The sequence below is a fragment of the Ctenopharyngodon idella genome, chromosome 9 (genome assembly GCF_019924925.1).
Source record: "Ctenopharyngodon idella isolate HZGC_01 chromosome 9, HZGC01, whole genome shotgun sequence".
Taxonomy (NCBI): domain Eukaryota; kingdom Metazoa; phylum Chordata; class Actinopteri; order Cypriniformes; family Xenocyprididae; genus Ctenopharyngodon; species Ctenopharyngodon idella.
In genome coordinates, this window is record NC_067228.1 from 20,672,095 (window position 1) to 20,795,541 (window position 123,447).

Here is a 123,447-nt window from a genome sequence, read left to right on the forward strand (position 1 = left end):
AATCCGGTAGCAGAGACGTCTTCCACTGATGATGCAGGCTGCGTGCAGTGGGAGGGCGCGGAGTTGCGATCCAGTAGTCGTGCCACGCTGGGCTGGAGGATGCTGAACTTCGGTTGCGCCAAGAGGGTCCTTTAGGATGGACTGGGCAGCTGGGTCAGATGACTCTTCACAGGTTCCTTTGCAGGCTGGCTGCGTCGCTGAGGAGTCGTGTGGTACTGGCAATGTCTGCCGATGCAGAGGTCCTTTACGGACTGGGCTGCGCTGCTGTAGGAGCCGTAAGGGTCAGATGAAGTCCCTCAATGCTGGGGCCCTTTTGCAGCTAGAGTGCAGCTGAAAGCAACGTAAAAGGTTTTGCTCGCGAAAGCTTCACCTTAACCGTCTTGTAGTCTCTTTCCTCGTCAGGTCAGAAACTCAGGACGTGGGGTGTCTGTTAATGTCTCCTTCCCCGTCGAGCTGGAAACGCAGAACAAGGGTGTGTCTACCCGGGGGACATATTTATCCCTTTCTAATGAGGAGGAGATTGAAATGTGGCGCCTTGCCGATCCTGGAGTGTGATTGGCCACTGTTATCTGAAGCAACCCCGGTGTTGCCCACCCTAGTGTGGAACTCATTTGCATAGCATAAAGTACAGTGTTAAAATAGTGTCTTTAACATTTTACCCATGCATTATTTCTTTACCAAACCTCTTTCAAATTATTAAAGGCATCATAGGGAACAGGTAGACACCAAACACAATATGAAATGGTTAAATCATCGACCATGCATTTGTTTATCTGTTAACAGGACTATCCCATGACCTGTTGTTTTAACAGTCAGTAACCATTAATATAAACTGTGCTTTGCGTGAAGACGGAGTGGATGTGATGCAGTTTCAATCAAATTAAGGCCTCCAAACATAGGTATGAATGGATTTAGATAGATCTCTGTGGCCTCTCTTTATTTCAGTCACTGCTGCTCCATCCAGGGGGTCCTGAAGGAATTTATATGGCAGTCCTTGCCTAAATCTTAGGAATGAGTTTGGTGGTTAGAGTCAATGTGTCGTCCAATGAGAAGTCCTCTCCTTGGTTTTGGTGGGTGCAGAAGGTTCCCCTTCCTGCTCTGGAAGAGGTGTCTGGTAGTTGTCCTAACATCTTATCTGATGTTGCTGAACATTTGTTTATGTTCATTCACCAAAGATCCAATCACAGTGTGGCACATCTTCTTACACACCAGCAGTTAGAGAGGGGCCCTGTCGTAAACTGGTCCCTGGAATGCCATCTTAACTGTTGTTCACAACAATGGCGAAAAACAGCAGTTGAATGGGAGTTGAGCATGCCCAGGCAGCTCTTGAGGGAGCTGTCTGTGCGCACTGTAAAAAACTCACTCTCAGAACACTGTGTTCCTGTGTTCCCCGTGGATCGGGTCCCGCTTCTGCTGAGGCAGAGCGGAGGCTCCATTCGTAGGGTTCACAATTGGATCTGACAGAGGGATTAGAGACGGGCGCCGCCCTTTCTCTGCCCTTACCTGCCAGGTTCAGTGCCGTCTCCCAGGTGGAAGCACGCTCTGCGGTTTCTTCCCCCGGATTGAGGCACCGGTATTTCACATGTCCAGCTCTGAGGAGGTGGATATTGTGATATCGATCTGAGGACTCGCCACCTCACACACATATCGTGTTTCAAAATCACACGTTTATAACAAATCAATAGTGAACAGCAGTTTGAATCGCGTTTCTCCCTGTGCTACACTATAAAGCGAGTGGGGATACACGCGGTTTATGTGTTGTTTGCTGGGAGTAGAGCATGCACGTCAGCTCACAACTGACAGTGAGCAGTGTTCATTCATAAAAATGTCCCGAAGAGAAGCATGCACTAGCGGGAGTTTTTTAGCTCCACTCCTGTTGGCTTTATTCTCGAGGGAATAAAAGTCTAACGCAAGGCTCGGATCTCGCGCTTGCCGAGGCAGCGCGTGGATTGAGTTTTCATTAAAGAATATATAGCTCGGATCTCGCGTTGCCGGAGGCAGCGCGTAGATTAAGTCTGCAAGAGAGAATATACGGCTCGGGTCTCGCGTTTGCCGAGGCTGCGCGTAGATCACGTGTCCGTAATTTTATATATATATATATATATATGTATGTATTTATATTTGGAGGGAACTGAGTAGACGGGAGTTTCCCTTTCTCTCTTTCCCTAAAATACCTTGCGAATTATTACGAGCTATAATTCTTTTTTGTATTCTAAATATATTCAGCCTGTTCAAAAAAAAAAAATCTGGCTGCATTTAATTTGAGGATTAAATGAAATATTGAATACATTAAAATACATTAAATTCTGAGGAATTTAAAAGAAAATAAAGGAGACCGTTCTGCCAACCCTGCCACCTCGTGTGCTTCAGGGCGCAGTGGTTTCCAGTGTTCCTCCAAGAAAGAGGAGGGTTGTCGAGCGGTCAGTTCAGATGTTCCCTGCCGGCTCGCCGTTTCAGGGCACAGGTCTGACCGTTCATCCAAAGAAAGTGTCGCCACCCGTGCTCCCCCGCAGAAAGCTTGGGGACAGGGACAGGCGACACAGCTGAAGTCTTTGTGGGGTAACACAGATCTGCGGACTGTAATTATCACCAAGAAGGCTTCGAAGAGGTCCTGATGCCAGTGGCAAGGGACATTGGAGGGCAGCCTCCTCCAGAGAGGGTCGGGTATTAAAATACTTGGTATTCATCCCTCTTTGGCGCCCTCAGGGGGCCGTTCTGCTAACCCTGCCACCCAGTGTGCTTCAGGGCGCAGCGGTCTCCACTGACCCTCCGAGGAGGGCCGGTCATCACTTGATTCGGCTGTTCCTTGCCGGTTCGCCATTTCAGGGCGCCGAGTTAAGTGCTCAAAAAACACCAGAGGCCAGTCTCGAGAGACTGGTTCCCTTAGTAAATTTTCTGGCAAAATGGAAACTTCTCCCAAATATTTCAAAATGGGTGCTGCTCACAATAGAAAAGGGTTACAAATTCGGGTCTCGCCCGCCCCAGTTTATTGGGGTCCTTCCCACAGTGGTGGCCCCCGAGCAGTCTCTGGTAATGGAACAGGAGGTTATGACGGAGCTATAGAAGGGGTTCTCCTCCCAGCAAGCTGTCAGGGTTTTACAACCAGTGCTTCATTGTTCCAAAGAAGGATGGAGGGTTATCCCACAGATCAGGTCCGAGGACTGGTTTGTTGCGATAGACCTGAAAGATGCTTACTTTCATGTATCCATCCATCCTCAACACAGGAAGTTCCTCAGGTTTGCTTTCGGGGGCAAAGCTTACCTGTACAGGGTTCTTCCCTTCGGCCTTATCACCCCGCACATTTACGAAGTGTGTGGATGCAGCTCTGGCTCCACTGAGACTCCAGGGCATCCGCGTACTGAACTATATCGACGACTGGTTGATTATAGCTCAAACAGAACATCTGGCAGTTCAACATCGAGATGTTGTTCTGTCACACATGAAGAGGCTTGTGCTGAGGCTCAATGCCAAGAAAAGTGTGCTGGTTCCGGCTCAAATTACCAACTACTTAGGGGTAGTTTGGGACTCCACCACGATGCAGGCACATCTGTCTCCTGCTCGTGTGAGTTCCATTCTTAATGCCGTGAATGGGGTGAAACTAGGCCAGTCACTCACTGTTAAACAGTTTCAAAGACTGTTGGGTCTCATGGCAGCTGCGTCCAACGGGATACCTTTTGGCCTGCTGCACATGAGACCCTTGCAGTGGTGGCTCAGGACCAAGGGGTTTTCTCCGAGGGGAAATCCTTTTTGCACGATCAAAGTCACGCGGCGATGCCTTCGTGCTCTGGTCGTGTGGAAAAAGCCTTGGTTCCTGTCCCAAGTACCTGTGTTGGTGGTTCCTTGTCGTCGCGTAATGCTTACGACGGATGCTTCCCTCACGGGCTGGGGGGCGATCATGAGTGGTCGCTCAGCTCAGGGTCTCTGGGAGGACCATCAGAGTTCCTGGCACATAAATCGGCTGGAAATGATGGCGGTATTTCTTGCAGTAAAATACTTCCTCCCAGACCTGAGGGCCCATCACATGTTGGTCCGCACGGACAACATGTCGGTGGTCTCATATCAACCATCAGGGAGGTCTGCGGTCTCGCCAACTATGCAATTGGCCCGTTGGATCCTCCTGTGGGCCCATGGGAAGCTCCTCTCACTGAGAGCAGCTTACATCCCAGGGCATCAAACGTGGGAGCAGATGCCCTGTCGAGGCAGGGGCCGAGGCCCGGGGAATGGAGACTCCACCCTGAGGTGGTGGAGCTCACTTTGGAAAACTTTGGTCGAGTGGAAGTCGACCTATTTGCTTCAGGGGAATCAACCCAGTGTCCACTGTGGTTCTCCCTATCTCATCCAGCACCATTGGGTCTGGATGCCATGGTATAGACGTGGCCGAGGCTGCGTCTGTATGCATTTCCCCGTTCGCTCTGCTCCCAGGAGTTCTGGAGAAAGTACGCCAGGAAGGGGTCAGTCTAATATTGATAGCCCCATACTGGCCAACCAAAATATGGCTCTCAGACCTAGTGTCACTTCTAGATGGCTCCCTGATGGAGTTTCCTCTCAGGCAGGACCTCCTGTCTCAAGCGGGCGGCATGATAATTCATCCACGCCCAGAACTACGGAGACTGTGGGCCTGGCCTCTGAGGGGGCCAGGCTCATAGATGCTGGTCTCCCAACTGAGGTTGTGGAGACCATACTCCACTCCAGAGCTCCCTCCACAAGGAAGTTGTATGCGAAAACTGTTCTCTACTTGGTGTAGACAAAGCAACGTGGACCCTGTCCACTCTTCTATTAGCCTTGTGCTTCAATTTCTCCAAGACAAGTTCTCGGATGTTTTTATCCCCTTCAACCTTGAAGGTTTATGTTGCGACCATTTCGGCCATGCTCCTCTGGGGGATTCCTTGGTAGGTCGAGACCCCCCTTTTTTATACGCTTCCTCCGTGGTACTCTGAGGCTGAGGCCTTCAGTACGTACAAGGACTCCGGCCTGGGACTTGGCCGTGGTATTAGAAGGGTTAGCTGAGGCTCCCTTCGAACCACTAGAGGAAGTTTCAGAGAAACTCCTCACCCTAAAGACCATATTTCTACTGGCTATTTCATCTCTTAAAAGAATAGGAGATTTGTGTTTGGAATTCGCACCTGGAATGGTCAAAGTGTTCCTGCACACTAGACCAGGCTATGTGCCTAGGTCCCCACCAACGTCCCGTGTCCCATCGTACTTCAGGCCTTCTATCCTCCTACATTTACAACTTCGGATCAGGAGAAACTCAATCTGCTCTGCCCAGTGAGGGCCTTAGATGCATATGTCCACAGAGCTGCCCTGTGGCGTAAAAAAGATCAATTGTTTGTGTGTTACGGGTCTCCTAAGAAAGGAGGCCCAGCATCTATGCTGGAAGTGGCATCTATGAGCAAGTGGGTCGTCGAGGCTATCTCACTTGCTTATGAGGCGGCCGGACAGCCATCTCCATTAGCTGTCCGTGTCTACTCTACTAGGGGTATGGCGGCCTCAAAGGCCTTAATGTCAGGAGTATCCATTAATGACACATGTGATTCAGCTGGATGGTCATCCCAGCACACATTTATTAGGTTTTATAACCTGGATATAGGCTCCACTCCGGGGTCGTCAGTTCTGTCTACAAGATAACAGACAGGTACTTGGTTCTACGGCGTAGTTGGGACAGTGTTCCCATAACGTCATATGACATAGCGTCGACAGTTCCCATGAAAGGGAACGTCTCGGGTTACTTGTGTAACCCTGGTTCCCTGAATAGGGAACGAGACGCTACGTCGCGTTGCCGTATCCCTGGCATACCTGTGAGCGTCTTGCTTCAGCCATAATCCAGAAGCTAGCATTCTTTGTTCTGGGTATGCTTAATAGTTTCCTGGTCCGTGACGTCACCCGCCTCTGACGTCTCGTCTCATCATTGGTTAGATACAAGAGTGCTTCATGACGCAATCACGCAGAAGGTTCCCATAACATCATATGACGTCATATGACGTCATATTTCAATGACTGACGGTTTTGTTCCTTTATGACATTTTGTTTCCTAATGAGATTTTAATGACCGTTGGCTTTGTTTCTTAACGATATTTTAATAACAGTGGGTTTTGTTCCAGTACGAGATTTCAATGATGTCAGTTTTGCTCTGTTACAAGATCTCAATGACGGTCAGTTTTGTTTTTCTACAAGATTTCAATAACTGCTGGGTTTTTTTTTTTTTTTTTTTTTTTTTCCCATTATGAGATTTCAAAGCCACTCGGTTTTGCTCTCTAACAAGGTTTTAATGATGGTCGGTTTTGTTTCTTAACATCTCAATGATAGTCAGTTTTGTTCCTTAACATCTCAGTGACGGTCGGTTTTGTTTCTTTGTTCTTTTAATAGATTTCAAAGACAGTCGGTTTCTTTACGAGATTTCAGTGACAGTCGGTTTTGTTCCTTTACAAGATTTTAATGATGGTCGGTTTTCTTCTGTTACAAGATTTCAAAGATAGTTTTGTTTTTCGAGATATCATTGATAGTCGGTTTTGTTCTTCTACGAGATTCCAATAACAGTCGGATTTCAGTGTTAGTTTTCTTCCATTAAGAGATTTCAATAACGGTCTGTTTTGTTTCTTTGTTCTTTTACGAGATTTCAAAGACACTCGGTTTTGTTCCCTAACAAGGTTTTAATGATGGTCGGTTTTGTTTCTTAACGTCTCAATGATGGTCGGTTTTGTTTCTTAACGTCTCAGTGATGGTCGGTTTTGTTCAGTTGTGAGATCTCAATGACAGTCGGTTTTGTTCCTTTACAAGATTTCAATGATAGTCGGTTTTGTTCCTTTACGAGTTCTCAATGACGGTCGGTTTTGTTCTTTTACGAGATTTCAGTGATGGTAGGTTTTGTTCGGTTACGAGACTTCAATGACAGTCGGTTTTCAGTGTCAGTTTTGTTCCATTACGAGATTTCAATGATAGTCAGTTTTGCTCCATTATGAGATTTCAACAATGGTCGTTTTCATTTTATTACGTGATTTCAGTGATGGTCGGTTTTGTTCCTTTGTGAGATTTCAAAGATGGTTGGTTTTGTTTCATTGCGAAATTTCAGCTTGGGTTCAAGTCCCACTCAGAGGGGGTGCGAGTAAAACCCAGAGGGTTGATATGTTAATCTCTGAACATATTTTTGTAAAGTGTGTTGTGAAAATGAAATGTGAATATATATCTCCATGAAATTTTGTTCAGGTACCAAATATTTTGATAATTAAATACACATATATACTTCTGGTGATGCATGGATTAGTGTTTTATTATTATTATTATTTATCTATTTCATAAGTCCCGCTTGGAGCAGTTCGGACTGCACAGGTTACAGACATTTAAAACATGGTGTGTCTTGAAATCTATAATCTTTCCAAAATAGAAACATTTTCTAACAATATACACTACTGTTCAAAAGTTTGGGGTCAGTCATTATTTTCTTTATTTTTTTGAAAGCAAAATGAATAATTTTATTCAGTAATGATATGTTAAACTGATTACAAGTGATAGTAAAGACTTATATTGTTAGAAAAAAATAAATTCTGTTCTTTTTAACCTTTTATTCATCAATGAATCCTGAAAAAAAGTATCACATGTTCCAAAAAATATTAAGCAGCACAACTGTTTCCAACACTGATAATAAATCAGCATATTAGAATGATTTCTGAAGGATCATGTGACACTGAAGACTGGAGTAATGGCTGATTAAAATTCAGCTTTGCATCACAGAAATAAATAATATTTTAATGTATATTAAAATAGAAAACCATTATTTTAAATTGTAATAATATTTCACAATATTACTGTATTCCTGTATTTTTGATCAAATAAATGCAAGCATATGAGCATATGAGACTTCTTTCAAAAACATTAAAAATAGTGCTTCCATTAAGTTTTAAGAACTACATCATTTGTGATGTGCAACTAACTAACTACTGCATGGTATGTGCTATAATGTAGGGATTATTTTTACCCCAGGGTTACACCCTTTTTTCAGTACAGTTCAAGTACTGTACTGGGGCACTAGGCAGTATGTAATGTGCTGTATGGGCTATTTTACACCAGAGCAACACCCTTTATACAGTACAGCTTATTGCTACTGTACTGAGACATTAGGACCCATGCAGGTCACAGATTGATCAGACCCACTGGCTTCTCCAACACCTCTTCCTGCAACTACCCAATCTCCCATCAAGAGACAGACTGGGCTCAACCCTGCTTAGCTTCTGTGAGTGTGCAGGTGAAAGCTTCAGGTTGACCACTGCAGAGCTGCTCAAGCATTTTTTCCAACTCATTTATAACCTCTTACGTAGAAATATAAATCTCAACAATGGTGACTTGCTTCATGCTGCAATGCATTCTATAACAGACTATTATTAAGTTGAAATTAACTGCATTACATCTACGTGATCAAAAAACACTCTGTGTAAGATTAGACCACTAGATGATGACAACCTCTTTATCATCAAGTTGTCAACATCATTTTATTGGTACACCCAGAATACACTGCAGCATGAAGCCTTTTGTTGATTCTCACCATTGTTAAGATTCATATGCTGATTCTTGATGTCAGTGTGTGTCTGAATAATGCTATATTTCAAAACTTACTTTCTGGCATGTTTTTTAAAAAAGGTCTGGTTGCCATGACACTGCTGGAGCAAATACTTCAGTCTCACAAGATCAGCAGAAAATTTAGAAACACTAATAACACTAACAGTCAGTGATGAGATTTCAGACATGATTATTAATAAAGCAAACCACTTTATGATGCTTCTATATTAATAAATAGTAAGCATCTGATTTCTGGCTTTCTTTAACATAAGAGTGTTTTCTAAACAAAATTAATCTAAAAATTCAAGGATCAAGAGCACAACTAAAGGAAATGCTATTCACTAAAATGGTGACTTAAAAAAAATTATTATTTTCAATTATAAATAAATAAGTGAAGCTGGCAAAGCTGTTTTTTTGGAGTTGTTTAATCATCCTCTCCTGAGATCTTGAGAGAATTAATTTAATTGTTTGCAGTTGATGTTTCAGTGGCTGACATCAGATCAACTATTATTTGCAATAGAAATGAATTTGAATGAAAAAGATCTCAACGAAACATGGCTGGAACATTTGAAATAAAAGAATTATTAACAATTGATATAAGAACAATTAAATTTTTTTAACTAAGAAATAAGTCAAATTAGGCTAAATGAACATGAGCTGTGGTACTGAAAACTTAAAGTAAGTTCACTTTACTTTCATAAAGTTATTCCAACTAAACTTTATAAGTTTAAATAACTAAATGTGTCAAGTTGAAAACACTTACAATTCTAAGTAAATACAACTTAACTGAGTCAATGTAAAAGATAGCTCAAAAAGTTAAGTTAAAGAAACTTCCTGTTTTTTTTTTTGTTTGTTTGTTTTTACAGTGTATGGCCTGCTTGTGGCTCAGATCTTATTTGGAACTCATTTATAGAGTAATTTTTATTAAAAATATATGTTGATAATGATTAAACACTTCAGTGCCACCATTTTAGGTAGCCTATATAAAGGGATGGATTGTGTGTGTGTGAGAGAGAGAGAGAGTCTGGTGGTCACTCCAGTACTACAATGATATAAATAATTAAATGAATAATGCCTATTTTACTGCTCTTTAAAGCTACAATATGTAGATTTCTCGCCACTAGAGGTCGCCTATTCAAAACAAAGGTGTAGCTTAATGAGCGCGTGTTTGAGTGCGGATTCTTGGGAGATGTCGTCTTCACCTCACAGCCAGTGGAAAAAAATCGGGACGGGACTTGGGCAGAAATCATATTCATGGATGTTATTATTAACGTTACTGCAGTATGCTTCTGGAGCGATTGCTAATGAGAGAAAAAAAGTATCACATGTTCCAAAAAATATTAAGCAGCACAACTGTTTCCAACACTGATAATAAATCAGCATATTAGTATGATTTCTGAAGGATCATGTGACACTGAAGACTGGAGTAATGGTTGATTAAAATTCAGCTTTGCATTACAGACATAAATATTTTTTTAATGTATATTAAAATAGAAAACCATTATTTTAAATTGTAATAATATTTCACAATATTACTGTTTTCCTGTATTTTTGATCAAATAAATGCAAGCTTGATGAGCATATGAGACTTCTTTCAAAAACATAAAAAATAGTAATGAAAAAAAAAAAGAGTACTTCCATGTAAATTGTAAGAACTAAATAAAATACTATATCATTTGTGACGCGAAACTAACTATCTGCGTGGCATGTGCTATAATGGAGAGATTATTTTTTGCCCCAGGGTTACACCCTTTATTCAGTACAGTTTATGGCAACTGTACTGGGGCACTGGGCAGTATGTGATGTGCTGTATGGACTATTTTATACCAGGATTACACCCTTTATACAGTACAGCTTATTGCTACTGTACTGGGGCATTAGGACCCACTCAGGCCACAGGTTGATCAGACCTGCTGGCTTCTTTAACACCTTTTTCTGCAGCTACCCAATCTCTCCAGAGATTTCCCATTGAGGGATAGACCAGGCTCAATCCTACTTAGCTTCTGTAAATGTGTGCAGGTGAAAGCTTCAAGTTAACCACTGCAGGGCTTCTCAAGCATTTTTCCAACCGTAGACCCTCTTACGTAGAAATATAAATCTTGACAATGGTGACTTGCTTCATGCTGCAATGCATTCTATAGGACTATTATTAAGTTGAAAATAACTACATTACATCTACATTATCAAAAAAAACAAAAAAACAACAACAACAAAAAAAGAACACTCTGCGTAAGATTGGACCACTAGATTATGACAACCTCTTCATCAAGTTGTCAACATCACCTGAGCACATTTTCCCTTGCTATTTTTCCTACAGCTAACACAATTTCAGCAGCAAGAGAAAAACTAACACTAAAGGTATGTTTACACGACAACGATGTACTAAAAACTGAAAAGTTTTTTCTTTGTACAGATGACAATGTTACTAAAATGCATGCCACAATGCATACTGGGAGCCACGAATGAGTTTTTATTGGTGCACCCAGAATGCACTGCAGCATGAAGCGTTTTGTTGATACTCACCATTGTTGAGATTCATATGCTGATTCTTGTTGTCAGTGTGTGTCTGAAAAAAAAAATCTGTTTTTCAAACCTTACTTTCTAGCATGTTCTTTTTTTAAAAAAAATTATCAGGTTGCTATGACATTGTTGGAGCAAATGCTGCAGTCTTACAAGACCAGCAGAAAGTTTAAAAGCACTAATAACACTAACAATCAGTGATGAGATTTCAGATATGGTTAGTGAATCAAACTACTTTATGATGCTTATATCATTAATAATAATAGAAGTATCTGACTTCTGGCTTTTGTTAACACAACAAGTGTGTGTTTTCTAAATACAATGTTAAAGCAGCCAAAAAAAAAGTTAATTTGAAAATTTAAGGATCAAGAACTAAAGGAAATGCTATTCACCAAAATGGTGACTTAAAAAAATATATTATTTTCAATTACAAATAAATAAATAAAGCGAAGCCGGCAAAGCTGTTTTTTTGGAGTTGTTTAATCATCCTCTCCTGAGATCTTGAGAGATTTAATTTAATTGTTTGCAGTTGATGTTTCAGTGGCTGACATCAGATCAACTATTATTTGCAATAGAAATGAATTTGAATGAAAAAGATCTCAACGAAACATGGCTGAAACATTTGAAATAAAAGAATTATTTACAATTGATGAGAATATTTAAATATATATATTTGGTTTAACTAAGAAATAAGTCAAATTAGGCTAAATGAACATGAGCTGTGGTACTGAAAACTTAAAAAAGTAAGTTCACTTTACTTTCGTAAAGTTATTCCAACTAAACTTTATAAGTTCAAATAACTAAATTTGTCAAGTTGAAAACACTTACAATTCTAAGTAAATACAACTTAATTGAGTCAATGTAAAAGATAGCTCAAAAAGTTAAGTTAAAGAAACTTCCTGTTTTTTTTTTTACAGTGTATGGCTTGCTTGTGGCTCAGATCTGATAAACAGGAGCGGTCAGCCCCAGTGCCATCATTCCACGTCACACGTGACCTGCCTCTCGTGTGTCATTTGCAACTCATTTATAGAGTTGTTTTTATTAAAAATATATGTTGATAATGATTAAACACTTCAGTGCCACCATTTTAGGCACCATTTTAGGTAGCCTATATAAAGGGATGGATTGTGTGTGTGTGAGAGAGAGAGTCTGGTGGTCACTCCAATACTACAATGATATAAATAATTTGATGAATAATGCCTATTTTACTACTCTTTAAAGCTACAATATGTAGATTTCTCGCCGCTAGAGGTCGCCTATTCAAAACAAAGGTGTAGCTTGATGAGCACGTGTTTGAGTGTGAATGCTGGGTGGCTTGTGTTGATAAATGGCATGCAGTTAATTTTAAAATGTATTGTATGATGAGAAAATGCTGTATTACTTAGCTACTTGACAAAATAGTGTTTTCCCACGTAGAAGGCGATGTTCTCAGGACCTTGCGCAACGTTCCCTAAAAGTTCTCTAAAGGTGACGAAGATTCTGAACCTTTACAGAACATTAGGGACATTCCTAAAACGTCCTCTTTTGGTAAAGAAAGTGCTGCAGTTTAAGGTTCCTTATATGACTTTAGGGGGATGTTCCATTTTGGTTATTTTATGGTAAAAAATGAATGTTACAAAGAGGACATTTGGGACATTAACCGAACGTTCCCACACGGTCCTCTGTTGATCATTTAATAACGTACCCGATATGAGTTTAGGGGGACGTTCTATTTTGGTTATTTTATGGTCCCCCGAGAACATTACAAAGAGGACATTTGGGAAGTTATCAGAACATCCTATAGTAATAGTCCCCTAAACATTCCCAGAACATCCTGAATGTTCCCTGAAGGTCTGCCAAATAACGTCCCCCAACCCTTAAAAGAACTCCACATCGTGACAGTCTCGGAACGTACTGGGAAAGTTACTAGGTGACAGGTTACCCCGCTAGAAATTTTACGTTCCCAGAACATTCTCAGAACATCCCAACTGGTGTTAAGGATGTTGTCTAGTAACGCTCCCAGTACGTTCCGAGACGGTCACGATGTGGAGTTCTTTTAAGGGTTGGGGGACGTTATTTGGTGGACCTTCAGGGAACATTCAGGACGTTCTGGGAATGTTTAGGGGACTATTACTATTACTGTTAACTTCCCAAATGTCCTCTTTGTAATGTTCTCACGCGACCATAAAATAACCAAAATAGAACGTCCCCCTAAACTCATATCTGGAACGTTATTAAATGACCAACAGAGGACCGTGTGTGAACGTTCAGTTAATGTCCCAAATATCCTCTTTGTAATGTTCTTATGTGACCATAAAATTAACCAAATTCGAATGTCTCCCTAAAGTCATATAAGGAACCTTGAACTGCAGCACTTTCATTACCAAAAGAGGACATTTTAGGAATGTCCCTAATGTTCTGTAAAGGTTCACAATTTTCGACGTTCTCGTGACCAAGGTCATGAGAACGTCGCCTTCTACATGGGTGTTTTATAGAAAATAATAAAGTTTGAAGTCACCGTTATGGAGGTGAGCGTTTGCTTTAGATGGGCTCTTGATTAGGTTTTTCTCTGTCTGCTTTAACTGTGTTTTCAAAACATGCTTGTCAGAAAAATTCTGATCAGATGAGTTTTGTTATTTAGTGATGGTAATTCAGTCATCATAGAGTGTCCTGATTCATCTCCGGAGACTGAACTCTGAGTGTTTCTTTATGTTTTTTTTTGTTTTTTTTTAATTCATTGTTCTGGCAGAGTTTTGAGCAGTGTCTTTTAGACTCACACAGACATCATGAATCAGTGTATGAACCTCAACAATGGTGACAATAAACAAAAATCTTTTTTGTGATGCTCAGAGTTAATCTGTTTAATACAGCCACTGTATGATGATGAATTCATCAACAATGAACAACCAAATCCATTTGATCAGATTTTTTTTCTCACAATTATTTTTTTTGCAATAAATGTGCTTTAGAAACACAGTTACAACAATTGGAGAAAAATTAAAGTAAGTAGCCCAACTAAAGCAAGCGCTTACCTCCATAACGGTGACTTCAAACTTTGTAATTTTTAATAAAACATCAACACCTCATTAAGAAGTTTTGAATGAAAGAAATAAAGTCAGAGTGGTTTGTAATAAGTGAAGATTCTGAGATCTAGAGAGATCCGTTAGTGTTTATTGTTCTGTTTCTGTTATCTGAGTTTTGTGAGGTTACCATTGTGCTGGAGAGTAGAGCCTGTGCTTCAGTCACTGATGAGGCAGAAACATTGATGTTCTGCTGCATGTTGCTTTATTTAAGGACTGTAACTGTGTAGTTGCTGATGCAGTGATACAGCAGTTATATTAGTTCATGCATGTGCTGTTGTCAGCTAATGACTTACTATAAGTGATTTGCATTTTAAAGAAAAGATTTCATAATAATAATCCAGGAAATACCTATAAAGAGCTTTTTTTTTTTTGTGTGAGACATTTAAGAAAAATTACTTTTTGCTTGAACAGCCACTTTTGTTAGTCAATTTAGCTCTAAATTTCAATTCATTTTTTTCAATTTAACGTGTTGAGCTATGTAACAATAATTCGTTTTCTGTCTGTAAATGTAACCAAACAGTTGTTCCCTTGTCTGACAAAACATAATATATTAAAGCATCTTTGGTGTTTCCATGGTTTCTATAAAATAAAACTGGAGGGTAATGCAGATATGACGCCATTGATAGGCGACTCCCGGACACGGACACATCCTTGGATAAAATCGCGATTTTCTCACTATTTACAAATAGATGGAAACATTTGGGATATTGTAAGTACTCAACTGAACAAAATATATAACACTGGCCTAGTGGTTTTTGGATATTTCACTGCAAAATCTTACATATTTTGCCTTTAAATCAATAAATAAAAATGTTTAAGGTACATTAGCCCCAACCCCAGCCGATGACCACACCATCCCCCTTGATTTTTTTTTTTTTTACAATTCGATCTCTGCCTATACTATAAGTCAAGAGAGACAGGCAGTCTATTCTAAGACATTTCCCAGTTATTCAGTAACATTTTGTGGGCAGAAATGGGTGCTTTGTGGAATGTTTGTGGGCTATGACTCAAAAACGTATCATCGAGCAGAAAGAAATGAGCATGGCTCACCACAATTGCACCTGGGCTTTTCTTGGCTGAGGAAAGGGCTGGGCTGGAGCCGTTTGAGGCTAATATACTGTGACACTGATGGCGCTCACTATGACCTTTTTGCAGTCGGCTTGTTCTGACACCACTTCCTGCATGTGCTTGTGTCCCTGGGACAGGCTAATGAGAGAGTGTCTGCACTCCACCCACTCTGAAAGACGAGCTGGATACAGCTGCTGCCGGCAGGGTTCTAATCACACCCTACAGCCTGACACCCCTCTATACTGCATGTGTGCGTTAAACCCTGACACGTCTCCCCTCCCACACAACATCATCATCGTGTAATGCTAGCTACTGATTTTCCACTGACACAGTTACAAATATGAGAGTCACTTTTCTATGTATACATCCTCACCAGATTCTTTGTAGTTTAATTTATTCTAACCTAGGAATTTAAAAGATTAGTTCACTTTCAAATGAAAATTATCCCAAGCTTTACTCACCCTCAAGCCATCCTAGGTGTATATGACTTTCTTCTTTCTGATGAACACAATCAGAGAAATATTAATAAATATCCTGACACATCCAAGCTTTATAATGGCAGTGAACAGGGTTCACGAGTTTGAGCTGAAGAAAGTGCCTCCATCCACATCCATCATAAACATACTCCACACGGCTCCAGGGGGTTAATAAAAGCCTTCTGAAGTGAAGTGATGTGTTCATGTAAAAACAATATCCATATTTAACAAGTTATGAATTAAAATATCTAGCTTCCGCTAGACCGCCTTCCGTAGAAAGTGCAAAACTCTTGCAGTTCAAAAAGCTTACGCTACGTTCTACGCCTTCCCTATTCAACTTATGGAAAAAGCTTAACTGACGCAACACCAGTTTACACTTTCTTCGTAAATTGAATACGGAAGGCGGTCTGGTGGGGGCTAGATATTTTACTTCATAACTTGTTTAATATGGATATTTTTTTTTTACACGCATCACTTCGCTTCAGAAGGCCTTTATCCTGGAGATCATTGTTTGACATGGACTAGTATTAAATATAGTCCCAGATTACTAGAAAACACAAACTATCTTTGTCAGAGGCACAGTTCAGTCAAAGCCCTTAAAATCTTCTGGAGTCAAAGAAACTGAGAGAAAGGCTGCAATCTCTATCCCAGGCGTCTGTCATCTCTGGGGGAACATCAGAGCTACTGCCTCATTCACTATTCTTCCCAGCACAGAGGCAGTCGCCACCTGCTTCAGTCCCATTCTCCATCAGACCATGACTGTGCCCGGTTCCTCTCTCTTCATTAACGCATCGGCCTGCTGCTAATAACACTTTGATGGCATCTGTTCCCTCATGTGTTTTTCAAACATAAGCGCAAAAGATAACAATTTACTGAATGTAGACCTGTGTCTGTTCTTTACAACATCAAATACAACAACAATTTAAACTTTTACATTTAGATAAAGTGAACAAATAAAAATTTACCCTATTTCATTTTTGATGCACTTTCCTGTTGAATTGTGAATGATTTGTTGTGCATGTTATTCCAAATGAAGAAATTTGTCTTCATAATCTTTAATCAAAATGATGCCAACACTGTAAAACATTTTCAGCTGGTTAAACTTAGAAATGAAAGTTCACCTGCTGTCTTAAAAATGTGAGTTAACTCAACTAAACATAAGTTAACTCAACTTGAAGATAATCTTTAAATTTTTAAAGTTTAAATTTTAACTTAAAGTAATACGTTGTCTTGACTATTTTTGAGTTAAAACAAAGCTTATCTTCAAGTTGAGTTAACTCACATTTTTAAGGCAGCAGGTGAACTTACATTTCTAAGTTTAACCAGCTGAAAATGCTTTACGGTGAAGAAATTAGACCATAAGTAAGGAAATCCAATAGCCAAATACTGTAGCTATTTAGGCATCATTTTAACAAACTTTAATTTGCTCTGACTCCCTTCTGGTATGTACTGTAACAGACTTTTCACCATTCAGTCAATTCCCACAATGCATATTGTTTTACTCAGAAATATGCTATTACAGTAAAATGTACAGAGCCCCGTTCATGACATGCAGTGAAAAATTTTTTTATTGTGGTCAAGAATTAAGAATAAGTTTGAACAACTTTTTAATTCATGGCCACATTTTATTAATTTGTTCCCTCATTTTATTTAAATTGTGGCCATGATTTAACTAAAATTAGTACAGCGTGGCCATGATTAGCCTAAAATGAGGGAAGAAATTAATAAGTCATAGGAACTTAATTTGTGGCCTATTGTGGTCTCCATAAAAATGGGTTGGGAATGGTAAATTCTGTTTTAGCTAATAATAATAATAATAATAAAAAAGATTTTCTTAACCAATTAGTGCTATGCTAAACTAGCTATTAAGTGGGTCCCAATTTGCATACTTGTTCAGTGTGTTCACACTGATAATATTTAAAAAAGAACAAGTGCACTTTAAATACCTGGATGATGCCCTTAATTAACCGAAAAAACAAAGCGTGGAATGTCGAAGACTTCCTGCACTCAGCTTTTGCAACTTTAATTACGTAACGGAGGGGAAGGGGCTATCAGACTTCGATGTTGAATGACAAAATAACCATATAAAATTCATACACTCTGCATAAGTACACAACCTAACTGAAAACACTAAACTTTAACCATTTTAGCTTCCATAAAATTTTGACTTAGATTACACACTGTTTTTAATTCTTGAATTTTAAGTAATTTATTCAGTATATCACTATTTAACCTACAAATGCCCTGCATGCTGCACTGCTGAGGACGAATGAATTGAGACATGTTTAATTTTTTTCACCCTTCTGTGGCTGTCCTCTGGCTTATAAGGATTGAGAAGATGGTCTTTCTTTGTAAGAGATGCAGTGATGTGTGTAAAAAGAATATGTTCCATTTTGCAGCCGCTCTGTGCTGAAAGTGCTATTGGATTACATTGTATGGCTGAAATGTTGAGGTTAGATGACAGGTTGATAAAGTTCATTATGGTTATCACAGATTTTCATAAAAAAGAATAATACATAAAGCACTGCAAAATAGAGCTGTTTGTTCATTATGCTAATTTGCTTTCTGGAAAGGACAATTATTCATGAGTACCCACTGGAATTTCCTATGGGCTTTAAAATAGTTTTTTACTCATTACTATTTTGGTTTTCACTTAAATGAGTAAAATAAAGTATGTGGCAGTACTTTTGTTCTACAACATAAAATACTAATTAAATTGCTAGCAAGTTGCTGAAAGAACGTGAACTACCTCGAGGATCCAAGCGTACATGCCTGACAAATTGTAGTTTAGCAATGTATTAATTAAATATGTTTTCACGTTACATTTAGTGATTTATAAGTCCCACTCTTAAAACTGTTTTCAGTTTACGAGTAAAATAAGACCTGTGGTTAATGTTACTCAAAGAGACGTTCATGTTTTGTTCTATAATATAAAATATAACGTGCATTTGGGAATGCAACATGCACCAACCTTCCTATACTTGTATTGAGAAGCGCTTATCAATAAAAGAGAAGCTTTAAGAGCTCCCTGTGGGGGTAACAGTGCTAACCTGTGGTTAAAGTGATAGTTCACCTAAAATGAAATTTCTGTTATTAATTACTTTCCCTCATGTCGTTCCACACCCGTAAGACCTTCGTTCATCTTCAAAACACAAATTAAGATATTTTTGTTGAAATCCGATGGCTCCGTGAGGCCTCCATTGCCAGCAAGATAATTAACACTTTCAGATGCCCAGAAAGCTACTAAAGACATATTTAAAACATTTCATGTGACTACAGTGGTTCAACTTTAATGTTATGAAGCAACGAGAATACTTTTTGAGCACCAAAAAAACAAAATAACGACTTTATTCAACAATATCTAGTGATGGGCAATTTCAAAACACTGCTTCATGAAGCTTAGAAGCTTTATGAATCTTTTGTTTCGAATCAGTGGTTCGGAGCGTGTATCAAACTGCCAAAGTCACGCCCCCCCAGTGGTGAACCATTGAAATTTCGAAACACTTATGACGTAACGAAGCCTTGTTTACTGAAATCATGTGACTTTAGCAGTTTGATAGATGAAGATGAACGAAGGTCTTACGGGTGTGGAACGATATGAGGGTGCGTAATTAATGACCGAATTTTCATTTTTGGGAGAACTAACCCTTTAACATTATTCGAAGGGACTTTAACGCCAACAGGAATTACAAACTAAAATGTTAAAGAGAAAATTAAATAAAAGATAACTTTATTGAAGTAACGTTGTGATTATCATTCCAGGAACTTCTACTATATCACCATGCTGCGAGACCCTGTGTCACGTTACCTGAGCGAATGGAAGCACGTTCAGCGTGGTGCCACCTGGAAGACTTCCCTTCACATGTGTGACGGTCGCTCTCCCACACAGGACGAGCTGCCCACCTGCTATAACGGAGATGACTGGTCGGGGGTCACTCTAAACGAGTTCATGGACTGCCCTTCAAACCTGGCCAACAACCGGCAGGTGCGCATGCTGGCCGATCTCAGCTTGGTGGGCTGCTACAACCTCTCCACCATGAACGAGAGTGAACGGAACCCCATTCTCTTGGCCAGCGCCAAGAATAACTTGAAGAACATGGCCTTCTACGGTCTGACGGAGTTCCAGCGCAAGACGCAGTACCTGTTTGAGCGCACTTTCCGTCTGCGGTTCATTTCAGCCTTTACACAAATCAACAGCACGCGTGCCGCCAATGTGGAGCTGCGTGATGACATGCGCAGCCGCATAGAGCAACTGAATTTCCTGGATATGCAGTTGTACGAGTTTGCCAAGGACCTCTTCCTGCAGAGATACCAGTTCATCCGCCAGCGTGAGCGGCAGGAGGAGAGATTGAAGAGGCGGGAAGAGAGACGTTGGCTCAGGGAGCGCCGAGTCAACCAGAGCAAACAGCCCAGTGTGGAAAACCAACCTCAGGTCACCACAACTGAGGACTATGTCAGCCAAGTGGTCCGTTGGTGATACCGTTTGGAAACATGCACTAGAACACAGAGAACATAACGGGCCACCTGAGGAAGAATAGATCACTTTTTGGACTTTTTCAGTTTAGCACTCTGAGTTTGTTTTTTTTTTTGTCATGAAGTCTGTTGCACTGGGAAAAAAAAAAAATTGCCTTGAGCAGTATTTTTGTCTTGTTTTCCAGTAAATATTATCTAAAGAAAATGACATGAGAAGCAAAAATGCATAAGATATTTAGAATTCTTTTTAAAGAATATATTTAGAATGACTCTACTTTTCTAGTTTTAAGAACAGAATTTAGTGATAATTTATTCTCAATTTAACAAAGCAAAAATTGGTTGAGAAAACTTTAATTTAAAGATACATACCTGTAATTGTTGTCTATTTTAATATATTTTAAAATGTAATTTATTCCTGTGATGGCAAAGCTGAATTAAAAAAAAAAAATTTTAAAAAATTGCCATTCAAAATTTTTTTTATGTTTTTGAAACATTTTTTATGCTCACCATGGCTGCATTAAAAAAAATAACTGTAATTTAAAAAAAAAAAAAAAAGGTAATTTATTCCTGTGATGGCAAAGCTGAATTTTCAGCAGCCGTTGCTCCAATCTTCAGTGTCACATGACCCTTCAAAGATTTGGTGCTCAATAAACTTTTCTTATTATTATCAATATTTAAAGGTGCACTATGTAATGTCTAGCAGTTCTAGCGGTTAAAAAACAAAACTGCATGCATTTTCTTTTTCATAACTAAAAAAGAGAGAGATTATCCTACTGCTCATAAAACATTCACTACTATGCTTAAAAGATATAACCAATTAAGATGGAAAGACTAGCTGAAGACGTTACTGTAGCTATACCCATTAATAGACACAGTAAAAATAAATTGAAAATAAATTCCAGCACAGAGCTTCAACAACCATAATGAAATTACCCTTCACAAGAGATAATTCTTTACAGTGAACTCTGCTAGAGAGCAACATATGGCAGTTTATCTGTTCAATAAAATACCTTACTCACCTGCTGAGTACTAAAAACACCATCTCTGCGTCGCTTTTACAACATTTCAAATCCCTCAGTTTTTGCCATCTCCGAAAAGCCAAGCCAATGCTGATTCTCATTTTATTACAAGCTCTGTTGTGTTCTCTTTTTGCCAGCAGACTTTCCTCTATTCTGCATTTTTTAAAACGGGTGATTCGCGTCTCGAACGCCCCCAGGTGGTTCATCCCAGTATAGCTCATAAACCCTGCCCTCTCCATGTAATTTAATAGGACGTGAGAAAAACTAAACAATTAAATTAAACTTCAAATAATTTTTTTCCAAACATTTTTCTTTTTTTAAATGAGTTTGGTTTTAGTTATTTAATGCTTAAAAAATGGGGGTGTGACATCATGATTGACAGCTGTGATTGACAGCTTCTCTGAGCAAAGTAGTCATTGAGGCACCAACAGACTTTATTGGGGGAATTTTCGGGAGCTTTAACTTTAATATCTACATTTCCATAACTGTTTATTTCACACCGACATAATGAGTTGTTCTGCAGTAAACTGTACTAAATGATTCTGCGAGAGTGTGGGCGGGGCCTTGATAGCGCGCGGCTGCACTTCATGCTCACTACCGCACATAATCGGGTCCAGAGTTCACTACTGCGCAGACTCAGGTCCCGAATCAGCACAAGATGTCAGCGCCATGTTGGGACATTGGCAGCTTTACTTTTCTTCATTGGAAGAGAGTGGAGGTGCGCCGTTCATATTTTTTTAAAGTCTATGTACGCAATTTAGCGCGAAAACTATCCCGTCAAGTCTAAAATATAAACACTTATAATAGGCTTATAACACTTATAGTGAATCAGGGTGACAAAAACACGTTTTGGAAAGAAGTAGCCTAGTGATGTTGTAATTTTGTAACATTATAAATGTGTTTACTCTCACTTTTGATCAATTTATTACGTACTAAAAAACAAAAATTTAATTGAAAATCTTACTTTCCCCAAACTTTTTAAAGGTAGTGTATATTCTCTGAAAATCTTAATATATTATTCAATTTAGTTTTGTTTGATGAGATTCAACTTAATGTCATTGTGCAGAGTACAAGTCCAGAGCCAATTAAATGCAGCAGCTTATTACATGTACTCATTAAGCAGACACATTTTGCATTTTTATCTTGTTTCAAGAGTAAAACATGACAAAAATACTGACTGAGAAAATGGATTTTTTTGTTGTTGTTTTTACAGTGTTTTCTTAAGATTTCTGCTGATTCGAGGCTGCAATGTAAATAGACTGCAATCCAAAAGTTGAAAAAGCAACATATTTGTGAAGGAACAAACCCTACACCACAGAGTTATATAAAGGTACAACACTGGCAATGTGAGGGTTGTACACTCAAGCTGTGTTCTTGCATTCAAAAACAGCTAGAGAGAGTGAATGAAAAAAAAAAAAAAATGCTGACAAGTTTTTAATGCCCAGGCCTGTTGCCAGTAGAGATTTTCAGAAGACACCCTCTCTGAGCTCTCTCACTTTTTTGTTTTTAAAAAAAGCAAACTTACAGCATGGAGACCGTCTGTACTGAGAATCTGTAGTCTCTGGTAGTTTCTCAATGATACGTTGTACAATTCAGGGTTAGCAGACGCCACCACAACAAGAGCCTCATCTGCGACATAGTAATAGCAGAGAAATGTATTGAAAACGCTGTATTGTATTGTAAACGCTGTAAGACATTTAAAATATTTTTTCTTCATTGTTTTCTTTTTTGTCGAATATGATTTTTTGGAGAATGAGTTGCACAACTAAATTTTTATACCAAAAAAAAAAAAAAAAAATTGTTCTTCATGTTTCACAAATGCAAATAAAAATTTAAACAAAACAAAAAATAAACAGACATCCATCCTGTTCGCTAAGCCATAACTGTAAAAAGGGGACTTCAGGTTAATGGATTGTTTCAAAACTCTTTTTGACATTGAGATCGTGTGTTAAAAGTGTGAATTAACTCATGGAATGAGAGGGTTTGGTTTGCAAATGATGAACAGATGGAATGTGAAAGCACATCACGTTTGTACGCCCCCTAAAGGTGGAAGAAAATTCACATCACAAAAAAAGTCATAAGATTGCTCCCAATTATGATGGTAATAATACTTCAGCTCACGTTTGACTCGGAATGGAACAGTATAAAGACTTTGGGAATGTCTGTACACAAGATGAATCCAGTATGGAGCTACATTATGCAGCAAAAGGGGTTTTAGGAAGACTATGAATGGGTCAGTATTTGTGTATCCAGTGCTGTTTCACACGTTTCTGTAGTCCTCATTAAAACTTTTACTGTCTGGAGAATATTTCTGAAGCCAGAACTTCCAAGTCACATGGAATGAAACGCTTGTGGTCTTTAAATCCTTCAACCACCGGCGGTAAAAGGAAAAGAAAAAAGAGAAGCCCTTTTCTGGTCTGCGCTTTGTAGCACCTTTTAAAAACTACATTCATAGATGTAGCGTGCAAATGAATAAAAGATGTGAACACATGCACATTTTTGATTTTTCTATACATAAAGGCAAATAAACTGTCTGTATTGCTCATTGTGGTTATGGAGAACATGGGAATGCTACATTTACAGATCAAAGTTTTGGAATGCAGTACCAGAAATATATGATTTTAGACCAAAAAGACTATAGAAGTTTAATGTTTTGTTTTCTTTGTATATGTTGTTCCATATGTTTTAACTTGAATCTGTGCTGCTATTTGTGTTTTTTTATTATTATTACTTTAGCCTTTATTGTGTGGCCAAAAGAGGTTTTTGTACAAGTGCAAGTTTGTGTGTATCTGTGTGTGTTAGTGCGTGTGTGTGTTCTGAAATATCAGTGTTGCAATGTATTTTAATTGCTTTGTTCACTTAAGTGCAATATGATATTAAAAATTAACTCCTTATGGGAAATGAAGATCTTAATAAATACATGTTTTGGTTTGTTTGATAAATATTAATTTAGCCTTAATATTATTCATTTTATTAATATTCATATAAAGTACTATATAAAAATACCACAAACTCACACAGAGGAAAATTGTTAGCTTTATTAGATGAAAACTTCTTAAAAAAAAAAAAAAAAAACTCAACTCACTGCTCAACTACAGTATCTCACAGAAGTGAGTACACCCCTCACATTTTTGTAAATATTTTATTATATCTTTTCATGTGACAACACTGAAGAAATGACACTTTGCTACAATGTAAAGTAATGAGTGTACAGCTTGTATAACCGTGTAAATTTGCTGTCCCCTCAAAATAACTTAACACACAGCCATTAATGTCTAAACCGCTGGCCACAAAAGTGGGTACACCCCTAAGTGAAAATGTCCAAATTGGGCCCAATTAGCCATTTTCTCTCCCCGGTGTCATGTGACTCATTAGTGTTACAAGGTCTCAGGTGTGAATGGGGAGCAGGTGTGTTAAATTTGGTGTTATCGCTCTCACTCTCTCATACTGGTCACTGGAAGTTCAACATGGCACCTCATGGCAAAGAACTCTCTGAGGATCTGAAGAAAAGAATTGTTGCTCTACATAAAGATGGCGTAGGCTATAAGAAGATTGCCAAGACCCTGAAACTGAGCTGCAGCACTGTGGCCAAGAAAGCCCGCAAACAGTTTGCTGAAGACAAGCAGACTAAGGACATGGATTACTGGAATCATGTCCTGTGGTCTGATGAGACCAAGATAAACTTACTTGGTTCAGATGGTGTCAAGCGTGTGTCGCGGCAACCAGGTGAGGAGTACAAAGACAAGTGTGTCTTGCCTACAGTCAAGCATGGTCTGGGGCTGCATGAGTGCTGCTGGCACTGGGGAGCTACAATTTATTGAGGGAACCATGAATGCTAACATGTACTGTGACATATTGAAGCAGAGCATGATCCCCTCCCTTCAGAGACTGGGCCGCAGGGCAGCATTCCAACATGATAACGACCCCAAACACACCTCCAAGATGACCACTGCCTTGCTAAAGCATGTCTCCAGACCTAAACCCTATTGAGCATTTGTGGGGAATCCTCAAACGGAAGGTGGAGCAAAGTGTCATTTCTTCAGTGTTGTCACATGAAAAGATATAAAAAAATATATATTTACAAAAATGTGAGGGGTGTACTCACTTCTGTGAGATACTGTATATATTTCTCTAAAATGCATAATTATATTGACCCAGGGCTGAAAGACTAAGACTAAGCTTGTTCATTTCACATGAAGTTTTAGTTCTGTTCAAAGGTCTGGCATTATTTGTTTGCAGGTGCCATTTGGTTTTATATTTTGTATCTTGTATATGTATTTTACAGAAAGTGTGGCGTTTAAATACATGTTGGGTCCACTGTGGGAAAAATCTCAAAGGTGCCATAGTCTCTCTCTTTGTGATTCAACCACTAGAGGGCAGAGAAGCTCCACCAATGTTATAATGTTACCCATTGTTTATATATACAGTGTCAAGAATACCGTTTGTAAACCCATTAAAAATGCATTTCTGCATTGATTACAAATAAAATGTGGTTTGATCTTAATTTAACTCTGACTAAACTAAAAACATGCAAACAATTGTACTTTTCACATTTTTCTTGAATTTTTTTTTCATTGGGTGACAAATTTGATTTTAGTTATTTCTAAATTTAAATAGGCAACTGAGAAACGTTACTAACTGCACCTTTAAAAGAAAGAGTTAGAGTGACCTGCTAGAAAAGTGTCATGATTTTTCACCTGCACTAGGAAATGACACATTTCATGTAATTTGGCAGGATAAAAAGATGTCATATTATTAGACAAAGACTAATTCATCCACCGGTCACCTGAAAACCATTTTTCTTCTCAGGGTCTTCAGTGACATATCCTGAGTGTCAAAGTGTTTGACAGAAATGGTGTCATCCAATTGTTAGGTAACTGTCAGAAATATAGTTGAAATAGCTTTTTCATTAAAAGGGTTTTATGTCTTTGTGTCTGGGGGAAAAAGACTGAATTTCTGAATTCACAATGTTTATAAAACAGTAGTTTATAAAAAAGTAGTACTCCTTTAGAGTCTGCACTCAGACATTTAGATTTCTGATCTGCACACTAGTTGTTATTTTACAGTATGATGTCTTCTGTCTGTGTTCTGATGGTGTCTACTGTATTTGGCAGTGGGGCAATTAAAAATGAGCTCATTTAATAGATGGTTCTGACAGTCCTTACAAACATCACAATGGAGCAACACAACTGAAGAACAGAGAGCAATGTTCATCGTTAATTCCTGAAAAATGACTGAACTGAAGGAATGTTAGGCTGCTTACAGTTCCTTATTGTAATGTAATAGCCATCTCATGCCTACTGAAGTACTTCTGAGATTCAAATAGCTTCCCATAAATACCATTGTGTTTCCTTGTCTGTGAAGATTATTAGTCATTCAGGTAATCAAAGGATGTCTTGTTTTGTGTGGCCACTCATCCGTTGGGTGGTGATTTCCCAGCAAGAGTGGATGAAGTCTCATGGATGAGTGGAGAAACTTTTTCAATTAATAGAAAGCATCTGAGCCAAATGACCCAGATTTATTTCTGGAAGTTAAAACTTAACTATATAATAGTACACATATTTTGTGTCCTTTTTATATAATGTTATTTTGAGGTTTCACTTTATCAAAAATAAAAATACAAAGGTTTACATTTGAATATATATATATATATATATATATATATATATATATATATATATATATATTGCTATTAATTGTTTGACAGTAATATACAGTATATATGTTCATTTAAACATTTCTTAATATTTACAGAACAAAATACACAAAGCAGCTGTAATACAGTTAAAATACTATTACACACTATTTTACATTTTGTACAAGTCTACATAATATGATACCAGTATATTAATATACATATGTACAATTACTGTTCAAAAGTTCTGGGTCAGTAAAAAAAAAAAAAAAAAAAAAAAAAAAAAATATATATATATATATATATATATATATACATCAGCAAGGATGCATTAACTTGATCAAAAATGACAGAAAAAACATGTTACAAAGTTTTTTTTAAAATAAATATTGTTTTGAACTGTCTGTTTTTTAAAGAATCTTGAAAAAATGTATAATTTTAACAAAAAATATTAAGCAGCATAAGAAAGGTATCTTAATCAAATCAGCATATTAGAATGATTTCTGAAGGAACATGTGACACTGGACGTAATGGAAAATACAGCTTTACCATCACAGGAACACATTACATTTTAAAATATATTTTAGATTGTGATAATATTACACATTATTTTTTACTGGGTTTTTTTTTTTTTTTTTTAATCAAATAAATGGCACCTTGTTGAACATAAGAGACTACTTTTGGTACAAAAACATTAAAAAAATATCACTGATCCCAAACTTTTGAAATGTAGTGTGTGTGTGTGTGTGTGTGTGTGTGTATATATATATATATATATATATATATATATGTATATACAAACACACACAAACATATATTCACACAATGTATCAGATCCTCAAGAGGTCTGTCTTTGACGTATTGTTTGGTGTGTGGATCACAGATATGGTGCTGCTCGTACGTTCCCTCCTGTGCACAAAGCTCCAGAAAGCCTGTTGAAACTTGTCTCCAGCCAGTGTATAAAGCGCTAGGTTGAAGAAGGTGTTGAGGCCCGCCAGGGGTCGTGATAAGATGTAGGCTGCATGGATGCCTCTCCTCTGCATGCACGGCACACCAGCGCCGCGCAGGCTATCCACTCTCAGTACACGCATGATATGAAATGGCAAGAAGCACACCACAAACACCACTAGAGTCAAAATGGAAAGCATGCGAACTCGAGAACGACTCGGCCTGTTTCTGGATATGCTGCTCCCCAGAGCACCTGCAATGCGAGTGTAGCTCCAGCACACCACCAGCAATGGCAATATATATCCAAACACGGTGAGTATCCAACCGTACCACCACACCACCAGTGGATCATTACTGGCGAAGTCAACGCATTGTGTCATGTTGTCCTTTTGCAGTATAGTAATCATCCCCAGCATTGGGGCGATCTCCACTAGCGAAATGGCCCAGACGGTCAGACAAGCCAAGATGCCCCATCTTTTCCTCCGGATCTCAGCAGCCTTCAGCGGATGCACCACTGCGACGTAACGGAAGATGCTGAGGCAGGTGAGGAAGAGGATGCTGCCGTAGAGGTTGTAGTAGAAGCAGAAGCGAATGAAACGACACATGAACTCCCCCAAAGTCCAGTTTCTGGTAATGTAAAATTGGACCAGCATAGGTAAACTCAAAGCATACAGCAGATCAGCTACTGCCAAGTTCACCATTATAATGCTGCTGCTCTTCCATGGTCGGAGCTTTGCCAGGTAAATGATGACTGCCAGGAAGTTTCCCACAAATCCAACTACAGAAATGATGCCATACATCACTGGCAGATAATAACTTTTTATGTATTCATCAATGGGAGGACAGTCAGTTGAATTCATTTCCAGGCCTGCCAATACTTTCTGTTGCTTCTCAAAAACAAATACACAGAAGTGACCGTTTTAGATTACCTTGTATATTAAATGTATAAATCAAATCTTTTGAATTGATTTGCCAAAAAGATTTGTTCAACTTATTCAAAAAAGTCGAATGGCATTATGCTTGTTATGAAAGAGTCACTGAATCATTTACACAACCGATTCACATGACAAACTAAACAACATGTTTCTTCATGAACGAGATGTATCATTCAATGTTCAAAATTTGCCTGAACAAAATCTCAGTAGAATCAAATTCGTGCTGAACAAAAAGATGAGCCAATGAGCTGTCAAAAAACTATGGCGGTATTACCAAATGACAATTGTACAGTAATACCATGATAAACATACAGCAGCATTGACATTGTGTCATGTTTAACCATGATATTATGGTACTGAACCATGTACAAACAAACCAATGTTATATACTGTTTTTGTAAGTCTAAATCATTAACCTACAAATTTCAGTTTTTTTTTACCCCCAACATAAGGCATTTTACATTAATATTCACTCACCATGATGAAGGTTTGTTGATCCCTCACTTTCTCCTCAGGTTAGTGTTCAATACTCAATGCAGTACCATGAATGCACAGTCATCAGGCAGACATTCATTGATTTGTGGTTGTCTATCAAGCGTCATCTGTGTTTTGGTATTGTCTGACTTCACTCCCTAGAAACAAATGCATGAGTCACTTTGTCTACCACAGAAGTGAGCATTATCCCTTGAGTTACTATTTAACATTTCCTGTAACTTCCTAATACACACACATTTCCTGAAACATTTTATGAGAAACTTCTTTATAGCACACAATATACTGGAGTAAGGTCTATGAGATGAGTAATTTCATAAAAGTTCTCGTATGCAGTCCCACCTGTATGTCTTGTCCAGTGAACAAATATGTGCAGTGCTTGTTTGAAAATAATTATTTTTGCATAAGTTTGTCCAGTGACATAAATCTGATATCAAAAGTCACAAGTTCAGATCAGAGATGACTCTGCAGCTAACAGTTTCTGTTTGCAGCTAGCAGTATTTTTTGTTTGTGAAAGTGAATAACAAAGTAAGAAACATACTGTAAGTAGGCCTATAAGTATTGATAAAGCACCATTATATTATGGATCATTGAACCAGGAAGTTTCTGAACACACCTTATGGTATGAGGAAACAGCAAGACCAAGAAACAATCAGAAGGTCTTTATCTTCTTTATTGCCTGTGAAATCTGTGTTCAGTATTCAACCGAAGGTTCTCCCTCAGGGTCTCTTGTTGTCTCATTTGTATTGAGACTGCACAACCACAACACATAAAATATCTACTGACTACTATGACATTTGAATAAATGTAAATGGATAAAACTAAGTTAGACACAAGGCCCTCTGGATAAATTAAAATGATTACAATTGGCTTGTTTGTGCTTTGATTTTATAATGCTTACTAAGGCTGCATTTATTTGATCAAAATGTAAAAAACTGAGATGCATTTTCCCCATGATCCTTTGGTGAATAGAAAGTTTTAAAGAACAGCTTTTATTTTAAACAGAAATCTTTTTGTAAGATTATAAATGTCTTTACTCTCACTTTTAATAAATTCCACGCATTCTTGCTAAATAAAAATAATATTTTATAATCTCTTTCAAAAAGTCAAAATTATAAAAAAAAAAAGTAGTAGTCACCAAGTAAACCTCTGTAAAAGTAATGTAGCCATAATAAGATCTCATTTAGGCCTACCATTTATTTCAATTGATAAAGCATACATTTCCATTAGATGATAATACTAAACACATATTGCTCAAAAGCAAAAAAACAAACAAACAGACCATCATTTGCATTAATATTTACTGTGTACCAAGTGTTACCACTAGATGGCGTGCAGTATTCATTTTTTTTTTTTTTTAAATACCCCGTTGTCAGTTTTAAAGATTCAGTATTAAAAATCCAAAACTCAAAACTCAAAAAAAAAAAAAAAAAAAAAAAAAAATCCATGTGGTTGTCTTTTACTGAGAACATACTGAACCCTTCCAGACAACTGTTGTTCCCAGCTCATGATCTGCTCTCTGGAACTACCTGATCTGGAAGTTAAGACATTTTGTTCCCAATACCTGGAGAGAGGCTGACTTTAAAATGAAGAAATGCTTCTTTATGAAATGTCAGATGCTCGAAGCATCAATTATTATTACTGTAACCAATGATTTACAATAATATGTTCATAGTTAGACAAATTACATAATTCATAGTAAATTTTGGGGGTAACGCATTACAAATAACACCAGTTACGTAATCAGATTACTTTTTTCAAGTTACTATTAAAATAACACATTACTTTTAAATTTACAACAAAATATCCAAGTTACTTTTTTAAATAAGTAGTTATTTTCCCATGTATTGACTGACACCTCTCCTATCTTCATGTTGAGAGAAATTGGAAGTGAGGTGCAGAGGTGTTGTGCGTGCTGTGTAAACATTTGCATTTACTCATCTCACACAAAAACAGACTCAGTATTCCTCAAAAAGAATAAAACAGTGACAAGCAAACTCAGAATAGTAAGCAAACCTGCAACAATTAAATATGTTAATGTGTATTTATATGTATTCAATCTCACTTTATAAATCAATGTCTTTGCTGCTGACCTTTGATGTTCCAATTTAACCGTACTAATAGCAAAAACTGTTAATGCTGAACGTTGAACTTTCTTCTCCTGCATCTTGTTCTTCTGCAGTGACAGAATTGCAGCACAGTTGAAAGGTTTGTTTGAGCTGCGCCCTCTACTGTACAGGTGTGAATTTGTGTTTCCTTCAGCCTGAGGCTTATTCATTTCACTTTTGTTGTAAAACAGTCTTTACATATGCAAAAATTTAACTTTTTTGTTGTTGTTAAAAACAAACAAACAAGCAAGCCCAGCCCAGATGAGAAAAAGTAATGAAAAACGTAACATTACTTTACAAAAAAGTAATGAAGTAATGCAATTAGTTACTTTATAGGATGTTGTAACACATGATTTTTAAAAGTAACTGTCCCCAACACTGTTCATGGTACAGAATAGTAACGCACAGTGCAGAGAAACATGAAAGTGATTTTTTCTAACCTTATCAAAAGGATTTTTACACAAAACTTTTTAAGAATAAGAATGCTTACACTGACATATTCCAGTTTTATGCCCCCCCGCCCCCAGTTTTCATTTTTAATAGCGATAATAGTAATTAAAATAGTGATAATAGTAATAAAATAATATAAAATGAAATGACTGTATAGAGTAAAAATATCAGTCGAAGTGTACATTCTCAAGTACGCAAACATGGATCTTGATTAATGATAAAAAATTTTCAGCCCTATCACATCCATACTTACACTATATCAATAATATGTCTTGCACTTGCAGCACAAGAGTTTTAGACTATAATGTGTATACTGTCCTACATTAAAACAATAGATAGAAGAGCTCTGTTGGTGTGCATGTTCTTACTCAAGAGACTTGTTTATTAATTATTAATCTGAATTTCAGTGACAGTCAAAGTGCATGTACTGCAATATTTTAGTTACAGGACAAAATTTTGACTACACTTTAAATTCCAGACTTTGACATCTTTGTAACTCTGAGCACAGTTTGAGATATTATTGAGTCAGATGAGACATGTGTGATGTGAGGGAATTTTTTTTCAGATGTTTTTTTCAGACATTTTTTTCTCACAAAAATGTGAGAAACAAAATGCTCTCTTTTAATCTCATTGCTGTTGGAGAAACAATTTAAATATTAAAGGGATCTCATTTGTTTTACTTTCTTATGGAAATCATGTACCATAAGATGAAAAAAAGAAGCCATTTCATTTCAGCCAGTGGTGTTTTAATTCCAAAACACTTTAGGGACCATTCACTTCTTTGATGTGGTACTGTGAGACTGGTTCCTATCTTGCAGGAAAATCTTGAAGCCAAGGATTTACTACATTTTCAATGGCCATATTGACTGGACTGGTGTCAGGTCTTTCTGAATGGACAGACACTTCATTAGCAGGAGCTGCTGTGTGGTTGACGTGATGACAGATTAGTGCGTGTTTCTGTTGAGCTACTCTGTGTCCACACTCTCCAGGCAAAAGCCGGAGTACATGAGCAAATTATCTGAAATTGCTGTGGGGTTCATGTGAGATTCCTATCAGAAAACTGAGATGCACTCCAATGGGTCTTGACCAAAACTAGAATATGAATTAAGGATGCACGAAGTAAAAGCAAATCAATTTTTATTCTAACCATTGTCAAATCCAACCTACATTTTTTCAAAATACATTTTTTTGTTGTTAACTGTGCTTAAATTAATAAGTAATTATCCTTACTATCTTTATATAGAAATTCCCAGCGTTTATTTTTTTTAAGCTTTTGTTACTGATTTGTGCCCAGTTTCATCTGAAATTCATTGTAAAACATAATGAATAAACCCTTGGCAAAAAAATAAGCTTGTGCTTATTGCTTCGACATTTACTTTCATGGAAATTGAATGTCAAGGCATTCACGTCTGTTTTATTGTTTGTTTGTTTGTTTGTTTGTTTGATTTTCATTTTTCCCTTTCCTCATTTCTCTCTTTTAGAATCTGGATGCGCATGATGAAGTCTTTGTGATTTAGGCCTCTGGGAATATATGCGTTACCTAAAACATTTACATGCCATGAGCCTGTCTCTGAGATGCAGTGCTTTAGGGCACAGCATCACCTGAACAGTCAAACATACAGCACTGCTAATGGCATGGGAAATCATGGTCATGCATTTTCAGCCCATTTGGACACAACGCATGGATATGAAAATAAATAATTTCACAAAAAATGTAATGGACAGAGATATTACACATATATGGACAGAAAGCTCTATCCACTAGAGTAATTGACATTTAGCTGATAATAAACAATGAATAAATTCCATTTAGCATATACATGCAATTAAAATGTACAGTCTTCCTTTTCCAGGAAAACGGACAAAAATGTTGCAGTGAGTAACGTAAGAAAATCAGGTAGGCTACGCTTCAGATGTTGCACAGCACCTTGATCCTGCGGTCTTTGATGGCATGTGATGCAGCCGTGAAAGTTGTCTTGAGTGTCGATGAGAACGTTTGCCTGCAGTCAGGGGCAGGAACTATATTAGATCTATATGTTTCACGTTCTTTGTCGTCAGCAGTGTTGGGGAAAGTTACTTTTAAAAGTAATGTATTACAAAATTGCGTTACTTCCTAAAAAAAGTAACTAATTGCATTACTTAGTTACTTTTTATGAAAAGTAATGTGTTACTTTACATTAGCTTGCTTGTTTGTTGTTAATAACAAAAACAAACAAACAAAAAAAAAAGTTCTATTTTTGGCAAATGTTAAGGCCCTTTCACACCAAAAGTGCCTCAGGCTGAAGGAAATGCAAATTTACGCCTGTGCAGTAGAGGGCGCAGCTCAAACTAACCTTTCAGCTGTGCTGCCATTCTGGATTAGTCAAGTCAAGTCACCTTTATTTATATAGCGCTTTTTACAATGTAGATTGTGTCAAAGCAGCTTTACATTGATAACTGGTACATTATTTGGCTGCACAGCAGCTCTTAAAAGAATAGTGTCAATGCAGGCAGATCAAAGCACTGTTGAATATCAAATGTCAAGTCAAATGTCAAGTGTCCCCAACTAAGCAAGCCAAAGGCGACAGCGGCAAGGAACCCAAACTCCATCAGGTGACATCAGGTAACGAAGAATAGGATACAGGAGAAGGAGATTTTCTAAATCTAATAAAAAGTAGTTTTTTTATTAGTATGGTTGAGTTGGATCATTGAAGGTCAACAGCAAAGACATTGGTTAATAAAGTGAGATTAAATACATAGTACATTTGTGTAATTTAATATATTTAATTATTGCAGGTTTGTGTAAAATTCTGAGATTTTATTTTTACTGTTTTTATTTATTTAGAGGAATACGGAATGTTTTCATGCAAATAAGATGAGTAAATGCATGTTCACATTTAGTCTAGAGCTACACTAACCATCATGTTTACGCAGCACACACACGCCTCTGCACTTAACCTATTTCTCTCAACATGGGGACAGAAGAGGTGTCAGTCAATGAATGTGAAAACAAAGTAAATTGCATTACTTATTTGAAAAAGTAACTTAGATATTTTGTTGTAAATTTAAAAAGTAATGCGTTATTTTACTAGTCACTTGAAAAAAGTAATCTGATTACGTAACTCAAGTTACTTGTAATGTGTTATCCCCATCACTGGTTGTCAGTAGTGAAATGATTACAAATATTGCTTATTTTCATCAAGATGAAGAAATGAAGAATACATAATCAAATTTAATTCCATCCTGAGTCCTGACAAAACTGTTCATGTTATTCATGCATATAAAAAATATATTAAAACGAAAAATCACAGATGTTCTAATGTGATGCCAGCAAGTCGTTTCCCCTTAAGAATTATAGTTTAGCTTTTGTTTGTTTGTTTGTTGCCACACACAACTGATGCCATTGAAAACATGCTAAAACACATCTTAAACCAGCCTAAACTGATTTGCTGGTCTTAGTTGGTCTCCCAATATGTGGGTCTATTGGCTGGTTTTGGATGGATTTTAGCCACTTTTAAACTGTTCAAGCTGGGAGACCAGCTGGCCATGCAGCTAAACAGAGCTTGGCCAGACTTGTTTAAATGTTTGTGCTCTTTCAGAAGTATAGAAAGTTAAAACAACAACAGCTGTATTCATAATTTCATAGGGTCTCATTATTAGTACTACAACCTATGACAAGTACGGGGTTGGTTGTCTTGCTTGAGTTCAACAGATACACCGGTAGACAGACAGATAAAGACAGAGAGTGGAGAACAGCTATAGTGAAAGATAGAAACTGGAAAGCCACAGAGAATCAGAAGACAAAAGGGAGACCACTATTGCGTTGCCCTTGGATGTAAAAATGAGTTTTACAATGTTAAAGCAAAGGACAAAAAAGTCCATTTTTATAAACTGCTGCCGAAACTGGTCACGGCCACAAGATTTCCATAGTTATAGCAGCGCCAGGCCAGCAATCCCAGAATGGTGTTGGGGTGGAGCTTATATCATAGGTTTAGTGGTGGGGTTGGGCATTCTTTAAGGAAGAGCTTATAGTTATAGTGTATAATTGTAGGGTTAGTGGTTGGGGCGGGATACGCAATCATCAGCACCCCCCTAACTTCCACTCTGAGGCTACTGGCCTGGCACTGCTGTCCTCAGACTGCGGTGACGTGTGGTTCTGCATTTAGGTATCTCGTTGAGCATACATCAGTTGTACACTCATTATTACGGTGCATTATGGGGTTGAATGAGTGCACTCGATAACATCCACTATGGATTCAGACACCACTACAAATGGCTGTCTCCTCAAATTAAGGGTATAGTGGGTACACTGCTGGAGTCCTGAATTATTTTTGTTCACCTATTTTTATCAGCACGGAATTGCCTTGCAAATAGCACTGGAGCCCTCTATTGGTCAACTGCTTGATGACAGACATTATGAGTTTATCTATTACTAGTCACGATTACAGCAACTAGCAGAAAAATCAAAGAACAAAAACTATAATAATCTTCATTAATCCAACAGAGCCAACCAACCCTGTGACGTCACATGTTGTAGTACTGCAAGATGGCTTTGCCCTTGCTACAGTAGGTATAACATCTTTTTTCTTTTTCTTTTAAATGGATACATTTATTGTGTTTGTTATGTAATTTTTGATTAGAATGGAAATCCATTTAAATAATGTTAACTTGATTGACTGCTTAATTTCCAAGCCTTTTGGGTTTTCTAAGTTTCACAAGTTAGCTTTTTTGGCTAATTTATTTGATCTTAAAAGTCAGCCATATCAATTAGCATTTCCAATGGGGAAATTCACAGTAGATGATTTAAACATTAATAGGCTATATGTCTAGCTTAAAAGGATAGTTCACATGAAAATTATCTAATGATTTAGTCACCCTCAAGCCATTCTAGGTGTATGTGACCATTTTCTTTCAGACGAACACAGTATCCTTGCTCTTCCAAGCTTTATAATGGTAGTGAAAAAAAATAACCCACACTGCTCCAGGGGGTTAATAAAGGCATTTTGAAGTGATTTTTTTTGTAAGAAAAATATCCATATTTAAAACTCTATAAATTCAAATAGGTTCCAGCAGACGACCATCTGCACAAGTCGACTTGTGGCAAATGAGTAACCCCCTGATGCGATGTATGATGTAGGATGTATCATTCGCGGTTTAAACAAATGGGCTGGGCAAAAAACTCAAGCTCCTCTTCTCTTATATCAAAATCCTCCAACATTTCTCTTTAAAAATGATCATTTTAGACTTCTAATTTGTGACTGGTTTTGTTTCTCTTCCTCTGTGCTTCTGCGTTCATCATTATGTCATGCATCGGGTCAGAGGTTACTCTTCCGCTGGAAATCGATGCGTATGGGGCTACGGGCATCTGCCGGAAGCTACTTATTAAAGTTAATAAAGTTTTAAATATGGATATTTTTCTTACAAAAAACCCCATCACTTCGCTTCAGAAGCGAAGTGATGGGGTTTTTTTTTTTGGCTTCAAAATTTGGCCCCCCCATTCACAACCATTATAAAGCTTGGAGGAGCAAGGATAATTTTAAATATATCTCTGATTGTGTTCATTTGAAAGAAGATAGTCATACACACCTAGGACGGCTTGAGGGTGAGTAAATCATGGGATAATTTTCATTTTTGGGTTTAAGTAAATGTGCTTGGGTAAATGGCATCCTAAAAGCTTTTCTTCCAACAGAAAAACACATTTTCATTAGGCTACTCAACATAGAGCTTTTAAACGACTGCATATGGAAACTCTCAGAGACTGGACTCTCTGATTTGTTAGATCCTCTATGTTTTCCATTCTTTTTACTAAGACAGCCTGGTTCAAGGGCAGAAAGGCTCTTTTTTGGCACCATTAGCTTAAAGAGTGTAATGATGAGGATTGGATGCAGTACTTACAAAAGAACATCTCTACAACATTGTTCTAGATCCGAGGCCCATATATGATTATCATTATCACAGCTCTGTGCTAATTGCAGGAGCTCAACACCAAGCACAAAAGAGAGGAGAGAAAGATGGCAGCTCCTGCACCAACAAACAACTTATTGCACATGCGATTAATGGAGTGTTGCTACAGCAACTGAGTTAACACAGTGTTGCTCGCAATTATCTTGCAGTCAGGAGGAAAGTTCGAAGCAAACTAGGTGTTTAAAGTATGGGACTTGTCTTATTGCTTAGAATGCTGATGCATAATGAGGTTTACATTTTTTTAAATTGCCTGTAGAAAGTTCTTTGGTGACAATTCTGTCCATTTCTTTGTTCTCAGTATGTTTACCATTCTAAGGGCTTCTGCACTTGTGTCAGTGTATTGGAAGTGTACTGTTCTGTTAACATTAGAAAAATAATAGTTTTTTTCCTCTCAGTCCATGAATAAATATTTGGATTTGATGCCTGTTAACTTACAGTACAGCTAAAGTATCCGTGCAGTGTGTCAGGAGTTAGTTGTGTGAAACACACACAGACGAAGGAGCTTCAATATAAATGTCTTTAATGATGAAACTCAGAGAACAAATAAACATAACCTAACGTAAATGAGAACTGACAAAGACTGAGGGAGAACACAGGGAATATATACAGGGCAAACAAGGACTAAACAAGACTAATTAACAAGAGACAGCTGGGACAAATGAGTAACCAATGATACTAACTAAAGGCGAGAAAACTAAACAAAGGAGGACATGTGACAAACAGAACATAACTCAACACGTGACATTATCCCGCCCTCCCGGAAGGCACATCCCGCGCCGTATAACATCCACAGGGGTGGGAGGGTGGCAAGGACGTAGGTCAGGGGACAGGAAGCCTCCAGAGCGGCCTGAACTGTCCGATCCACCATGGCGGCCTGAACTGCCCGATCCGCCATGAGCCGGCTCCAGTTCCCGAATTCCCAAATTCATGGGCTGGAGCCGCCTCGGGACTCGGGGACGAGGCAGGGAGCCGCCTCGGGACTCGGGGACGAGGCAGGGAGCCGCCTCGGGACTCGGGGACGAGGCAGGGAGCCGCCTCGGGACTCGGGGACGAGGCAGGGAGCCGCCTCGGGACTCGGGGACGAGGCAGGGAGCCGCCTCGGGACTCGGGGACGAGGCAGGGAGCCGCCTCGGGACTCGGGGACGAGGCAGGGAGCCGCCTCGGGACTCGGGGACGAGGCAGGGAGCCGCCTCGGGACTCGGGGACGAGGCAGGGAGCCGCCTCGGGACTCGGGGACGAGGCAGGGAGCCGCGACGAGGCTCTGGAGCGGCGGCCACCTTGCGACGAGGCTCTGGAGCGGCGGCCACCTTGTTGATAACTGAACTGAAGACTTGGGGATTTGCCGGAGGACAGAAATGGACGGATCCATTGGAGGGATATGTGTAAGGAACCGGCGTGGGGCGAGTTGGTAAGGCCTCATGTGTTTCCAATGGGGTTGGATGAGGAGGATACTTCTTTACTTTAACTTCTTCAACTTCAAAGTTTGAACCGTTTAAAAAGAGTACGATTTATAGACTCGACTAGGGAGAAATAACAAATAGGTTCATCATAACGAATTGTATCCTCATCCAATCCCATCCAAAAACACACACGGAGAGAGGTGTCAGGCCAGCTCACCTGATAAGAGAGCTCAGGAAATTCCTTCACATACCTCTTCAAAGGACGACCATTCTGCCTCAGTCCCGACAGGTGGTCCTCAGCCAGGATCATATTGTTTTGGTCAGTTCTTCTGTCAGGGGTTAGTTTTGTGAAACACATCCAGACGAAGGAGCTTCAATATAAATGTCTTTAATGACAAAACTCAGGAGAAAAAATAAACACAACCTAACATAAACAAGAACCGACAAAGACTGAGGGAGAACACAGTCAGGGAATATATACAGGGCAAACAAGGACTAAACTAGACTAATTAACAAGAGACAGCTGGGACAAATGAGTAACCAAGGATACTAACCAAAGGCGGGAAAACTAAACAAAAGAGGACATGTGACAAACAGAACATAACTCAACACCCACATGTGACACAGTGATTGAGCTGTCCATTTGTGACACTGACAGTAATTGCTGTGTGAGCTTAACATTCCCCAGCGGTAATTGTTGTAATCTTGATTATCACGTCATACATATCTACAGTATTTATTACCAAATGTGTTTTTTTGTGACATTAATTGAGCCTGCCTCGGTTCAGTGGTTTGGAAAATAGGAAAGGTACCTAATTCAGTAAAATAATAATCGTGCCAGCTGTTATGAAAAGTTGTTATGGATGAATGAACTGAAAGTATCAAATAGAGCTTGTCCTGTGTGTGTTTAAAGGGGTCATATTATGAGGAATCAGATGTGATCTTTCCTCCTTGATCTTTTTAGATAACAAATAAACACTTATATATTACATATTACACTTATATATTACTTACTATATGATATATATACTTACTATATATATATATATATATATATATATATATATATATATATATATATAACTATACTTACTATATACATTTTAATTTAACTGACAAAACATTTTTACATTACACAATATGATATTTGTGCTATAAAAACATGTGAACTTAATATCAAATAATAGGTCAACACTGAATGCTGTAATGTACTTTCTTTTATGCTGTGAAAGATGGAAGATGCACTCCTATTCAATTCCTGCTTTGTAATTTTGTATTTCTTGTACCTGGAAGGCAAATTAACATCAAGCAGCTGAATAAAATTCAATATGAAGAAAAATAACAAGGAAAAAATAAGAAATTAGTGGCTGATAAATGTGTCTGAATTATAATATTAATAAGATGGGACGATAAACTGCTGGCATAGGATATTTTTAAAGGTCAGGGTACTGTTTTCTACTGGACATATAGTGGTATAATACACAGGAACTTATGTAACTGTTTCTTAACTGATTTTCCTTATTATTCTGTCATTGTCAGTTTAAACGCATAACATATAATTTCACAAACTAGCCGCCAAGAACACAACATGTTTGTTAGGCCAAGTTTGGTCCATATGGCTACAGGTAATGATTTCACTGTTACACACATCTGAAAATTATAGATCGAGCTTCATTCAAAAGAGAATTTTAACTAGTGAAACAAACAAACAAAAATAATAAGATATTCTTTGTACTGAATTCACCAGTCACAGCCAAATAGACTCTAGAGGGTTTTACAGATATAATAAGCAACCACAATGTCAATTCTGCACTACCAGCTGAGAATGAATCATATTAATTTAATCAATAGAATTCTCTTTAACTGTGCAGTTAATCGGTTCAGATGGCTCTAATAATAAAGCATACAGAGTGGCCGGGTGACCTTTGATATATTTTTGATTGTTTGTTGTTTTTAATTGTAGTGTTGCTAATCAAACTCAAACTCAAGCGGGATTGTAAGATTATGAATGAGATCTTGAATATCAAAAAATTTAGTTCAGAAAAGAGTTCAGTTTCACAGTTCAGGTAGGTGTCACATTTGGTTTTGGTTAATGTTTATGTTTTCATTTCTTTTATTTTGGGTTTTGTTCATGCTCTTTTTTTTAGGTCTTTTATTTTGAAGTTTAGTCATCGTTATGTTTCCTGTTTGTCATGGGTGTGTGTGTGTGTGTGTGTGTAGAAATCATGTTTCATTGTTCCTTTGTCTAGCTTTGTTTCTTGTAAAACTGTTCGTGAGTTTCATGTTCATGGTCAAGTTTAGTTCATGTTCATGGTCAAGTTTAGTTCATGTTCATGGTTATGTTGTTTATCGTTCAAGTTTAGTTTAAATGGTGAACAACCTTGGTCAGCCAAAACCAAACAAAGACACGCTCAGAGAATGATGCAGCACTCAACAAGTTTTTTTATCCTCTTAGGAATAGACTTTTGACATTATATTTTAGTGAATTTTAGTTTTAAGTCTGAATGTCCTGTAAAGAGCAGAGATACCAAATGTTTGGAGGTTTCAACATGACAACTTCTCATTGGTTTTTAAATGTGACTGACATTAACTTAGTGTCAAATTTAGCACTCTTATGGACATATGATAATATTTTCTATGACTACCCATTTATGGCCATTTTAGCTACATATTGCATAAAATAAAATGGTATATCAATTAATTCCATTATGTCTTTCATAATATACATTAGTTGCGAATCATCTTTATACAAAGTTAAAACAAATCCTGAAACCTAAAGATTGATTTTTTTTTTTTTTTCCCCACCAATCAATCACATTATTTTTGCCTGTCATGTCATTTCATGTCTTTTTTTTTTTTTTTAAACAACTGAGTCCTGGTGTACACTACAGAGAACATAGCATACTATATTAATACTGTAAAAAATATCTTTTTAAAAAATGTTTTGTTTCTTATGCTCTAAACAATGTAATGACATGAAAAAAATACTAATACTAGTTCTCAAGAGGATACACATTTCTGTCCACCCATGGAAAGAAAGACTTTAGATTTAATATTGCAAGATTTGTTTTTGTTCAAAGTATTTGTTACCATGAAAAGTACTGAAGTACCCTGAGAGAAACATTCACAGTAGATCACAGCAAAGATGAAAGGACTGTGGGCAGAGTTGGTGATCTCTTCAAAAGCCAGACCCTTATAGCATGTTTCCTCTGCCAAAGTCATTTCTACAACACCATTTCCTCATTCCCCTCTCCTGCGTTTCAAATCTTTTTGTCTTCTCTTGGCTATAGCCATGAAAATATGGATGTATGCTATGATCAGGCTTCTTTTTCAGTAGGTGTGTCAGGGGTGGGAAAAGAATCTGGAAGTCTTTGAAAAGTTGAGATCAGTCAGATAAAAGGAAGCTTTCTTTCATCATGATGTGTTAGCTGCTTTGATTGACAGTTACCTGCTTGGCTGATCTGAAGGTAGACTGTCACTGGCTTTCCTCTTAAAACACTAGTTTGCAGGATTGCAGAGAGAGAGGGAGAGGTGGTCCATGAGTGTGCAAGCTATTTCATTTTTTTTTTTTTTTTGCACAGAATTTTGGATGACAAGCAAGAAGTAATAAACATCTCAATATGTCCAAATCCAGAAGCATTGTAGCATTTGATTGCATGTGTAGGTTTAGATTAGAGGTAGCCTTGCATAACCAGACTTTTGGCTAACAACATGAAGTCTGGTCCAGATTTCAGCTGATTCTGTGTGAAAACATCCACACTGACAGTGATTTGATCACCGGAGGTCACCGGGTTGCTGCATTTTTAGTGACAAACTGCATTTTTCCTACTGCTGGAAGCCCTAATGTCATTTTTAGGTTGCTTAAAGGAATAGTTCACTTTCAAATAAAAATTTCCTGATAATTTACTCACCCCCATGTCATCCAAGATGTCCATGTCCTTCTTTCTTCAGTCGAAAAGAAATGAAGGTTTTTGATGAAAACATTCCAGGATTTTTCTCCTTATAGTGGACTTCAATGGTCTCCAAACGGTTGAAGGTCAAAATTATAGTTTCAGTGCAGCTTCAAAGGGCTTTAAACGATTCCAGACGAGGAATAAGGGTCTTATCTAGCGAAACGATCGGTCATTTTCTAAAAAAAAAAATCAAAATGTATATGCTTTATAGGCACAAATGATCGCACCACAAGTGCTTCCACCAGAACGCGATTCCGTATTCTTCAAAAAGCTTACACTGAATGTCCTACGCCTTCCTTATTCAACTTAAGGAAAAAACGGAACTGGCGCTGCGTTCGTTCCATAAGTTGAACAAGGAAGGCGTAGGACATTCAGCGTAAGCTTTTGAAGAATATGGAATCGCGTTCTGGTGGAAGCACTTGTGATGCGATCATTTGTGCCTATAAAGCATATACAATTTGATTTTTTTTTTAGAAAATGACCGATCGTTTCGCTAGATAAGACTCTTATTCCTTGTCTGGTATCGTTTAAATCCCTTTGAATCTGCACTAAAACTGTTCCTTCAACCGTTTGGAGACCATTGAAGTCCACTATAAGGAGAAAAATCCTGGAATGTTTTCATCAAAAACCTTAATTTCTTTTCGACTGAAGAAAGAAGGACATGGACATCTTGGATGACATGGGGGTGAGTAAATTATCAGGAAATTTTTATTTGAAAGTAAACTATTCCTTTAACTGGCAATAGCTTTGAAAATCTGATTATAAAATAGCAGACAATAATAAGATTAAAGTTTGTATTTTTGTCATTTATTTGTTTGCATATACATTACAGCAGTACATAATGCAAATCATGGAATGAACATTATCCATGCAAGAATCAAACTTGCTCAGAATGCTGACAATGTTTGAGATGTTCTTCATGCATGGCTCACAGTAACACTCATATGTCTTGCCAATAATCGTCTCTTCCTATTGGTTGCTGTTGCTCATTTGCATAAGTTACAATTTTGTTCATCTTTGTTGTATCCCTAGACATTCTCACATCGTGTAAACAACCTGGGCTGTTGTCATGATGATGTCGGAAATTGTCAACTGTTATTGGAAATGTATGACTTTGCCATTACAAATCAATCTGAATGCCACTTTAGAAGTGTCTGACATTTTGAGTGACCAACCAACCACAAATGTTTTGTTTGAATGTGCAGTTTAAGGACAGGTAAATCAGAAATAGATATTGATATCACAATAATAGATTGGCATTCAACTCATCCAGTGGGGGGAAAAAAAATCATTGAATCAACCTGTTACCTTTCTAATGTACCGCCTCCTTTGTGATTGTTGTGGCATAATCGTGAAATAAAAAGACAGACAGAATTAACTGTCAGAGCAAATGAAACATAAACAATGTCCTTTATGTACATTAATTTGACCATACTGTAAGTCTTATGGTATTGCTTCCACTCAGATAAGCTTTGGGTTATTTTGAAGTTTCATTCGCTTTCATTTGAATACAAATGAGCATAAATGTCAGCACAAATTATACAATGGGGTCTAATGCTCACAGGAACTTCAGTGTTTAATGGAACTGTTTGGTTTAATAGAAGCCACAAAGCCGTTTGGAGGAAGTATAAAAGCACTGATATTTGAGCGAAGCAGCACTTGAGGCTCACCAATTATTGAGCTGCAAGTTGCCAAAAATACTTTGAGCAAGGAAGCAGCTAGGAAGAAAGAAAGACACACACACACACACACACACACACACACACACACACACACACACACACACACACACACAGTGCATTCATATATAATTATACATAATTCAATTGTACATTAGCAGTACAAATAACCAAAAGTATTTCACCATGTAAAGAATAAACTTTTTCCCTTTTTTTATTCCAGTGATGGCAAAGCTGAATTTCAGCATCATCACTCCAGTCTTCAGTGTCACATGATCCTTCAGAAATCATTCTAATATGCTGATTTGGTGCTCAAGAAATATTTCTTATATCAGTTGTGCTGCTTATAGGACCATTTTTGTGGAAACTGTGATATTTAGAAAGTACAAAATAACAGAATTGATTTGAAATAGAAATATTTTGTAACATTATAAATGTCTTTATCTCACTTCTGATCAATTTATTGCATCCTTGCTGATGTTACAGCGTAACAGTATTACTCGCTCTGTAGTCCATTAGCATAATAAGAGAGTGTTCAATGGCTGAACTTCGTTTTTCTTCTTGCCAAACTTTGCAGACTTTGTTCTCACATCTGCTTTAATTCAGCCAGCCTTCTTTATGTAGCCTTGTTTAATGAACAGGACAGAAACTGTGATATTTTGTGGTAAATAATACTCTCATCCAAGAATAATTTTTCTAAGCTGACAACAAAAAAAAGTTTTTAATGGGACAAGTAAACAATGACACCATTTAAAAGAGTGTGAAAGAAAACAAATCCTACATAGGTTGCAGAAGTATAGTGTAAGATAATGAAGGGGATAGGCTATTATACAATTAAAATAACTCATATGAGTTGCTGAGAATGAAAGTAGAAAAAATAAAGCTTGGTTAATATTTCAAGAAAGCTGACTTGATTTATAATTTGGAGTATAGATTTTCTTTGAATAACATTTTTATTTTATGTTATGTGAACAAAATTGAAATGCTTTGTCACTTAATACTTGTCACTCTGGGGTGTGTTTCCCAAAAGCATTGTAAGCCAGCTTTGGTCGCAAGTTCTATCGTTATCAGCATAGTTCAACAAGTACCTTGACGAGTAAATTTGCAACGATGTTTGCAAAAAACAAACAAACAAAACCACTGATCTCATAAGCACTATCGGTTCCTATTTATAAGGGCCGGCTCCATCCTCAGTCTGTACCAAATGATCAAACAGGGACCAAACATACAATTCATTATACACAAAAGTATAAAAATAATGAAACACTAAACACATACAAAAATTAAAATCTGTGTAAACCCATGGGTATTTAACCACACTATAAAAAAACAAAAAAGGAAAAGGAAAGGAAACTTACTAAAACAAATTTAACGTTTTTTTTTTTTTTTACTTGATAAACTATTAAGTATAATAGCCAGTGAATAATTGAACATCATTACATTATTATAACTAAAATATTTGGACATTTAACACTTAATTTAACATGTAATTACATTAAAGATGATTATGAGTACATTTAGGGCATGTGCAAATGAATGTATAAACTAAGCTATCAGGCTAATTCTAATTCTGGGGAGCATTAAAAGTAATTTGAGCCAATGGGATCACTTGGGGACCTAACAGAGACCAGATTTTGAGGAGGACCTGATTTGACACCACATTGATAATAATAATGGTTGTAAAAATTGTGTTCTAATGGAATAATAAATCAACTGCAAATACATCATATACTGTTTAAAACATTTAACAGAAAAGTGGTGAGCAGCAAAACTATCAAGGAACAGATGATCTAGTTATGTCTTGCAGCATCACATCTGTCATGAAAACATTCACAAACATGAGTGTTTATCTGCAGAATCTATATAATTATTATTTATTTTTATTTATTTATTTTTGTCATAGACAAATCATTTATATTATCCTAGTCTGTGGAAAGCATTTTAATTAGTTTGGAGCCATCTTAGTTTGGGCAAATTGTAAGCCACCTCAATTCAGCTCATCTACAACTGGACTGAAGCCTTTTTGAATCAAAACTCATGCTGTTTTGGTGTGACTAGTAAACAGCAGCTGAGAGTTTCCAAGTAAGTAAATAATAAATGAGATCAAGTAAATGTCAATAAATCACCTTGTTCCACTGAAACACAGCAGCACACTATACTTTGACTGTTTCAGGTTTTACCAGGAATCATGTTTATTGGCCTCAAGTGCAAATTATTTTCAACATGATTCATTATATTCTCAGAAATCTGTGGAACAGATCTGTGGGGAAAAACAAACTCATTTGACTGAATTAACTTATTCATTTTTACTGTAACTTAATGTAATAAAAATAGATTTAAGTCTGATGCACATATAGTGAGTGATTCCAGAGATAAAAATGACTTATGACTTATATTCGATGCATGCCAAAATACACGTATGTTTGTTTGTTTGTTGTTTTTTTTTGGTTGACGCTAATTAGCTAATGCTTGTGGAATTGACTGTTACTGTATCCAGATCTTGAAACAGCTTTCAAGGAAAGATTAATCTGATATTTTATTATAATATATTCTTTTTCTAAAAGTTTGTCTGGAACTTTTGAGCTGAAATGATATATCCATCTTAACCTCTGGAGGTCATAGGAGAACAGATTCAATTATTCTAACAAAGACAGAAAACTGGCCCTCATCATTGAAGGTTATGGGTAAATTAGAAGTGTGTTCCTGCCATGGCCGCGAATAACAGCAATCACATCTGGTGAAGAAACTCAATCAATCTAATCCATTTATAGAATGACATGGAAACACTCCCTGCAGTTTACCAATTAGCAGGCAATGCAGATTTGGGTGCATCTAGCAGCTTTGCATATTGCTGTGAAGACCTTTTCAATGCTTTTGACATTTGACAAATTTAGAATTTACACTTACTTTCATGAATTTGCCAGCAAGATCAAACGTTGGATGTAGAAACAGATAATCACTGTATACCCTGGAGCAGATGTTTGTTATTATAATTAGGAGGTTATTAACATTTCTCACAAAGAAGAATTGTATCACAGCATAGCTCATTTAATGTCTGTCTTGAACAAACTGTCTTTAATAATAAAAAAAAATTTAGTTTATTAAGTGTCTTTCTCATAGCTCAAGATCAGCTATCAACCAACTTTTAAGAGGCAGATATTACTGACAGTCATGAGAAGCAGATCGTTAGAGAGAGAGACGCACACACACTTTAACAGTCAGTGGTAGAAATAGTAGTTTTTAATTTAATTAATTTGAAAGCATTGATTGAGGAAATGAAGCAGAGACTCAAAGGGAGTGCATTCAAGAGTTTTTATATATTCATATCATACACAAGTTTCAACAGATTGAAAGTGTTTCCTTGTAACAAAAACAATTCACCTCCACACATAACAATTCAGCATTACAACACATCAGGCTGGCATTTTAGCTGAACTATTGAAAGGGTAAGCATAAGGGTGAGTAAATGACAGAATTTTAATTTTAAGGTGATCTGTTCCTTTAACAGAGGTAAATTTATTTTAGATACATAGAAATGCTGGTCTGAGAATGAGCTCCGTCATTGCTGTTGTACTGTTGATGGCAATAAAATGAGACAACATCCACTGGGCATTTGATGGGGCTGCCGTATTCCTAAAAAATAGTAATAAATAAATCAGAAAGCCTTAAGAAACGTCTAACTAAATATAATGACAATGTTTAATGAAAAAGGGCAAGTGAATCATATCAACTTCCCATAATAAGAGAAATAAAAGCAGCAGTGCTGAAAAATATATTCAGATAATCGTGAGAATTTGTCAGGGTTATGTCTGTTTGTTTTTTTTGTTTGCCTGTTTAGTTCTAGTCTGTGCTTCTTAGTTGCTTCCTCGGTCAAGATGGCCGCCACCGAAAATGAGCCCTCGGTCAAAATGAGTCAGCTCTAGACTCCGCTCCAGTCCCTGAGCCCGCTCAAGAGTCGGGGGGGGGGGGGCTTATTATATTTATTTATTATTATAAATAAATAAATTTATTTATATTAATTATAAATTAACGTCCTGATCCGCCATGGCCTCCCTCTTCTTAGTTGCATTCTAGCCTGTTAATTAGCCCTGTCCTCGTTAGTATCCTTGGTTACTCATTTGATTAGTGTCCTTAGTTCAGGTGTGTCTTGTTAATTAGTCTTGTTTGCTCCTCTGTTTGCCTTGTATATATTCCCTGTGTTCTCTCTCAGTCTTTGTTGGTTCTCGTTTGTGCTTATGGTGAATGTGGTTGTCTCCTGTTTTATTCCTGGTTCCTGTGTATTTTGTCATTAATGTCTGCATTCCTGCATTTTTCCTTGTTGTGAGTGTTCCTACACCATGTTCTGTGACAGAATTGGACCATAAACTAAAGTGTGACCCAGTTTTTGTGTTTTATTTTAATAATTATGGTTATTAATATGCCATCTGTTGATTCTTTATTTATTAAGATATTTATTTAGTTTATTTTTTCACCCTATAAGTTGGCAGCATGTCTTTGTTTGTGCTTTAGGATGCTACATGCAAGGTAAGGCTTTTTTTTTTTTTTTTTTTTTTTTTTTTAAAACATTGCCTGTAGAAATCTCTGACAATGTTGACTTGATGGTGGCCCGCTTACTTGGCACGCTGTTTCCAGTTTGTGTTCTTGTTTGTGTGTATCCACATTGAAAACCTCACACTTCAGTATTTATAAAAGCATTCATGAAATTAATGCCAGTTCTTTCCAGCATGTATTGTCCTCTTCTCAACTCTTTGATGAAAATGACCCTGTAAAAATGATTATGAACATTAATATGTAATAAAAAAAACTTTGTCAAAAGTTTGGGTAAAGAAGCTGCAAGGCTGCTGTGAAGACATGCACTAATGAGGTATTGTCTGGTGCAGTGCATGTATTCTTCAGCTAAGAAGTGAAAAAATAAGAGCAATAGAGAAAACAATTCTGAAGAAATCCTCAGAATGTTGAACTCATTTCACAATATGTGACATTTACAAGCAATTCAGGCAAATCTGAGCTATTTTGAATCTGTCCTAATTGGACCACCTATAAATTAGTGGTGTTTTTTTTGTGGAAGCTGATTTGGTTGGGTAGAGACAGATGACAGATATCCCCTACTTGAGATTTTTCACACATAACTCTTTCTCAACACTGCTGCTTTTACCAGCCAAACACAAAGTCTTCAACTTCTAAGACTCTGGTGTAAGAAGTAGCACATGTGCCAGTTAGATGCTGGAGTGCTGCCAGTATAGATATTTGCACCTCAAACAGTAGGAGCCTAAAGTCTGAGACCACTAGTGAAAATGTTTCCAATTAGCATTTTTCCACACTGTAAAAAATAATACCCTATATCTACTCAAAAAAAAATTGTGGCAACAGATTACAAGCAATATTATTAATTAAAATTGAACAATTAAGAATTGAGTTACAATTACTCAAATGAGCTCCTTAAAAGTGAACCATTTAAAATGAGTAACTGCACACAAAAAAATTAAGTAAAATTTAAACAAAAATATTGGGTTCATTGGACAAAACAAAACTATATTAATGAATACTTCTTAATGAAAAAACTGTCCAAAAAACAAGAAATTAATTTTGTTAAATAAAGTTTACATATTAAATTCCATGAAATCTACAAACCCACAGAATGACTTTTTACAATAACTTTTTTCATTACATAGAATATTTTACAACAGTTCGATTAAAAGCTTAATTGGAAAATGTACATTTACGTTTTACATTACATTCTCATTTTACTTTGCCATGAACTCTGACCTTTTGTTCAAAGTGATTAAAAAGTTTCTTCTTCATCATAAGGTTTCTTCGGATTTAAGGCCTTAAACATTATTTGTATGTTTAAATTAGATTTTTAATCGCATATTTTCTGTTTCCTTGGACCTTTACCCCACTGTATGTTTTCACTTGACAAGTGACGCAAGACAAACCAATTTTGAATATGAATATAAAGTCAATGTCTGCAAAAGGAAGGCTTTGATAGGATGGTCTCTTCTAGTAATTGTATCAGATGAGGATCCTTTTATGAATTTTAAAAAATGCTAGACTGCGCTCCAACAACTCCTTTCAAGGTGCATGTTGTGAAGCTCATTACTCCACTTGCATGGAAAGGAAATTATTGTTCAATGTTTACTCAATTAGAAACAGAATATGGTTATAAGATTGTTGTGGAATTGGTTGGAAAGTTGTTTAATTTAAATGTAAATAAAGATAAAATTGCAACAGTGGCACAAAGAAAGTTAAAAGCAGAGTGTGAATTTTCCAAAGTAAAATATTCAGACCATGATAGATTCTTCCTATATTATATAAATATATTCCACAAAAGAGCAATAAATATGCAAATATTGTTCTTTTAGCAGCCTTTTATTAACAAAAAGAGGGACAGAGCATTGACCGAAATGGGCTTGTTTATGTGTCATTGATGATTAATGGCGATATGACTGATATCAATTTGGAGATATGAACAGATACCGGGAGCATTTAATGTTTCTTTTTGTGTTTGAGACTGATATAAAGTAATGCTCCCCACCTGAGACCCTAATTGGACTGAGATTGTTATATTAAACGTCCTCTCAAACCTGACAGAGAAATTAAGTTGATTTGTTCCCTGTCCTTATCCTTAATGTGATTTTTATTCACATAACATTTCACAAATGTAGATAGGCTGCATGTCTTTCGTTAAATATTTTCAGTTACCTTTGGATCAAGTCAAATACATTTTTAACAGCTCAGGGAAAGCTGAATGTGTGTTCACTCAGTCTCTGGTTAAGCGGTGGCCTGTCGCTGCCTCTTCAAAGAGATTGAATCCAAGTGATAAGAGTTATGCTGAATCCTCAGGGTTCCTCTGAATAACTAGTGTGCTGTGTGAGAAAATGTGTTGGCGTTTTGCTCTGCAGGATTCCTTTTTATAATGGTTAACCACATGTTTTACTACACAGGGTTTCTGGAATGGATTAATATATAGAGGCTACTACACTACGTCTATAACGTTATAGTTTTCAAAAACTTGCAGTTTGAAATGCGTTTTCCAAACTTTGCAGGCTTTTCAGGCCCCCAAAACACTGTTGTCTTGCAAAATGAATGGCCAAAACACATAAAAAGTTTTCAGTTTTTAGTTTAAAATGGTGTCATGTAAACGGCCCCTAAAAGAAAAAAGATGGCCAGTCAATTAGGAATTGCAGTTGCTAGCAGAGATTGTATATTATCGGGAGATGAGAGGGTCTGTATCTCTTACCATTGGAGAAAGCGTAACGGCTAACTTAATCACGTGCGGCACCTCTCAGCCTATCATGTAATGGCAGTGACATCAGTCGCAACATTCCCTAGTCTGCCTTCTCTTAAAAAAATACATTTTTATCAAGCTAAAATCTACATATAGTTCCCAACGAAAGTATTGTTTAGTGTAAAACATGCTGAAGATTAGCAAATAGGCTGTCGATTAATTAAATGATTAGCTATTTCCCCACAAAAGCTGTTTAATCAGCATAGTGAAGCCTCTCATCCATTGACATCCATTCAAAAAACAGCCGCTGGTCTCCTTCCCTGCGTACCGCCAGAGCCGGAGCGTTAGCATTAGCCGTTAAGCTTTTTTGGCTAAAGGTTGCAGGCTTGCCTTCCAGTGGCTTCGGTTGCTAGTTGGTGTTTCAGCACCATGGACAGATCCACAACTTACTCTTATTTTGCCACTTCTTGAACACTAATTCAATGATTTTAATTATTAGTCATTTAGCTAATCCTCCCTGGGGTTTGAACAATCTTTCGAATACCAATGCAGATCTTTATCCATTAGACTGTACTGCACATTTCTAATCTGGCTCACGTTCCATTGAACACAAAACACAAGAAGTGCGTAAGAAGTTGTGTAGGCTGAAGGACTTGCGATTTAAAAGCCATCATTAGGTAGCATTAAATAAATCGCAAATGATCAGACTTCTTTCTTTTTCAACACTTTTAGAACGCAATTAATCATTTAACAACTTAACTTAAAGAAAGTTGAAGATTTTTCTATCATTCTCCCTCAACTCTTTAGACATGGCGAGTGAGCGCTGCTTATCACTGCCTCCGTATTCCTGTGCGTTGAGAGATGAGCGGAAGAAGAAATAGTTCCTATCCTACACAACTATAATATAATTAATTGTTTTCACTTCGGAGCTCATGATACGCATTCATTTTCAAAACAGAAGAAGAAGAAGAAGAAGAAGAAGAAACCACTTAAAACACATTGTGTCAATATTGTTGAAATGAGGAGGGTCTTTCCTCGCGATAAACCGTGAGTATTACTATACTACAGATATTTCAAGTTCGACCCGCCCATCCCCAGTGAGAGTGAGACACTTGCTGTTTGTGACGGTGGGAGCGTCTCTCATTCAAGCGCCCATATCATTCACGTTGAGTCCGTCAGCCGAGGGGATTTCTTCATGGAGTACACTTGCAAACTTTCAAGCTGCTTTTAAGTTACGATATAAAGGTGATGTGAACGCATTTGAACTTCGTATAACAACGACGTCTCGTGATTCTGTGCTTAGACATTGAAGAAAAGATTTCCGGGAGATTTAACGATGTTTTTCACTCACGACATGACTAGATCATGGTCGCTGGAGAGTGTGAGGAGACACACAAAGTGTTAAAGGAAGAGGACTGCCTGTTATCTCGACGAAAGCATCACCTCAGAATCATGAGGGATTGTCTCCTGTGGAACTTCGCCAAAGTGATTCTGTTCTGGACATTAGCTGATGCTCAGGTAAGACATTGGGTCTGTACAGGGCTGTCTTTTTTTTCTTTTCTTTTCTTTTACGGGAGCACCTGGGGTAGTTCAGATTCACTTGGTACCCTTTACGAGACGCGTTTTTGTGTTACTTTTTACAAGTGTATTTGAGTTTATGTTGTATGATAATGACAGAAATTTCCTTAAAGTAAATTATCTGAAGAAGTTGCGTCTCGATTTGACTGAAATTTAATTTAGATCTGCGAATGTGTGATTTCGAACACGGCACACACACTACCCACACTAAATTTTCACTGATACAATATATATATGAGTCATTCTATGAAACGGGTACCATTTGGGTCCGCAACGTTTGATCAGATGCGTAAGGCACAAAAAATGTCCCAAAGTGTGTTTCCAAAGCTTAAAGCTATTAATTCAAGAGTTCTTTTTAACATGATATATGATAAAATGCTTTTTGTTTTTGTGCTTTTTGTTTTTGTCTTTTTGAAGATTAACATGCTGTTTTTAATCATTTTTCATTATTACATAGCCAATTTCACATGTTCGTGTTAACCAACATGACATTTGCATCTAAAATATCACCAAATAAGTTATATATTTTTTTCAAACATATACTATTTTCAGGACTATATGTGTGTCCCTGTTTACATAAGATATATTTGTTCACAATAAACCTTATTTTTTTGGTAAATATTTTATGATTTGTGCGCGTCCCTCTGTTTGACTTACCACCCCATCACACTAACTTGTTTTATCTATAAATAATGCACTGTCACTTTAAATTATATCACAAAGCTGAAGTGACATCATTTGAGCATTATAGCCAACAAGAACAAAAGCTTCAACCCGCTGACATGAAAAACAACCTGTGGCAACAGTGTAAAAGTAGCCCAATTCTGCGGGAAGACCTCAGACTTGGCAACACTGTTTGGTTCACTCACTCACTCACTCAGTGAGTGACCCCAGTTTTTAAAGTTTAAAACCAGCAGATCATATAGAGAAACACTTTGTCCATACCACCCTGTCACAGTGAACCACCCCGTCACATCAGTTACCACCCTGTGACAGGGTAATTTTGTTAAAAGTTTATGGAAAGAAAATGAAATATTACATAAATTAATGTTGAATGATGTTCTTGTTGTGTGGACTAATCAGATAAATGTAACTTTATTTGTATTTTTTAAGTGAATTCATTTTTTCAGTACAAACAATTAGGCCACTGAAACGTCAAATTCATATTTCAAGATTAAAAATCTAAGAATAAAAAAAACAGACTTTCTACTAATGGTTTCCAAAAAAGGGACATTTTACTATTAGGAAAACATTAGATTTTAAAAATGTATTTCTTGTTTTACTACTCCAATGGCATACTTATTGTCCGTGACGGGGTGGTACAAGAATAGCTTCCTTGCCTGAATAAAAAGGATAATATTAATAAAGATTTTGTGCCTGAGGTGGGAAAATATGTTTTTTGGAGGATTAACATATCTTTCAATTTGTAGGTTTGTTTAAAAAAAAGTTTGTTCTTAATGAAAATTTTGAAAATTGCAAAGTGGAAATGGCACCCGTTTCGTAGAATGACTCATATATCTATATCTATATGAGAGAAAGTTTAAATGGGAATGGTGCTTCTGTTTTATTTAGCTGAGGTATGAACCTGAACTGAACATGATAACATGCAAATGAGAATTTCTACTTGATCTGATGCTTAAAATGTATTTTGTTGGTGTGCGTACAGACTTGAATAAAACCAGCTGATTTAGTATAAAATAAATATTACCACATTAAGCACGTTTCAGGCCGACAAAACAGTTTTACAATGCAATTAGAAATTGACTGATCTGTGATTCACCTTCAAACGCAAGAACAAAGCCAACTACATGTTTTTTGCATGTAATCTCCATCCCTAATACCAGCCTCTGAGACATGAAATCCAACAGTGGAGGTTTGATGAAAGCTTGGGGTGTTTCACAGCCCTTTTCCTCTCTCTTAAACTAATACTTTATAAAGAGTTGCTACATTGGTATTAGTCAATTTTTTATCAACCATATTGGGTGGAAATAGACCTTTATGGTAACAATTGAGTATATATGAGTATAGAATATTGAGTATAGAATACATACAATATGCATTAATGTTTTTTTTTTCTGTTTTTTTTTTTAGCATTCCATTATATGTTGTTGACAGATTGTTCACTCTTGCTCTGTCATTGGTGGTCAGTGACTAGTAAATGCAATCACTCAAGTGAGCAAATCTAGACCTGTGCTGTGGGTGACACATAAAAACACCCTTGAGTGGCTTGTGCTTTTGTTCATGCATTAATAAACCAAACAAATTGTATGCAAGAAACAAATGATCCAGCAAAACAATACACAATAGCATACAAACATGCTGTGAGGAATGTTTTGCCTGTGCGTTGCCACTTTCTTCACAACAGCAGGAAATTATGCTCATACATGGACTGTATAACCTCACAACTGTGTAATAACCAGCAAAGCACAGTTAAACTGGGAATGCTTTGTGAGATTTATTTTTCATGTGGGCCAGCTTGGTCATATTGCAGGTTTGAGTTGTGTGTTAATTATTTCTAATTTTAATTATTTCTTTCAAATACCTGAAACGTATCCTCACTACACTGCCAGCAAGTTCTGTAACAAATTAGTAAATCATGAAAACATGCATAATGTGCTTGTCCTGTGAGAATCATCTAAAACGTGCTACATGTGGCACATCTAAATTTGCTATATCTAATTCAGAGGTTCTCATCCTTTTGACTCAAAAGCACAGATGCGGGTAATTCACACATACATCACTTGCACACATACATCTCACATAAATCTCTCTCTCTCTAGATAGGCTAATTCATTTAAATAATATTATAATTCGGTCAAGTAAATGTAACTTTACTGCACTACTTTATGTCTGAGTGTGATTTAAAGCTGGCAGAAAGCTAGACCTAATGAGTGAGAAAAAAAAAAAAGAATATTAACCGTTCCCATCAAATTTAGCACTGCAAATATCAATGACCGCTTTAACTTGTCAGTGCTGGCAAATGACCATGGTATAAGTAGTATAATCCAATGCTAGATGTGCATTAAAAAATCTGAATGCACTCCACAGAGTTTTTTGCCTCCACGTCGTGTATTAAAATCGTATAATGCACAGCTAGTAGTGGATTATCCATTACTTAAATCATCCTGCACTCACTGCACCCATTCTGCATTGCTTTTAAGATGAACAGCACTAATCAAGCAAAATTTTCTTTGAATTTGAACTAAGATTTAAAAATAAACTCAATGTCCTAGCAACAAGATGTGGAGCTTTTTACTCTAGTTTTGATTTGAAAGATAGTTGTATGGTTTTTGTCATATGAATGCACAATACAGATAAGTAGTACAACTGTACTCCCAGAACCATAGTTTTCCATAACGTAATCACTGGCAGACACATATTCTACCCATTCCCAATTGGAGGACCTTTATTATAACCGATCAATCTCAGAATGTTTTTCATACTGAGCTTTATTCACTTATTGATTGTTTAGATATGTTCAGAATCTGTTAGGTATTTTGAAATAGACAAGCATATTTGCCCATCTTACTGGAACACTGTCAGCTGCATGAATATTAAAAAAAATTTATACCAATTATATTATAATTATTATAATTTTTTTTAACCAACAGAGAGTCCACTTACACACTTGCTGCCATGGGATTTATGAACGTAATCATAGATGTATAATTCCCCACACATTGAGTCACATTGAGCCCAAATGATTAAATGTCTCCTGCTATCAATTTTATGCTAATTTGAGTCATAATATCAGTGCAGTTTTTAAAGTAGCAGTAGATATGAAGGACGTGGTGGACAAGATACTTTAGAAATGGCTTTCTATTGTGTGAAAATATGGAAGTTTGAGGTAGTGTTATCTCATCATCTCTGAGGAATACAGTTGCAAGAAAAAGTATGTGAACCACTTGCAGAATCTGTGAAAATGTGCAAAATTTTAACAAAATAAGAGAGATCATACAAAATGCATGTTATTTTTTATTTAGTACTGTTCTGAGTAAGATATTTTACATAAAAGATGTTTACATATAATCCATAAGAAAAAAAAAATAGCTGTATTTATTAAAATGACCCAGTTCAAAAGTTTGTGAACCATTGATTCTTAATACTGTGTGTGGTTACCTGGATGATCTACGACTGTTTTTTTGTTGTGTGATGGTTGTTCATGAGTCCCTTGTTTGTCCTGAACAGTTAAACTGAGCTCTGTTCTTCAGATAAAATCTCCAGGTCCAAAAAATTCTTCAGTTTTCCACCATCTTTTGCATATTTGAACCCTTTCCAGCAGTGACTGAATGATTTTGAGATCCATCTTTTCACACTGAGGAAAACTGAGGGACTCAAACACAACTAATAAAAAAGGTTCAAACATTCACTGATGCTCCAGAAGAGAACATGATGCATTAAGAGTCGGGGGGTGAAAACATTTGAACAGGATGAAGAGGTCCAAATTTTTGTTATTTCGCTTGAAGATCATTTTTTTTCATTTAGTACTGCCCTTCGGAAGCAACAGAAGATACTTTCATGTTTCCCGGAAGACAAATTAAATACAATTTACCTTGATCTTCAAATTCCAAATGTTTTCACCCCCCATCTATTAATGCATCATGTTTTCTTCTGGAGCATCAGTGAATGTTTGAACCTTTTTTAATAGTTGTGTTTGAGTCCCTCAGTTGTCCTCAGTGTGAAAAGACAGATCTCAAAATCATTCAGTCACTGCTGGAAAGGGTTCAAATATGCAAAAAATGCTGGAAAACTGAAGAATTTTTTTTCTGAAGAACAGAGCTCAGTTTAACTGCTCAGGACAAACAAGAGACTCATGAACAACCATCACACAACAAAAAACAGGTCGCGGATCATCCAGGTAACCACACACAGTATTAAGAATCAATGGTTCACATACTTATGAATGGGGTTATTTTAATAAATTCAGCTATTTTTTTTTGTCTTGTGGATTATATGTAAACATCTTTTATGTAAAATATCTTACTCAGGACAGTACTAAATAAAAAATAACATGCATTTTGTATTATCTCCCTTATTTTGTTAAACTTATTAACATTTTCACAGATTCTGCAAGTGGTTCACATACTTTTTCTTGCAACTGTACATTTTGCTTTTGACGTGTTGATATCTCCAGCTGTATAGCAATGCTTGGCATTGTGTGCATTTACTACTTAGTGTAAGAAGAGCATAAAATTGTAACGTGTTTAAATGCATAAAATTACAGTTCACGTTTTCTCAATGCCTGCGGTACAAGGTTGTATGCATGAATTCCGTAGTAATTGGAAGGTTTTTTTTTCATAATTTTTATAAGTCTATACAGAGAGCTTCTTCATAAAGATTGAATGTGTAGGTCTCTAATCAGTCATTATTCAGAAGATTCTTGCTCTCTCAGTTAAACCAAATTTGACAGATTTGTGAACCAGCTTTACCATATAATTTCACAAATGTCAGAGCTTGTTTTGTAAACTGCATTTAAGAATATTTAAGACAGCCAAAAATGTCAAACAAAAAAACAAACAAACAAAAACAAGCAAACAAACTTGATTGTGAAATTAGACGTGACAGTACAACCCAAGTGAACAGGCTGCACTTCCTCACAGCTCTCGTTATTTTTCATAATACATTACATTACATTTTTCCAGGTGCATTTTAATATCCTCCTGAACAATGCCCAATTTACAATGCTCAAAACTGTACATGTATCTTTACTTTGCATGACTGAGAAAATTATTTTAATTGAGGCAGAATATCAGGCAGAAATGACAGATCCAATAGCCTTCTGATACACTTTTACACTAATTAAAAACCTTTCTTTCATCATTACAGAGAGTGAATCTTTTAATTTCTTTCATCTCCTCAGGGTATTTAGAAGTTCAACTCCTCACACTCCCTCGCAGACTCAATAAGCAACCAGAAACGAGAGAGAGAGAGAGAGAGAGAGAGAGTGAGAGTCACCACTAACCATTTGATAACCACACCGACACACACTCAGTTTTACATAATTGAACATAAATCATAAAAATGGAATTATGGACCGTTTTTGAAAATTCTGCCATCACTTACTCTCATGTTGTTCCAAAATTATGACTTTTTCTTCCTCATTGGAACATATAAGGAAGATTTTTTTTTTTTTTTGCAGAGAATCTCAGAGCTGTTCTTTTCCATACTGCAAGTGTAGTGAAAGGGAATGAAAAAAAAAAATAGCATCATACAATAACTGACAGGAACAGACTTAAAATTACTGTTTGCCTTCATTGATCCCAAATTCGCCTTGATGGGCCAAGCTTGAAAATGCAGTTACACTTTATTTCAATAAGAATTAGTTGACATGTAGTTGATAAGTTACTTAAGATAAGTTCTTAAATGTCTAAAGTGGACCATCGAAATTAAGTGTTACCAAAAATGTGAATGACATTTGTAAATGACATCCTCACACAAAGCTATCTGATGGCTTTGTGTGATTATTAGTACATAATGAAGAAACAAAATGAGCCCTTTTTTGAACAGGCTGGTGAAGATGGTGAGATTACAGCTGAAGAACAGGTACAGATGCTACTGGATGCAAAGCTGCAATGCCTACAGAAGGTCTCCACAGACGACATTGCAGGTAGGCACCGTTTCCACTGAACGTATTTCACAGAACACACAGTTTTTAATTAAAGTCGGCATGATACAACACGAGTTGGGATAGTCTTTTTTTCTCTATTGTGGCGTATATCCGAGTGAAATGTCTTCTCGAACAAGAAAACATATAGGGCGGGACTTGATTTTGTCCATCGGGAATTGATTGGATGGTTGTGGTTTGCTATTGCTGTGATCTCATGTAAGTTGTCTCACCTTTGCTCCAATAAACAAGTCATCAGAGAAGAGATGTCGTAACAAGAGGGAGGGGAAATCATTTTGATTAAAGATTATGAGGGGACATGAATTTAATCAAAATAATGATGTGCACAGATAAATAGTTAATAACAAATACTGCAATATTCCATAAAAAACAAGAATTGTCAGTTTTGATATCCTGGGTCTTTAAGTGGTATTTTCAGTTCTCAAAATCAATGTTGTTGTGCAGCACATAAGCTCACCTAGAAATAGTAACATGTTCACCAAAAGTATGACCATCATCACCTCTGCCAAAACATGTTTTACATAAAACTCGAATGAGTCAGCTAACTCACATAAATGAAGCTTGCAAGTAAATGAAATAATCTGAATCAGACAGCTAATGAGACAACCTTTGTTAGGTGAAACTCACTGCGCAGTTCATAGTTTCATTTAGCTTCATTATAAACTTGTCACAGGTGATAAGGCAGAACATGTGAAGGGGGAAAAACAAGCTGTTTTGAAGAAGACTCATTGTAAAATGAACAGTAGTGACCTAGCAACTCAGTAAATTAATTTGGCTCACTCCCATTTCCCTTTCATGATAACGTCATGGGTTATAGGGTCACATGTAATTTGGGGAGATAAAAATAATTATGTTCTTTACAAAGAAATGGTGTGCAAAGGATGTGGTGCAACATGTTTAGTTTTCAACTGGTACGTGAGAAGTGCAGTAGGAGAAGCGTTTAGTATAATTGTGATTTTATATGTGTTCTTTTGGTTCCTGAACTTACTTTTGCCAACATAAGTCAACATAAAATATAATTGACCTTATATACTTAATTAATACATTCTGGCACAATTCATTGGTTTGCATTTTTCTAAAGAGAGGGAAAAATTAAAATATATCTTTTAATTTGTGCTTTTTTCAGTGTGTGTGCTAAACATTATTTTAAACATGATTAAATGTTAAAGGGGACCTATTATGCAAAATTCACTTTTGCATGGTATTTGGCTATAAATGTGTGTTGGTAGTGTGTGTACACAACCACCCCATAATGATAAAAATCCAACCTCTCCTTTTTTTTAATCCCCATAAATCATAAGCAGTGTCTCAGAACAAGCCGTTTCCAGATCCCTGGCAATGTGACGTCACTTTAGACGGGGTCCTGTACAACAGGCTTGTACTAATATAGTGGACAATATAAGTTATAATCGTAATTGAACTAAACTATACCTGTTCTATCTCCATGCAGCATATATTCGCAGTTTCTGACATTATAGCGCATCCTCCTGACTGAATCCTGACACCGGAGAATAGAGACAAAGCGACATGCGTCATAATCTGAAAACCATGCCCACCGGGGGGGAAAACAATCCAACAGTCCCCATTGACTTTATATAGCGTGAGGCTGCCTGCTTGTCATTTCTGGCTTATAACAAAAAATAGAACAATGTCTAAAATCTGCTATGTGACATGGTGTACAGCAAACAAGCTAAAAAACCCAGAACTAAGTTTTTATAAGCTGTCGACCCCAAAAAACTAATGTTTAAGGACACAAAAGTGGATACAGGCAGTGAGACAGAGCGCAACGGGTCATATTACTATAAGAACTACATTGGAGGGGAACGTATTCGGCGACAGCTGAAATAATTCTTTGACATCGGTTAAAAATAATGAATGGTTTGTTGTTTAGCATATGTTGTCGCTGATTACGTTCCCCTCCAGTGTATTTCTTATAGTAATATGACCTGTTGCGATCTGTCTCACTGCCTGTATCCACTTTTGTGTCCTTAAACATTCGTTTTTTTAACATGCTATAAAAATTATCTGTGGGGTATTTTGAGATAAAACTTCACATACACACTCTGGGGACATCAGAGACTTATTTTACATCTTGTAAAATGGGGCATAATAGGTCCCCTTTAAACTAGGATTTCTTCTTTTAATTTATATCTTTTAATTTGGCATGGATGAAGACCTTTGTAGTTAATGTTTTAACATGCTCCTCCTCCCTCAAAATTTCGAAGATATGCTGTCATCTCTTTCATTAAAATTATATTAGCTTAATCACATCTTTAAAATGTAACAACTCCCAAAAAAATAGAAAATACGCAAGTTTGAAAATACTAGAGAAATTAAGCCCAGTCCTACATCGTTTCCTGGTTCACTTGGAAATGTCACATTAAAGTAAAATGATAGCAAATTACTGTTTCATATTGACTTAGCATTAGAATAGCACAAGACTTTCTCTGAATCATTCCAAGTGAATAGTTTGAAAGCATTTCATGGTCTAATGTTTTCAAACTTAACACTTCAATGCTTCTATGGTCTGATGCTAGAAGAAATCTGTGGTTGCTGGACCGACTCTGTTGAATCCACTGCTGATTTATTGAACTTCTTTACACATCAACTGTCTGGTGTTAATTGCATAGTTTTTCTCAATCTTTTTATTTCAACAGAAATCATTACAGCCATTGTTACAGTTATAAATTGTTCAGTTGTTTTAACACAAAAGATAAGTACACTGATCAAGTTCAGAATTTATAACCGAATTAAACACACATACAGTACAAAACCATACACTTGTTGCAGTACCTGTTCCAGCACACAAGCACACTTGTTGCCTTTTCATGATGTGTCAGCGTGGGTTCCCCACGGGCGCTCATGTTAGGCCATGCCAGCTGGATATAATCCAATATCCACACAACACAAAACATCACCCATAGGTGTTCAGTTAATGGAAAGCATATATGATTCATTAGGTGAGTGTTAAAGCTCATTTCATGTTTATTGAGCTACAAGATCTACTCTAATGATCAAGAAGGAATGAAAATGTGCGAGACCTTCATATGGTGTCACTTTATCCTGCAAGATTGGATGATTTCACTGGTCATATCTGAACTTGTCCTTTGGTGAATTGACATCTCTGCTCTGAAATTGTTCTACTCTCAGTTGGTGTGTGTGTCCCAGAGTGGGATGGTCTGATATGTTGGTCGCAAGGCTTCCCTGGAGCTCTGACCAAGACCCCCTGCCCCACTTACATCTATGATTTCAACCATGCAGGTTTGAAAATTTTTTCTCTCTCTCTCTGTTTCATCAACCGTTGTGTGTTTTGCCAACCTTTGTGTCTTTCTTTTTTGGGTGTGTATTAAAAAATTTTTTGAACTGATTTTGAAAATGGAGAGCATCTTTAGAGAGCATCATATGTTTGCCAAGAGTGACAAAAAGCTTTAAATTAGAGTTTAAGCAGAAAGCCCTTATATGGGCATGTTTTGTGTAAATTACTAACCTTGGACATGCGTTCGTTCATTTATTCCATGCCTTATATTTTTTTTATTTATTTTTTTTTTTTACATTAGGATGAATTTAAAGGGAACACAAAGGAAGATATTTGTAAGAATGTCAGTAACCAAACTCGCCCCCCATTGACTACCATAGTATTTATTTTTCTTACTTTGGTAGTCAGTGGGGGGCGAGACCTGTTTGGCTACTGACATTCTTACAAATATCTTCCTTTGTGTTCAGCAGAACAAAGAAATTCATACAGGTTTGGAACTACTTGAGGGAGAGTAAATGATGACAGAATTTTCATTTTTGGGTGAACTTTCCCTTTAAGAACAAATACATGTGCATATATGTTGAGAATTAGGTGGCTTTTTTGTGAGAACTTCTCCTGTGTGTGTAAATATGAATAATCCATGCAATTATTAGTAAATGAGACCCAATCTTTATGTTTGAACAACACTACACATACTGTTTCAGAGGTGTGCAGTATGTATACTATGTTCATATGCAAATTTTCTGTATGTGTTGAATACCCAGATGACCTGTAGGCCTACAATGCAATGTTCTTGATTTGACCTTCAATTTTCAGTGTGATGAAAGAACTGGAAGTTATATATTTGTAATGTTTATTGTTTCTTGACTCATTTAAATACAGTTATTGAGTTATTAGACTTTTTTTTTTTAAATTGATTAAAAATAGAAAATAAACTAACATTTACCACCGTTTTAAATTTTTCAATCTTTCAGGACACGCCTACAGGAGGTGTGACTCTAATGGTTCCTGGGTGCTTGCAGAGAGTTCAAACAAGACCTGGGTCAACTACACGGAGTGCATCAAATCCCCAGAGCCCAACAAAAAGAGAGTAAGCTGCATTACCATCAGTTCTCTTCAATGGCCCGAGATCACTTTATAGGTGGCTTGACGCATCGCCTCTTTGACCCCACAGCAGGTCTTTTTTGAACGGCTGCACATCATGTACACAGTAGGCTATGCAGTTTCCTTCAGCTCTCTTCTAGTGGCCATCTTTATTATTGGATACTTTAGGTAAGTAACTGACTGTGTGTGTGTTTGTACTTCATCTCATAAATAGCATGAAAAACAGTTTAACGGATGCTTTAAATAGTTTTCTTAACACCCTAAACTCAAATATTGTATTTCTAATTCTATCAGACTGTAATTTCACAAATGTGAATCAGTGCTACTGTGTATTTTTTTCCCCTCCCTCTCTATTCTCCATGCTCCATTAGCAGCTCATCAATTGTGTTTTGAGTTCAGTAAGAACATGTAGTTAGCAGAGACTTGCCAATACTATATTCACACAGTTAAAGTGCTTGGTACAAAATGTCATAATAATAGCACAGCTGGTGAGCTGCGAGGAACAATGTAACATTGCTGGACGTTGCTAGCTTGCAGCTATACACTTTTGATGAGAAAGGTAGTGTGAATACACATATTGAACACCTCCACCATTATTGGTTAGATTACATATTTAATAGCTATTTTCCTAAATTTAAAAAGTAACATAGTGTCTGATGCAGTGGATTGGCCACAGCAATGGCTGATGAAATTAACAGCAATGGCTGACACGAATCAACACATTTTTCTTCTGAGGTGAAATTTTGAAAGTGGCAGCTTCTGTTGAAGTACAAAAGTCAAGGCTGCTCTCAAGACGTAGTGCTCTTTTTATCACTTATGAAAAGAAATACATTTGAAGACAGTCGTGACAACATAATTAGATGAGTCTGTGCCTTCCGTGCAAGTATCCATATATTAAATGTAGAAAATCTAAAATCTTTATAACACACGTCAGACTTTGGGGATTTTTGTGAACAGATGGTCGCTGAGTGTATTGCTATTGTATGTATTCTGTTTGAGTTCCCTGTGTGAATGATGCACAATGAACAGATTGAAATAGGTAAACCAAATAAAAATAAAGTACATCATAACATTAAGTGGCATCCAGTTAGTCTGTGATTGCATACTTCAAAGGAAATATAAATATTGTCTTCAAAGTAGCAGCATTTTACCATTATGTACAAACAAGGTAAGTTTAGTGGAAACTTTCCTTTTCCTCATTTCCCTGAATGCACATTATCTCTGAGGTCTACCATCTTTTCTGTTCTGCCCTAACAAGCCTAATATGTATTTCTGTGTGTCTTCAGACGTCTCCACTGCACCAGGAACTACATTCACATGCACCTGTTTGTTTCCTTCATGCTGCGTGCCGTCAGCATCTTTGTGAAGGATCACGTGGTGCACACTGGTACTGGGCTGCAGGAATTTGACGCTGTGCTCATGAATAACTTCACTAATGCTGTGGATGTGGCACCAGTGGACACTTCACAGTATGTGAGTCAAACGCTATTTGACTATCTCACGCATCAAGTATTAGTAGAGTATGTCATTAAATATTTATCAAGTAACTCATGTGGCTAGATTTTAGATTATGTAATGAATATTTATTTTAAGGCTGGGTGATACTGTTTAAAATTATATTTTATGTTATTAAATTTAAATTATATTTAAGTGATATATTCTTTCTGTTTTTTTATTTTTTATTCTAATATTAATTTATAAGTAACCATGAATAATCATTTAACCTTTTTTATACGTATTCCATAAGCTGTAACTAATTTGAATAGATAGATAGATAGTCTGTTACACAGGTACACATCATGCTGTGTGCAAAATTTGCCATTTGAATTAGTAACTCTTGAATGCCCAGAACCACAAATCATTGTAGAATGTCATCCATAACAGCTTGAACACTGCATAGAGGCACAGTGAAGTGTTAAACAAGCCTGGTTGAGCGGAAATTGAAAGGGGTCAAGTTGGGTCTGGATGAAATGACATCTTGGTGAAGTTTGACTTCAATTCTGATTATGGTGGAGAATAAATATTTTAATGCTAGTGCAAGGTTGTGCCCTGTCTTGACTCTCTGTTGGGCTGAAATTGTTGGAAGAAATGCCAAAGCAAGAAGTCAAAGGTTATTGTATTGCTAGACGCTGTCTTGCAATAAGTGCTGAGTCTCATCCTGTGCAATGTGTCATACTCTTACTGGTGGGATTTTGTTTCATACTAACTCTAGTCTCCACCCCAGAGCTCATACACAACATGTCTGAGTGTTTTATTATACTTTACACCCACCACATGGCCAGGCTCAACAATCCATGCAAAGAGGTTAAAAAAGCTCACTTGCCCCCATTTGCTGTCTTTTGGGTGGGAAATGATTATTCATTTCCACCTACGCTCAGACTCGAACTGTATCCTATTGTGGGCAATACTGGAGACTCATTGACTGCGCCCTCAGCTTTTTCTTCAAACAGCTGCATTGCAGGAGATAAGTGCGATGGAGCCAAAATGTGAGGGAGGATTTTGTGACCAGTTGTTTAGCATCCATAGCTGCAACGCTTATGTTTGGTGCATTTGTGCCTTTAAAGATCAAAGGCACAAATGCTTTGCTTTGATCCATTTTGTTGCGTGTATTGTGTTTCTATAGGTCAGTGAGCCAAAATGCTCACTTCGATAGGTGGCCATTATACTCTGGCAAATTTTACATTTAAAGGAACATGCAGGAAGTTTCCTGTCCTTCCTTTTTCTTCGGTGGACCATTATGACAGCGGAACCAATTAGTGGCAAATATTTGCTCTGTATATATTCTTTCTGCATCATATCAAGGATCTTTGTGAGAAATTGTCAAAGTAGACACCATGCTCACATTTGTGTTTTCATATTTTTTAAGGCTGGCTGTTATTTAGGTGATTAAGAAAAGCATATGTTTTTATTTGTTTGTTTATTTAACAGGGACAATACACTAGGCATTGTTACACACAGACAACATATAGCATAAAGCTAGTTTGCAGCCCACGTCCCTGGTTAGGCTTTTACATAAAATCAAAACATCCAAATAAAAAAACAAAAAACAACACACTCATCACAAGGAACAAAACAAATACAAATACACATATCGTCGCCTTGGAATTATAAGGTTCTGTCTGCGTTCTGAGCAGTTTTGAGATATTGAGCTTCAAAGTTTTTGCATTCTATATAGCAAAAATTATATGGGGAACAAGTTTCTTTCAAACATGAAAATGACAGAGACCCTACATGTATTCTAAATGTACAAAATCAAAATCCTCTCAAATTTGTAAATGGTGATATTTGGAACGGGTCAAATGCAGATAGAAAACACTTTTCGCTTGGAATTATAATGTTCTATCTGCCAATAAATTAATTTTCAAGAAACACAAACAGTTTACTTATAATTTGTTTTAAAACATAAAATTAGTGTTGTAACAATGTGTTGACATGAATGAGAAAGTTCAATTTAATGGTTTTTAATGTTTTTTTTCTTGTTCAAGTTAAGCATAAAAGGCAGTGCTAAATATTTTGTCCAGTGTAGATGTTAAATTTAGGTTGGAATATGGTGGGTAATTTAACACATTATTGCAGGAACCATTTAAGTTCAGGTTTCCTTTTGTTTAGACAGAAAGCAGCTACTGTAATACATCTGAGCAGGGCTTTATTCCACAGAAAGTGGGACATGTGAAATGGCTTTCTCTCTAGACATCAGTATGGCTGAAATAACATGATAGCGTTTATTGTTGTAATTAAGACCCAATCAATTAAATTATTGACTATTTGAACTTTAAGGCTTAATATTGTATAATTTAAGACATTTTAAGACTAAAAAACTGCAAGAAAACAGACAATGCTTCAGCAAAGGTGTTTAACAAAGTTTAATAAACATTGAAAAATGTTACACTCACTATATATAACCTAATATATACATAACTTTCCCTCATATGACAATGACGTGACTGGAATAAAGCAAATAGACTACAAAAACCGGACCTATCCTCTTAATAGTGCTGCTGGCTAGCGTTAGCGTGGTGTCTAACTGTAAATAACTCCTCAGCAATAGATACAGAAAAACACACCAAAAGACTGTAATTCCCTGGAATTTGGGCTGCTGTCATTTACAAGATCATAAATAAAATAGTCGATCATGAGGTTTCTAATAAACATTGCGTTGTGTGAAATTATTTAGACTTCAAATCACCTGGATTTGCTAATTAGCACAGTTTTTCTGCCAGGAGGTAGAACTAATTAGTGAAATCAGCTAGCTGAGTTCATGGGTGGAATAAACATATGGCAGGACTTTATGCCTCTGACAATCAAACAATGCCATATTGACCTAAGCACATATGTAACTTTTACAGTCACAAATATATCCTACAGTCATAAATATTATCCTACATACAGAAAGAAAATGTAAACTTAACCAACCTGAAAAAAAGCTTCAATGTTCACATCGCTGTAAAGATTTCAGCCATTCTTAATAATAATAATAATAGTAATTATTATTATTGGCAAAACTGACAAACGTTTTTTGACCAAATTAACCATTACAGTTAAAGTAAGCTACATTAGTAAGCTAATGCTTGGTAAAGAATTATGATACTGCATTGTGGGAGGATTAAAACATTAAGTGTTTGGGGTATTGCATTATAATTTTATAATTTTATAATTTTAGATATTTTTTTTTATAAACTTTATTTAGTAATAGTTTTTAAATGACCATCTTAGATATTTTTGTCATTTCTTAGTCATAAGTTATTAGTCATGATAATTTTGTATGATCAAGGCTAATAGGATTGCTTTATTTTCAAACCATTATGCCTTTCTCAGTATTGTGTGAACTGAAGGAAAGGCTGTACTTTTTCCACTTGTAGCATTCAGTATTTTCCATTATTAATAATAACTGAGATCTGCATTATGCAACAAGAATAGTAAATTGTCCATTTACTCCTAAACCAAATTGGACAGTATTTTTTATTTATTTTTTTTGTGATGTAAGATGATGATTTGAAGAGATCTGAAGAGAGTTGCACAGTCAACAGTTTTTTTAGGTCCAGTTTTTTTCCAGAAGTTTTTCCTTGTTGACCCAGGATTTCATTTGATATCTATAACATTTTAGAAGCCTCCCTGCCGCTTCACGGTGGTGGTCTGCAGAAGGCATTGTGTTTCCAATCAGTACTGTGAAAAGAGGGCAGAGATCTCTAAGAGTACATTGTCAGCAGAGGGGCAGAGAAAAGACAGAACAAAAGTTTCAGGTGTTCAGATGAGCTGTTCAGATCCTCCAGGTTTATTGACAGCATAATCTGCACCTTGCTTTCCTCCGGCGCCTCTTTGATCATCTGTCAGAAGCGCTGAAGCTCTCACAGTTACCAGTTTCTGGCACTTTTGTCTGGAGTTGATATGTCTGTTATTGTCCATAGTCAGAATAGCAGCTCCTTTCACCTGGTTGATGCACTCCTTTGGGGGAAAAGTGAGAACAGTATGGAACCTAAAAATAAAAAGTCTGTGATCATTTACTCACCCTCATGTTGTTCAAAACCCGCCTTACTTTCTTGCTTCTGTAGAGCATAAAAGAAGATGTTTTTCAGAATGTTCATCCTGCTCTTTTCCATTTAGTTAAAACATACATGGGCTGCCAAGTAGCAAAAAAAGTGTTACTGTAAATATTCATACATAGTCTGTATGAGTCATGCACTATATTCTAAGTCTTTAAAGCCTTTGAAGCCATACAATAGCTTTGTGTGAGGAACAGATGGAAATTTAAGTCTTCATTTCAACCATAGCTCTCTAATCTCATTTGAGCATACACACATTTAAACCTGCCACATCACATGCAAAAGTACGAATTAAACTGAATGACTTCATTTTTGTTCCTCAAACAAAACAATCACATTCTATAAAACTTCCTGTTGATGTATGATGTATGGATGAATAGATGAGGATTAAAATTATTGTTTGAAAAAAATACTGATTAAAACCAGCATCTTATTCTCATTCATAAGCTGTTTACCTCTTTCTCTCTCTGTGGACAGAATATAGAGCTCATGTTGGAAAAAGCACTGTAATTATAGCTGGTTTTGCACATTATACATGGTAATTATAGTTTATTCAAATCACTTATGACAGATAATGTTTTGATTATTCAAGAAATGTTGTGCTACATTCATGGATGTTTGTGGTAAATGAAAACTCAAACACTGAGAATTATTGATGGCCCTCTAAATGGAATCAGACAGCGTACTTTTTATGTTATCAGGGTGTTTCCTCCGAGGAAGCAAGGGAGGCAGTGTCTCCTCAAAAAATCTGGATGAGAAAATAATCAATGTTACTAAAATATTACAACGCAAATATTACAAAAAGTGACACAAAAAAGTGTTAAAGGATTAGTTCACTTTCAAATGAAAATCATCCCAATCTTTACTCACCCTCAAGCCATCCTAGGTCTATATGAGTTTATTCTTTCTGATAAACACTCTCTGAGATATTTTAACAAATATCCTGACTCATCCGAGCTTTATAATGGCAGTGAATGGGACCCATGAGTATGAGCTGAAGAAAGTGCTTCCATCCACTTCCATCCTTTATAAACATACTCCACACGGCTCCGGGGGGTTAATAAAATCCTTCTGAAGTGAAGCGATGCATTTGTGTAAAAAAAAATCCATATTTAACAAATTCTGAAGTAAAATATCTAGCTTCTGACAGACTGCCTTTCGTATTCAACGTATAAAGAAAGTGTAAAACTTTTGCAGTTTAAAACGCTTACGCTACGTCCTACACCTTCCCTATTCAACTTAACAGAAAACGTGTAACTGACGTGACGCCAGTTTACACTTTCTTTGTAACTTGAATATGGAAGGCGGTCTGACGGAAGCTAGATATTTTACTTCATAACGTGTTAAATATGTCTCATTAGTCATTTGCCTCCTCGTTTTAAAACACCACCGCACACCACTATTATGAATGTACAGTATAGTATGCTACAGTAGGATCTCTTATATACATATAACAACTAAGAAAAGTAGAGTGAGGATCATAAAACAGTGTATATAGAAAAATCACAAAGGAGAAAAAATGAGATTAAATTCAGAGCAATTGGAGACTTTTATTAGTCTGTTACTGTATTTTTTTCCTGAGTGCAGACCTCATTAATCTCATTAATCTCACATATGTCTCTTTTAGAATTTGAAGGAAGTCTTAGCAATGTCACAAATTATGCTCAAATTTTCAGAAAAAAAGATTTGTTTCATGTTTTTGAAAGATTTTCAAAAACATGCTCACCAAGCATTTACTTGATAAAAATACAGTAAATACAGAAATAATGTGAAATATTATTACAATTTAAAATAACTGTTTTCAATTTTAATATATTTTAAAATATAATTTATTCCTTTGATGGCAAAGCTGAATTTTTAGCAGCTGTTACTCCAGTCTTCAGTGTCACATGACCCTTCAGAAATCATTCTAATATAATGATTTGCTGCTCAAGAAGCATTTCTTATTATTATCAATGTTGAAAACAGTTGTCCAAATGTTGTCCAAACAGATTTGGAAAATAGAAATTTTTGTAACTTTATGAAAGTATTTACTGTCACTTTTGATTTATGCATCCTTGCTGAATAAAAGTATTAATTTCTTTAAAAATAGTATTGTATTGCAGTGTATTGTATTGTATTCAGTGCCCTTTGTTGGTGTTTGAGCAACATTCTTATCAAACATTCATATCAATATATCCAGACTAAAAGTGTGGAGTGAAAGCAGAGCTAAAAACATATCTTAAGATTTGATCAGTAGTTGATCATCTTGATTATACTTGGTGTTAGGGATTTCAACAAACTCCTTATCCTAGGTATTAAACTATAGTGTGTAACTTATCTTGCAGCATTTGGGCTCAATGCGCAGCTTGTTGAGGAGAGGTGTACTATTACTTTTCTACGTGATCAGACTTATGATTATCACCTGCTAGGCAATAAATCAAGTTTAAATCCCATAGACTTACAATGAAGGGACCAAGCGTATCTCGGGACCAGAATGTCACTCTTTTGGACCAGTATTCAAACACCATATATATATATAATGACATTTGGATGGACAGATATTCTCATCACATAGTCTATGAGTGGCTGAAGGCAGGGAGGTTGAACACTCAAAATCCAATGAGGTTTCCTCATGTTCATCTGAAACCTGCTCACAGCACAGACAAGATTTGATCTTTTGTTTTACTGATCATGTGGTTGAGGAATGAAAATGTCTGTTTTAATGCATGATTTGCTTTTGCAGATTTGTAAGGACAGAATAAAATTGGAGAAAAGTCACAAGAAGAGGCAGCGCTTCTGTGATTGACTGATTATGCTGTCCCATCTGCTAACACTCACCTGTTATGGCTGTTCTGCAAATCAGCCTGAATAGGTTAGACTTGGTAATGGATGGATTAATGTGTGAGTAAACAACTCATTCACTCACACATCACCACTTCGAAATGAATGGATTATCTGTGAGTGAGCCAGTTTTGAGTGACCACTCAGCTTTGTTAAATTAAAGCTGCACCTTGCATTCTGCAAGTGAACGGCATCTTGTGGTGCCATCCCAAAGAGGCGCTAAATCACTTTCACGGATCTTTACTTTGACTGTTCCCTGCAGGCGGTATGACCTGAATAACTCAACCTGAGCTGCTGAGTCTTTAGCCACTTAAAGATGCATCTTTTTTTTTTTTTGCCAGCACTTGACCCATTAATACTTATACTTTCTATTCTATTTCTATTCTGTCTTTTCTATTTATTAAAAAATTGCTATGTATACTGTGCTAGATTAACTGGGACTAATCACAGCACTTACATATTGTTCCCCTTTTGTAGGTTTAATTGCTTCTATTGTTCTCTTCATTTGTAAGTCAGTCGCTTCGGATGAAACGTCTGCTAAATGATTAAATGTAAATGTAATGTTTCGCATGTCTTTAACTCATAAACTGTGTACAGCTAGAGCTATGCATGAATCCCCAGAAAAAATCCAAACCGGTTAAGAACATACCAGAGGCTAAAACTCGTTTGTGAGATGGCACTGTTTTAATTGATAATGTCAAAAGTTGCTCGTAAATCCATGTTAAATTTGAGACCATTAACAATGTTAGCTTTACAATTTTAATACCATCTCTTTCACATTTTCAGATTTCAGTATTCCAAAAGATAATTGCTTTTTTACAAACTGACAATTTAACAGTTACTATAATACAATTGCTAGTGACCAGGCTGAGAATAAATGAAATGTCATCTAACAGACAATTAAAGCTCAAAAGAGATAGACACACTTTTTTGGTGATTCAGAAACTTTTCTCTTTTTTTTTTTTTTTAATTTCTTTTTTTCTTAGCTCCACTGTCAGTGAATATATTACATCCATATGTGTTTCCAGAGGGCTTCTGATCAAGAAAGAACCCATTTTGGGTCATTATGATCATCATATATATTTTATAGTCGAGCTGCTTAATATTTTTGTGGTACGTTTTTTTTTTTTCATGATCCTTTAATGAATAGAAAGTTGAAAAGAACATTCATTTGAAATAGAAATCTTTTGTAACATTAAAACAAATCTGTCACTTTTAAACAATTTAATGTGTACTCACTAAATAGAAGTATTTCTTTTCAAAAAATCTTACTGACCCCAAACTTTTGAACAGTAGTGTATATAAACTCAAGTGTATAAAAGTGTATAAAAAAAAAAAATCAAGAGAGATACTAGCAGGTGAATTTGTCTATCCTTTGCTGGTTCCTCTTTTTCAGGTGTAGATTGAACTGTGCCACAGGTAATGTTTTCCAAGCAGCTTCCTGTGATATAGCTACTTTCCCCCTTTCCACTCCTTTCACTGTTATCTGCCCATAGTCAGAAAAAGAAAGTGAAAAAGTGTCCTCACCTAGAATCCCAAAGCTACTTCCTTTATTTAAAAAAGAAAACACTTGGGATTCAATCACTTACTCTTAATGCAATAGCTAGTTCTACAAAAAATAAAAAAGGCTGTTTGCCCCTGTGCAACATTTGATAACGTTGAATTGATTACATTTATTTAGTGTTTTTTTTTTTTTTCCTAATGTAATAGGTAGACTGATTGTGTCTGTGATTACTGACTGAGCCTCTTTCTAACTTTATTGATGCTCAGATTGTACTTCCAGTGATACTATACAGTTATGTCATTGTCAACACCTTTTAAATGAGATGACTGAAAGGACAAGATGATGGGTGCTGCTGGAAATGTATTTATGGGTTATTTGGAATACCAATATGTTCATTATATGTTCTTTTTTTTTTTTTTTTTTTTTTCAAAACAGAACACTCAAATACTTGCCAAACTCACAAAAAAATTTCCATATAAATATATATTTTTAAAAAATAATACAGCAAGAATATTTTGTGTATCTTTGATTTCTTACGGTTAGCTGTTGCTCTTCTTTTAAGACCTTTAGTCAAAACAAGTTTGGTTACTATTTGAATTCTTTAAATGGTAAAATCAGAATCTGCTTTTTAGTTCAGTGTGGTCAATCTTTTTTTTTTGGCACTTTACTTTCTTGCCAAAACGTAACACTCAAAAACTTTATGCCAAACCCACAAACAAAACCAATTTATTACATGCCCAGAATTTACATATAACATTTTTGAAACACATTATGCCCTTTATCAAAATCAGATGATGGTAACACTTTAGTATAGGGGACACATATTCACTATTAACTACAACTTTTCCCTCAATAAACTGTTAATTTACTGCTTATTTATAGATAGTAAGGTAGTTGTTAAGTTTAGGTACTGGGTAGGATTAAGAATGTAGAATAAGGTCATGCAGAATAGGGCATTAATATGTGCTTAAAGGATTAGTCCACTTTCAAATAAAAATTTCCTGATAATTTACTCACCCCCATGTCATCCAAGATGTCCATGTCCTTCTTTCTTCAGTTGAAAAGAAATGAAGGTTTTTGATGAAAACATTCCAGGATTTTTCTCCTTATAGTGGACTTCACTGGTCTCCAAACGGTTGAAGGTCAAAAATACAGTTTCAATGCAGCTTCAAAGGGCTTTAAACGATTCCAGATGAGGAATAAGGGTCTTATCTAGCGAAAGGATCGGTCATTTTCAAAAAAAAAAAATCAAAATGTATATGCTTTATAGGCACAAATGATCACATCACAAGTGCTTCCACCAGAACGCGATTCCGTATTCTTCAAAAAGCTTACGCTGAATGTCCTACGCCTTCCCTATTCAACTTACGGAACGAACGCGGCGCCAGTTCCGTTTTTTCCGTAGTGCAGCCCTTTGAAGCTGCACTAAAACTGCAATTTTGACCTTCAACCGTTTGGAGACCATTGAAGTCCACTATAAGGAGAAAAATCCTGCAATGTTTTCATCAAAAACCTTAATTTCTTTTCGACTGAAGAAAGAAGGACATGGACGTTTTGGATGACATGGGGGTGAGTAAATTATCAGGAAATTTTTATTTGAAAGCGAACTGTTCCTTTAATAATTACTAATAAACAGCCAATATTCTAGAAATATGCATGCTAATAAGCAACTAGTTAAAAGACCCTAAATAAAGTGTTACCCAGAAGACTTTGATGGCTCAGAAGACTTCTTTTCTCTGATTGTCTAGTCAAATCTTCATATGATCAGTTAATTCAAAGGGAATATCCATAGAAATGGAGTTCTTTTGATTTTTCTCAAAAAATATCCTCAGAGTTATCATTATTAGCACATCATCCACTTACAACTGTTCAAGAAAAGCAAGTACCCAGCATACCTACAGTAGGAAGTCTTTCAATAGTCCTTGAAAAAGATCCATGGTATGACTTCAAGAAGTTGCCTGAGAGAATACCAAGATTGTGCGACAGAGTCTAGGCAGAGGTTGGCTTGGAAGTTTGAAAATAAGAGTTTGGATTTGTTTAGCATTTTTTGGTCACTACATTATTCCCTATACAACCATTTGTTTTGACTACTTGATATTTTCAGTGTAAAACGACTTTATAATTATTCCTGATAATAAAGAGAGAAATATCCGTCACCAGTAAGCTTTGAAAATGATTTGTGATGTGAAATCCCTTTTAATTCAGTTCATTGGTCTGGAAATGCTTTATGGCTATTAACCACACAGATCTGTCACGGCAGTGAGCTAATAGCTTCATTGAAGTGCCGCTTTCCACCTACAGCATTCAGCCAGTCACCTGACTGTAGTGAAAGGTTGTCATTTTGTCACACTTCTACTGTCCTAATGAGTGTTTCTGTCATTTGACACTGACATTATGTCATCTTAAAATGAAGTTAGTAGGCAAATTATTCTAAAAAAGGTTTCATGACAATGACGATGAGCATTTTTTCTAGATTATAAAAGAGAGGGCTTAAATGTGATAGTTCAACCTTTCTTTCTTCAGTGGAACACAAAAGATTTTTTTTTTTTTTTTTGGCCATACAGTGAAAGACAATGGGGTCCAAAGGTGTTCTGACTTAAAAAATTTGAAGCATTCTTCATGATATCTACTTTTTTGTTCCGCAGAATAAAGAAAGCCATGCAGGTTTAGAATAACATGAGGGGTCGTGCACTGATGCAGTATTATTAGAGAGTCTTGGATGGATTTTGCTTTGATCTAAAGGAGCCCATGTGAATGTACTAATTGTACCACAATAGAAAACAGAACAAAATCATCTTGGTTCCTTTTGCTCTTCTGTCTTATGTCAGTCTGAACTGAGGCACCTCAACAGGGGACTGTTTTCAAAAACTCTTGGTTGAGGTGGCCTCCAACCAAGAGTAGGAAATAGTTTGTCGCAGCTGAAATATTGCTTCCCAGCCAGTATGTTTACTGAATAACTTGAGACATTTGGCTCTATTTAATCAAAATTGCCATGTTTTGATATGAGTATTGACTTGGTTGCTATGCTCTTCTTTTTCAGATGGGTTGTAAAGTGACCGTCTTGCTGTTCATCTATTTCCTGGCTACAAACTACTACTGGATCCTGGTGGAGGGCTTGTACCTGCACAGTCTCATCTTCATGGCCTTCTTGTCTGATTCTAAATACCTGTGGGGCTTCACTTTGATCGGGTGGGGTGAGTATGTCATGGTAGTGAATTTCAATTTGTATATTCCTGCTTCTGTTGGGTTCGTAACACTTCTTGGTAAATGAAATCTGATTTTGATCTGCTGGATTTCTAGTTTTGTTCATGGACAGCTGGATGACGTATAGCGACTAGGGGTGTAATGGTACACGTATTCGTACTGAAAATTTTCGGTACACGTCTTTCGGTTCGGTACACGTGTACCGTCGAATACAGAGTTGTAAAGCCCATAAACCACTTTTAACCACCATTCACCACCAATAATCGCAATAAGCTCTGTGTTTTGTTACTTTCGATAAGAAACAAAGTCTTATCCCTCAAATTCTGTCCATTTTATCATGAAATTCAAACAATAAATGCCGTTTTGATGCTTTTTGATGTGGCGTGACAGATCACTGTACAGGCGCCTCATTTCAAACGGGAGCATGGAGCGCGAGTGAACACGATCATCTCTTCCTCTTTACTAGGCTACTAGTTACAGAATAAACATAAATGGACATCTGAAGGTATGTTGAAAGATACAGTACGACTTACTGAAATGTATCTCGTGTAATCGCTTAATCAGTTATTCAACCACGGAAAGACAAACAACTTGTAAACAATATGTCATGTAGCATTTATCTCAGAAATGCCATTCAGTGTCCACAACTCTTTCGCTACGTGTATGCACTATAAATAAACCCCACTGTTTAAATAAATTTGTCATGAAAACAACTTATGACGGCCACTGTGTAAACGAATACATTTTAACATCGAATTGGAGTAGAAACAGATTTTGAAGTCAATGCAAAAACTGCCTTATATGCAATTTACATGTTTGCATACAGTTTTTATGTGAGTGTTGATTATTATATCTAAAAATAAATAGCAACTTAATTTAGGCTCTGTTATTAATTGTAACCTTTAATATTATAGTAATGTGCAAGAAAGGGCTCCCTATAGGCCTATATAGTTTACAGCATTAGCAGAGATAGATTTTTTTATCCTTAGGAAAATTTTAATTATAATTGAATTTACAGAGACACAATTTGTTCAGTAAACCACTGAGAGAAAAAAAAAGGCAATTTTATGTTTAGTTTTCTCCCTCCTGCTGTACCGAATCCGTACCGAACCGTGACTTCAATACCGAGGTACGTACCGAACCGTCATTTTTGTGTACCATATTTTGTATATTTCCCTACACGGAATGTACTCTGATCTATAGCATGTTGACAAATGGAATCACATTGTAAAGCCTACTACACAATAATACACACCACACAGGAAATGCAATTTACTAAATTGATTTTCCGTGAATAGACGGTGTCACCAAGTGAAAACCCAGAGCAAACCAACAATGAGGACCCTGGAGAAAGAGCGAGTAGAACAAGAATATGTGTTTACTGAGAAGAGATGAATAGAGAGGAAGGAAACCAAATGGAGTAGCTGAAAAAAAGAGTCACTCTAATTAAGCATATGAATCATGATCTGCGCTTGAGAAATACTGGACTGAGATTTCAGTTCAGTCCAGTATTGCATATATTGAATTACATGTTGCTACTTCTACTATATTCTCTATTTCTGGATCCACTGTTGGGGTTCTTCACTTCCTCTCCATGCAGCTTCTATGACAGCGTCATTTTTCTCCAAGCTAAAGAGATAGCCTGCAAAGATATTGAGCAGTATTCACTGCTTTTTTCTTTCATCTACAGCTTGAGAAAACTTTGTATTATGTGGAGGAAATTCTTTGCTCAAACATAATTGTGAAGCATGAGATACGTACATCTTCAGAAATATACAGAATCAAGTATAGGATCAAAAGATCTTCATTGTTGACATTTGATAAATGTGCTTTTTCAGTAGAATAGCAGTGTGTTTTTAGCTAAATATGTAATTAGTAGAGAACACTAATAGTTTTAATGTGAGTACTGGCTGGTGATAAATGTGTTAGTTGACAAGAAAGCAATACTTCATTATAAAATGAATTTGAATTGTTTGGCTAAAAAAAGAGTCTGTTTAAAGGGCTGTGAAAATAGTTTTAAGAGCATTGACCTTACTTTGGATAAAATTGACTGTGAAAAACGAATTTAATTTGTAATGTGGAGATATTTTCCTGTTCATTTATTGTGTTCTGCAGTCTGATGCTTCCACATAATACAAAAAATACTTTAATAAGAGAGAAATGGCTCTAATTGTGTGGATAATATATGGGAGGTGAACTGTTGGAAACTATATTGTATGTTCTGATGTGTGACATGCCATCTCCATCTAAAACCTTTTAATTGTTTAAATGTAGTTGTATTATTTTCATGACCTTGAAATATGGAATATTTGTACTATTAAAAAATTACACTGGAGGACCATTCCAAATGAACTAGTTAAGTCAAAAAGTTGATTAAAAGTGGCAAAAGAAAAAATACATTTTTGATTTTAAATTTCATTTTAATAAGTATATATAACACTTTTGCCTTTTTAAAATATTTATATTAAAATGTTTGACCTCAAATGTCCTCATGCATTTAGAAATAAATATACTGTAAGTCCACTAATTTGCTTGATATCATTATGTTATTAATTATCTCTTTCATTACACATTCTTTTGCTGAAAAGATAAAAACGTTACAGAAATAATCAACCGAGCCTTTATTTTTTCAATGAGAGGTTTAATGAGCTCTGAATATTCCATGTTTCAGCCAGCTAAACCTTGATACAGATGCAATAACTTACAGGGGTTTTTGAGAAATAAATATTACCGAGATCTCATTACGTCATTTCTCATCACCTATCCTATTTGAACTCAATGACTAAACTTATAAAAAAAAGCAACTGTTTTAACCGTCGGCAGATTCTCTGCATTCAGTTCATTATGTTGGTCAAAGCAGCATGTAATTCAACAGGGATGTTGATGGCCACCCCACGCATATTCTGCAGCTGTGAAGGTCTTGCTTATATAGGGAAGAAATGCTACTTTCTTTCTTTTGCTCAACATTATAAAACATACAGATGCCCACCTCAGAGATGGCTGCCTTTGAATATGTATCTTACGTATTCCTTTGAGAAATGTCTACATGGAAACCAATAAGCTATTATTTATAGCAAGTGGTGTTCATACCCTTTCCTCCACTCCCACTCAGAGAAACAACACAATGATAGCTCACTGCAGTTTGTTTTGAGAGCTTGCTTCCTTTTCAAGTGGTTTCAAGTTGAAGTGTTCTTTATTTATTTGTCATTCCTGTTTGATGTGTTCCTAGTGGAAGGGCAGAGATCGAAGTACCTTTGATATGCAGATTCACAGTTCTAGGAGTGGCTGCTCGCTACATTCTTGTGAATGTGTTTGGCATGGCTTATTAATGACCTATGGGTTAAGCCTGTGAAAGTACTACACAATAATGTCACGATGCTGTTATTATAATTTTAATGAGGGGAAATCTTCCATCTTCAGAGGATGAGCGATGTAATTCATGTTGTGGTTTTGAGCTCCTTAATATCTTCTGATGCCTATAATAATGTCACAATGACAATATCTTACATAAAGGATTCATATCTGTTTGATGGAACCATTGCTAAGGAAGGGTAACTGAACTATGCTGTGTGATGCAATAATCATTATGGCCAATTTTATTCTAAAAATTATTTAAAGGGATAGTTCAACCAGAAAAGGACATTTGTGTCAGTCACTTACCTACATTCACATCCAAAGCTTTATGATTTTTTTTTTTTTTTTCATGAAAAAGGAGTTTTTCAGGTTGGCTGTGTGCACATTTCCATACAATGCTCATGAATCTGAAGCTGGGTTAATTTGATCCAATTCATTGTATTTGGATAATTTATTAATTTGGATTACTGCATTATTTCCGAAAATATGCTGATAAAATAAATATAATTAGTGAGACACTTTGCACTATAGTTGAATATTGATAAAATAATTGTTTAGACTCTATATTCACTAATTCAGTTTGGGATAAGAAGTGTCCATTTATCCATGTACATTTTATTATTGATCAAATAAAAAAAGTCATGGAAAATATGTTGTATAATGAATATTGTAACAAAGCTGGACTCAGGCAGGGATCCATATGCAAAGCTTTATTAAAAGTGAGCATGGTCGTACAGGCAGGGTCAAACGGGAACAAACAGGAACAGCAAGGGACAGGCTGAATCGTAGTCAGGATACAGGCAATGGTCAGGACAGGCAGATATCACTCACAGAACAGAATACCAGGCAAGGATCAAAGGCAGGCAGCAACGTGTCGATAACGGGTAACAGGCGGGAACGGGAACAGACGCACAGGATAATAAACGCACAGAAATGCAACAACAGTTAACAAGACTTCGCCAAGAGGTGGTGTGTGAGTGAGTCTTAAATAGTCCAGATAATAGGCTACAGGTGTATGTGGCAAATGATGATTGGTGTGAAGTGTGCATGTGACAGGCAGGGAGGATTATGGGAAGTGTAGTCCAGGAACTGACAGGAATCGTGACAAATATACTGTACATAATATTGATGCATTTTAACACCTCTACTACTAAACAAATGTGATTTAAGAGCTACAACTCAAGATTTTCAGCAAATTATGGTTTCAATTTTGTCATACAAAACTAACGTATAGCTTCAGAACACTTGGGATTTAGTTCATAAGTTGTATGAATTACTTTTATGCTGCTTTTTATTTGATTTTATGACATTGCCTGGTCACTATCTGGTTTGGTTATATAAAATGAACTGCATGAATATTCTTCAAAAAGTTTTATTTTGCATTCCACCGATAAAAGAAAATCATTGAAACTACATAAGAGTGAGTAAATGATAACTGCATTTTCAGTTTTGGTGGACTGTACCTTTCAAGAATTGATTCAATAGATGAAAGTACAAATTCTCTGACAGTGGGATATTCATACTCATAGAAATGCAGTTTTATTTTAGACTGACTGCTCACCTACTTTTTCCTGATTTACCAGGAAATGTTCTAATGAGTATTAGGTTATATAATAAGTAGGTTGTATAGCATATCAATGGCATGTGTGAAGATGTGAAAGAGAATGTATTATGAGTCAAGACACATATTATTTCAACATGATAATCCTAGACTCCCAGTTACCCCATCATCGCCATGGGAACAGCTGTCTGAGAGGAGGGCACCCTCGATTGACATGTTGACCCTCAGATCCAGGCAGTTTTGCTTCTTGATATGCATGATATGATCTTGGTTTCTCCAAGGTTTAAACCGTGCATCTCATCAGTAGGAAGCAGCGTTTTTTCGTTTAGTGGCTGAGCCGCTCAAGATTAACCACAGCTGTTAAAATAAATTCATAATAAAATTTTCATAACATCATCATTATGGATTTTGCAAAAGCAGAGAAATACTTTACAGAATCATTTTTGTATTATTATGGTTTGCATAAAACAAAACAAATGCACTGCCGTCTTTTACCATCCCAATGTCTATAAGAAAAACGTTTTTTTGGTCTTTAACTTGTGAAGTGATAGACCAATTCAACCAAGAAGAAAATTGAGATTTGGCTTCCCTGATCCCATTGAGTTTTAACAGACCCCCTAAAGCAGTGTTTCTAAACTGAAATGGATATTTATTTTATTTGAGAATGAATGAGTCATGTGTGAGGAGGTAATGATTTCTGAGCTTTGATGACTGATGATCCGAAAATAAGTTGAAAAATAAAAAGAACAGCTGAATACAGTCAACACATTTTTCTCTGCATTCTTATAGTTATTATTTTGGAATAAATGTAAAAATGCTTAAAACAATGCTTGACAAATATGCTACTTCATTTTAATAAATAGAATAATAAACAATATAAATTGTTTTCTTGATAGTGTAAGTAATGTTTATTAACCTGAAAAAAAACGTCAACATTGAATGTGTGATGTTAACATGAATTTACATAAAAAAAAATAAAAAAACTGTGAGAACTTTGCCTCGTCATTTCAGAACACCACTGCACGCCATTGATATAAATAAACTCAGCAAAAAAGAAACATACCTTTTTCAGGATACTGTATTTTAAAGATCATTTTGTAAAATCCAAATAAGCTTCTTCTTAATTGGAAAGTGTTTAAGCTATGTTTTTAATGCTCATTCAATGAACCATAAACAATTATTGCACATGCACCTGTGAAACAGTCTTTAAGACACTAGTTTACGGGCAGAAGAAAATTAATGTCACAGTTCCAGTAACTTTAAAGAGAACATTAAAGAGACCTTTCTACTAACTCTGAAGAAACACCAGGAGATAGATGCCCAGGGTCTCTGATCACCTGTGTGAACATGCCATAGTCCATAGGCATGAGGACTGCAAATGTGGCCAGAGCAGTAAACTGTAATGTCCGTAATGTAAGACGCCTAAGACAGCGCTACAGGGAGACAGGCAGGACAGCTGATCATCCTTGCAGTGCCAAACCACATGTAACCATATGTCCCCACAAACATTTTTTAGAACTTGCAAGTGCCTTGGTGGAAGAGTGGAGTAACATCTCACGGCAAAAAATGGGCAAATCTGACTGATGTGATGCATTGTAGTACTTAAAGCAGATGTTTGAAACACCACATGTACTGCTACTTACTGATTGCTACTTTTGATATTAACCCCTGCTCTGTTTGGGGACTCATTATCCCATTTCTGTTCATCAAATGTCTCTGAATTTTGTTCCGTCTACTGTATGTCTCAGTTGTTGAATCTTTTTCATGTTCATACAACTACAGGGGTTATACAATGAAACTGAAATACCTGGTTTTAGACCACAATAATTTATTTGTATGGTTTAGAGCCTTCTGTTTTGCAGCCAACACAGTATCAATTCGTCTTGGGAATGACAGAAAGTGTCCAGAGGGATTTTGAGCCATTCATCTTTCAGAACAATAGACAGGTCACTATGTGATGCCGGTCAGGAAAAACATTTTTTGACTTGCTCCTCCAAAATCCCCCAAAGTGGCTCAAAAATATTTAGATCTGGTGATTATGCCAGCCATGGGAGATGTTCAACTTCACTTTCATGTTCATCAAACCATTCTGTCACAAGTCTTGCTGTGTGTGTTGGTGCATTATCATGCTGATACACGACACCCCCTTCAGGGTACAATGTTTGAATAATTAGATGCACATTGTCCTCTAGAATTCTTCAGTTGTCCTTGGCAGTGACGTACACATCAAGCAAAGTAGGGAATGCCATGATATTGCAGCCCAAACCATCACTGATCCACCTCCGTGCTTCAAAAAAGTGCAGACCTCTTCCTACGGGCTTTTGCAGGGGGGAACAGGACAAGATGTTAAAGTTTTGGGCGGGAGCAGGATAAAATATAACATATTTTTGGCGAGAGCAGTACATAATCTTGTGGGAGCGGGACTGAAAAATCCATCCCACGCAGACTTCTACTCTGGGCACGCAACAGTCGGGTGTTAAGCCTCTTTGGGGCTTCTCCACACCATAACTCCCACAGATGTGGGAAATACAGTGAAGGTGGACTTATCAGAGAACAATACATGTTTCACATTGTCCACAGCTCAAGATTTGCACTGTCGGAACCAATGAAACCGACATTTGGCATTGGCACGAGTGACCAAAGCAGCCCGACCATGAATATTGACTCTGTGGAGCTCCTGACGAACAGTTTTTGTTAGACTTGCTGACGTGGTCACAGATGCGCCAGCGAAACACGCACCAACAATTTGTCCTCTTTTCACCTCTGATATGTCTCCCATTATGTTGTCTGAATTGCAAAATTTTATGTGCAGCTGTGCTGTTGCTCTTCACACTCTGTTCTTACTGATGGAATGTAAAATCAGTCAAGATTGGCCACCAGGCCATGCTTATATAGGCGTGAAACTTCCAACACTATATTGGCCAGTGTTTCAGTTTCATTGTCCAACGCCTGTATTTACACAGAAATTTGCTGGGAAAAAAAGCAGTTGAAAGTGGGAGAATGTTTCTTTTTTTGCTGAGTATATTTATTACTGACTGCAGTCACCAAAGACTTGATTTTGTTTACTTGGGTGTGCAGTGAAGGGCATATGGAAACTTTTACATGATGAGAATCAAAACTTTGTTTTTAGTTTTCAATTTCAAAGGCTGATTGTGAAGCGAGACAAACCATTCAAAGTGAAAAAATAATAATAGCAATTTTGTCAGAAACAAAATATTCAATCAAGTTTCCTACGTACCAGACAGAACGGATGTTCTTCCTGTCCAGTGTTTAGAATGAAAAACACTCCATTGGAGAATAAGTAAACAAGCAGCGTTTTTCATCGAGATTACTCCGCAGGAAATCCATCTATGAGTGCAAGTCTCCGCAGGTGCTCTTGAACCCCTGGGAAGGCGTTAAATCGGGGTCATGCTTCAGTGCCTCACTAAAATGTCTTAAGATATTTTAACTCTCATTTACACGATGTTAGCTTTTGTTCACGCCATTTCACGTGGTTTACTGCAATGCATACTAAAGTAGGACAACAAAATACTGTTGCATTCTTGTTTGGATAGTCCGCATAATATAAAGGGATGAAATGTAATTAAAGTCTCAAATGACTTTACAAATGCAGTTTACTCTCTTTAGATATATGTTTGTAAAATGGTGACCAGAAGCATATTTTTTAGATAATGAAAAAGTTTGACTGTGACATTATAATATTATATAAATTATGACCACTAGCTTTACCATCATTTTCACTTACAGTATAATGTTTGTTAGCAATTCATTGAAATACTTTTCCCCCCTGTGTTTCATTTCAGGTGTTCCTGCTCTTTTTGTTGCAGCATGGGCAGTTGTCAGGGCAACGCTGGCGGATGCAAGGTGATTTCATGTGTTCATCCTCACAGACTTGACCTCTTGTCCTAGAATCTTTGTAGAAATGATGGCAGATATCATTTAGGTACTTTGTATGGTACTGTTCATGAAAAATATTGTGGGTAAAAAGCTTTGCGACAGAGCTAAAAATGTATTATCTATCTCAATTTTTTAGCCTTTTGATATATACAGTATAGGGTAATTATTTTCAATCAGAGTTGCAGGGCACATTTGCTAGTTCGTGAACTAATTCAATCGGTGAGTACTTGTCTTGGATCTGTACTGTAAATGCTTGTGTTCTTATGTTAAAAAGCCAACGTTCAAGCTATTTATCACCAATTCATCAAAATTAAGTAGTGTTTTCATGTCATATTGATGCAAGAGCATGCCTGAGGCCTTATCTTTTCCTTGTTTTATTTTCAAACACTTGCTAAATGCCATTGTCTCACTCCCCTCGAGAGCACAATTTGTATTCTTGCAGCATACAGGGTGTTAGTGATGGTACAAAAGAAAATGTCTTCAAGCAACAACTTGCTGCTTCTCTGGGGAGAACGTTCTTTATAAACATTAGGCTTTGTTTTAGCTGTAGTGTTTCTTTTTTACTTGAGTTGTTAAGGTGTCCTAGTTTAGCTTATCACAGATTGTATCTTTATCTTTGTTGTATCTAAAAAAGTCGCAGTGCCTAATATGTTTTAATGGGGTAATATGGTGTAATAAGAAATCAATTAATCATTTGGTAACACTTTATTTTAGGGTCTTTTAACTAGTTGCTTATTAGCATGCATTTTACTAGAATATTGGCTGTTTATTAGTAATTATTAAGTACATATTAATGCCTTATTCTGCATGACCTTATTCTACATTCCTAATCCTACCAAATATCTAAACTTAACAACTAACTTACTATTAATAAGCAGTAAATTAGGCGTTTATTGAAGGAAAAGTCGTAATTAATAGTGAATACATGTTCCCTATACTAAAGTGTTACCAATCTTTTCATTTATTAGGAAATATCATAAATCCCTTTATATTTTGCAATAAGTTTAATTGGAAGGATATTAATGTTAGACATGAGCAGCTGAAGTTTACTCGTAACAAGGTTCACTCTGTTCTGTTCCTAACTGTTTGGACGGCACATACAGGACAAGAACTGACAAAGAATGTGGCAAACCAAAGACCTTAAGTACACTTAAAAAACCACTTGAGGAAAATAATGTATGATTTGTGCAAGTGCTTAACTCACAAGACATTCTTTTACTCTTTCTTTTTTTTTTGTTCTTTTAGCACTTTCAGTTCTGAAGGAGCAAAGCGTTGATGTTTTTTCTCACTGCAGTATTTGCTCAGGGTTTCTCTCACCACTGAGTAAGGGTGTGTTCACACTTGTCAAGTTTGGTTCGATTAAAACGAACCCTGGTGCGATTGCTCTGTTAGTGCGGTTCATTTGAACATGTGTGAACGCTGCCATCCGAATCCTGGTGCGCACCAAACAAGCGGGCCGAGACCACTGAAAAGATGGGTCTTGGTCCGCTTCCAATGATATGATATTGATTCCAATGATATATGAATGCAACACGGACCAAAGACATGTAAACGAACCAAAAACAGGAAGATGAGACCCTAAAAGGGACAGAATCCTCAAGCATATCGGTTTTTCTCGTCATAGTCTCGAGTTTGTCCTTCACAGGCATCAGACGTGCGTCTCCATGCAGCAGATCGTTTGTGTGTGTGATGGATGGATTCCCGCCGCTGTTTTGACTCCTTTACACATTTTATAAGCTCTTCACAAGTTCCCAGCTGGCCAAAATACCATCATATGCAGGCTACGCACACACAACAAGCGCATTTATCTCAGCACACAGCATTGTTTTGGATGTTCGGTCAGTTCCTTCTCAAAATAGGCAATACGTCATAAAATCCAACCAATCAGGTTGTGAACGTATCCCTATGCCTTTAGGTTCGGTATCTTTTGGTTCGGTGATAAAATTGCCAATCTGAATGCTAATCGGACCAGGACTAAATGTTTTTTTTTTCTTTTTGGTCCGGACCAAACAAACCAAACGAACCGAACTACAAGTATGAACGCACCCTAAGAAGCACTCCATTTACATAATGAGTTTCAGTCGGTGTGTTTCTTGCCTTCTTTTGGAACTTTTTCATTGGCAGAGTAAAAATAAAGTAATTTTTTTATGGAACAGTTTGACCAATTAATTAGTTGACCGGAACTAACTGTTGAATAATTAGGGCCCGAGCACTGATGGTGCGAAGACCCTATTGTAATTGCTCAGTCAATTATTCTTCTTCTCTGAAATAAATCACATTTTTGAGGGCCTAAACATGCTTGAAAACTTATGAAACTTTGCACACGCATCAGAAGTGGTGGAAATTTACATCTGATATGGGTTTCAGAATTAGGTGTGGCAAAATGGCTCGATAGCGTCACCTACAAAATTTAAATTAAGCGCCGTTTGCGCTACGTTTCACGTACAAGTATGAAATTTGGTAGACAGATGTATCAGCCCAATACCTACAAAAAAGTCCCTGGGTGCAAAATCAGAAAACCCGACAGGAAGTGAGATGTTTTGAGTTTTCTCTGCAAAATTTTTGCAGTTTTTGCTATTTCCAGATGTTGTACTTTAACAGACTCCTCCTAGAGCTTTAATCAGATCAACATAATATTTGGTCAGGCTAATCTAAAGGCCTTTGTGACGGTAAATTGTGAAGATGTAGAGTTTTCACTGAAGGGCGTGTCTGTGGCGGCTTGACAAAGTTCGATGTTTCGCCATGAAAACAGAAAAAATCATGTTTTACACTGTGATTAACTCCTCATAGAGATTTAACCAGATCAATATCATATTTGGTCAGCCTAATCTTAAGGCCTTAGCGATGATAACTATCAAAGATCTTGAGTTTTCACTAAAGGGCGTGTCCGTGGCGGCCTGACAAAATCTGATGTTTCACCATGAAAGAGGAAGCTGTTGTAACTCAGGCATACAATGTCTGATCTGCCCCAAACTTCACATGTTTGATAAGAGTCCTGGCCTAAATACATCTTTATGCCAATATTCAGTTAGTCATAGCGCCACCTGCTGGAAACAGGAAATGGCATGCTTTAGAATGTAATTCACTCCCAGAAACATATTTCAATATGCCACAAAGTACCAAACATACTAGAAACACGTTAAATCATGCAACACTTGGCTAAGTGCTAATGTATGCAATTAACGCCACGAAACAGGAAGTTGTTGTAACTCTATGAAAATATTCAGAATGCTGTCTCTTTTTGTCACATGCGTTTTACAAAGCTTTATAGATGAACAAATGTTTGAAGAACAATTACTAGTATTTTTTTTTTCCCAGTAATCTAATCTAAATTAAAATACAGGTCATCAAGATTGTGTCAAAAACACAAAACAAAAATAATAATTGCTTTTTAATAGGCTGAATGGCTTTTGAAACTGACATAGAATTTTCCAACTTTTAATTTCATTTTAATTAACTTCCTTGTTATTAAAGATAAAAATAGCTTGTCTTATGTCTCACTGATCTTTTATTCCACTTGAGTAAAATACTAATGAAATGCTCATGCAAGAAGTGAGACTGCTGAGCTCTGTAAATTATCCTGACATTTATCAGCTCTGAAAGATGGTGGGTTAATGGCTTTCTGCAAGACCATAAAATGTTCCACTCTGAAAAGCAAAGTAGATTACAGGTATCCTCAAGTTGTCTTGATCTGCGTTCCTGTAGCGTAACTGGTAGCGCTAACAATGCTGAGGTCATCAGGAAATACACATACTGATAAAATGTATACCTTGAGTGCATCATAACACACTGGCTGCCAAATCAGTAAATGTGAACGTTCTCTGGGTGTTTGATATTCCATATGCATCTCAATATTTATGTACTTGTTCTGCTTTTCTTTTTTTTTGAGTCAGAGAAGCCATAATTTTGACCTAGCAGCAACACTGCCAAATATATTAAACTTGTTTAGTGCAAGAAGTAAAATAAAGTACAAATTCCTTTCATTATTTATATGAATACACTATATTTCTATAAACAATACAAATTAATAAATTGTTATTTACCTGCATATTTTTCTCTTAAACTTTTTAAAGGAGGTAAAATGGAAGAGAATTGCTGTTTTGAATTGAAACAGCATGTAAGAACTGATTCTCAGAAATGAATTTAAAAAATTTGAGGAAATTTAAAGGATTAGTTCACTTCTGAATGAAAATTTCCTGGTAATTTACTCACCCCCATGTCATCCAAGAAGTACCGCGGTAGGGCGAAAAACTAATTTTCTCCTCCAACTTCAAAATCGTCTGATATCATTGTTTTACCTTTTTTTTGTAAAGGGCGTTTGGCTTAATCTTTGCAAATGTGATAATGTCATGCGTGCGGATCGCAGAGCAGTGCAAGATGAGCATTTATGGTTAAAAAGTATATAACTTTTTTTTTTTTTTTAGAAAATGACCGATCGTTTCACTAGATAAGACCTTTATTCCTCGTCTGGGATCGTGTCGAGCCCTTTGAAGCTGCATTGAAACTACAATTTGGACCTTCCACCCGGTGAACCCCACTGATGTCCACTATATGGAGAAGAATCCTGGAATGTTTTCCTCAAAAATCTTAATTTCTTTTCGACTGAAGAATGACATGGGGGTAAATTATCAGGATATTTCCGTTCAGAAGTGAACTAATCCTTTAATAGCAAAGTGTGTTAAACAGAGCGTCGGAACTGGACCTTGGAGCAGTGGAAAAAGTTTGCCTGGTCTGATGAGTACCATTACGTGGACGGCGTGTATGTATATGCCATTTACCTGGGGAAGTGATGGTACCAGGATGCACTGTGAGACAACAACAGCTGGCAGAGGGAGTGTGATGCTCTGGGCAATGTTCTGCTGGGAAACCTTGGGTACGGCCATTCACGTGGATATAAATTTGGCACGTGTCACCTTCATAAACATTGTGGCAGACCAGGTACACCCCTGGTGTTCCCTGGTGGAAGCGGTCTCTTTCAGCAGGATAATGCACTCTGCCACACTGCAGACATTGTTCAGGAATGGTTTGAGGAACATGATGAAGAGTTCAAGGTGTTGCCCTTGCCTACAAATTCTCCAGATCTCAATCCAATTGAGCATCTGTGGGATGTGCTGGACCAACAATTCGATCCACAGCGGTTCCACCTCACAACCTACAGGACTTCAAGGATCTGCTGCTAATGTCTTGGTGCAAGATACCACAGCACACTTTCAGGGGTCTTGTATAGAGTCTTGTATAAAGCAGCTTGGAGCTGTTTTGGCAGCATACGGAGGACCAACAGCATATTAGCCAGGTGGTCATAATGTTTTTGCTCATCTGTGTATATTGTCTTGGCCTAGTATCAAATTGGAAATCTGAATGGAGGAGTCACATTCAAAGCCACTAAAATACATTGACTGCATATCAATTGAATTCCATATTAATGTGGCATGTTGCTCTGTTGCTTGGCAACTGTAAACAGCAACAGTTATGAACTATATGAACTAATACTTTGCAGAAAGAATTATACATTATACATTTATTTATTGAACATTGTTTTTTCCGCTCTTGCTGCTATTTTGTGAAATCAGTAAGGTTTGCAGTATGCCTATACCTTTGAGAAAAAAAAAATGCTGGGTTAAAAACAACCCAAGTTGGGTTGAAAATGGACAAACCCAGCAATTGGGTTGTTTTAATCCAGCGGTTGGGCTAAATGTTTGCCCAACCTGCTGGGTAGTTTTATTTAACTCAACTATTGTTTAAGAATGACTATTGCTTGCTTAAAATGAACCCAAAATAATAACCTTTTGATTTTTATTGTTGCCTCTAGTAATTTTGTGTCTGATTTTTAATTTTCAACTTATTTTGGGTTCATTTTAAGCCATACAGTACAGCCATACAGTACAGTAATTTTTAAGCAATTGTTGGGTTGCCCAGCACGTTGTGCAAACATTTTCAACCCAACTTGGGTTGTTTTTAACCCAGCATTTTTTAGAGTGTAAAAACACGTTTTAACCATAGTAAATCACTGTAACGTACGGCCTCTCATGGCATATTGTATTAGTATCTTCATATGATTTTTCACTGTTGATTTCCAGGTTTATCCTGAATATTCGGATTATTTTGTTATTGTTGGTTATGGGTGGCATTGCTTATTTGTGTGCCTTGTACAAAAATATGGTACTCCGGTGTTTCTCTGTTGATGTTATTCTGCATCTAAGTGTTTTATTTACTACTGTTATATAAAAAGCTATGACTCAGTCACATTTTAATGAGTCCTTGTCAGATTGCATGTACAAGAAACAACAGCACTCCTTTCTTTGTTCTTTTACATGAAAGTAGAATGGATTATCACATGATGCTCTGCCTGTACCCATATTTAGTAATTGTCTATGGCACTAAAAGTCATTTAAATAAGGATTATAAAAAATCAATTCAAATTGTAATGAATGTAATTAATAACGAATGTTCATTATGGCTCTTTAGTTTTGCTCCAGATTGGCCATGCATTCAGCATCCTTCTGAGTACTTACAGTATATCCTATTTATGGACAAAATCCTCTGCACGGTAGATTATCCATTCAGCTGCACATCATAGTAAACATTCCTAATTGGATTATGAATGCCATAACAAATTGGTGGTAAACAAATGGAAATGAGTTTTATAAAGCGCCTGAGCTTGCTCAAAGTGAAAGAAGGGGTCAGTGACTTCAAGGAGAGCTAGAGAGACTAAACTATGTCCTTCTGATCTATACAGTATGTACTGTGAAGTACAGTATATCATTACTAGCACTGCCTCTGGGACTGGAAATCTGCTTCTCTCTCACTGTCTCGCTCTATGCCTCACATCATAATCCATGTGTGCCACTTAATTTATCATTCGATCTGTCTTTTTATCTGTGCAGATGCTGGGAGCTGAGTGCAGGAAACATCAAATGGATCTACCAGGTCCCCATACTGACAGCCATTGGGGTGAGTAAAAGCGACGTGAAAAACTGTCAGGCCCTTGATAAACACGGCGTGAGAACCAAGCGGCAGCCTGGGAAACAGTTCAAAGACTGAGGCAATTTACCCGGAGGAGGGAGAAATTGTCTAACTTTAGCTTAACTTTTCTCTTTTCTGTTATTCAACACTGCAAGATGAAAAGAACTTTGCCAAAGAAGGCAAATGTCAGAAGAACTGGCAAGAACATTACCATAATTACAAAGTGTACATGTGTGTTTCTGCCAGTTCTGCCAATTATTGGATGCAGACAATAACATGATTCAGACCTGGGCACAGTCAGAGAGACTGAAGTGTCTCAGCGGGGGTCCCCACATTAACCTAAGTTCTCCGTTCTAGTTCATTCTGTTCATTTAAAAACAATTTGAGTTTAAATTAACTGGGGATTTATTTAGTTCGGTTAAATTTAAGTGAAGGTTTATAGCTGCTGGTTTAACTTCTCCAGACTCCACCAGTCAACTGCCAAGTTAATATCAGCTATACATACAAGTGATATGCAGTGACACCAAAAAGTATTTGAACACTTTAAAGTCACACTTAAAAATTAATGCGTCAGATTTAAAAAAACAAGATTTATGAAACCAAGTGGTAGACATTTTCTGAATAATAACTGTCTTGCTGTTTTTGATCTAAAAAGGTGTTTTTAGTCAGTGTTTGAAATAAGGGTAATACTTTATTTTGATGGTCCACTTAAGATATTCTACTGTAACTTTGCAACTACATGTCAGCCAACTCTCATTACAGTATACCATTGGTATTAATGAAACTAATTATTACCACATTATTACTTATTGATTATGTAAGTGGCTAAATGTTAATTAAAGTAGTGGTTAAAATGTTTATTTGTTACTACATTGTAACTGCATTAGTTATTGATTAGTTTCACATTCATTATTAAACTGTATAGTTCATTAGTAGTCTTTTGGGAGGCATGACAAAACTGTAGTTTACTGATTAGCAAAAGGTGAACTACCGCATTCAAGTGCTTCCTGCTAGTTTGTGTAATGTATAGTTTTGTTTCATGTTCATGGTTCATGTCTTTTATTTTGTAGTTTGATTTCATGTTGCTTGTTTGTCATGCTTCCCTTGTTCCTCATGTGCTCCCTTAGTCCGTGTCATGTTCTGATTGGTTGTTTATGGTCATGTGCTTCTCAGTTCTGTTCTGTCATTGGTTCCCTTGTTCCTTGTGTCACTTGCCCATTGGTTGTCTCAGTCATGTGTTCACTAAGTTATGGTATTTAAAGCCATTGTCTTCCATGTTACTTTGTCATGTATTGATAATGTAACCCTGCTGTTGGTGAGTGTCATGTTCAAGTCTGCTCATAGTCAAGTCAAGTCAAGTCTGCTCATTGTCAAGTCTGCTTATGTTCAAGTCAAGTGGTTGCTTAGTTTGTTTGTTCACTTTGGATTATTAATAAACTGCACATGTATTCATCAACTCGCCTTTAGTTGGACTGATCATTACAGTTTGTTAATCAGAGTTTCTTGTTGTTACTAGAATATTAATTTTGCATTGCTCATTTGTTACTTATTTGTTCCTGTGTAGTTATTCATTAATAAAGTAACAGAATTCTAAAGTGTTGCCAAAGATGACAGTAATGGCTGCAGAAAATTCAGCTTTGCCATCAATAAATAACTTTTCTCTTTTAATATATTTTGAAATGTAATTTTAAACTGCTATAATATTTCACAATACTTTGATCAATTTAATGCAGACTTGTTAAGCATGAGAGGCCTCTTTCAAAAAATTAAAAAAAATCAAACTAGTGTAAATGCATATACTTTATGTACAATAGATATTATTCAATACAGTATATGCATCAACCATAATTCATTATGCAGTAGCTTTAAACGGTTACACTAGATGGTAAATGTATTATGACAGCTGCTTCTCAGTCAAGTCCATTGAAATTGAACACCCCTTTTGCACTCTAAAAACCAGTTCTAGTAAGCTATGAAAAGGAAAGTACTTATCCTTTTTCACTCTACATTCAGACTTTCTTGGCACAGATATGTCTGTCACTAGTCCGCGTGGTCCAGCAGTTTGATGATTGGTCATATGACACCATCGTTTCTATAAGGCCCCAGCCTTCACAGCTGGCATTGATTGCCTTCTGCTAGCTGCTCTCTGGGCAATCTACTGCCATCCAGGTGGCAGAGAGGGTCACTGCTGATGTATTCCTGAGTGCCCTGCCATGAACCGAGTGGAGAGCTGTGAGAGTAATGGATCCACAGATGCTAACGCATCTCACTGAAGCGATTGAATAGACTCAGCCAGGCGAGTGAGCCGTGAGAAAGAACTCTATATTTTCGCCAAAGCAACGCAGGTCAAAACATCTATCCAAATGTGACAGTACTCTGGTTGTAACAACTTTCCAGGGGTTTGTTCATCCACAGATGTATATTCTCATAGTTTACTCTCCTTCATGTCATTCTAAACCTGTATGACCTTATTTGTTTTGTAGATGTTACATCTTGTGTGCAATGAAATTGAATGTTGAAAGATTAAGCTCCACAAATGGCAAAGAATGAAAAAACAGACTTGTGCAATATATTCCAAGACTTCTAAAGTCACACGGTAGTTTTGTGATTGTTGAACAGACCAACATTTGTGGGTGAACTAACCCTATAAAAATGGATGAGCTCACTGTTAGTTTTAAAGGGATAGCTCACTATAAAATGACAATGTACACACCCTCATGTCGTTCCAAACATGTCGTTTTCAAAAATGAGAAATAATTTGGGAAATGTGTCAGGGGTTTTTTTGCTGTTGTTGTTGTTGTTTGGTTACCAGCCAGATATCTTCTTTTATGCTCCACAGAAGCAAGAAAGTCATACAGGTATGGAACGACATGAGGATGAGTAAATGACAGAATTTTCATTTTTGGGTGAACTATCCCTTTACGTCCCCATATCTCTTCATCTGTAAAAATAGCAAAAGGCCAAAAATAAAGTAAATTCCTAATAAAATCTATTACAATGAAGGAGAAAAAGCCTTCATATCACCAGACAGTACTGGGTACTTTCCTTTGAAGTGCCTGCAGGCTTCAATAATGTTTTGGCCACATCCACTCACCTAGATGATGCCATCATGACAGTCTGTGCACAGGGGTAACACCTGCTCTGACTCCAGATGGCTCTCAACAGGACCAGACTATCAAAGAAACTTTTTCTTAGGTTACAAACTTTCTGAAGGTCTTTGATTGTACTGATACCAAGTGACAATATTTATTGTTCTCAGGCATGCTGGCAAACAGCGAAGCCAGGACTTTTGACAGGGATGGCCGGACAGGCACCAGCAATCACTTTGTGGTGGCACTGCAGCATCTATTTACACTGAGTGCAAATAGTCAACGTCATTGTACTACCAACAGTAGTATAGGCTACCTTTTGTACAAATAGCACACTTCTTCTGTTTACACTTTGTATGAATAGAATCTGTCAATTAGTGTAAATAAGATGGTATTTTTTACTTGGAGCAAAACACTATTTACCATTTTTTTTAAATAAATAGCCATTGTAATATTAAACGGTACTACTTGCAGTAATTGCAATTGTGGTGCTGGTGGATAGTAATCTAACACATTATGTGCAGCCGACATTTTTGTTTTATTCCTCATCGTACTAATTGAAAAGAATCTTACACTACCAAACCTTTGAAGTTCAACTCGTCTCAACTTTAGTCTCTCTAGTTCGTCGTCTCTACAGCTCATTTTTCATCAAAGCATCTCCAAGGATTGATAATATATATTGAATTAAATCCTCAATAACTACACTGGGATTGAGTAGATGTCATTTTTAGCAAAATATTATTTGAAACTGAATCACAATAACCCTTAAAAGGCCCACAAATGACTGGCATACAATTCAAATTTTTATTAATTTCAAGAGGATGTAGGTCTAAAGTTGACATTGTTGATTTTTTAAGTTATTAAGTTAATAGATCTTTTATTTTAATGTATTAGGTGATGATACACGGGGCAACTTTTTGAGCAATGTTGCCGGGCAGTGTTGCTGAGCAATGATGCTTGGGTACTTTCCTATTGAGAATGGGCAACAAATTTCTATCTGGATACTTTAGATTGAAATTTGTTTCCCATTCTCAATGGGAAAGTGCCCAAGCATCATTGCTTGGTGACGTTGCCCAGCAACATTGCTCAAAAACATTGCTCCCATGTATCATCACCTTTATATAGGGGATTATGAATGCAGTTTTCATGGCATCATAGTATCAAACATTTGAGGGATGTGTTTATGTGTGGATATTATGGATATTACGTGTGCATATGTAAATAGACTCATTTGCATTAGTTGAAGGTGTAAATAATCTCCATACTAGTGGGAAATTTAATCGTGTATATCCAGCTGATCTCACATCAAGCAAATGTGTTATTCCATCTGCTTGGTTTTCCTGTTATCACTGTAAAGCTGATAAAGCTAAACAATATGTATTGTAAAAAGCGCTATATAAATAAAGACAACTTGACTTGACTATAACTAAAAGACAATTAAACAAGTTTGCAGTTGTTCTTTTTCTCCTCGTTGCTGATATGCAGTTCTAAAATACTGAGATAATATATATTCAACACACACACAGTCCTATATAATGCTTAATATTATTCAATCCCATTGTGTATAGATGGGCAAGAATGAATAAGAAAGTCAGATGTGTAATGAGAGTAAAATCTGGCCAATGATGATTCATATGTTGCAAACTGTTAAAGCACATTTCCATTTTTTCCATACTCCCACTGAACAGATGGTAGATATGGGGGTAATATTCTGCAGAAGGGGTCATTTAAATGTGTGATTGCAATGATTGGGAATAACATATTTTCCTGTGGCATGTCAGAGAAGAGCTCCGTGTGTCCTGTGTGGAGAAGAATGTGGTGTTTTTCATCACAAAGAGATATTTCTGCAAACAGTCATTTTGATTGTCTTTTCAGTGCTGTCAGTGTCCTCTTTGATCTATTTGAGGAATAGAAATATGTGTATGCAGGCATTGCTACACTCTTTAAAATAAAGGTTCCAAAAGGTTGTTTTCACAGCGACACCATAGCAGAACCATTTTTGTTTTTTCCAGAGAACCTTACAGTGAACTGTTCTTAAAAGAACCATGTAAAGAATATTTTAAAAATCTAAAGAACCTTTTTCCACTATAAAGAACCTTTTGTGAAATGGGAATGGAAAGGTTCTTCACAGAACCATTGATGCCAATAAAGATCTTTTATTTTTAAGAGTGTATGCAGTTTTAATTTTTTTTAGGTAGTATTCAGAGCACAATCTGAGCTTGTCTTTTACCGCCCCTGCACCTGAACATCAGTTATCTTACATTTTTTTTTAAAACATTAGCAAGTTTTATTCTGATATGTAAATCTATAATAAAGTGTCTGACTTTTGTGGTTACTGAAATGTTGTTTTGAAAGTGTTTCTTATGTAATAGCTTTAAATCATTTTGTATATGCACTTTTTTTTATATCTACCCTCTTTAACCTTTTGGAGGCATTTAAGTTCATTAATCATGAACACACTACTTTGTATTATAATTCATGTTCAATAACACCAATGCTTCTAGGAGAGCAATGTATACAGTTTCTTCATTAATTATTCATGCTCAGCCTAGAAATCTCTATCTTAGCATTATTTGCTTCCAAAACATTTTTTTAGCTTATAAGTACATATGCAAAACAGAAAACAAAAGAAAGTAATAGAATAAATTTACACACAAAATAATGCATCTATAATGGAGTCCTTTTTGTGTGTGAAATGCTGAATTACAAATACCATAACTTAAATTATACCCTTAAGCTTATTTTCTACTCCCAGAATGCATTTTTGTTGTCTTATTGATTTCGAACTGAGCTCAAAATCTGCACAGACATCCCACTCATTGTGATTAAGTAGACAGAAATTAGCATTTTTTAAATGACATCCCAGCTCATTTGGGAAAAGCCAGCCATACAAATCACTTATACAGTCATCTGCTGGTGACCCCCTGCGACAGGCTTTATTGTCCAGTTATCCATAGTGGATCAAATGTTCATAGTCCTCAGTCCTTATTACAGTTTTTCAGCTACACAAATTGGATGAATTGCGTGAGAAGGGATTTTATTAGCTGTCACCTTTTACTAACTTTACTTAGTTCATTCTCTCTGCACTCTCTTTTTCAGCTGAACTTCATCCTGTTCGTGAATATCGTGCGGGTGCTCGCAACCAAGATCCGTGAGACCAACGCAGGCAGATACGATACTCGGAAACAGTACAGGTTTGTGCGTCCACTTCCATTGTTTTTATGCATTCAAATGCCTCAAAACTGTGAATTCAGCATCATACCAGCCTGAATTGTCCTGTGTCATTACAGTGGCACCATCTCTGCTATTAGATTGCTGAGAGTGGAAGCTATCCCTACAGCAACTGTTTATTTCCTTATGTAATTTAGGCAAAACCTTTCATCTGACAGCTTGGAGGCAGAATTGCCTGTGGCTAAGAGATGCGATAATAAGCTTCCCCTTCCTACGCCTACTCATTCTGCGGTTTGATTCGGATTGTGGTTTCTATCATTCCATCATGTCCTGAAATCAGTGTCACATTTTAAGGACACTGGTTATTATAGATTTGATCCTATTACATGCGGAAAGAAAGAAACATTTTTGGCTTCCATTTTTATCTGGCTTTTAATAAATGCTTTTAGACCCGATAAATGGGCATTGGCATGTCAAAATGTTATTCTGGATTCTCCCTAAAAGATTCCAGTTTGGAGCAAAATAATGCCAATGGATGTCATTTTGCGCCGCGAATAACAGTAATCAATTTGATTATTGCTGCCTCCCCGCTAATTAGTGTTATGCAGAGCCCCAGATGTCAGCTCGCACAGCTGGTAGAACAGACATGACGACACATCAGTCGTGTTTGCAAACACATTACTAAACTGCGTTTTGCTGAGCCAAAGAGAGCCCTGGCTGATTCCTTGTCATAATTGGAATAGAAATAAATCTGTAATATGAATGACCTCGCACGTTCGTGTGTCACATCGTTTGACTCTTATTTGGTACGTCGCTTACTTTACTAGAACACTTTGGTTGATCAAACTTAGCCGGGCTTCAATTAAAAGAGGATTTACACCTCATGATCTTCTAGCATGGCTCTTTTCCAATTATTTTTCATGATTCTTTTCATGACTAATTTGCAAGACATCTTAACCTGTCTTACAGGGCAGGCAAGGTGTAGCCATTAAGATGTTGCACATGTCTTTATTCTGATTAAAGCCACATGGAGGTGTGTGGGGTGTCATTCATCAAACAAGGATTAAAAACAAAAATTTTTGAATTCATATCACAACTACCTCACACTCTGTACTTGTCGTCATCGGCCTACACAGATACCTCCCCAAGATCAAAAGAGTTACAGGAAACTGTGCATTAATAGTGCTTAACAGGACATTTCAGCCAAAACCTAATTCTGTCATAATTTTTACACCCTCTTGTCATTCCAAATCTATATGACTTTCTTTCTTCTGTGGAACACAAATGGAGATGCTGGCAGAATGTTCACTCTTTTCGCATGAAATTGAGTAGGGACAGATGCTGCCAATCTCCAAAAAATGACCAAAAATAAGCGTAATAAAAGTCCATTGTGTCCTATTTTCAGCAAATGACGTCTTCAGTATCAGTCCGTTCCTGACACAAATCTACCATTTAGTTTCAGAAGACTTGGAAATGTAACACTATTTTATGGTGCTTTTATGTCTTGAGGAGTGTGGAATATGGAAATATAATACTGAAAATAGCAGCCTGAACATTCTGCCTAAAGGTGCGATCACATTAGCGAAACTTCTGTGCAGTGTTAATTTCGTAGTACATAATAATAATTTAGTACATAATTTTCGTCACCGACATTTTTTCACGGACGAAAACGAGACGATGACTAAATAAAAATGCGTTTTGAATGACTGAAACTATGACTAAAATCTACTCTAATTTGAGTAGATTTGGGAATATATCCAGTCAGGACTGCTGTCCTGTGTGGAAGATGCGCACATTTGAAGTGTAACGTGCTGATCTAACCGCGGGAAACGCGGCGCTGTTGCGCACTCTACAGGCTCGCGCAGCAGTACTACACTGCTTCGCAATTAATGAATAGCGCACATTTATGCCAAGCGATTGCTTATGAGCTAATGTTGATAAATTATGACAATGTTTACTACACGATGTTTATATGGTAGTATGTTTTAGACGGTTGTAAGAATGCATATTTAATCACCCTCATGAGCAGCCTGCTAGAGTGCAGACTGCAGACATTTCAGAATAAGAGTCACGGTGTATTTCGGAATGGTTTATAATTATTATTTTTTCCTGGTCATTATTGTTATTTTGTTTACACAATAAACTGTATTTAATTTAATTTCTATTTAATTCATAGTAAACTACTGTATCTTCTGTCACAGGAAGGAACGACTAAGAACATTATTTGACACATTATTCAATATATTTTACAAGTATAAGGGTTATTATAGTTAACTAAACCTAAAACTAAATAAATCTTAATTACTTGAAATAAACGTTAACTGAAATAAAAAATAAATATATACAAAATATATAAAACTATATATAAATATATAATATATAAATGCCATTTAGTCAAAAGACTATGACTAAAACTAAATCAAAATTTGCTGTCAAAATTAACACTGCTTCTGTGAAACCCTGCAGTAAAGTAGATCCATTGTGAATGAGGAATTTTTTTGACTCATTTCCCAGGTGAAAGTGAGATCCCTATTGAGATAAGAGCATTTTGCCCACTGAATTTCGCTGTACAAAGGTAAATGTGATCGCAACTTAATATCTGTTTTTGTTTGCCATAGGGAAAAGAAATTCATACAGGTTTGGAGTGTCATGAAGGTGATTAAATAACATAATTTTTGGATGAACTGTCCCTTTAACTGACAGAACATTTTCATTTCTCTCTGTTCAGGAAGCTTGCCAAATCCACGCTTGTGTTGGTGCTTGTGTTTGGGGTGCACTACATTGTGTTTGTTGGAATGCCGCACACCTTTGATGGTTTGGGCTGGGAGGTGCGGATGTATTGTGAGCTCTTCTTCAATTCTTTCCAGGTACTTGGAAATGATGCTTTTATTGCATGAATAGCTAATGTAATCAGTGATCTCTGCAAGTCAAGATGCATGTTTTTCTTTTGATAATCCAAAAATCATAAATTCAAATTTGTTTTTTAGCATAATTTATATAAATGCTGTGCATTGTAATATTGATTTGGAAGAAAGACTAAAAAAATGAGAAGGAAAAACACTATTTATAAGCCACTGATGACAAGCAATTTTTTTAAAACTGCTCTGGCAATGAAAGTTTTTTTTTTTTAACATTAAAAATGATTTGAAAATATACAACTATCATAGCGGAAGAAATATTTTCATCATAATTTTTGCTAAAGAATTTAATGGTAATGTTCTCAGCTATTTAACCTAGGTTGTACAAAATGCACATGGTAATAATTTACTATTAAATATAATTAAAAACCCATGGATTTTGATGAGAATTTTGCTGACATGAAGATGCTTGTTGCACAAACTGCAAGCAATAAAACGTTCAATAATGCGTAAGACATAAATTGACAGGTCAATCCAATTCACAGCACTCCAAATGGGCTTGACATCTGATGACACACCACATTGATTTTTTCTGAGATGTTCGGCTGTCTTAAATGACAAGTGCTGGTTAGGTTAATAGTCTTTTATCTGGACCTGGATGACAAGACTCAATGCATGTCCTTCACATCAAGAACAAATCATTTCCATGTCCACTTACACTATCTTCAGAAACACAGCCACACACATTTACAGAACTGAATTTCGACAGAACTGGAAAAATGTAAAAGCATTTCATTTGTTTTTATAATATATAAACTAAACAGGTGGTCAGTGTCAACTGTATTTAATTAAATACCTACAGTAAGATAATGATTCCAAATCACTGAAAACAGTGTGTGACCAAGAAATAAACATGGCCCAGTGCAAATTCAAAAATATTCCAGAGACAGTGCTACATTATTTCTTAACCTCTGAATCGCTGCCAAACTTACAAATGAATGTCTTTATAGATGTGTTTTCATCAGTGTTTAAATAGTAGTTGTGAAGTAGAAAAGACTTACTAATCCATTAGTATTGGTCATACTTAAGGCCAGTTCACACAAAGAACGATTACTATAAAGATAACCACAAGGATAACTATATTCAGGGTTGCACATAGGGAACACTATTTGGTCTGGTTCTCAAGGGAGCACCTGAAAATGTTGTCACACTTTACGTGACACACTTATCCTAAAAGCTGTCCTCATCAGTTTCCTCCTGAATGCTCTCCTCACTATCTTCTTTTCTCTCGAACATGGTAGATGATGATTATGATTTTTTATTTTTTATTTTATTTTACTAACATTAATGACACAGACAACAGCAAGAATATTAGGCTGCTGTCACTTTAAGAAGGAGAGCACGGACCGAATAACTGACACACATCCGGTTTCTTTCTCAACTGTACACTTATGACATAACCGAGAGAATACTTGCCGAGACAGGTATTTTGACATAATTTTGTGTGTGTGTGTGTGTCCGTTCAAGCGCAAGTAAACGCGAAAGGAATTAATTCGGTGTTTGAGCACTGTCTGTCTCTCTCTCCCTCTCTGCGTGCGCGCATTTCAGGGGTGTGAGGCTGTATGCACAGATAACAGCTCGCGAGTCCCGATTTTCGCCTCTTCCGCTTTTAAAATCGTTTGAATGTGTTAATTGGTGAGACAAAACACGTCCAAATGATAAACTTACACTCTATGATGATTAATTGCACACCTAATAATTAAAGAACACACTTATCATCATGATTGCTATCTTACCAGAGATGGAGAAAAACCCTACTCCAGTAAGTAAATGTGTCCCTGTGAACCGGTCCTCAAAAATGTTGGTACTCAAAAGCGTTTCCCTCCATGTTTTCTGGTGCACCTGTGCACCACTTATGGTGCGTTCAAATCCTCCTAGGAAGTTCGTATTTACGATGTGGGAAGTCATGTTTACGACAGCAGGTGCGTTCAAGTCACTTTCTTTGGAGTAAGATGGCGGTGTACCTTCTCTTAATTAATTACACAAAAATACAGCAGTTTTACTTATAGAAAATGAAGAACAAAAAATGTGCATCAAGCGTGTTTTGCATTTTTTTTAAATGTTTTTAGTTAATTTATGAAGCCACTGTAAACTTTACTGTTACATATTATGTTGTCATATTATAATGCTACCATATTTTGTGCAGGCAATTAGTTTACTTCGTTGTAAATACAAACCCGATTCCAAAAAAGTTGGGACACTGTACAAATTGTGAATAAAAAAGGAATGCAATAATTTACAAATCTCATAAAGTTATATTTTATTCACAATAGAATATAGATATATCAAATGTTGAAAGTGAGACATTTTGAAATGTCATGCCAAATATTGGCTCATTTTGGATTTCATGAGAGCTACACATTCCAAAAAAGTTGGGACAGGTAGCAATAAGAGGCCGGAAAAGTTAAATGTACATATAAGGAACAGCTGGAGGACCAATTTGCAACTTATTAGGTCAATTGGCAACATGATTGGGTATAAAAAGAGCCTCTCAGAGTGGCAGTGTCTCTCAGAAGTCAAGATGGGCAGAGGATCACCAATTCCCCCAATGCTGCAGCGAAAAATAGTGGAGCAATATCAGAAAGGAGTTTCTCAGAGAAAAATTGCAAAGAGTTTGAAGTTATCATCATCTACAGTGCATAATATCATCCAAAGATTCAGAGAATCTAGAACAATCTCTGTGCGTAAGGGTCAAGGCCGGAAAACCATACTGGATGCCCGTGATCTTCGGGCCCTTAGACGGCACTGCATCACATACAGGAATGCTACTGTAATGGAAATCACAACATGGGCTCAGGAATACTTCCAGAAAACATTGTCGGTGAACACAATCCACCGTGCCATTTGCCGTTGCCGGCTAAAACTCTATAGGTCAAAAAAGAAGCCATATCTAAACATGATCCAGAAGCGCAGGCGTTTTCTCTGGGCCAAGGCTCATTTAAAATGGACTGTGGCAAAGTGGAAAACTGTTCTGTGGTCAGACGAATCAAAATTTGAAGTTCTTTTTGGAAAACTGGGACGCCATGTCATCTGGACTAAAGAGGACAAGGACAACCCAAGTTGTTATCAGCGCTCAGTTCAGAAGCCTGCATCTCTGATGGTATGGGGTTGCATGAATGTGTGTGGCATGGGCAGCTTACACATCTGGAAAAGCACCATCAATGCTGAAAGGTATATCCAAGTTCTAGAACAACATATGCTCCCATCCAGACGTCGTCTCTTTCAGGGAAGACCTTGCATTTTCCAACATGACAATGCCAGACCACATACTGCATCAGTTACAACATCATGGCTGCGTAGAAGAAGGATCCGGGTACTGAAATGGCCAGCCTGCAGTCCAGATCTTTCACCCATAGAAAACATTTGCCGCATCATAAAGAGGAAGATGCGACAAAGAAGACCTAAGACAGTTGAGCAACTAGAAGCCTGGATTAGACAAGAATGGGACAACATTCCTATTACTAAACTTGAACAACTTGCCTCCTCGGTCCCCAGACGTTTGCAGACTGTTATAAAAAGAAGAGGGGATGCCACACAGTGGTAAACATGGCCTTGTCCCAACTTTTTTGAGATATGTTGATGCCATGAAATTTAAAATCAACTTATTTTTCCCTTAAAATGGTACATTTTCTCAGTTTAAACATTTGATATGTCATCTATGTTGTATTCTGAATAAAATATTGAAATTTGAAACTTCCACATCATTGCATTCCTTTTTTATTCACAATTTGTACAGTGTCCCAACTTTTTTGGAATCGGGTTTGTAGAAAAGCAGGACAATGTCACTGCTAAATAACTAATATTGTGGTATTCTACCATGTTTCTCACTGACACGCCCCAACTCATACAGATCAGGACTTAAAGAAAATCCCGAATTTCCCACTCGTATTTATGACATTGTGGTGGCGTTCATGTGCGTTCAGCTCGTAAATACGATCTTTTCGACATTACTTGAACGCACCATTATGTGCACCCCTGACTATACTAGAGTCCACACTAACAAACGACGATGCTCTGTTGTCGTCTGCCATTTTAAATGCTCGAGTTTTTAAAGTGGAGTGGATTCTGATTGGCTGTCGATGTTTTTATCGTTTATCATGAAAGTGATTCCAACTATATTGTTCCTCTGTGCCGTTATAATTGGTGTGGACTCTGCTATTCTTTTAAACTTAGAATGATTTTTATAACTATATCTTTATCAATATCGTTATAGTTTTCGTCCTTGGTGTTAATGGGTCTTTAGGAATAGAGATCTGAAGAAACCGCTTAGACTAAGCATTAAACTTTGACACATAACTCTTCCTGCATTATAAATATTTCAAATCATGCAGCTTGAGAGACGTGCTGTTACTTTATAAAGTGAAATATTAAGTGTATTTTCTTCAAAAAAAAAAAAAAAAAAAAAATTTAGTTTTAATTTCTGACTTTTTTGCACTGTGCTGAGACAGCCTGCTGTTGCCCTTCTAACATCTATTTCTGTTTTTTTTTTAGGGCTTCTTTGTGTCCATCATCTACTGCTACTGTAATGGAGAGGTGAGCATCTGCAAAGCTGCTTCACAATAATTTAGGGAATATAGAAAGAATGTGCAATTGCATTCTGTACTATTTTCTCATTATGTATGGACAATTTGGCCACCTCAGCGTCTTATTTATTTGCAGCATCGAACATTGCTTTTAGGGCAATTGCACACTTCAAGACTGAAAGTTGTTGTACTGTGATTTAACAAATTGGTTTCTTGATGTGTGCCGGTGATTTTGTGCATATTACAGAAATAATTGTACACAAGGTGCCTGCAACTCATTGCAGTGTGTCTCACAAATGTTCACTTTAAGTGTTTTAGCAAGGCAGGTACTGCGATTGAGTCACTAATAGTGGGAAATGATATGTGAATAACACTGATGAAGAAGCACTTAACCCTGGATGTAAGCCTAAACTTGACATAAACTGTAAACTTGTCCTTCGGATCCGATTGGTTGATTGGAATGTTGATCCTGGAACATGTTGTACTTAGTGAAATCACATTCATCACAGCTTCGTTCTTGTAGTGTGGTGTTGTAGGCTGTTATGGGTTTAGAAAGCCAGTTTCCCACTGAAGCTAAACTGACCTCTTTGAGAAAATTATGTTGCTGTCGGAAGAGTGGCTGACTTTTGGATAAGATTTTAAACTGGTCCTGACTCTCTGAGGTCATCAGAAATCCCAGGGTGCTTCTCAAAAGGAAGAAAAAATTGCTCTTTGACATCTATCCATCATAGCCTCCTACTCATGCCTTTTAAGCTGGTTGGCTACATCACGGGTCTCCTCTCCACCAACGCCCAGTGTGTGGTGGGTGTTCTGGCATACGGCTGCCATCACTTCATCCAGGCAGATGCTACAAACTGGTGGTGTTAATGGAGATCCCACCACCCACTAAAGCACTTTGAGTGCTATGAAAATGTAACATATTGTTATTAATTTAAACATACTGCTGTTATACTTAAGTGCTTTATCACAACAAATGTTAGTTTTAAACAATAGGCCAATCAGAAGAAGCAGTGGGTGGAACAAGTGTTCTCCATTCCAACTGTCGGCTGTTGTTCTTTAATCTGTTTTGCTCTAGTTGTTGTTGAATGACAGAATTATGGTCGTGCAAATTAAACTGAAGAATTATCTCCTTTTTAATTCCCAAGTGTGAATTTGAAATTAATTAGCCACACTCAATGAAATGACAGTAAGAGGAATTTACTAAACTATAATTCAAATTAGGGATGCACCGATACTATTTTTTTTTTAAGGACTGAGTACGAGTACCGATATTCTGGTACTCGCCGATACCGATGCCTATAAATTCATTAATTTCTTTTTTCTTTTCTTTTTTTTTTTTTTTTTGGTTGATGTAGCATTTTTCAAGCACAACAAAGTGAGACTAATGAATGTACGACAGCTTCTTTATTATTACTCCATTGAAAAAAGTAATAATTTTTATGTGCTTGTCACAAACTTAAAGCACAAATTTCACAGTGTCCAATAACCTTCAAAGGGCATAATTACCAAAGTCATAATAAAAAACAAAAACAAACATCAAGTCTTTTTAACCTGCCTTTCAAAAAGTGCTAAACAAATATTACAGAACAAATGTTTATAACATAACAATGTGAACCAATGTAAACACAACCTAGGGTGACCAGATTTCTCATGGTGGAATACGTGACGAGTGAGCAATATGACCATGATATGAGAAATTTTATTTCAAGATATATATATATATATATATATATATATATATATATATATTATCTATCATTTCACTGTGTGGGGAACTGGCAAATTGGCGCCCCTGCTTGCTGAGAAGGTGCCGTGTGAAGCTGTGTGAGAAGGGGAAAGGGGAGCGGGGCGCGGCGCGGGGTACAGTTCACCTCTGGGTCTCTCCCAAATGGAACGGACAAGGGGGGGTGGGGGATCCACTGTATAGAGCAATACTCTAATGGAATTAGTGGGTTAAAGTCAGTCACACCTCGACTTTCTTCCAAATAATGCACATTTCAGTCATAATATTGAATTGTGTGAAATGGCTAATAAAAATAGGTAATACAAAACGATTATGTGGTCACCAAGGTGAAAAGGTTTAGTCTTGACTTCTGGTCGTGAGTGACAGTGTTGGGGGGATGGGGAATCTGTTAATTGTCGAGTGCTAAATAAACACAGAGATGGACAGGAAAAGGTCAAAGCCATCAGGTGCCCAATTTAGAAAAAAAAGAAAAGAAGAGGAGAAACGAGCAAAAGATAAAGGTATGCAATTATGTTCTCTCTGTATGATTATTACGGTATCCATGTCATGAATGAAGGGCTAGTGTTAATTGGTGGGTATAACTCTTAAGTTTAGCCTTTTTGCTATGATGCTTGCTATGCTTGCTTATACAACAATAATTCGGTTTTTAACTCAACTGGTACAAGTTCAGTTATTATTTATTTCCATCAGTTGGGTTAACGTTAGGCCCTGTAATTAGCCAACGGAATTTTCAAATCTGTGTAATTATAATTTAAATCGGACTACTTTTCAAATTATATTTCATAAACCAACATCTCAGACGTTATGTCAAAATGTTATGGGGTTTCAAATCAAAAAATGACTTTCTGTTACAGAACAGGGCATTGATTTCATACATGTCCACTGTAGAGGACATCAGGACTTAAAGCATGTTTATCAGGCATTTTGGGAGACACAAGTGAATATGGAAATAAATTATACATCAATATTCCTATGAAATATTAGATATTAAAATGTTGACATTTATTACTCCAATTATTACACTTCTTTTTTCATTAAATGTTGCTCCAAGAACACATTAATGTGCAAATTAGATACAGTGTATAGATACATTGCATTGAATGGGAATATTAATTTATGGCCATTTTACCCACATATTGCATAAAGTAAAATGGTGTATCAATTCATTCCATTATATCTTTCATAACATAGTTGAGAATCATCTTTATACAAATTTTGGTTTAAAAAAATCCTGAAACCCAAAAAGTTATTAAGTGTGTTTTTCAAATGTTCTAATGAAGGATTTGTGCAATTGAGAAATATCATTTTTCACTTATTTTGGGGGGTGCTCGCTCAGGGTGTAATTCAATGTAGAACCGCCACTGCTACTGACATATAACCTTTTTTCACCCACCTTTTTACGTCCACTTAAGCCATAACCGACTGTATTTACGTGAAATACTCCACGCGGTGGACATTTTGACAGCTATTTGTGCATTTGACCATTCAGGCACAAGGAGAACTGATCGTGCGCTGTCTGAGAGAACTGGGTTCGCGCACGAGAGAGAGAGAGAGAGAGAGAGAGAGAGCGAGGGGCCTCATTTATGGAGCGTGCGTACGCACATATTTGATCTTAGAGTGTGCGTACGCTTAAATCCACGCTAACGCTCATATTTAGAAAAACGGTCTTTGACGTGGAAAAGTGCTTAGAGCCATGTCAGGGTCTGAGCAGATGTACACACTTTTCCTGGTCAGATTACTGCAGGTTTTTGGAAACATAAGCTATTCTTGCAGCTCGCCAAGGATTTGGACGATGACTGGTGATCTTTTATATGTAAATGACATTAATTAGGTGTCGTTTAAAACGCGGAGAACTGAAACCATTCAGCTGTGCGCATGTTCAAGATCATTTGCGATTTATAGATTTCACATCTGAAAGAGAGGCACTCGTTTTCTGTGTGTATGTTCATTCTGTGAATCACACGTACGCACATCGGAGAAATGAGCGTAAGATCAAATTTAGGACGGTTTCTGAGCAACATTTTATAAATGAGGCCCCTTGTTTGTGTCATTCAGCGTGATTTGCATGCAGTTCGTAATGTGTGGGTTGTCATCATTAATTTTGAAGTATTTCCACATCCCTGAGGCTGACATTGTTTCTGCTGCTGCCGCCGGTGTCTCTGTGCACAGGAAATTCTGTCAGTAACGTCACGTGAGGTATCGGTCTTTGGTATCGGGGGTATTTTTACGAGTACAAGTACAAGTACATGAGCCTGGTATCGGCCGATACCGATACTGGTATCGGTGCATCTCTATAAAATACAATGCAGGTAATGCATTCTGTGAAATTAAGATTCTTCCACGCTGCACAAAAGTGAATTTATTAAATATAAAATATGACATACAAATCTGAAAAAATATACACATATAAAAGAAATGTCATCCATCCATCCAGCTATCGTTCTTTTTGTCCGTAAGGTCTATAAACTTTGAAACTTCAAGTCTTTTTTAAATTTTTTTCAAAATTTTGAAACAAGCCAACATTTATTTTTAAATCTCCTTCCTTACGTTCATGGTTAAATTTCAATTCTGCATCCTGTTTGCCACCTCAGTTCAAATTTGGGAATTGAATTGGAATTTAAAAAGCATTTTCAGTTCAATTTTACAGTTTTTCTCAATCGCTTTGGCACAGTTTTTTTTTAAACAGTCTTAACATTCTCTAAACTGTAAGTGCAGTTGTCACAGCTGTTTGCTGAAACATCAGGGGCCTCATTAAAGCGTGCGTACATGCAGATTTGATCTTAGAGTGTGCGTACGCTTAAATCCACGCCAACGCTCATATTTATAAAAAGGGTCTTTGACATGGAAAAGTGCTTAGAGCCACGTCAGGGTCTGAGCAGACGTACATACTTTTCATTGTCAGATTACTGCAGATTTTTGGAAATCTAAGCTATTCTTGCAGCTCGTCATTCTACATTAAAGGATTTGGATGATGACTGGTGATCTTTTATATGTAAATGACATTAATTACTGAAACCATTCAGCTGCGCACAAGCTCAAGATCATTTGTGATTAATAGATTTCACATCTGAAAGCGAGGTGTACGCTCGTTGTTCATTCAACGAATCACACGTACGCACATCGATTTCTCGTGTATCACATTGAGCTTTTTAGATACAGATATCAACATCAGTTAAAAATTTACTGGGAAAAGTCAATACTGTAGTAAACAAATGAAAATGAACATTTGTATTTATAAAGTACATTTACTTTTGTAGAAATGTGTTACATGTAAACTGAAAATTTACAGTTCATTTTTACACACTCTATTATGTCTTCCCCTAAACCCACCACACATCTTACTTATCTTACTTACTTATCATCTTATTTATCTTCATATTGCTCTTAAATGACAAGCAACTATGAATTTTCAGTTTACATGTAACACGTTTTTTCTTTTTTTTCTTCTTTTTTTTACAAAAATAATACAAATGTATTTATACAGTACTACAGTACTGTTTAGGGTTGTGATATTCCTCCATGTTCAAAAATGGTGGTGATTGAGCTGGGCAAACTCCATATATATGATTCCTATTTCATTACAATGGCAGGCCATTCGCCATGTCAGATATTTATGGAATATTCATGCATGTCTGAAAGATTTTGATAACTGAATGGATAATTTTGCATGTGATGGCTCACATGATGAAAGAATGTTTAGAAGAATGTTTTTAAAGAGTTTCACTAAGAATGAACTCTTCAGTTTTGATCAACAAGCCATATGCATTTAGTTATTGTGCAAATTGTAGACAATTGTACTTACTCTTTTGCACACGTCCCAGAACACTTGAAATTTGAAATCTGATCAGATTTAGCAAGTGTGAACTGCCAAAAATCACATGAAATGTTTTTATAGATAAAAACAATTTTATAATTTTTTATTCATTTTTACAAATCCTTTTCAAGCTACATTGATATGTGGTTTGAAATCCTATTCAAATCATATTTCTGGAAATCCATTCGGTCCGACTACTCTAATCGGATTTCTGTGGTTTATGTAACTTTCTCATGACACGTAATACATAAACATCAGACGTTGTTAACAAGTCGCTGCAGAAACAAGGTTGTGTTGTTGCAAGGTGCCAGACGAGGAGAAAATGACAATATAATGGAGACATGTGTTGAGACAACAGCACGGAATAAAGCCACACATGCGTTTCTGTCGCTGCTTCTTAAGACTCAGTAGTCCAGCGTGGCAGCTGTAAATAAGACAACATCTGTATTGCAAACCCCTCATGTTGTGGTTGTTGTTGTTGTTTTTGGTGTATGCCTACCAATGAAACGTTGTTGCTATAGAAACCAATGCAGATATTCCGGAAAACGAAAGAGCGGTACGGACACACAAATCAGATCTGAACAGTTGCGATACACAATGTGGACATCAATAATTTTAGATCAGATTCCAATCGGATACACAAATAATCAGATTTGGACTGACAGTGTGAACATAGCCTAAGTGAGCCAAAGCGATTGAGAAAAACTGCCAAGCAGTAAGTTCTGCAATAAGACAAACTAATTACTCTTGGCCTTGATTTTTAAAGTCACCATGCATTTCAGCATCCACTGTTCTTTATCATCTAACTCTGATCCTCAGGTCCAGACTGAGATCAAGAAGACATGGACGCGGTGGAATCTAGCGTTCGACTGGAAGGGCCCGGTGGTGTGCGGGGGCTACCGCTATGGCTCTGTGTTAACTGGCCTCAACAATAGCACCAGCAGTCAATCCCAGTTCGCTACCGGAGGCCCAGGTACCCGTTCCACCACACTCTTCTCCAGCCGAGTCTACCGCAGCAGCGGGGGGCCAACTATCAGTGCACATGCCACCTTGCCAGGCTATGTGCTCAATTCGGATGCTGAAAGCTTACCACCATCTATACCTGAAGAACCAGAGGACAGTGCAAAGCAGGTCGATGACATCCTGCTGAAGGAATCCCTGCCCACGAGGCCCAGCAGTGGCCTGGAGGATGACGAGGAAACTCTGTAGATAATGGTGCGGTGATAGTCAGCTAAATTGGGTGTAATGGCAAACATGGCATTTGTTAAAGAACAAAAATGACAGTACATCACCTGCAGTGCACACCGCTGTGGATGGCAACAGCACCTCTACAATGGACACTTCCTGCTCAATCTGTGACAGTTTTGTTTTTGACATAATGCCATATGCAGATAGATTGATATGTTCATGACAAGACACCTCCACCCATCATGGCCCTGGAAATGCTGATGATGGGTAAAATTTCTGGTTGCTTCATGCAATTCTGAAACTGCCAAATGGACAATGTGAATGTTGGATTTTTTTTATTTTCTATTACTATGCCAACAATTTATTTTTTAATACTGGTTTCATTTGCAAAGAACCATGATGTCATCAAGTGATTTTATTTTAGTCAAAAGCATGATTTGTGTAGACCGTGGAGGCAATGCTCTGGATAAATGGTTGTATAATTGGTCTATCGTATGTTGGGGGGATAATACATTTACTTAAGTCTCCATCGCACTTACTGTAATATTCCATTCCAGAGGATACATTTTAATAATTTAATAAAATTGATTTCAAATGCATAAAAATCTGACAGTGTTGGTTTTGTTCTTGAATTCTATGCAAAAGTTACTTTCACTTTATCAGAAGCTTGATAAAGTTCAAGTCCCAAGTGTGTGTGAGTCCCAAGCCATGAATTGGGGAGGGTAGGGGAAAGACTTGTCAAACTACCCTGGCAAAATAATTGCCATGAAAATTCATGGACAGTCTCTCGCATATGGAAAAAGTTGGCCATAGAATCACCAAGAGTAAGATATGGCTGATAGATAGATAGATAGATAGATAGATAGATACCATTGCTGGCTGTCAGTGTACTATGATTTGATATAACAAGCCCTCTTGAGCCTAGTTATGTGGTAATGTCATTTTTAATTGGCCCTGTCCAAATATTGGTCCAACATGTGCATTGTAATCTGAAGGGTTATTTTTTTGTTTTTATTTATTTGTAAAATCATTATATAGAGAATGATATGGTGTACTCTTAAACAGATTGCATAAGTACAATGGAATGGGTTCTGACACCCACATTGGAGAAATTGATATGTTTGTGTTTTAGCTTGTGCTAGGTGTTTTAATAATATATGGCACATTTATGGATTTGATTCATCTGCTAGAATGAGTAGCTCAGTCAGCAGGAAGTAATATGGAGAAGAAGCACTGATTAAAATCATTATCACTCTTCATATGTACATGTGAAATCTTTTTTGTATCTTGTATCATTCAACTTTCAACAGCTAATCTCTTCCTTATGTGTTGCCAAAAAATACCGTCAGTGCACAAATTTACAGCTTGTATCAATGTGAAACATGACTAGCTGATAATTATTTATTGATGATACTTCATTATGTTGTTTATCTATCACTAACAAACATAACAACGAGCATATTATCTATCTGAAACTAGCAATGCAATAAAACCTACTAGCATTTGTATAGAAACACTCTTGATCAAAAACATCCTTGCAAGAGCCAAACAAACACCAAACACCATAGCAACCAAAATTCTCAAAGATGTTAAAACTACTTCTTTTTTTTTTCTTTTCTTTTTTGCCAGGCTTTGTCTTGAAAAACTTTTTATCTAGTTACTGTCCATACTTGTAAACATGAAACCCCAAATATATTTTGGCATTTAATTCCATGCTATTTATGCTTCAGACATTAGTGATACCTCAAATCCTGCTTGTTGAGGAGATCAGACTTCCAATTTACAAAAAATCCCATAGACTTACATTGATAGAGGGACCCAAGCCATTTTTTAGGAACCAGAATATCAGTATGCCCTAGGAACCATTTATAAAATGCAAAGAAAATATGTAAGCAACCCCTCAGCAATCACCTACAGCATCATGGCATTTTTGCACCACTCATATTTTCTTCAGTAAAAAGCTTCTTTTAGTTTATCTCCATAACAGGCACCCCACTGGCCCATTGCAAATCACTCCTAATCCTCAAATTGCCTGGCATATGTAGATGAAATGCAAATCATTTTGATAACAAAAATAACTGCAGAAAAACTGCAGTAATGATACAAATTTCCTAATATGAGATTCAGTGGGGATGTTTCAAATACTACAAAAGCATTTCAATATTACATTTAATCATTTAGCACATTTTTTTCCAAAGTGACTTGCAAATGAATAAGTTAAAGGATCAGTTAAAGGAAAAATGTCACAGACTTAAGGGGGGGAAATCATATGGCTAACTTTAAATATTGGCATGACCTTAAAGGGTTAAATATATTTAAATATAAGTATGACCTTAAAGGATTCACCCAAAAATGAAATTTCTGTCATTAAGTACTCACCCTCGTGTCGTTCCAAACCTGCAAGACCTTTGTTCATCTTCAGAACACAAATGAAGATATTTTTGATGCCGGGAGGTTTTTTATCCCCCATAGAAAGCAACGCAATTACCATCATTTAAGGTCCAGAAAGGTAATAAAGACATTGTTAAAATAGTAAATGTGACTACAAGGTTCAACCTTAATGTTATGAAGCGATGAGAAAACTATTTTTGTTTTTGCGCTTCATAACATTAATGTTGAACCACTGTACTCACGTTGACTATTTTAACAATGTCTTTACTGCTTTTCTGGACCTTGAATGATGGTAATTACGTTGCTTTCTATGGGGGATAAAAAAAACTCTTGGATTTCATCAAAAATATCTTAATTTTAATTTTCTTAATTTTCGAACGAAGGTCTTACGGGTTTGGAACAACATGAGGGTGAGTACTTAATGACAGAAATTTCATTTTTTGGGTGAACTAACCCTTTACATGTTGTTTTACTGAAGCAATCAAATAAAAAAAATAATATCTGAACGAACCAATGAATTGTTAGTCAGGGCCTAATGTGTTTATTGCATGAAGTAACAAGAATTTATCAGGAAATTTCTTCAGGTTTTCAAGAAACCTCTACTTGAGACAGCTTGACAGGTTTGGACTCTCCTGGGTTTAACTTTGAGCGATCAGATGTCTCTTCTATTCCCTAGGGACTTTATCCTGCCCACTGTAACCTGTTAGCATAAGTGTGGGGATGAATGCTTTCTGAATCCTCACCGCCAATAACAGCAGGGTCATATTACTCAATTGTGTGCTAGAGTGTGCTCACAGTAACAACATATATGAAGTCAAGCTAAGCAAAATACTTCATGCCTTAAAGCCAATCTTGTGATAACTGGAGGAACGAAACATTCTGCAATAACTTGACCCATTTTATTAAAAAACATTGCATCACCAACTGATGCAATGCTTTACTGAAAGCCTCATGTTTAACATTGTGTTGTCGATGACAAATAATCTATTTGGAATTTCAGATTTGACCAGGTTCAGTTGAATATAGGCTATATTGTGGCCATCAAATTTTCAATACAAGGAGCAGGTGATCTTTGTAATTTCAGAAAGTAGTTGAACTTGTATACCTATACATATGTAAATGAGATAATCCACTGTGCTAACTGTGCATTAGACAATTTTAATACACAACATGGAGGAAAAGAACCACCCGACGCACACATTAAAACTGTGTAGAGTTTTGCATCATCAACCCATTCACGTTCGGTGACTGTGAGCTGGATTACACACGGGACTGAAATGGTGGCTAACAAAGAAATCTCTAGTGTTCATTTTGATCATGACTTGTCTTGAAAACAAGTCAATTTGACGGTTGTCGTAGGAGAAGTGAGTCACACTCCAGGACTGTGCGCCAAATCTTCTGACACTGCCAGAATTTAATTGGAGGTAAAATTTGATTGCAACGTTCATTAATCGGCTGTCGGTGAACATGTCAACGACCAAAGACTACAGATTTTAGTCTAGGATCAGAGGAAACTTTTAAGCCCAGAACACACTGCAATTTCAGCAATCTTAAGATCATTACAAGTCACACTGTGTGACATGGATCTAATAAACTTGGGTATGACATTTCATGTTGCGATTTCATTGGCTGGTCAGTAGACGACATAGGTCGTAGCAACAAACACACTGTGCAGTGATCATGCTGAATTTCTGACACTGTCAGAAAAATATCGTAGGCTATCTTTGGTCGCAAGACCATGCATGGACAACGGCCGTCTTTGAACGTCTCTCATTGTACAGCATAGGACCACCGTTTGCAGTGTTGCCGCGGTTTTCCCGTGGAATTGGGCTACTTTAACACAGTTGCCATGGGTTGTTTTTCACGTCCGCGGGTTGAAGCAACACCAAATAACATGATATTTAACAAATTTTACAAGGGGAACCCCGCCAAAAACGTGGGTTTTACCTCCCAGAATGCGATTTTTACCGGGTTTTGTTGTGAAAACCTGGCAACCCTGAGTGTAGGAGACACCATCACAGAAATCGCCATGATTGTTTCACTGGGACAGCCGATAATTATGCAGTGTTTTCAAAATTTGTCTCAGATGACAAAATCGCGGCCAAAATCGTACAGTGTGAACTAGGGATGTGCGAGACTAGTGGACTAGTCGATTAAACGACACTGCTGCTGCTAGTCGACTTGGAAAACACTAGTCGTTTACACGTTACATTTTTTGCACATTAAATGTTTTGCTTTATATTTTTACAAACGCGACGTTTAAATTACCTCATGTTAATGTTACATATTGTAATTAATATATTATTTTGAAAAGTGTATATCTGCAGCGGAAAACAAAATGATAATTTTACCTAAGATTTTGCATGCGTTGTTTTCTTTGGGGCGCTCGCAGCGGGTTTAGAGAAATGTCCACTCGGAAGATGAGCGAGGTGAGGGATTTTGAAAGCCTAAACATATCAACATCCTAACGAAGTAAATACAGATAATTTTCATACACGAGAAGCGCGTTCAAACCGGACACGCCGTAGTAACGAACAACAATACCTTAATGCGCCGACTTATGTGGACGAACTTTTATTTGAGGAAATCTATTTATAATAAGCTAAGTTTAAATTATTGGTCCTGCGATGCCTAATGACTCAGTTGATTTGAATATGTCTATAATGGCTAACGCTGCTTAAGTGAACTTATAGCCTATATACAATGATCATAATGCAAGGCAAGAAAATCGTATAAATCTAGTTTTAGTGGCATTCAGTATGGGATTTGGAACAGGACTGTAAAATAAAGTGCTACTGGTGTCTTTAACTACTAGGTAGGTTACTTACATCAAAAAATAAGCACAATGTACTTGTTGTGTTGATGATGTGTTAAAAGGCAAGGAAAGGGTCAACAGTGTAATCATAGATGTAATTTACAGAAATTAATTACATATGTAATTACAGGTAATTATAAAAATATAAGTACAGTGTAAAAACATGTATGTACACAAGTGCATCAAATGATTAAATGTTAATACATAGTAGATAAAGTGGGACCTTAGATTATAGTATTGATGCAAAGTAGGCTACTTTTGTTTTTTGGCTCATCTCATAACCTGCTGTGGACAACTGCATGGACCAAGGCAGCGTTTCCCAAAAGCATCGTAAGCCTAAGTTGATTGTAACTCCATTAGTGGCAATGGAGCTACGATCAACTTAGACTTACAATGCTTTTGGGAAACGCTACCCAGAACGACAGGAAGTGACAAGCACAGCACAAAACAGCATGACTGTCAGTAATGGAATCTCTTTTTTAAGCAAAAATAAATAAACACACCTTTCTAATATGGGGGAAAATATATTTCACATCACAAGAGTCTACTCTGAGTTATGATATTCATGCAGAGCGTGTCAGACACACTGCGATTCAACAATCGCTGCTTATTATACAACAGTAAATGTACTTTTACTACTCAAGAGTACACAAGTTTAATTATGTTTAAATGGGTTTGAAAGGCTTTCAGATGGAAATAGTTGTTTTGGAACTGTGCCCTCATCTTTATATGATTCATTTTACATTTAGAAGTGCAATCCTGACAAATCATATGACTACAAAGTAAACAAGAATGTGCCTGACAATTACTAGAGAATGGATTTAGATGCAGCCTTTGGCAGACATAACCATCTTCACAGGAACCCTTTAACTATTATCAAAGGGTTATTTAGCATGTACACAGAGATGTTCATTAATATATAATTTCAAACATTATTTCAGTAATACAGCACTGAACTACTTTGTTAGTTTATTTTCCCATTAAGCATGACAAAGAATAGACTCAAAAACAATAAATATTCACATATAATCATATAAATGCACCGTACACTCTTTCTGCTTTTCTGAAAGATATAAACTCAAAAGAAAAATAAAGTAATCTTACTCTAACATTTAGTCATATTCTACTGTTAGATTCATTAAACACTAGTACAACTTCACTTTTTTCTGAAGAAAAAAAAAAAAGGTAACTCCTTAAAGGTGCTCTATGTAATTTTTTGAATGTAGTAAAGCATAAAAGTACCATAATATGTTTGCAGAGATTTAGGAAACATCCCAAGTTCACATTCTTGTTTCTCTGAATGCTATAGCCAGTTATTCTACTGTGCATTCCGTGTCGGAAAGTTTTTTCTGCACGTAAATGTCGGAAAGGTGCGTTTATTTCACAAATACTGACAAATACATATAAACTGCTTCATCTGCAATAAAGACAGCAAAGTTTGCACGTTACTACAGGCAGCAGAAAGTGTACGGCTTCAGTGCACCGTATTCAACTCCTCCTCCGACTTCAAGCAGCAAATCTCGCCAATCAGTAAGTTCGTTTGAGATCTGCCAAACACATCGCCTTGAATTTACATGAAATTAGGTGACTACAGTCATCCTCTAACCACATTTGTGGTATATATACAACTATTGGGTGCACTTCATTCGAGCGGTGCTAGTATTCCACTATGCTGACGGAAGTGAGGATGCACTGCTTCGAGTCCAAACGAAAGCTGTGTGACGTCATGTGAAAAGGGTCTGTAAGCATGAGTCTGAGGAAAAGGGGGCGGGGAAAAACTCTCTACAATATTTTGAGATTGGACTGCAGTACCCATTTCAATCACTAGCTGTCAATATTACCAACATACTGTATCTTTAATTCAGCCTTTGTTTTCTGTATTTGAAAATATAATAACCTCGCCCCCAGCAGAAGGTTTCTCATTACTTGAAGCTGTTCTTAGAATGTTGACTCACAACAACAGTGATGTAACTACCTGATCACCTAAAACAACACCTTACTCTCTGAAAAATACATGCACCATGTTTAATGCTGCCCCTTACCCACGGTGAGTTACTTTATTATTATTTTAATGCATTACAAATAGATGTGAGAAACCACCCAGAACATCCTATCAACCACACAGCAACACATTAAAAACCACATACAGTAGTCCTACAGTAGCAACCACACAGAAAACCCTAGCAACTGCATAGAAAAAAAATCACCCAGAACTAGCAACTGCCTAGCAATGCCTTAGAACAACAGAATGCTGCTCAGAATACCCTAGCAACAGCATAGCAACAAAACACACCCCAGAAGACCAACCTCAGTGCCCTAACAACCACCCAGAACGCCCTACTGCCCAACATAGCAACATCTAGCAATGCCCTATTAACCACCCAGAGCACCCTAGCAACCAATATCTCATTACAAATCACCCAGACCACCCTACCAACCACTTAGCAACTCTAGCATCCCACCCAGATTACCCTAGCAACTGCATAGCAACTCAGTAAAAACCCTCAGAACATACTAGCAACCCCTTAGAACACATCCACAGCCAGCTAGCCATGTCCTAGCAACCAATCTGACCACCCTAGCAACCCTATAATAGCTCATTACAAATCACCCACACTCGATAGCAAGTTGACTGCATCTGCAAGCGTTTAGACACATGTATGATTATCTATATCTGCAATAGACTTCAGCAGATGATTTTGCTAAACACAGTACAACAAGACAAAGGAAGGCGTCAGCTAACACGACATTAAAAAGTTACCATAGTATAACCTGTAATACATATAAAAACAGACCAACACAATTTTAACCTGAGAAAGGTTATCCAATTTCTTTGGGAATTTAAATCTCGGTGGCTTCACAACCAGAAATTGCGCAATGTTGTGGCACCATTGATTCTTACTGTGAATGATGACACGCTGACTGTTCCAAGATGGCGGACATGTGGCATCTACATATACATGCTAACGTACAACTAGCAACTCTAGCGACCCACCCAGAACATTCAGAACTCAGAGCAACCCATTCAGAACACCCTAGCAACTATGTACATTATGTGTAATTCCCTAGCAACCACCCTGAACACCCTAGCAACCCCATAACAGCTCTTTACAAATCGCTATTTACATCTTACCTCACTTTCTTACAACGTTAAACTGACGCTTCATGCCATCTCCTGGAAATTAGTTTTTGCAGGGTGTCTGAAAAACACATGGCACTATTATTATGCCTGAAGATTAAAAACTGTTGCAGCAATTAGCCCTCTGTGATTAGACAACTGTTGATCCAGGCGATATGATAAGGGTTTAAAGTCACTGTTAACATGCTGAGGAGGCAGAAGGAAGATTTTTTTTTCCCACTGGGGATTGTAAAGCTCCCAAACTACATCATTACTATAGCACTCTACTGCAAGCATTATTAATGAAGTGTCAGTTCGCTATACGAATGTAAGGAACCCCCCGTCGGCCCAAAAATGGATTCCGGCGGCCTGGGCGAAGGTATAATACGTGTATGTCTTTTCAGCGCCCCTGTGAAGTTCACTCAATTTTTAGAATGTAGTTTCAATTTTACTTTAGCTGCTCGTTTAATCTGACTCCAATTTCAAATGAGTATTACTCTTAGATAGTGTTTCTAATTAGAAATCATTGAATCATTGGTCATGTATAATTTAGACATTTGATTATTCTGGGTATCCCGTACTTTCAATTATTCATTCATTACGGACTCGGTATCACACAGGAAGTTACATCGGCCGAATACAGTGGGTACGGAAAGTATTCAGACCCCCTTAAATTTTTCACTCTTTGTTATATTGCAGCCATTTGCTAAAATAATTTAAGTTCATTTTTTTTCCTCATTAATGTACACACAGCACCCCATATTGACAGAAAAACACAGAATTGTTGACATTTTTGCAGATTTATTAAAAAAGAAAAACTGAAATATCACATGGTCCTAAGTATTCAGACCCTTTGCTCAGTATTTAGTAGAAGCACCCTTTTGATCTAATACAGCCATGAGTCTTTTTGGGAAAGATGCAACAAGTTTTTCACACCTGGATTTGGGGATCCTCTGCCATTCCTCCTTGCAGATCCTCTCCAGTTCTGTCAGGCTGGATGGTAAACGTTGGTTGACAGCCATTTTTAGGTCTCTCCAGAGATGCTCAATTGGGTTTAAGTCAGGGCTCTGGCTGGGCCATTCAAGAACAGTCACGGAGTTGTTGTGAAGCCACTCCTTCGTTATTTTAGCTGTGTGCTTAGGGTCATTGTCTTGTTGGAAGGTAAACCTTCGGCCCAGTCTGAGGTCCTGAGCACTCTGGAGAAGGTTTTTGTCCAGGATATCCCTGTACTTGGCCGCATTCATCTTTCCCTCGATTACAACCAGTCGTCCTGTCCCTGCAGCTGAAAAACACCCCCACAGCATGATGCTGCCACCACTGTTGGGACT

The 123,447-nt window shown here is 36.8% G+C and overlaps 3 protein-coding genes across 3 annotated transcripts in view; 2 read left to right on the top strand and 1 right to left on the bottom strand.

The window, feature by feature from the left end:
* Positions 1–25,610, top strand: part of hs6st3b (heparan sulfate 6-O-sulfotransferase 3b) — an 83,189-nt gene extending 57,579 nt beyond the window's left edge. The window contains exon 2 of the mRNA XM_051906625.1: positions 19,439–25,610. Coding sequence (XP_051762585.1) covers positions 19,439–20,153 — 715 coding nt within the window. The 3' untranslated portion in view covers positions 20,154–25,610. The remainder of the gene's footprint in view (positions 1–19,438) is intronic.
* Positions 25,611–27,178: 1,568 nt separating this feature from the next.
* On the bottom strand, positions 27,179–29,336 carry LOC127519135 (2-oxoglutarate receptor 1). Its single transcript, XM_051906627.1, has 2 exons — positions 29,164–29,336; positions 27,179–28,638 (listed from the first exon to the last, which is right to left on the bottom strand). The coding sequence occupies exons 1-2, from the start codon at positions 29,164–29,166 to the stop codon at positions 27,634–27,636; spliced, it is 1,008 nt and encodes a 335-aa protein (XP_051762587.1). The 5' UTR covers positions 29,167–29,336; the 3' UTR covers positions 27,179–27,633.
* Positions 29,337–53,092: 23,756 nt separating this feature from the next.
* pth2ra (parathyroid hormone 2 receptor a) lies at positions 53,093–115,051 on the top strand. Its single transcript, XM_051906901.1, has 13 exons — positions 53,093–53,457; positions 60,025–60,124; positions 63,293–63,403; positions 64,373–64,488; positions 64,573–64,670; positions 65,789–65,975; positions 77,410–77,563; positions 86,292–86,352; positions 93,270–93,336; positions 99,537–99,631; positions 102,337–102,475; positions 107,018–107,059; positions 113,427–115,051. Exons 1-13 carry the CDS (start codon positions 53,305–53,307, stop codon positions 113,814–113,816), a joined length of 1,713 nt encoding a protein of 570 aa, XP_051762861.1. The 5' UTR covers positions 53,093–53,304; the 3' UTR covers positions 113,817–115,051.
* The last annotated feature ends 8,396 nt before the right edge of the window (positions 115,052–123,447 follow it).

Coding starts and splice junctions, on each gene's coding strand:
- pth2ra (XM_051906901.1), top strand. CDS start 53,305: ATGGTCGCTGGAGAGTGTGAGGAGACACACAAAGTGTTAAAGGAAGAG. Junction 64,489..64,572: donor CAGAGCCCAACAAAAAGAGA/GTAAGCTGCATT, acceptor TTGACCCCACAG/CAGGTCTTTTTTGAACGGCT. Junction 93,337..99,536: donor CCATACTGACAGCCATTGGG/GTGAGTAAAAGC, acceptor TCTCTTTTTCAG/CTGAACTTCATCCTGTTCGT.